General features: G+C 41.7%; 7 protein-coding genes across 9 annotated transcripts; 5 read left to right on the top strand and 2 right to left on the bottom strand.

Annotated features, from left to right (window-relative positions):
• Positions 1–2,625: 2,625 nt before the first annotated feature.
• On the bottom strand, positions 2,626–7,747 carry LOC139203054 (mitochondrial coenzyme A transporter SLC25A42-like). Its single transcript, XM_070832685.1, has 8 exons — positions 7,647–7,747; positions 7,095–7,240; positions 5,812–5,923; positions 5,526–5,551; positions 4,919–5,085; positions 4,685–4,801; positions 4,343–4,494; positions 2,626–4,075 (listed from the first exon to the last, which is right to left on the bottom strand). Exons 2-8 carry the CDS (start codon positions 7,179–7,181, stop codon positions 3,750–3,752), a joined length of 987 nt encoding a protein of 328 aa, XP_070688786.1. The 5' UTR covers positions 7,182–7,240; positions 7,647–7,747; the 3' UTR covers positions 2,626–3,749.
• Positions 7,748–8,814: 1,067 nt separating this feature from the next.
• Positions 8,815–19,099, top strand: LOC139202765 (MAU2 chromatid cohesion factor homolog). The gene is made up of 18 exons (XM_070832335.1): positions 8,815–9,080; positions 9,376–9,459; positions 10,938–11,033; positions 11,199–11,293; positions 11,817–11,844; positions 12,063–12,218; positions 12,406–12,552; positions 13,339–13,429; positions 13,560–13,663; positions 13,841–13,918; positions 14,880–14,945; positions 15,075–15,158; positions 15,605–15,654; positions 15,781–15,858; positions 15,961–16,072; positions 17,217–17,307; positions 17,469–17,596; positions 17,757–19,099. Exons 1-18 carry the CDS (start codon positions 8,847–8,849, stop codon positions 17,829–17,831), a joined length of 1,797 nt encoding a protein of 598 aa, XP_070688436.1. The 5' UTR covers positions 8,815–8,846; the 3' UTR covers positions 17,832–19,099.
• A 3,071-nt stretch (positions 19,100–22,170) lies between these two features.
• On the top strand, positions 22,171–47,829 carry gatad2ab (GATA zinc finger domain containing 2Ab). 3 transcript variants are annotated; one of them, XM_070831960.1, is made up of 11 exons: positions 22,171–22,285; positions 38,325–38,633; positions 41,881–42,004; positions 42,180–42,311; positions 42,564–42,635; positions 42,880–42,996; positions 43,154–43,354; positions 43,544–43,793; positions 43,918–44,318; positions 44,433–44,670; positions 45,050–47,829. In XM_070831960.1, exons 2-11 carry the CDS (start codon positions 38,338–38,340, stop codon positions 45,181–45,183), a joined length of 1,965 nt encoding a protein of 654 aa, XP_070688061.1. In that variant the 5' UTR covers positions 22,171–22,285; positions 38,325–38,337; the 3' UTR covers positions 45,184–47,829. The 3 variants fall into 3 exon arrangements, with proteins under 3 accessions (XP_070688061.1, XP_070688062.1, XP_070688063.1); XM_070831961.1 differs by having other exon boundaries at positions 43,175–43,354; XM_070831962.1 differs by having other exon boundaries at positions 43,178–43,354.
• Positions 47,830–49,728: 1,899 nt separating this feature from the next.
• Positions 49,729–92,464, top strand: yjefn3 (YjeF N-terminal domain containing 3). The gene is made up of 6 exons (XM_070832336.1): positions 49,729–49,904; positions 77,465–77,573; positions 85,576–85,686; positions 90,422–90,535; positions 91,278–91,428; positions 91,704–92,464. Exons 1-6 carry the CDS (start codon positions 49,837–49,839, stop codon positions 91,898–91,900), a joined length of 750 nt encoding a protein of 249 aa, XP_070688437.1. The 5' UTR covers positions 49,729–49,836; the 3' UTR covers positions 91,901–92,464.
• A 4,485-nt stretch (positions 92,465–96,949) lies between these two features.
• On the top strand, positions 96,950–112,360 carry cilp2 (cartilage intermediate layer protein 2). Its single transcript, XM_070832735.1, has 10 exons — positions 96,950–97,013; positions 103,789–103,866; positions 104,786–105,055; positions 105,255–105,437; positions 105,983–106,138; positions 106,230–106,547; positions 107,075–107,183; positions 107,778–107,935; positions 109,809–112,237; positions 112,321–112,360. Exons 1-9 carry the CDS (start codon positions 96,950–96,952, stop codon positions 112,223–112,225), a joined length of 3,753 nt encoding a protein of 1,250 aa, XP_070688836.1. The 3' UTR covers positions 112,226–112,237; positions 112,321–112,360.
• A 5,907-nt stretch (positions 112,361–118,267) lies between these two features.
• LOC139202625 (Rieske domain-containing protein) lies at positions 118,268–119,855 on the bottom strand. Its single transcript, XM_070832166.1, has 3 exons — positions 119,666–119,855; positions 119,092–119,207; positions 118,268–118,366 (listed from the first exon to the last, which is right to left on the bottom strand). The coding sequence occupies exons 1-3, from the start codon at positions 119,853–119,855 to the stop codon at positions 118,268–118,270; spliced, it is 405 nt and encodes a 134-aa protein (XP_070688267.1).
• Positions 119,856–140,899: 21,044 nt separating this feature from the next.
• LOC139203021 (granzyme G) lies at positions 140,900–142,953 on the top strand. The gene is made up of 5 exons (XM_070832652.1): positions 140,900–140,981; positions 141,152–141,311; positions 141,500–141,635; positions 141,885–142,112; positions 142,218–142,953. The coding sequence occupies exons 1-5, from the start codon at positions 140,924–140,926 to the stop codon at positions 142,380–142,382; spliced, it is 747 nt and encodes a 248-aa protein (XP_070688753.1). The 5' UTR covers positions 140,900–140,923; the 3' UTR covers positions 142,383–142,953.
• Positions 142,954–144,179: the final 1,226 nt, after the last annotated feature.

Below are 144,179 nucleotides of genomic sequence, written 5' to 3' on the forward strand. Positions count from 1 at the left end.
GGATCTTATAAAATTAACAAGACTGAGCTACGGGGAGAGGGAGCTCCGAGGGTGGCGGTGGGAGAGGATGACGTTCATACAGCACTTGTAAATATCAGCATGCATATATGGAGGGATCATATCTGTTCCTCACTGAGTTTTATAGTCACAGCAGTGCGATTAGGTATTTTTGCGCCCTTTTCTTGGCTTCTTTAAGGCAAGTTTACTGAGGAACGTTTACAGGCCCGTTTATGTTAGATAAAAAGGTCTCTCGAGGTTTTTAATGCCGGAGAATTTATGAAAGGTACAGTGGAGCCAGGTGCTAACACTGAGCTGACCTTCAGAGTGACTCCAACTGGATCACGGCCACTGTGGCTTTTTCCAGGGCGCTACATGGGTGTGAACATGGATGCATATGCTCATGTTTACCACACATTCCCTCCTTCGCCTCCTGCGGTGTGACATCCACAGTGTAAGCTCAAAGTCAAACAGCACCTAAGCCTGGTTATGCATCCATTGTGTTCTGGGTAATAAAAAAAAAGAAAAAAGGCTTCGTCCAAACAGGACAGAAGGTTTTAAAGCGCCCTGAAATACATGCAAAATGATATTTCAGCCGTGGCCACTGTCTTGCCGCATCCGAATCTGATTTAGCTTTGAGAAAGGCTTTATTCCTGTGTGCCTCCCAGAATAACCTCCTCACCTTTCTCACACTGGATCAGGCTGGGTTCGTGTGCACGGGCAGACCGCATTTGTGTGCATTTTGCGCCCATCTACTGTGCATTTGTGTGTGTGAACAGCTATTGTCTGCCAGCGCTCTGGCAGGGGCTTCAAAGTGAATTATTCATGCGAGATTTGAATACATGCAAATGGTTCACTCCCCTCTCTTGGCACACATCCAGGTTACCTATGGCAACAGCGCCTTCAAGAAGCATCTTTCCTCCTCCTCCTCCCCCTCCTCCTCCTCCTGCCTCTCTCAGGCACCCACCCTCCGACCATGTTATCCACCCAGTGGTATTGTTTCGATTGTTGCAGTACCAGGCTGGGTGGCTGCACACTGTGGGGTGGCAGGATATCCCATAATTCACAGTCAAGGTCATACAGGCAGGAAAGGATAAGAGATGGAGGGATGGAGGGTGGACAGATGGAAGGAGGACAGGATCCCTCCATCCTGCTGCTTGGACGTGAACTTCTGGAGGCGACACTCAACAGCTGGGAGAGAAAAGGAAGCGGCTTCAGGTGTCGAATGATGCTATCGCCAATGCGACAGACCCGGCACACACTTCACCTACCTATTATTCACATTTAGCCACAGCTCACAATAACCAGAGCAGCAAAACAGGATGGGCACGGAGGAAATTACTACCTTTGAATGCCGAATACCATCACTCAAATATCTTCTATATTAATTTCAAAACATATGAAAGAGTAATCAGGATGTCTCTGATAAATTAAAACTATTTAAAACTTAAACTATAACTTGAATTGTAAAAATCGTATTTTATAAGATTAAAAGATTATGTTTCATCAGAAATACGTTCATTTTGATATTAGGTTCGGACGTGTGGCTGCCTCTGTCTTGTTCAACTTATTTGATGGAAGTGTATGAAAAATGTTATTTACATTCTGAAAGTATAGTTTGTGTGATTAATGTTTTCAATAAATGTGTTGCTGAGAATCTGTTTTTTTTTTTTTTTTCTACGTCTGCTTATAATTTCAAGGCATTTTTGTTGACCGTGTAAATATGTATGTTTCTCATTGAGTTGTTTTGTTGTAGAGTTCATATGATAAATACAAAAATAAAGACATTATTTAAAGAAGGGACGAGTTGCATTTTCTTTAATAAAAAGAATTATCGTAATGCCTTTCAATTGCTCTATCATCACAATTTTGACATCTCAACATCTGCACATAAAACATAAATAGAAAAAATACAAACATAAATTATTAATACGAGGTTTTACTAAGCATTCAGTCTTTGTAGTGTTCTGTGGCATGAATTCACTAATTTTGTTTTACAAAATTCTGCCGTGTAACCCATAAAAAGGGAGTATTTGCACTATCAGGAGAGTAACCGAAACCTGGCACATAGTGTTATAATTAAATAAAGCACAGAAGAGAAAATCTCAGTAGAAGTGTCTCGGTGAGCAGAGCGCAGGTCAAGTTCAGGCCATGAGGTGATCAGAGCCTTACTAACCTCCATAATGGTTCAGGATGCTCAGAGAGGAGGAGACACGCAATGCTGCCATCTACTGACGGGGATCTGGTCCAGGTATGATGAATAAAACTGGTACAGTATACAGAGTGTAATATTCATCATTATATATGAGATATTAGATGTCATCATTTATTCATTATTATAGATCCAACTAAAATTTTACACAGATTTTGAAGAAACAGAAGCAACACATGACTGATATGGCAGTAATCTAATTAAGACCTTTTTTTTTTTTTTTTTTTTCATAACAATGAGAAAAAAGTCTGTGACTGCACCATTTCAAACCGGAGATCTCTGTCCGCTCAGTCAAAGCCTGCTGTAACCACCATTCCAACTCAGATTCCCAGTTGAGGATCCATCTTAAAAGCCGCTGACTAGCTTTGCTTATCACATGGCCCCCTCAAGTGGACAAAAGCACTCACTGCTCAGGGTTGCGGACGGACACTTTATTATTTCATGGTCAGTTTCATTTGAAACAACTGCAGCTGTAAGTGCATGTAAGCTTACATCTTTGGAAATACTGAACCTTTGAAATGACTGATTTAAGTGCTTTGGCGTAATACATGTATCAGGTAAACAAGGCCTTACAATCAAGTAAAAGCAATGATCTGCACAACAATGTGAGCACAGTAAAAAACAAAAAACGAAAACTTAATGTGCATATAAACCAAAATCTGTGTTTTATATATGTATATATAGATTTATTTCACATATATTGGATTAGCCACCATTTAAAAGACATGTATTACTATATCAGTCCTAGATGGACAGTGAAACTGTGCAGCTCTGCTGACATGATCACCCTCCTATTGTACAATCATTCACTCCGTCAACTCAATCCACATTGGCACCATCATAAAATTGAAAATTGCATAATCACCCTTTCATGAGAAATCATATTTCTGCATGATCAGGCTACTTGAAAGGATCATATAGTTTCTATTTTTAGTTATATACCTTTATACTTTCTATTATTATCATCTGTGCTTATTTATGTCCCTGTGAAGGCTTATCTTTTCATCATAAAAACAAATATATTTATATATATATGTGTGTGATTAAAATGAAAATTCTTTCTAAATTAAAAGCAATAAAACTCATGAAAAACAAATTCTCTCTGTTGATACAGGATCACGTTGAATGAACATTTTAGGTGTAACAAAGTGCAAGCATTAATTCATTAACACAACAAAAAAACAAAGCCCTGTATGACCTTCTATCAAAAACAAAACAGTCTTCATCCACCGTTAATCACTTTGTGCACCCTGATTGCGCCACGGTTTCAAAATAAAGTTCTGATTGTGTGACCGGCAATTCAAAGACACCTCGTTTCAGTCTCCTCACTCTCCCCAACAGTGAATCGTGGCTGTGGGCTTAAAGAACTATGAGATAATGTGTTTCTCTGTGCACCACAGACGTCACCCGCTCCTCTGACATCCTGTCTGAAGGGAGCAGGAGACCATCCTGCACTGACTGACTCATTGACAGAGCTGACCGCCTCCCTCTCGCCAGCCTCTCCTGTGCTTTTCGTTGTCCCCCGTCGCTCCCAACTGGCTCAGTGGGTGAAGTAGGTCGTCTGATGCAGTTTGAGCAGAAGGCTGTGCGTGATGTCAAATGTGGTGAAACTAATCCCCACGGCGACGGGCCCTTTAAACCAGTTCATGCTCAGGCCTTTGTATAGTCCGCGCACGACTCCCTCCTGTGTTACGATCATGTGCATGGTCCCCAGAAGAGTGTTGCACGACGAGCCGGTCACGCCGGCCGTCTGCATGCGGCGACGCACCACGTCCAGAGGGTACGAGGCGGACTGTCCTATGAGGCCAGCGCAGGCACCAAAGGCCAAGCGTTCGTAGGGGTACGGTTGGGATCGCTTCGTTTTTTCTAGAGCAAAAGAAAGAGTTCAACGTCCGAATGACACATCTTTAAACAATTTATCTTATTTATTAGTTTATTATTTAAAAGTGAATGTTGATGCATTTAGGATTTCTAGCCGAGGCTACTTTGCGACCCCTGTGCCTGGTTAGACTCTCCTATTTAAAGATGGTTGCATAGTATCGTCTCAACCAAAAGTACATTCAGCTACATTGAAAAAAGTCACTTTATTGAGCTGAATGCAGACATTTAAAGAAAGTGTACGATGATCAGTACCTGTGTGTAGCTTCTTGAGGGTCTCATATGTGAAAAATGTGATCCCTGCATATGGGATGACACCCAGGATAGTCGGGGTGAAGCCTCTGTAAAGGGTCTTCACACCTTCCTCTTGGGAGATCCGGACGAAGACGTGCATGATGTTGCTGTACCTGTCCGACGGAAAAAGCACCAGGATAGACATTATTTACCCAACTGTACCAAACTGGTGACAGGGGATAGTATCTGCTACGCACTGCAACGGTAGTGGTACAGTAAACTGTAACGGCAAGGCAGCAGTGGAACCAACACACCCAAATGATGAATCACTGCAGAGGGAGGGACCCCTCGGTGGGTGCTTACATTTCTCTGGCTGTGACCGCCATCCTGGCACGCACCATGTCCAAAGGGTAGGTAAGTGTGGCAGCTGTGGTGCCGGCCAGAGAGCCAGCCAGGAGGCGTGGGATAGGAGGAAGAGCTCTGAAACAAAAAAAAAAGTCATCTGGAGTGAATAATAATAATTTGCTGATTAAAAACACAAGACAGATATTCTGCAGTCATGCTGGAGTCCAACTGTAAGACGCATCCTCCACTCACTTTCCCTGGTATCCGTAGTGGCTCCCCAGGCGCTTTTTGTACTGCTCATGTGAGCAGAACTGGATGGCAGCGTAGGGCATGACCCTCACCATGGTGGCAGAGTTCCCCCTCCACAGGCTGAGCAGCCCGTCCTTCATGTAGGTGTGGTAGATGAGCCTGAAGGCCTCCTGAGAGCATGTTGGGACAGGAGCAGAGACGGGCGTGCTTCACATTTTCCACATAATAATAATCTCACTTCGTTATCTTAATGTGTGCAGCAGAGTTCTAGCAGATGGAACTCTTACAAAGGTTGTTTTTGTTACTGATAAATGAGTCTTTTTAATTAGTTTAACATTTTGCTTGTTTTCTTCACATTTACGTTAAAAAAAAAGTCGCAAAAGTTTAAAGAAAGTACTCAATCTAAAATCATATAAAATGAAGAAATGGATATGAGAAGCTGTAACCAAATGTTTTTTTTTTTGTTTTTTTGCACTTGATAAATGACTCAATTCAAAAAATCAATTATCATTTTTGCCCTGCTTGCCAGTGTGGCCACATATTAAATCGGGTAAATATATCTTTATCTTTATATGACTGATTTGCTGCTGGAATAGAAACATGTACTCACCTTAGCGGAGAATCTGCTTGACGACACTGTGGAACAACAGAAGACACATTGAACCTCAGGGCTAAACAACACACTCTCCTGTGTAGGCTCAACATCTACTAAGAGGATTAGCAATAGTTAAGAACAGTTACAACAGTCACTGAAAACTCTGGTGCAAAACAGAAGAACAGCAGCAGCATTTCCTGTGGTGTGTAATACGTAACAGTAAGCCGCTTACATATATGGCAGCCTGTCTGTTTTTATTGAAATTTTGTGTGGAAATATCTCAGTGGAGTGCTGTTCTTGCCTTGGAAAATGATCTTGGTCCGATCCAGAGGTGCAATGACCGTTTTGGCCACGGCTCCAGCAAATGCCCCGCACAGCAGGGTGTCCAGTGCAGTCATTCTGGGCCTCAAGTCCTGTTTGGACACAGACACGTTCACATTTCAGCAGACGTTTAGTCACATTACACAAACAGCAAACTGACCCTTACGATAACTCGAGATATCTACAAGACCCCACACTGGTTGCTTTTTAAAGTGTGGACAAAGAAAGGAAGTTTAATAAATGAACGTGTAACACAAACACCGCATGCTTATCAGCACGAACGCCCCCGTCTATCTTTACCTCAGCAGAATGACTGCGAGAAAAACAGTCAAATCTGCACGTGGATTTGTGCCAGAGTGACTCGGTGGTTACAACAAACTCTCAAGAGATAAGACAGATTGGCACTTCACTGAAGCAGTGGTGTTTGTTTGTGTGTATTCACACGCGCACACACACACACACACACACACACACACACACACACACACACAGCTGGAAAGAACAGTTGAACCCAATAAACACTCCCAGCTGATAAGACAAGCATGACTAAAAAACATGTTTCACAACTTAAACCTGAGGAGGAGAAACGTGTTTTTTGGGCGTCACTCATTTTCATGTATAATTAGGTTTCTGGATCATTGTAACTGTTACAGCATTTACCATTTAATCAATAATGTCACCTACGTAGCTTCCTTCAGCTGCTGCCAACGTTTGCTATCATTTGGCACGCTGCTCAATTCTTCAAATAACCTTTATTGAAAAGGTTAGAACCCTATAGCTTCTACCTTGTACACTGTTGACCTGTAGTCCTGTGATTCTGCAGCAAACATCTGTCATCACGGTTCTCCTCCTTCAATACAACCTCTTGCATTGCTCTGTAAACTAAGGCCAGCTTTAGATTAGCTGGCACCTGCCTGCTATTTACAGCACTGTACCCGTACAGGCATGTCCTTCAGAAGTATGTGTGGTACCAGGACGGCTCCATGTCACAACAACACACCCAAACACAACACTGAGCAGAGCATGGCGCTGCACACACACACACACACACACAGCAAGGTTTGCTTTAGGGTTGATCATATAGGAAATGCTTTACGAGCGGTGCCTTTTGAAGGGGTTTATGTTCATTTAAATACACTGTTATAATATCATAACACACGCAGCCTGACAAGTAGTTGACAGGCAGGTTACCCTGTGCTCCAACAAAGCACATGGTAGAGTCATTTGTACTCATGAATGGGTCACTGAAGAAGCAGTGCTCACCTCTGCTGGGCTGGGGGGTGGCAGGGCCAGCACAGAGTCCTGGGCCACTGGCAGGCGGCTCTGATGATCCTCCACACGCTGGGCCATGTGTGCCCTTCACAGATTACCCGGGCTGTCACTGTCACACACTCATCCAGGAGACCCCACTGCGGAGGGAGACAACATGTAAAGGGGGTCATTAGATAAAACATGCTTTGTTTTTCGTGTCGCACTGCCTCCAGTGTGTCGATCACAAGGCGAGGACGTGATTACACGGCCGTCCATGTCCAACACAAACAGCCTGGCTTGTAAACAGGGTGTTACATTACAAAGGCTCTGCTGTTCAATCTGTGGTTACTTTTCAGCACACACACACACACACAAAACGCCGTTTCTATTAATCAATTATCAATCTGACCCACTTGTCGATTTCCTGAGTAACTAACGGGTGCAGATGATAACTTAACAGCCTCTCCTCAAGTAAATAAACTGCGACTTCTGCAAAAGAATGAATAAATAGGCGTGTGCGTCGTTATTGCGGTTAAATCCGGACAAAATGCATCATTTTGTTACCTTCGTCTGAGTTTAAAACGCCCCAGTGTTTACTGATCCTCGTCGTGTTGTGTCCGTCACCAGTCTGCCCTGCAGATCCTCGCACACATTGTCTTGTTTTGCTCGCTGGAGGCTGGCCAGTCTCTCTTTTAAGTTGCGACACGCTGCGGGGAGTCTGCACGTCTCCTCGCGCTGTTGACGTTTCTGAAGAAGATGATGTTGATGTTGGTGTTGATGATGAAGGACAGGTGTGGCGCCGCAGCACAGCGGGTTTGTCTATTTATAGGCGACGTCTGCGAGGAAATTCAGCCGCTGTCTGGTTCTGCGCACAAGATTATTTGGGCTTTTCAAGGTGTTAAAGAAACTGGGGCAGCGTTATGCCAGTATTTTGGACTACAACACCCATGAGCGAGTCCCGTTACTGGAGTGAAATCTCGCGGTTTTATCTACAACATTGGGTTGCCAGTTTTGCTCGTGTGTAACATAAACAGTATGCACTCAGTGCTGCTGCTATGGTTGAATCATGGATGTGGTTTAAATACTTGTTACTGTGGACAACATTTTGAAGTTCAGAGCAGATCAAATCAAAATTAATATCACTAATTTATCGTTGTATGTTTATCAAGAATGATCCACTAATCAGTTCATCCCAAGGTAGTAAAATGATTCATTTTAAGAATGATCCCTTTCACAATGTTACATAACCGACTGTACATTAATCTGCAAGAAATGCTTTTGATGTTGATACTGTGTGTGACCCATAATAGTCCACGTGTTTTTCTGAAACTTAGCATATATGGAGTTGTTGTTTGTTTGTTTGTTTTTTTGTATGTTTTCATTGTAAAACCTTATTCTGAGAGATTGTTGTAAAGTGAAAAAAATCAATATTTCTCAATGGAAAATATTAAAGCAATTGCATTATATCTTGTAAACAATGCTATTACTTTAAGAACCAGTGTCTTGCAATAAAATTGCTGCAGCACCCGAGGAAATCAATTAATTTGCATATTGTCTTTCTAATGTAAATGTGCTCTGTAAAACTACTGTAGCTGGTACAAAGACTTTTACCAGACCATGTTTAAGTGCTTACTAAGAAGAAGAAACGCAAACAAAAGGAACAGATTGTGGCTTTGAACGCATTTGTTGTGGGTTCTACATGAGCGAACCTGGCAACCCGGGACTCTGGCCATAGCGCTGAAAAATTTGTTGTTGTCGGGGAAAATGGCGTCAAACGTAGAGGCCCCGGAGCGCTGGTACCTCGCCCTGCTCGGCTTCGCGGAGCATTTCCGAACGTCCAGTCCGCCCAAAATCCGGCTCTGTGTGCACTGTCTTCAGGCAGTGTTTCAGTTTAAGCCTCCACAGAGGATCGAGGCCCGGACACATCTTCAGCTGGGCTCGGTTCTCTACCACCACACCAAGAACAGCGAGCTGGCCCGCAGCCACCTGGAGAAAGCGGTGAGGGACGTTTGATTCAGGAAAGAGCGGGGATGCGGCGGCGAAGCGGACGGGTGTAGGCCGCAGGCAGCGAAAACAGCGAACGGCCGAAACCTTTAAATAGCTCTTAGTCCAGGAAGTTTGAGTTTGTAATTAAGTCGAAATTGAAACAGCAATGCTTACGTTTTGTTAAATAATCGACAGCTGCTTCCGTGCTTTCTCCGGTGTTAGCTAAATAAGCCGCTGTATGGGATTATTAATGGTTCATAAACAGCGACACTGACACCACTAACGTTTTGTGCCTTTTGTTTTGCAGTGGTTTATATCTCAACAACTCTCTCAGTTTGAAGATGTCAAATTTGAAGCTGCCAGCATTTTGTCTGAACTCTTCTGCCAACAGGTAAGCCAGTATGTGGTTACAATTGAAGGAGCGCTAATTATTGTCATGTGGTGCAGGTAACATTAGCTTAGCTGCATATTTTGATCACTTCTTGCCATAAAGTGAAATTAACATTATATTAGAAATAGTGTAACTGTGCAGGTGTGTGCTTAAATGTGGGTGCCTCTAATTTAAATGACTTTTACAGTGGATATTTTGGTGAACAGAAGCTAACCAGCCCTCTAAATGATTCAAAGTTAAGCATGAAGCACTTTATTAAAATTGTAATTGTTTAATTTATTTATTCACAAGTTCAACATCATTAAATTAGTAAAGAAGCCCTGTGTGAGGGTTTAGGAACCTGTTTTGGGATTATTATTATTATTATTATTATTATTATTGTTGTTTCTTTTGAACAGCAGTGATCACTAAGGCCCAGACTCAGGTGATTTACTGTACAGAGAATAGGAATACAACTCCAGGGCTGAACTATTTATTCTGAGGCGGCTCCATGCCCTTTACGGTATCTGGCAGCTGTGGCTGGTCTGTCAATAACCATGAGTTACTCTAAACAGTTGTCAAAGGAAATCACAGTCAGGTTAGTTTACCTCCACCAACAAAGGAAAACTACAGAAACATTTCAAACTACTATCAGAAATGAAGGAAAGGAAGGAAGAACTGAAACGGGTGATGTGAAGGCAAGATCTGGGAGACGGAGACAAAAGTCACATGTAATTTTCCTGAGACCTGGTGAGAAATGTTCAGGAGAACCTGCATATCACTGCAGAAGAGCTGTAAAAAAAAAAAAAGACAAGTGTAGTTGTTCACAGGTGAGCAGTATAACTTCCTATAAACAACAATGACCTACATGGCAGAGTTGGAAAATCTGCAGAAGTCCCGAAACCTTTTGGAGCAATGTGCTGTGGACGGACAAACGAACAAAATGAAACGTTTTGATCACAACTAAAGTTAGTGTGTGTGGGGTGGGGAGAAGGGAGAAGCATTTATAGAGAAGAAGGCCTTGCCAGCGGTAAAAGTAGCAGGTGAATCCATTATGCTTTGGGGTTGTGCGGCAGCTGGGAAACGGGTAGTAATCTTGTGTGGGTGGAAAACTGGATTCAATTAAAAATCGAGAAATCCTAGAGGTTAATGTTCAAAGGTCAGTCCAGACAAAAGTTGAAGATGTCAGTAATCAACCATGAAATACCTGCGGAGGAATTACAAAGCACTGACCCAGTTTTCATTGTTATTATGTTTTGGCTGCAATAAATTAAGGTCATTTTGCTGTAAAGTTTGAAGAAACGTGTCATGTTTGTTCCATTTAAAGGTCAGGTTCACTTCCTCTGTTCACTTATCTACTCACTGTAAAAGCCATTTTGATTAGTGGTGCCCAGTGTTTGTTTGTTTTTTTGCAGACCATTGGTTGTTATGGCGGTACATTAAGGGTAGGCTGGGCATAGGTAATCATTGACCACTGATCTTGCTAAATCATTTTTCAGAATTTGGTGGACTCTGCAAAACCCCTTCTGCGCAAGGCCATCCAGATTTCACAACAAACACCGTACTGGCACTGCAGGTTGTTGTTCCAGTTGGCGGTACGTATCAGTGCAGTACTATTAGTGTGTGAACCTACAGGGGCGACATTGCTCCACTTACTCCAGTAATTTCACCAGCACTCTGCATGTTTCAGTTATATTTAACTTTAGTCCAGAATTTGTGTCCAATGCTAAAAGAGCCTCCGATGTTCTTGTCACTTTCAGCAACTTCATACTCTGGAGAAAGACTTGGTGTCGGCGTGTGACCTTCTGGGGGTTGGAGCCGAGTATGCCCGAGTGGTTGGGTCGGAATATACCAGGTAATGTCACCCAGCCCTCTGTTGACTGCATATTTAATGTGGTTGGCATCTGACACCTCCAACTTCACCAAACACTACTATTAACCTGGGGTGCACAAAAAGAAAATATTAAATACCAAGTTTCAACAGCACAGATCCACACCCTGTCAGTGTGTGTGGAGAGTTTGCCATCTTAAGGCTTATCCCAAACCAAGCAACAGGAAGTGGACTGTCAGACTCTTGACAGAAATTCTGCTTTGTTGCTGAGTTTTCATTTCCAATATCACTCTGCAGAAGTGCAACTGCCACAGAAAACAGGAAGCATAATTGACATTTTAGCTACTTGGCAAGCTTTATTTTTGCCCTTTAGATAAGACTGACAACATTTCCTTACATCGTCTTTTCAATGTGAGAGACAAATTGCGTATGTGGAGAATCAGTTGCTCAATATGTAGCTCTTGAAATGGTGGCACAGAAGTAGTGATTGACTGTGAGAAGTTAATGGTGAATAAGCTGACTTGGTGTTTTTTTTTTTTTTTTTTAGAGCATTGTTTCTCCTCAGTAAAGGAATGGTGAGTCATCTGTCCCTACACTAGGGTTTTTTTCCCCCCAAACACGGCACAAATGCATTTCTTCCATCTTGATATGTTTGTGTGTATATCATATAATGATACATTCTCAGAAGTAACAGTGGTTGTTTTTAACATTAGTTAAAGTTAAAAACTGCAAAAACAAGTAGCATCAAATGCGATCAAGGTTTTATTGGTGTGTGATGCTTTTTATTTTCTAGTTGCTGCTAATGGAGAGGAAGCTTGGAGAAGTGCATCCTCTGCTCACACTGTGCGGAACTATTGTAGAAAACTGGCAGGGAAACCCCATCCAGAAGGAGTCCCTGAGGGTCTTCTTCCTGGTCCTTCAGGTCACACACTACCTGGACGCTGGACAGGTAGGAAAACCAGTCTGGAAGGGTTAGATAAAATGGGAGTTTTTAAATGACGGGAAAATAGTTGCTCAGCATGCACGCACGTACTGGTCTCATAAACCGCCTGGGAATGAAACCTATTTTGACGTCTGATTGTCTCAAACGACCTGAGGCTGAGAGGGGATTTAATGTCATGTCCATGGCTCCCCAGGTGAAGAGTGTGAAGCCGTGTCTGAAGCAGCTGCAGCAGTGCATCCAGACCATCTCTACACTCCACGATGACGAGATTCTGCCCAGCAACCCAGCTGACCTCTTCCACTGGCTGCCCAAGGAGCACATGTGTGTCCTTGTCTATTTGGTAATGCCACTTCTATCTCTTTGCCGCCTAAAAAAAAAAAAAAAAAAAAAGTTTGAATGTCCCAAAACAACACCAAGGCTGTCATATTTCTGTCTCTATGGCTGATTATTCTGCAGTCGAAATGGCAAAAATCCTCAAGGTTTTGAGTAGCAAACTGCTGAATTCTCCAACTTAACACATCAAAGTCCTCTTTTTTTTCTCTTTCTGAATGTGTTTGTCGCACTACTCTGAAATAAGGGGAGCGTAAACTCCATCTTAATATCTAAATCTGATTTTGCTGTCGTCCATAAGTGGTTGTAGTTCATGTAACCTAGTACCCACCATACAACGGGAGTAGTGTCAGGCTAATTTTTCCCAAAACACATACTGACCTTTTAACCTTGTGTGGTAAGCATTTGGAACTTCTGAAATGGAAATGTTATCGCGTATGTTTGAGGGATTTATTAATTTATTGGTCTTCTTTTGTGATTTGATGGTCTAAAAGGGCTCACAGTGTTCTGGTGTCAAGACTGTGCCAGTCGAGAGATGATAATCATCAGGCCTTGTTGCTCAAGTGTTATTAGTCATTAACTATTTATTATGTTACATGTAAAATAGCCCTAGTCATTTTATTATCAAACCAATTTGGTGAGGCTCTTTGTGTTATCCTAATGGATAGTTTTACACAACTACACTGTTGCAGAGATTTGATAACTGTGGAGCATCTAAAAGTATTTAACATGCACATCATTAAGATTTGGTCCACAATGTTTAACGTGTACTATTTCTTCATACGCCCCTTTTCAGGTCACTGTCATGCACTCCATGCAAGCAGGCTATTTGGAGAAAGCCCAGAAGTACACTGACAAGGCCCTCATGCAACTAGAGAAATTAAAAAGTGAGTTAGCCGCCCTTTTCCTGTGCTGTTCATCATTAATAACTGTAAAATGTGGAACTGTGCTTTTTGATCTGTCACATTTTTCGCCACTTGTTTGTATAACACAAAAATTGTTATCCCCATGTTTCAGTGTTGGACTGCAGCCCCATACTTTCTACTTTTCAAGTCATTCTACTGGAGCACATCATCATGTGTAGACTTGTCACGGGCCACAAGGCCACTGCATTACAGGAGGTATTCTGCTCCCTTCTCCATGGTCATTTCTTCACTTCTGTTGTGTTTGATTTGTGGCCGTGCGCAAAAAGCCCAGCAGCCTTGAGAGCTCTATTTTGTAGCATGTCACAAAAATGAGTTTGCATGCTTGAATGAGCTTGTAAAAGTGAACGCGGACTCTCTGTGCTGTCCATTCAGATCTCACAGGTGTGTCAGCTGTGCCAACAGTCCCCCAGGCTATTCACCAACCACGCTGCTCAGCTTCACACGCTATTAGTGAGTATTTTCAACCTAAACTCTCTCTTTAATATTTGTGTGTCCAACTGTGTGTGCACGCCTGGAAGTGATTGAGGTTACCGATGTAAGATTAAGAAGACCGGAGGCCTCAGTTTCTCAAATTCAAGTAAATAGAGGTATGCTAAACTAAAATCATCGCAATGTCCACTGAAAACAAATCTATTGGAGACACTTTTTCAGTGGTCAACTCTTTTACATTTTTGTTTTTATAATGTCATCCCACATTTACATTTAAGGAGTTATTGTTACATAATAGTCCTCATTTACTGTTACCTTGAAAATAACTAGAAAGACTAAAAATAGACAGGCAGAGCAAAAGAAAGGAAAATGTTTTTTTTTTTTTTAAATCACATTTAAAAACCAGCATCTAATGTTGTATGTTTAAAAGCAATTGAGAATGTAATACAGCAGTCTTTATGTTGTATTTATGTTGTATTACATTCTGAATTCAAACAGAAACTATCTTTTCACATTTTATCATCAGGGTACGTACAAAGTCTTGAATGTTTGGAAACTGCTTATTTTTTAACTTTTATGTTTTTCAAGGTTAAGAATATCCTTGAGGAATGTTTGTTTGATTCTCAACATAATCTGGTGTTTCATCTACTCAATCGCTCGTGAAAAAAATGACATGATCCTGTCGTCTTATTTGTTCATTGTCTTTTGACACACTGAAAGTAGAAGGTTAACAATTGAAGCACCAAATTATCGTGATCAAAACATGCAGTCAAAGTTCATATGAAAAGCATGTATTAAAATAAGGAACACCAAATCATAAAGGTCTGTCATTAGAAATTAGTTATAGAGTTATAGTTAGTTATACATTTCAAAAGCTGTTATCCTGAAGAAACCAATTGTGAAACCAATACTCTGTCTGTTTTGGTGAGAATGTAACTTCTGTAACAGCCGGTCTACTCCTCCTGCTCTTTTCATATCCCAGGGTCTGTACTGTATCTCAGTGAACTGCATGGACAATGCCGAGGCACAGTTTACCACAGCCTTGCGGGTGAGTACAGTGATTTTTGCTACCAGCCTGTCACCAATTGTCTTCTTTACTTCTCTCTTTTACTCTACTCTGCTGCAGCTGCTCTCTCCTCTTGGCTCAAGCATGTCCGTGTTGTTGTTGTTGTTTCAGCTCACCACACACCAGGAACTGTGGACATACATTGTCACCAACTTGGCCAGTGTCTACATAAGGGAAGGAAACCGACATCAGGAGGTCAGTTCAGTAATAAAGTGTCACGTCTTCACAACAGTGTAATGCAATCAACCACTCCTAAATGAAATCATATTAAGTTTGTGGTGTACTCCTTTGTAGAGCCTAATCAATACGTCAACATTGCCAATTGCTTAAAGCATATGTATATATGGTGGTCACAGTGTAACAGAGTCTGCTAATTGTAATTTAGAAACTGTGGTGCCATTACATAGTTTGTCCACTAGAGAGCGCTGAGAAGTTACTTACTTAGTTTTACCTGTAAAGTGTCCTACTCAGTACAGTACTGTGATAACCAAATGTCAGTGATCCCTATCTTCTGTGGATAGATGTTATGATGAGGGTGCTCTCATTTTGAAATAAATAAAATATGTGTATATGTGACAGTTTTCCCATGATAATTCTTAGGTGCACTTTGAAACTTATTTCTTGTTCTGTTTCTTCTCCAGCTGTACAGCCTCCTAGAGAGAATAAACCCAGACCATAACTTTCCAGTAAGGTAAGAGGCAAACTTTTTTTTTTTTTTTAAATGTATACATAACAAAGGACAGTACATGAAAGCAATGCATTTTGTGTATAGTGGGTCACATTATTAAATATACAATCGTTATCTTTTTTGATTTAGCTCCCACTGCCTACGTGCTGCAGCCTTCTACATCAGGGGACTCCTATCCTTCTTTCAAGGACGCTACAACGAAGCCAAGTATGGCAAATCTTAACTTGTTTTAAAGCAAACACACCCACAGATCCACCCCGCACCTGTATTTATTTATTTTCTTTCTACACTCGTATTGCATTGTTGCAGACGTTTCCTGAGGGAAACCCTGAAGATGTCTAACGCTGAGGATCTGAACAGACTGACTGCCTGCTCCCTGGTTCTGCTGGGCCACATCTTCTATGTACTGGGCAACCACAGAGTAAGACTGGAGACGTGACAAATGTTCACGCATTTATTTTCAACTTGTGCAATTTGACGACCGAATTGAGTTGAAAGACAGGTGTGAGAACAACGAGGTCACCAGCACAGAACATTTAGTCAAATCTTTTTTTTTTTAATTGAATCAAGCGGAGAAGGAAATGTTCCAGTTTATCCAATCTTATCTTGTTCAGCCCCATGATGTTGTGCGAGGAGCTCAGGCATCATGTAGAAAATCATGAATACAATTTTTTATAACAAAATAAGAACAGCTGTACACTGGTAACACAGCCTGATTTTAAAATAAATGCCAATGAATTTCACAGGATTTTTCCTTATCCAGGCCTCTTACACTGCCTTATTAGCTCCTACAATGACCCTTATATGGTTATTGAGGCTGAGGCCAGATGAGCTATAGACTTAAGTAGTGGCATGACCAAAAAAGGAGGCAGCATGTCACAGCAGCTTTGCATAAAGCCAACTCTAGGAGAACTCTTCTAAGAATCAGATCAAAATGAAGTGTTCAAACATCACAGTTGAGGTGAGGCAACATGTTGTTGTGCATCAGCAAAGCATAGGCACCACTGGCTGCGGTCAGAGCACAACCGCTTCTATGACTAACTCGTTAATGGTGTTTCACTGAGGTAAATGGAGCCCTTCATCCTTGTGCTCTCTTCAGATGACAAAAAAAGGTTGAATGACTCCACAAGCTATAGATCCATCATTGACTGGCGTTTGAAATACTAGAGGAATATTTTACAATATGAATAATTCAGGTGACTCCTCCTCCAACTCCTCTATACTAACATAAAGCTCTTAGTCTGCTTCTAACAGTGCCAGTGAGCCTCCTAACTGACCAGAGCAGCCACGACAACTGTAAACGTCAACTCACTCACTCATTTGAAGCAACAATTTCAATAACTTATTGACATTATTCAGTAAGTTGGCTAACGTGTGGCAGTTATTTATTTATGTGGGGGCACAAATTGTTAAAACTTTTTGCCCAGCCCCAGCTCAGGAGGATGTCATGGCATGCACATATTAAACCAATTATAATGTTTACAGTGTTTGTAAATGAGGATTGTCGTCTGATGGTTTCCACCCATTTTTTTTTTTTTTTTAAACCATTGGCCTTTTCTTTTCAGGAAAGCAACAACATGGTTGTACCTGCCATGCAGCTGGCCAGCAAGATCCCCGACATGTCTGTTCAGCTCTGGTCATCAGCACTGTTGAAAGGTACACAGCGAGCTGTTATCTAATCTCGCTAACATATTGTTTATATTCTTTGCTACTGCTTGTAATGAGAGCGTAGGTTTTGCAGAACTTTTACTGTGACAATACTTGCCATCACATTTGAAGCACAGAATCTCTGTTTTGACCGTGCCGTGTGCTTGCAGACTTGAACAAGGCCCTTGGGAACACCATGGACGCCCATGAAGCAGCCCAGATGCACCAGAACTTCTCCCAGCAGCTGCTGCAGGATCACATCGCTGCCTGCAGCCTCCCGGAGCATAACCTCATCAGTGTATGTGAAACGGATTAGTGTGGTTCATAAAGTTTTCTACTTTATCCCCTCTCACTGTTGTGCCGCAACACTTGCTCACTCACACTGGTGTATCTGTTTTGTGTGTCTACAATTTGTAGTGCTGAGGTTACAGTATTTGTCTGTCTTTCTTTTTCTTCAGTGGACTGACGGCCCCCCTCCTGTCCAGATCCAAGCCCAGAATGGCCCAACCACCAGCCTTGCAAGCCTGCTATGAGAAACCACCAGCCTGGCATATGATGGTAGCTGGTATCACAAGCAACAGACTGACGCCTGACAACCTGCTATCAGAGCACTGTAGCTGAAAGTATTTTAACAGGTCACAGAGTTCAGGCCCTCACTTTTTTTTTTTTTTTTTTTTAGCCTCTCAACATTGCTTTCTGATTGTCCGCTACCACATTTAGAAACCGTTATTAAACAATTACAACTACTGTCCTCCGATGGCATGGATGCTTGCAGCACGTTAAGGGCAGGGCCAGACTCTTGATTAGAGTAGTGAAGGACACATAGCAGCGTATAAAAGGGCTTCTTTGCCTCAGATATAGAGAACCCTTCTCTGCGTTTGCCAGGTTTCTTTTCCATTTTATCGGACACACAAGTTGGGTGGGGGGCAGTACAGAAATGTAGAGGAAATTAATTTATTCATGTTGATATTTTTGTAACTGTTGGTAAATATTTTACATCTTGCCTTTTTTTTTGTATGAATCTTGCTTTTTTTTTTTTTTTTTTTTCATGCATGGAAGTTACTGATGTGGACTCCCTGTACACTAGTTTCTGACCTGAGTTTCTAACGTTTCTTGGTAGATCATTTTTTGCACAAAATCCAACTTAGAAAGAATAGAGACATCTTGTATTATATTTTCACACAATAATGAGTTAAAGTTCATGATTCAAATCTGCAGCGTGCGTCGCATGGGGACAGGCCACGATCCACTGTGTGCCGTGTCTCTGTGAATATGGCTCTGGTTGGTCCGGTAATGAGCAACGTTTAAACACTCGCAGATTTTCTATCATTTGGTGTCCCTGAGGGTTGCCAGATAACCTTTAAAACGACGCATTTAACTGATGTATTTTTTTGAACTTCCTTAATATATGACTTCTCAGTTGATGTATTAATTTTTACAAATCACATTTAGACTTTTGGGGCTTACAGTAATCTTCAGATATTCAAAAGGTGAATTTATTTTATTTTGTTATATTTTAATTGGTCTTGATAGGTCTACTAAATGGTTTCTTTACAGTATGTTTGTATAGATTTGCCACTCGTTGAACCTTTATTGTACAGTGACATTTTATAAAGTCAATTTAGTAAAGTGTGATATGCATTTTTAGCTATCCTATGTAGAAATCTCAATGCTTGGTATTTAAGGCACTCTGTAAGGACACAGTTTAAGCTTGAGTACTAGCCATATTCTATCCAATGCCTATGTTTTTAATGCTTACATTGTTTTCAATAATTTTCCAATAAAAATATGATTGAAATTTTGTAAATCACTAACTCACACAACAGTTTGTAGACATCATGCCACTGAATTTAGTTTCGATTGCTTGGTGATCATTTACAGTGGAGACAAAGAGGGTCCTTCATGCTACCGATGACCTGCTGAAGTGGGAGTCACTACGAAACAGCAGGAAGGAAACTGAGTAATACTGCTAGTTGTGTGATGCACAGTAATAAGGAACCAACTACTGAAGTAGTAAATAAGAGTTAGTGGTTTATTTTTAAGATATCCGATAGGTGGTGTCAGAGCTTTCAAATGTGTTTACATGCGTGTAGTCGTACTAGTTAAAGTGTTCAGGACAAAATGTGCACACATCTCAATTTTAGGTCTAAATACTACAATATTTTTCATTTAATGTGCTTTAACAAAAGCAAAAGCTAACGTTCCTAGAATAAAATATATTTTACATCCGCAAATACACTACTCACAAAAAGTTAGGGATATTCGACTTTCAGGTGAAATATATGGAAAATGTAAAAAGTGAATGCTACAGTGATATTATATCATGAAAGTAGGACATTTAAGTAGAAGCATGCAATGGTAATTTTATTCATCTTAAACAATTTATTGAAAGAAAATCTAACAGTGGTAGGTATACCACAACAAAAATTTTTCAGTGTCTCAATAAATTGGGATGTGGCCAAAGGACGTCCACTCCTCTCCTTTCTGTGACTCTTCCAGTCTCTGTATCACTGTTCCAACCTCCTGATGACACTCTGTGACCCTCTAAGCTCAGTGGACACTTCTGTCTGAGGACTTCCTGTTTGAAGCCTCCAGTGTTGAGGTGCTGTTGATCAATAGTTAGGTGTCGTCTTGGTCTCATGATGTCAGAATGTGAACAGCAGGATGAGGAGGACTGTTTAAATACCAATTCTAACTGAAGCAGGAAATGTATTGGTGGATTCATGGATCAAACCTGTTGTGAATGTTGCTGTTAAGCTTCTTGTTAGAGAACAGCAACTTGTGCAAAAAGTCCTGAAACACTGAACAGTTGGACATGTGCATTCAAAAGTTTAGAGAAGGTCACATTAAGTTCACCTGGAAAGGTTAGAATGCATTTTAGGTTCATCCTGAAATTTCACCTGAAAGCTGAATATCCCTAACTTTTTGTGAGTATGTATATGTAATATCCACTTGGCAGGTCAATCAAATTTATCAATTGATTCTTTTAAAAAAAAGAATATGTAATGTGGTTTATGTGTATTTTTTAAAAGAAAATTGAAAAAGTTAATTTCTCAGATCTCTCTGAATCCACCCAATTAGTTCCATAATCCATAGAAGCAGAAATGCAGCACAGTTGATGTTTGTGATGTTGTAGTTTGAAGTGTTAACAGGTCCCATTTTCTGCTGTTCATTCCTTTAACACACGGCGATGACTCCATTGGGATATTAGTTTAGAACAAAAGGCCTCCTCTCATATAGGACCAAAAGCATGAGTAGGGTTGCTCCATTCTCACTATGAAAGCTTTATTTGCACTAACTTAGAAGTGCATTTAACAGGTGATTTGTCTGTGTGGAGGGGTGAATTAAGTCTTCACCCAGCCCTTTATGTATCCTCTGTTCTTCACACTGCACAGATACAAGGCAAGACCCGGACTATGAGTGAGTGTTGAGCTATTTCAGTGGCTTTTGTGTCCACCTCCAGTCCTGCACCTGTTCGATGAGTTGGTGTGGAGAGGTGAGAAATAAGAAGAGGGCTGCAACTCCCATGCCTCCTTTACCACCAATATTTCCCTGGCTTGAACCTCCACATGGCTGTCACGGTACACCCCGAGGACGACAATGCACCTCAGAAACAGGCTGAAGCTCTCAGGAAGGTGGCAGGGGCTAGTTTGGCACTGAACTCTCAAAGCAAAAGTTTGGAAGTCCTGTCTCCGTTGATCCTGGAGCTCTTTGGGGACTCTGAGGTCACAGCAGGACCTTGAGGCGATGGCAGTGGGCGAGGCCGATCGTAGCGTCTACTTTGCAACGAATAGGCCTTTTATTTCTCCGGTGCCATTCCATGTAATGCTGGGTTATTGAACTGTTAAATATCCAGCATAAACAAATGCAGTAAGTCTCACAGTATAATCTTGTGTAATAGACTCAAATACGTTCAAATGATCTAATTTATGTATTAAGTATGATTCATTGAACAAAGGTATTCACTCATCTTCACCATCATCTTATGCTGAAACACTTGCATATTCATATTCAGCATAGCACCCAATGGTGTCCTCATTTGGCAGGAAATGTGCTGGAAAAACTAAAGGTGACTAGTTTGATGCTTTCAAATATTACAATCCAGGTACTATTTTGCATCAATTACAATCCAATAGTAGACAATGGCAATTAAAGTAGCCAAGTAAAGAAGGCACCTATGCAAAAGTGCATCACACACACAGAGACAGATGTGCACGAGCAAGACTTACACACACATGCCAGGACAGGACACTCACATGCCCAATGCCAAATGTCTATTATGTAATGAAAACAAATGTTCTAAAAACATGTATGTAGGAACTCACGTTGTACATTGAAACATCTACAACTAAAGGTTTACATGGATACACAATGTTTTGCCTGTTTCTATATGGTAATTTGCAGGGTCTGATTAGCGAAAGACTGCAGGAACTGCAAGTGGAATAAAACTAATCAAGCATACTGACTCTTCAGCAAAAATGTGTTCACTATGTTCTGTTCTTGGAGCATTTCTAGCTCACATAAACAGAGGAACTGGGGGGCTTCTGCCACAAACAAGCGCATAATTGTCACATGTAAGCGTGTAATAAAACCCACACTGATCAAATTCACAGGGCAACAATAGGTCATCATACAATAATGTTTTCTTTTCTAATTTATCTCTTAATTTATTCAAATGTGTTTCATGCAGGAGTTTGTGTTTCCAGTCAGCAGTTGTCCTTATCCTTGTTTTTACTCTTCCTAGATCTACAGCGGCTCCAAACGCAGCATTTTGTCCTGTCTGAGCAGTTGGAAACTTAACATTTCCGAGGTGTGTATGAACGCAGCATGACGCCGCCTGTGGTGGCTCATTACATTATCTGGCAACCGGAGTGGCAGCGGACAGAAGAGAGGGGATCCCCGGGATTTTTACACCGAAGCCAGCGAAATACTAACATCAAACATCTGAAAATCGCGGGGGAACTCGGTCAGGCTCCTCCTAGACTTCGTAAGTTCATGTATTTCAGCATCATATTAACTAATCTAATATTTTAATTTTCAATCAAATTATGACGACGACGGGAAGTTTCCCTATCGCTGTTAGCTCAGCTAAGTTAAGCTAGCTAGCATAGCTTGATCCCAGCTAACGTGCAAGGTAACAGTTTGTGTGTCTCTCAGCTCCGCACATACACCTACGAGCACAGACTGCCAGGAACAAACCGCCTCAAAAAGTCCAGGAATATTAAAACTAACTTCCCCGGCAAACTTGCATTAGGATGCATCAATAGTAAGATGTAATGTAAGTTGTTTTTCCTGTTTACCCGCAACGAAGCTACCAAACTCCGAGAGAAAACTGTCATTTTCTGGGCGTAATTAACGCCTGATAATTTGCGAATATATTTAGCGACTGTCTGTCTGAGTGTCCAGGGACTTAGCGTTAGCAGGCTAACTTAGCTCGCTAGCTAGCCTTTTAACACTAGCAGCACTAGCACTGCGATGGGGTCGGTTTCATTGTCTGTCGTGTATCGCTATTTGGACACGTTACGTTACGCACATCCGAGCTAAATATCATAATGTCTATCATCGTATGTAAAGGTGTAAGTTTTAGGGTCCAGTGAGCGGCGACTTTCCGATAATGTCTGATTCCTGCTGGCAATGTTAGCTCGCGTTAGTTAGCCTCTGGTTCTGTACCCGGACAGATGGACAGGTTGTTGTTGGCAAGCCAAGTTAACGTTAGCATGAGATAGCTTGTTGTTGTTGATGGGTTAGTTGGATATAGGTAGCTATTATTTTGGGCAAAGTTGGGTCACTGAAGTTCAAGAACATCATTGCCAGTATCGCTACCGGTTATTGTTCAGCCGACTGGTTTTCTTAGCCGCGGATGGGTATGATTATGGCTTTATGAGCCATTGATCTCAGAACTTTGTCAGATTAGCTCAACCGTGAAAAGCCTTTTTATGGAGGCGTAATGGTGGACGGTGGTGGCTCCGTCTGGGTGTGTGTCTCTCTGTCCACGACGGGTAGGTAGCAATCACCTGCGCCAGACTACATACAACTAAACGCACACTTTGTATTTGCACCTGAATAATAGTATTTCTGTAACTAAGATCCGATCCACCTCTTAATGTATGTAATGAGATGTCTTGCTCTTAAGTCTAAGAGCTCAACTAGCGTTCATTTCCCATTGAAGTCAAGCTGTTAAGGGCACTGTGATCATTTAATGTTGGTTGTGAGGTATGTTTGTGAGATATGTCTGAATCATTAATTACTCTGTTAGGACTCAGCATTAGATCATTTCTTCAGGCAGTCACTGCATCTGCAGCGAGCTTTGAACCATAGGTCATGTTTTTTTTTTTTTTTTTTTTTAAGTGGACACTTCAAGCTACTTTTGTATTCACCTGTCTTTTAGGTGTGTTTTAGCTGAACAGCAGGGTCTTGTGTCCCTACCTCTACTGAGCGAGTGCCGTCCTTTTAGAGCAAGCAGACAGTTGGCACCCTTGGCTAGTGATGGGGGACACATGTCGCTTTGCATTTTATGATGGGCCTTGGATTTGCCTGAGGAGGGGTGCCTCTTATGAAAAGTCCTCCTGAGAGTGATGTAACCAGACAGGCATGACTTGAGATCCACTCTTATTCTGCTGCATCAGGACTGAAACTTTTTAAAGATACATCTGTATTTTCTACTACCCTCTTGCAATTTTTTCATAGGCTTAAAGGTACTTTGCTCATTGTTGCAATTGTTAAATTTACTAGGGGTATATTAGTCTTGGTATTTTCAGGTTTCCTAAGGAATTTAATCTAACTCTAAGTGTATTTTCAGTTGTTCTGAGTTACAACTTGTGCCGTTCACTCATAACATTGAGCAGTGCGCATGAACGTGAAGGATCAGATGGAAGTTCTGTTTGGCACACTTAAAACATCTGATTTAAACTTGTATTACATGCACCACCGTTTTTTATTGTTATTTTTTTTAAATTTAATTGATTAAAGTGAGAGGTTTGAAAATGGATGTCACATACATTTCACACAACCGCAACATTTACATATGACATTCCTGTTATTAGTGTTTGTTTATCACCTGTTCAGGAATTTTCCTGGATTTTTTGAGACAAAGGTGGCAAAGGCTGGAAAATGTGTGTGTGTGTGTGTGTGGGGAGCACACGGGAAGCGCACGCACCTTTTTAGAGCATTGTCAAAGGCGTAGGTTTCCTTTCAACACCACAGATTTAAACATTAGATTAGATATGTATTGGGGAACGACACATTGTTCAAGCCTCTAAATAATTTTAGACAAAAGGGTACTCAAACTAACCTCCACACTCAGGTGCCACATGTACCGCACAAAGCAGTTGCAGATAAAGGACACAGCATTTTGGGTGTAAAAACACATTTTCTCTGACTTTTCAACAAAGGCGCGGCCAAAAATAGAAAAGTGGTGGGCCTTTGAGCTAGATCGACAGGAAAAACCCTGCCATATGTTGCCCTAACACTGGGTATACCTCTCTGCAGGGTTGTATGGCATAGTCCTTATTGTTTCTGTCCATCCACATCTGGCTGTGGTGTCGTAATTGTACGTGTAGCTCGCTGTAGAACACAGTGTAATACAGCAGATAGTCTGGAGTGTGAGCACAGTCATAGCGAAAAGGTTAACAGGAAATGCTGGTGAAACCACTAAATCCCTCCCAAATTGGCCAGATGGACAGTGTTGCTGTGGATGAGAGATGAGGGACCTGATTTGTACTTTGGTTTTTAAGATTGGTATTAAGCCACAGAGATGGACCAGGAAAAGATGAACTGCAAGACTCTTATGCTGTGTTCATGTTATGAGCGTCAAAGTCATGTCATAGAAATAATTTTCAATGGAAGTCAGCGACATGAAGCCAAAATACTGATGCCCGACATCTGTCGCTGCCTGACAGATGTGAGGTGCTACGAATTAATCTTTTTTTCATTGCTCCAATGACATGGAGAAGCATCAACCAATCATGTTTTTATTTCACCATTTCCACTCCCCTCATCTCTCCCCACAGTTGTTTTTGGAGTGAGTTACCGGACGTTAGGCTAGTTGAAGTTTCTGAAAATTCTGTGTATTGCATTGCACACAAGATTGTAACGAAGCGGCAAAATGTGATGGTGAAATGGGCCTTCGACATTGATCAAAAGCAATTGGCCATTTATATGGTACATAAGCCCATGATGACAGACGGGCAGTGTTAATCACCTGTTGTGAATAAAATGTGAAAGTGAAAGATGCAGCTGCAAGTGAAAACTGACCATGTTCTGTTGGGGTGGCTCACTTTATAGCTTTGTATTGTTTATTGTTGAGTTGTTGGATTACTGACTTTTCCTGTATGCTGGAAAGTAATTGGATGTTTTTAGGGCAGCACGGTGGTTAGCACTGTTGCTTCACAGCAAGAAGGTTCCAAGTTGAAATCCGTTTGTGGTTTGAGCCTTGAACTTGGAGTTTGCATGTTCTCCCTGTGTTTGCGTGGGTTTTCTCCGGGTACCCCGGCTTCCTCCCACAGTCCAAAGACATGCAGGTTAATTGGTGAATCTAAATTGCCTGTAGGTGTGAGCGTGAATGGTTGTCTGTCTCCATGTATAGGCCCTGTGATTGACTGGCAACCAGTCCAGTCCCACTGTCAGCTGGGATTGGCTCCAGCACCCCTGCGACCCTTAAGGACAAGCAGTATAGACGATGGATGGATGCTTTCACTGACTTTAACTTAGATCATGCAGTAGTCAAGACTACTTTTATTTATATAGCCCAATATCATCATTAAACGGAGGCTAAAAGAGAGATGCAAGGGTTCTAAGAAAGTCCACAAGTATTCTTGCTGGCAGGACGAACATGGACTAGACTGATACCAACCTGCCGGAAGGATAATAACAGATACAAGGTCTGAAGTAATTAAAGAATAACCGACTTTGTGAAAATTAAGATGAAAGGATGAGTTTTAAGTTTGTCCGTGTGCTGCCCTGTAAGCCCCATATACCAAGAAGTAAGAGCCCTGGAAGGAATAAAAGATCCGCTGTTTGAAAGTGATTGGACTTTGACTGACTTTTGTTCATATTATGCAGTAGTCAAGTTAGTTTTATTTATATAGCGCAACATCACACGTTTCCCACAAGGGGCTTCACGATCTGTATAACATACGACATCCTCAATGCTCAGAACCTCGATTCAGACAAGGACAAACTCCCCCCACAAATCCCCTTTTAAATGGGGGGAAGAAAACTTCAGCAAGAGTGTGCAATGTGTGGGTGGATGAAGTATGTGGCACATATTTTTAATTGATTAATAGCTAAATAAAATAAACACAAAGAATTATTAAGAGGTGTCATATTTACAGTTTTCAATATTTTATGTAGTTTCCCTGAGGTCAGCTCATAAGATTTGTCTTGTTTTACGTTTTATTCTTCTGGCGTCATAATGAGCAGCATGACCATCATAACTTCTGGCACAGCGAAAACTGAAATAAACACCAAGTTGCTGCTTAGAAGCCTTTCACCCAACACTAAGTTGTAAGCAAATGCTCTACATCTTACAGTGTAACGTTTGCAGTTACATACTTGTACACTGCACATTAAATACTCATGAAGCACACAGAGCTGAGTATTGTGTACCTAGCTCGGCCTACCGACGGTGCTGCACTTGGGGAAACTTTACAGATTCGGCTGCTGTGCTGCAAGCCTGATGGACTCCTTCTCTGAGCTAAAAATAGCACATAGATGCGCCAAATGTAAGACAAAGGAAGTGCACAAACTGTGCATATAAATGTTTATGCAAAACGACCCCGTATTAAAGTGTGAATTAAAATTCCACAACATCTTATACTAACTGACCTATATCACAGGTTTTATGAGGCAAGTGAGATGATTCCTTGGCCATTTCTTTTTTAACAAGGAAATAACACCACAACATTCAGAAAGGCAATACTGTGTTTATTTCTTAATATTTAATAATACTTAATATTTATAGGTTTATAGGTAGGGGAAACACTGCATGCAATAGATGTTGCACATACAGAATAGACCAAGATAGCAAAATGACGGTATGGATCAGGAAAAGGATCAGGATGACAAAATTATAGATTGTAAACATATATGACGGATATGGATCCCGGAGGATGTGAGGCAACTTGCAGGTGTTGCCAAACAGGATAGGACATGAGCCACACGACCTCTCCACCACGTAGACCTGGAGAGGTGCAGACAAAAGGCAAAGCTCAAGCACACCAATCACACAGACAGGAGAAAGAGTGGCTGAATCTCCTGGAGGATGAAGATGCAGGCTCAAAACATCTGGAATGTTCAGTCCCTGTCAGTCAGGGGAGACAGAGAGAGCCCCTAGGATGGCCAGCACGGAGAAACGATAGTGAAAAGGAGAGGACAAGGAGAAAATGGAAAGAAAGCGAGGGAGGCACACAGTTTGGACACTCGTGTTAGTGGAGGATAATGAGGAACAGCAGGTTCTAAGGAAGTTCGCAGTGTTCTTGTTGATAGGACAAACATGGACTTTGAATACTAGACTTAATAGAGTCATTGAGTCTTGGGTCTGAAGTGATCAAAGAATAACCATGTAACTGAAAGTTGAGGTGAAAAGATGAGTTTTAGTTTGTATTTAAAGGCCTCAACAGAGTCAACCTGCTGACTTCTTCTTCACTCTGGGGACGGACAGGAACCTTGTGTACTGACAGTAGAGAGCATAGGATGGATATATTAGATAAACATTTATTGATCCCCAGTGGGTAGATTTGGTTGTTGCAGCAGTACAGGAACAGAAAGAAATACATTAGTATAAAATTAAAAGAAATAAATACTAAGATATAAAACTAAAATAAGAATAGAATACAACACATATGTCAAACTCAAGGCCCGCGAGATAATTTCATGTGACTATTAAGAATGGCCCGTCGGTAAACAGCACTCCCACCTCTAATACTACAAATCCCACAATGCACTGAACAGCTGCCGCGCCAGTCAGAACCCGTGCAGCAGCCCCTCCTCCCGTAGGTATGACACACCGATCAGCGGATCAATGCCTCGCTCAGCGCTGTTATAGCGACACTTATGGCGCGTTTCCACTAGAACCTACTCAGCTCTACTCAGCGTAGGTACGGAGTAGGTACTAGTGGAAACGCGCCATTAAGCTAGCCCCCCCAAAATAAATGGCTAAACGAAATGTGGAGTTTGAAAACAGAGACTTTCAAAGCAGGTGGGGGATAGTACAAAGAAGAAAAAAATTATTTAAACTTCTATTTATTTTATTGAGGAAAAGTTGTTGAAGTTTGTCTGTTTAAATTCATATTTCTGGATAAAATATATTATTATGTTATATTATATACTATAATAACAGAGTCACTATTAGAGTCTTCACTAAATGTTGAGCCCGTTTGGCCCGCGACTTAGACCGTGTTTTAAATTTTGGCCCTTTCTTTGATTGAGTTTGACACCCCTGGAATACAAAATAGAAACTGTAAGTATGAAGGAGTGTGCCCCTCTACTTTTTAAGTAATTAGAAGCACCTTAACCTCTGATCTGTTATAGTAATGTTTTTAGATTAGCAGGTCTATAAAATGTTTTTGATATCTAAATGGTTTCTTGTCCTTTTGGAACCGTCTGTTCTGTCACTTTCTGTGTCTGTTGTATCAGATGCCAGAGGACAGGAGTAGTTGCGTTGGCCACAGGGTCCCACCCAAAGGCCTCAGGGAATTCTTTGAGCTGGAGGAGAGCAATCCTCCAATGTTTAACTGACTGTTTCTTGTTTACCCTGTTGGACTTCATATCAACTCAAGCATGTGTGTTTGCAGTGTGACCAACCTGCCTTAGACGTGATGAGTTGGGCATTGTGTTAAATGAAGCTAACGTCCCGAAATTTAAATTGTACTGCAAACAAGCCTAATTCATAGCCTCCACCATACTTCCCACACTTGATGCAGTAATATATAGGCACTATTTCCACGAGGATGTAGAGAAATTCAGAAATGAGCCATGTTATTTTTGTTTTTAATGTTCTTAAAGAGCATGTAGTGTATGAAAAGGATAGATGGATGGATAGACGGATAAAATACACTTAAATTCATGAAACTGATTGTGACATGAACTGTATTATAGGAGAGTGCATTTCTGCTTTGTGGTCTTTTCAATGTGTCGCTGTTAAGCACAGCAAACCCTGGCCCGCCTCCTCGTCTCTGTCTGACCAGCCACCTCTACAACTATACATCTTTAAATTTTGGCGTTTGGCGCACTGCTTATGTTGATTTCTGCAGCCAAGCAAAATAAGAAACCTTCTCTTGACTTGGATAACGTTAATGCCAATCAAACTCACATGACCATTATTGCCTGAAATAGCATTTGATTGATGTAAACAAGACTAATTGCACATTTACATGTTATGGAATGTGCATTTCTAAAGTTGTTTTTTCAGTCCGCCGGTAACAATTGCTTCCACTGTATGGCCAGTGCTGACATGGCAACTCTCGAACTCTCAGTGCAGCAAATAGGCAGATCGGCAACTTGGATACACGCAGCATCAAGGCATGTGTCCAAGAGGGGACAAACCCTGCCTGAATCCCCTCCACATGGCCAGTTTGCGCAGATTGCGTGTATTCATATTTCCTCAGCGCACTGTCATACCTGGCCATGAAGTCATCAAAACAAGGGTTAACTACTCCGACTCTGACTTGTGATTAGCAAAGTTGTCTAGCCTGACATTGCCAGACCAATTCGCAAATGCAAATGAATCCGGAACCTCTCGGGTTAGTTTTTGATTTCCAGGAGGTGAAGACAAAATGCCTCTCAATGCAAATGCAGTGACCTACGACCAAGCAGTGTACTGAGCGAAAAATTAGACTTTTACTTAACTTTTCCTGTTAGAAGTATGGAAAAAATACTTTCTCGTCAACAGAAGCTTTTAACTGCAGTTGTTTGTTCTTTTAGAAGCCACTATGGTTGTGGATTATCAAATCAAATTCACTCCATATTAGATAAACGGTTGTGATTGGCCCGACCTGGGCCAGGTTGGCTTGAAATCGGTCTGAACCGGAGGGGGACCATACTCATTTGCCAGAGCCATTAAAACATGAGCTCACAGATTTGTGTGGTTCCCAGGCCAACAGTCATCTGTTTCTCTAGTAGGAAGTACACAGTAGTAGACACAGAACTTACTCGTAAACTCCCAGCTGTGGGTGGGGGGTGAAAAAAGACAGGATGAACACTCAAGGGGAAATTTATAGTGCTGTGCTAGATGAACAATGTTAAAAATAGTTGGTCTTTGTGCGATAGTGCTGTGAGGTGTTCCACACACTGCAGTGATTGTCTTCTGCCACGTCACACTACACCAGAAAAAATGACCAGGTTGTCATTCTCACTGCCCCAGATCTGCTGGATGAGTCCATCATCAGGCTGATATCATGTGGCCCTTGGGGGGAGGGGGCTTTGGTTTTTCATCATGACTCCAGAATTTAATTTTGGTCTTCATATTTTAGGCATGCAGGACTCTGGGTTTGATGGTCAATTGTCATTGTTTCATGCTCATAGAAATACCCTGGGCACCCAGTCATTGATTTTCATGTATTCAAAATGGAGAAAATGACTGGCAGGTCGTAATACTTTAGCTTGAAAGGTCTCTGTCCCTGACAAAGAACTTTTGCTTGAATTATGCGCATTGCAATGGTTTCAATGGTGCCGTTAGACGAACAAATTAAAAAAAACTTGCAAATTAATCTCTCAAAGCACTTGTCCACTGTTCATCTGCACCACAGCTGTGAGCAGGACAACACTCATGCACAGTAGCAGTGTGTAAGTAGCCTTACACATACAGAGTGAGCTTCATGAGAGAGGTTTTTCTGTTTGACGCTTTAAATGGATTATTTAAAAATAAGACATTTTGTTTCTTAGCACGTGCATGTCAGCCAGAAGGAGAATGAAGAACGATGAGTTCGAGGTTCAGCTTAAAGCAACACCTACTCAAGTGGTATCCACAGTGCTATCCACTGCCATAGCAAGTCACAAGCAACATAACGAGTGTCTCTACATATCAGAGCACCTCAGCCTCCAATGGCATTTTGCACTTTGTTCAATTTTCTCCTCACCTGTAAAGATTGCCAAGACTTCTCAAAGCACAAGTAAACAAGACTGAGAATCTGACCAGATTTTGGGAACACAACTTCTTGATTGTTGGGGCTTAAGACACCATCCAGTTGGTCCTCGGTTCTCGTCAGGTTCAGTACCCAGTCATGACCTCACTGTCGGGTGTGGTAACTAGTGCAGCAGACGTCATTTACAACCGCACCTAATGTTAAAAACAGATTGCCACAGATTCAATTGTGAGCTTTACTGTATAGCGTTATCTATTTAATGGATGTCCTCCAATATGCTCGATACACTCAAATGTTCATGGTCGTTGTGATGCTGAGAAGGAAGGCATGCTAACTAGAAAATGCATGGTAATTAACAATGTCGCATGACAGGTTTTTCTGCATGTGTGATTGAACGAGGTGATTGCTGTGGTAAGGAGGAAGGTTTGCTCATGCCATTTTATTTGCAGTATAATTTAATTATCTCTATTTGCAAACATTTAATTAATTAAATTTTTTTTTTTTTTTACATCTGATTTCTTCTGGATGTCTCTTCTGTATGTTTATCCTCTTCGACCTAACCTTAACTAAACCATACTGATCAAGATCTACTGAAAGTTATGATTGCCTTCTCAACTAAAAATTATGAGTCAACTGACCTACTTTACCCAGTTGTGTTCTTCAGCTATCTGCACTGATAATGTGCTCAGCTCCTACTTGTCTTGTCTGGTATCATGTATTTCTTCGCACCCTTTAAGCTCTTTTTTCCCCCTCCTCCTCTAGTCACTTCCTGCTGCCATCCATTTCTGAGAAATGTAATCTGATAGCAGTCTGCGTGTGTCCTGGCCCTCCAGTCTGTATGTGGGTATGGGCTTCTGGTCTTACAGGATTATGGTGTAACCATTTGGAAGCAATTTGGCTGAAATTGGAGATTATCCCTGTCTAGGGTTTTTGAAAACATTTAGCTACCCTTTTTTATTATAGCTAGTAAACATTTGTGGTTGAAAATGTATCCAGTGATTTGAGGCTGAAGAAAACTACCAGAGAGGGTTGACTTGAGATGTTGAGGTGTTTTTTAGAGCTTCATAATCTAGACGTTCTTTATGTTTTTTAATGGTTGGTAAATTATGTTCTGTTAATGGTGTGAAACGGTAACCCAAAATACCACACACAAGGCTTTTATGCATTGCACATGTGTGTTTGTGCGTGCTCGCCAAAATCCAGAAGAGACGTGGGCTGTAGGAACGATGTGTGCTTTTTATTTGTATGTTATCTGTCTGTGTTAAAAGGCTACATTAACATGCACATCAGTGTGTCCCTGCTAGTCTGCCTTTCAACAGTTGGAGCCATGTATGTTTTAATGTGGCTGTGACATGATCACACATTCTTGTGTGCTCATGTTAAAAAAAAAAAATCTGCCTTGCGTTTCCTAGACTTACTGCTGTTGTCGTTGTCACGTTGTTGAGGGAGAATCCAGGTGGAGAAATGCGCACACATACATACACTCTGTGTGGCTGTGGCTCTCATTCGCTCACTCACACACACACACACACACACACACACACACACACACACACACACACACACACACACACACACACACAAACACACACACAGGCAGTCTGGCAGATTCAGGGTTAAAGGCTTCCATTTTGTTAGGTAACACCCTAATGGTCTGATCTGTCAGTGGCGTTAAAATGGCAGGGGCTTAACCCTTGGTGTTCGGGACACAACCAGTAGGGGCACACACACACACACACACACACACACACACACACATACACACTCACAAATACACACACTCTGGGCAGGCCGAGCCTGCAACAGAACAACTGAGGAGGAGGAGGGGGGAGGTTGGTTTGTGTTTGAGGCAGGGAGGGGTAGAGGGAAGGACGAAGAGTGAGCGAGAGAGAGAGAAAGAAGACAAGGAAGAGTATTTTTCACTTGGGTACAGTTAGATTATGGCTCAGCTAACCACATGCGCTCTGCACCCTTCCTCCCCCCACCATGGCACCACCTCAGCTGGGTCCCTGCCCCCACTCCTTGCCTGGTGAGCACAGATTAGCATAGGTAGTCTGATTGTTTTTTTTTTTCCTTTTTAGACAATGTCCCAAAGGAAAAGGACTTTACTCTTTGATTGCATGAAATGATTTTGTGATCATAAAAACCACCAATTTCATAAGTAAGATATGACATCAGGAAAGTCGTAGGAGTATCCCTTTATGGTGGTAGGTAGTAAATAATCACCTTGGATTTAAGATAATCATCCCCTGCCCGTATTTGCTGGATAATTGGCAGTTTTGAGCGATTAATTCAATATTACAAGGACCAGGACCCCGAAGCCACACAAGAAAGAGTTGTCGCTCTTCTGTCTTTTATTGGTCAATAATAATCCATACTTGTATTGCTTTTATTGGACAATATAATTGCTGTTTCCCCTCTCATTGAACCCTAAGGACACAGTTGAAAAGCCTCAGTTTTTTAAAATGGCTGATAATGTGTTGGCTGGCTGGGTCCTGTCCCAGTGGGGAGATCATTACAGCGCTGGAGATAAGAGGCTAGCATGCTACCTGAGGGGACGAGCCTTTGCCATTGATCTGCTGTCTATGAACTAGTGGACACAATAGGAGACCGACTGAAAATAAAACCCGTAATGTCAGTCTAGGTCATAAGATTTCCATTTGCTTTCAGGCAGCTGCATCTTATCCTGCCGCACTACACACAGGGAGGGGAGGTTTTCTTCATACACCTTATGTTATAGATAAAAAGACTAATGGTAGCCTATACAGCCCTCAAAGAGAAATGCAAATGTATTGATTTGAGCAAGCCTAATTTGTAAGGCAGAAAATCAAACAGCTCGGACAAACCGTTTTTATAGATTTGTCTTTGATGGTCAGTAGGGATATCTTCTCTCACTTGCACCCCCTAACTCCCTCTTTCCTCTGTTTTTTTCCTCTCTACGGTCTTCTCTGCCCCTATGCCGTATTATTCTGAGTAAAAAGGAGACGGACATGCATCTTCTCCTCCATAGTCTCCTGAGAGGAACAGACACAGTTGTTTGTCACTGGCTGTCCTCTACTCTTTCTCATCTTCCCATCATTTTCCTTGCCTTTGTAGGTAATGCATTTGTATGTCAAATGATTATGACACTGGCATACAGTAAACTCTAAAATGTAGAGAGTGCTTGTTCAATGTGTCACCAACATTATGCAGATATATAAGTTAATATGGTAGTGTTCACAGAATTCATGCTTTGTTACCGGCCACATTTATTTGTGGATGGCCAGATTCTTAAATTGAGGAAGACAAAGAAGTTCAAAGGATATAAAATGTATCTATGTATTTTTAAAGATGTCAACAGTATAGAGCCCCAAGTTAAGCTGTTAAAATGAAGACACTGAAACATTTGCATGTTTTCGACTAGAGCTGCACTCAAAGAGCGGTATGGTTCTTCCTTGGCCCGTGCTACACCCTTCATGAAAATAAGGCCGCTAGTTTTTTCCTTAATCCTTAAAAAAACATGCATATAGTATATATTATTGTTTATTAAATCGGATTACTTTTGTACAGTGTATGAATTCGTACATCTCACTTGTGGGTGCTAATATATCTTTGAGCAGCAATCACAATGAATTTGAGCCACCCACAAAATCAACAGAGAATAACCCTGCTAGTAAAATGATGTGTGTATGATCTTGTATTTTTGAGGGAGGTTTGGGGTACCAGTTCCACCAGCCATTTCCCGATGGACAAGTCAGACTTATTTGTGAGATTGTAGTGTCAGTTTCATTTGGTGTTGCACGCTGGATGGATGGAGCTACAGGAGCATCCAAACTGCTACAAATCAAATACCCAGGGTCTCAGTGCAACACTATCTCAGCTCCTGGCGGCTTTAAGCATTGATGCCATGTTTTTTTTTTTTCTACCTTGTGATCCTCTCACGTGTCACTGTGAATGGCAAGGCATAGATAGACTCTTGTGTTTGATGACGAGGGTCCGGTAGGCTCCCATATAGTTAAGATGCCTTGTATAGATGAGTCACCTCAGTTGTTCTTCACATGTTCAATAGCTCATAGTGCAAATCTTCTATAACATGGTCAGGGTTGAATGACTTTCTATCGCACAACAGGCCCTCAGGGCTCATATAGAAACCAAGATGCTGAATAGAAAATGGGCTCCACTGAGTGGCGGTGCTTCACTGAAGGTTTAGTGAGATGGAGTGTTGTCCTTTAACAAGAACTAGTGCACTCATCCCTTTTGGTCAGTCTTGAGTGTGGACACGACTCTCATAATCACAACATATGTATGGATTACATCTTTGCTTGGTCTCCTCCTTGTTGCTAAGCAGCAGTGCATCTAGCTCATGAAACATTGGATTCATGATGCCATCCGTCTCTTCTGGGACCAAAGTAGCCACGTGTCTCTAGACCTGAAGCTGGCAACCACAGCCGTCCTAGTAACGTGCAGATCTGACACTGCACCATCCCAGAGGGATACAGTCGTTTTGTACCTGACACGGTTCACTGCCACACCATTACAGCTAGAGAAACGTGCAGGCACCATTTCTACAGTCTTACAGGATAAAGTATGCTTTCTGAAGCAGTGTGTGTTGTATATGAGTATGCGCACATACACACCCACACACAAGCTGTCATCTCTGGCAGATAGATAGCCTTTGTGTCCAGGGATGGTACAGCAGGGCACATCTGTCCTTGTTGTGTACCAGAGCAGGGTGCGTTTTAGAATCCCCACACTTGTATGCAAAGCCAGACCTGAACGTTTTTTCCGCTGTGCTGTAGTTGCTTGATTTCAGACGTTTGTTGGTTATGTTACTTCAAGCATCTTTTCACTCAAAGTCCTTTGCAAAGTGTCTAGGATGCCTGTCTCACCTCCACAGTGATTTGATGGAATTGCTGAAAAGCAGTTTTCATTTTCCCACCTTACTTTGCTGTTCTTTCAATGCTTTGCTTTACAGACGACACACTTGTGGGCGTTTTTGTACACATTAGATTCCAATAGATTTCTAAAGTGGAAGATGAGCTTTGCTTTTAATCTTAAAATGTTTTTTTTTGGTATCTTTTTAGAGTATCAAATATCATGAGAGGTGTGTTATTTTGTCAGGGGCTGTTCATTCTTGACTGCCACAGAACTTAGTCATGTCAGTGACGTGTCCTCCCTCCTGCTGTCTGGTAGACACGTTTAGGAATGTCCGAAGACGGCATAATTTTCTCCTCCTCCCTCCTCCCTCCTCCTCCTCCTCTCCCTGCATGGGACGTGTCTGTGGCCTCCCAGTCTCTCTCTCCCTCCCTTCTGCCACCCTGTCTCTCCAGGGGTTAAACCTGCGCCTTCTCTCGATCTCAGTCGCAGACCAGTTTGAACCAGTTTTCGGGGGAAGCGCTGTTTGTCTCTCATGGAATTTTGGGATAGGGTCATGTGGAGCTGTGATGATGTCACATTGGCCGAGGAAGACCTTGAGTCAGCTTTCTGAATCAGTCACACAAGATGGTGTATATGTGCACTTGGTTTCACCCCCATCATATTGGAATTTGTTAAAGATGCAGTGATAGACAAGCGCTTGTCCTCATGACATTTTTATAACGATTACTGTAAAAATGTTTATCCAAGAGAGCCTGCGAGTGCCTATAATGACTGTATGGCCTACATTGGTGTGCCTCGTGTGAATGTTGCACAGCGTTGGTGCTATTTTTCTGCTGTGTAATAGGTTTTCCCAGAAATCTTAGTGAGTGAGATTTGGGTCAGCATCTGGGGCACTGGCTGTAGGACAGGAGACGCCTTTACACCCCAGGGTTGTTCCTTCTGTTCAGCTGGAAGTATCAATTAAATCAAACCTTGTACATTTACATGTGAACAACCCAGCAACTATAATCAATTCATTTTTATGGATGATTATTGTCCTCAAAAACCAGCTGCTGCTTTGTATTCCATGAAATTAACACCACTGCAGATTAGTCCCTTGTTTAATGTAAAGGAATTGCATGGAATAAAATGGGATTAAGAGTACTTGAAATGAGAAGACCTTGATATTCACCTACAATGGTGAGGTTGGGCCGGCTGAGAGCTTTTGTTTTAATAAGGTGCTACTTAAACCTAATAAATGCATCTGTGATACTGTAGATTTTTATTAATAGATTTGGTTTATCTCTAATGAGCCTCTCGGGTCAGTTATTGGTGTAGTGTTTACACGTGACAATGCTGTCATCCAGTTTCATTGTCTTACTTTTAAATTAAATTGAGGCAGCTACAATCTCCCGTATTCCCTGTACTGGATGCTCCACATTGTTTGTACATGTAGACACCAATCGTACCACAGCCAGTGGTATAAACAATTGATTTGACAAGATGTAAGGGACTTCTTCTTCCTCACTAGACCTGTAGATACTGTCTCTGTTTCCAAATCAGATTACTGGGTATTCTCTGCTGGTGTTCGCTGTACTGCCCATGGAAGACGGTGGTGTATTTTTCTTAAAATAAAACTCAACAGAACGCTTGATGTTTAAAAATGTATCTGATTTGCTGCCCTGCTGAATTTTGCAATAGCACAATGTTCACACATTACTATGTGGTTGTTATGGTAACGTATTCATTGGCAAAAGGCACTTCTATAAAGGGGATAAGACACTCAAAACTCTTCAGAACCTGCACAGTAGTCTAAAGCAGAAGATATTAAGGAGTGCAGTACAGTATGATTTAAATCATCAAAAACAATGTTGTGTTTGAGAGTGGCTCAGCTCTTTTTGCTCGTCTTCGTGAAACTTCTCCAATAAATAATGATGCTGTGTTGTCCAACAGTGATAGTATACCTTAATCTATATATCCATTTAGTCCACAAACCTGCTCCTGTCTCTTGTGAAGTCATGCATAGTCCTAGTTTAACATAACCATTTTGCCCTTGCGTCAGTCTGTTTGTTTTCTGTTTGTAACTGTTTCTGTCTTCTCTCTCTCCAGGGTGAGAGCAGCCATGTCAGAGGAGGCAGTGCGTCAAACGCGCAGCCAGAAGCGGGCTCTAGAGAGGGACCACGCGGCTCTTGCAGGATCCCCGGGAGACACAGACAGTAAACGGGTTAAGCTGGAGAAAGGTGATGCAGCTGGAGCTCCCCTGGCCTTGGTGGGATCTGGAGCTGAGGGTGTCAAGCTGAAAAGTGAGCAGGCTGCAAAAGTAGCGGCCAGCATCCTAAAAGCCGGGGAAGTGAAGGCAACTATCAAGGTGGAGGTGCAGACTGGAGATGAGCCTGTTGACATGAGCACATCCAAAAGGTAAGACATGGGACAAGATCACAGGGTTTGAGTCAGAGGCTGTTTTTGTGTCTTGAACTTTAGAAGCAGTGTGTTCATGTGCAGGGACGGAGACCTTGTTGGTCATAAAGAACATATTGTTCAGTGATACTGATAAAAGTCATTAGTGTGTGAATGACTATGAAAAGAATACTATAAACGCTTAACCTTAAATGCCCACTTGTGTACGCTGGGCCTCAGTATTGCAGGCTCAGCCAACTTTGTCCACAATAAACTCTTTGTAAGTATTTCCAGCTGGACAAAATGCATAATCTCCTTACAGACTAGTTTGTACAATATCAGCGGTCATGAAAATGCAAAGCAATCAATCAGTAGTTTGCTGCTGTTTTCTATTTGATTATGCTTAACTGATGTTGAATCATCATATGGGTTAAAGGGAGGGGGACAGGAATGGCGAGGAGGACTGCTCACAAGCTGACAGCTGAGGGACAATGTTTGTTTGCGTGTTTGTGCATGAATTTGTTCAAAAACTTGTTTGGGGTAATTTATGTACTGTCTGTAGGCCTCCGATTTCATGCTTGCACACGCTCTGTGTGGTTTTGCGTAGAGATGCGTCGACGGGAGATGTTGGTTTCCCTCTAACTTTGCACTTAACAAGTGGTCTGACAGGAGTCATACAGGAAGTCACTGTGCGGTTGTCGACAGCTTGCCCCCATTTTGAAAAGTTTGAGGCTCCTGAGGCCTGGGCTCCATTTTCTCCCACAGCAGCACCTGAACTCTGCCTCACACTTCACACAAAATGAAGGCTATGTGTCACAAACTGGTTCCAACTGGCCGTTGCCATGGTTTCCACATTGGAAGGAGTTGGAGGAAGGAGGGGCCAGGAGTGGTGGTGGGTGTGTCACATGACCACACAGAGAAATGCCTGATGTCATGTGACATGTTTGGTAGAGCAATAAATACACACACTGATGTAATGGCAGTTAAAGTGGAACAGAGAGGTGATTTAGCTGGAAGCACCGTGGCTCTGTTGTGCTGTATCGTAAGTGTCACCTTTGGCCTCTGTTAAACCTGAAGCATGTGCTTGTGTGCTTACTCACTGCTGCACTATTTTCTTATTGTTGTATGCAAAAGACAAAAGGTCTATGTAGGCCAACTTTGTAAAACTATCAATGAAACGTAATGCAAACCAAATTTACCATGCCAAAAAATAATGTGATAACTAGACTGAACATGTCTTGAATGGGCTCATGTATAAACTGAGAGGAGGCAATACTTCCTCCTCTTCTCATGTTGAAGACATGTCAATATTTGAGCACATCTATTCCAGGCCTGTTGCCTACGTAGCCATTTCATTTTCATAAACAGCCGTACGTAGCTGAAAATGGCACTTAGCAGTGTTGCACCACATTGTGAATGGAGAATCTCGCAGCACCTAATAACAACTGATTCATGATCAGAGAAGCCGAAGCAAGCAGAAACACTGGACCTTACATAACCAAGCTGCTGTGTGTTGGGATGCTTGTGTAAGCTGTTCTCAATAGCGAGGTAGCAACCATCACAAGCTAGACCATATCAGAGAGGCCAAGTCAGTCAAGGCAGTGGGTCGCCATGGGGTTTTGTTTGTGAGAGACGATGAAGCTCTTTATTCCTCTCTAATGCTTCTTGTGTCTGACATTGTTTATCATATCATATGTGCGGAATGTAAACAGAGTTGGAGAGGAAAACTGCTGCCTGTTCAGGCTTTAGCAGCGCTTTAGGAGAGTAATCCCTCTCAGAATAGCCGTATGCTCAAAGTGCCACAGTGTCGGGCATCTTTCTAGTTTTGAATGAAGCATATCTAGGAATTACTTTCCATCAGGTAGCGTTTATAGCGTATAAACAAGAGCAAAGTAACATGAGTGGAAATGTTTGTTGCACTTTGTGTTGTGATAGCTTAGCCTGCTGAAACTCTCATCTCATAATGTAAGTATAAGCAGAATGGTGATTGTCATGTAGTTGACCTTGTTGAACTGAGCATGCAGTGTCTGTTGACGGGAGCTGTTACACAGCTGTTGTGGGGAAGGAGAGGATGGCAGAGAAATGTGTCTGAGGACAGTAGTGTTCAAAAGGAAGAAAGTGTGAAGAACTGAGTCAGTGAATTGGAGTATAAAAGATGAACAACTAAGTAAGGGTGGGGGAAGGGTATGTGAAGTAGTGACTGAGTGATTGACTGAGTGAGAGAGAGTGTACACAATAGGTTGGCTCCTGGCCATGTATTCCCCTCCCCCTCACTGTCACCCTCTCTAGTGTCTCCAGCGGACCTCCGCTCTGCTCAGCTTGTGACTCTGGTGTCGGCAGCTGGGAGGGAGGGGAGAGCTGAGGCCCAGGCTGTGCCGATCCGGCTAGGCCACAGGCCTCGCCACGGAGGTAGGGGAGGGGTGAGGCCCTGTCTGGGTGGTAAACTGGGCCTAAGCTTGAAGCCCTGAAGCCGCTCTCTCGACAGCGCCTGAACAATTATATAACTTCACCGCATGTGTGCACGCATAGCTCCACATTATAACCCAAAACTCTACCTCTCATGTACTGTCAGATATCACAGGCCCGACCGTATCTCTTCCTCCACCAGTTCTCCTTACCACTCAGGCTTCCATTTTCTAACGCACCGACCCTCAGGACGTGGCAGGATCCCTGCTGTGATAGCAGCAGATTTATTGTTCCGCCATGGTCCATGCGCTGTAAAATTGCAACTACCCCCTACTTCTTATTTCTGGCCCTTTCCAGATTGATGCACGTGTAGCTTGCCACTAGTCGCCTTTGTTCTCCTCAGTCGTCAGGAAAAGCCACTTAACATTTTATCAAAGGCTCTAAGCCTTTTTCTTCCATTAAAAAAAGATGCAGTTGATTTGCCCTTTGTATACGTGTTGTTTATGACTGACTTTGCCATTTCTGTCAGAGAGGACAGAGCAGCCAGTCTGACCGTTGATGTTGCCTCTCGCTGGAGATAATGGGTCGTTGCGATCTTCCCCTGCCGCCATTACTCCATTATTGATCTCTTGGTTCTTGTCTTCTTGTGTGTCCCAGAGCACATTTGCACTACAACAGGGATGATGAAATCATAATTATATACTGCCATCTACTGGATATAAGACAAAACTACAAGTTAATTGGAGTTGATGGTAACTGCTGTAGTTTGGACTGAAGTGAAAGACCGTGTCGAATCTTGGTGGACTGATGAAACACATTCTCAGTATTTTTGCTCTTTGCCTTTTCTCGTTTCTCTCCTCAGTGACATTAAGAAAGAGCGGCAGCCACCGTCGCCAGATGATGTGATTGTGCTGTCAGACAATGAGCCATCCAGCCCTCTCATGAATGGCCACTGCTTCACAAAGACTGACACAGATAAACTCATGGTAAGAAAGTAACATTTAAACTTTGCATACAGCACAGTCTAATTTCACCCACTGGCTGTGATGTGATAGCTGTCGAGTAGACCAAACTGTGTTTGGTTTAGTCACCACTGACATAGCTTTAAATTGTACATATATGTCTGCTAAAGCTCTTTCTTCCCTGGCATGGTGTATATAGAAGAGTTCTCCGGAGGAGAGGGAGCGTATCATCAAACAACTGAAGGAGGAGCTGAGACTCCAAGAGGCCAAGCTGGTGCTGCTTAAGAAACTACGACAGAGCCAGATTCAGAAGGAGAGCACTGTGCAGAAGGTAAAAACCCCAGGAGATCAGAGAGCCAGTTGATTGGTAATCATGTTTGGTTCGAACTGATAGATGCATCACAAATGGGAGTTGTGTCTTAAGCTTGTTTTATCAGCTGAATTTATCAAGAGGCTTCTGGTTTTCCTAAGATTCTCTTGTTGTGGGCATCATTAATGAAGACTTTTAAACGTTTTTTGTGCATTCATGCCTTTTAAGGAAATAGAACTTTATGAACTAATAATACACCCTGTTCATTGCTAGGCATCTGGCTCTGTAGCCACTCCTCCTCCTCTGGTGAGAGGTAGCATCACATCCAGCAAAGGACCCCTCCAGGTAGTTACAGCATTTCACCAGAGCCTCCTGCCATAATTTGGATTGTAGAGTTGGATTGATGTATCAAGCAAATCGGCTTTATACCTCATACAAAGTGGATACTGAGCATCATTAGTGCAGGGCAGCTGAGTTGTTCTTTCAGAGGATTTCACGTTTACAAAATCAAATGCTTATGCTCTTTTAACATAATGTTAAAAAGTTTTACTGTGTCCTTTACTCTAAATGTGCCATGTTGTGTTTATAGGTGACTGGTCGAAGCTCAGGCACGGTGATTCCTCCTCCCTTGGTGCGGGGTGGGCAACAGGTCCCGTCCAAACACAACTCTCAGATTGTCATGCCACCTCTAGTCAGAGGGGCCCAGGTTAGTGTGAGGGGCTATGAAACCATTCAGATAATTGTCATCACACTAACCCACATTTGAAGTGGGTTCACTTGAAGATTTTTTTTTTTGCTAATTTCCTACTTTCAATCTCTTCTTGCATCTGTGATTGCTGCCTCTGCATCCGTGCTGCTATCAGCCTATTGCAATGACTCCCCAGCAGATAGCCAGTCTACGCCAGCAACAGCACCAGCACAGCGGTTCAGGCCCCCCTCCACTCTTGCTGGCTCCAAAGGCTTCTGTGCCCAATGTCCAGGTCCAGGGCCAGAGGATCATTCAGCAGGGACTCATCCGGGTGGCTAATGTGGCCAACAGCAATGTCATGGTCAACATCCCTCAGGTGAAGAAGCGACATACAAACAAACATAGTAGTCACTGTTACAAGAAGTCATTCATTGTCATTGACGGACAGTTTTTCATAGCTACTCTCTTCCATAGCTTGGCTGAATAGCTCTCATGCATATGGTCAGCCATGACACTGACATCGTTATGTGTAATTGCTGAAGTGGTTTCTGCTGTTTGTGTCCAGGCCTCTCCAACCAGCCTAAAAGGCTCTTCACCGTCACCCAACTCAAGCATCAATGATTCCCCAGCTAGCCGGCAGGCGGCTGCAAAGCTTGCACTGCGCAAGCAGTTGGAGAAGACTTTGCTGGAGATCCCTCCACCTAAACCCCCTGCCCCCGAGTTCAACTTCCTGCCTTCAGCAGCCAATAATGAGTTCATCTACTTGTTGGGTTTGGAGGAGGTGGTGCAAAAACTCCTCGAAATGCACGGCAGGGGTGCGTAGATCTTTGTACTCTGGTAGCTGGTTTGGGTTGTTGTAGTTCAGTGGTAGAATAAATAGCATACATGGGTATACATCTTTACATCTAGTCTAAAAACGCTCCCATGTTTTCTTTGCAGGTAATCTGGGACCAGCTGCTGCCATGGCCAGCTCCATTCCCAAAGAGCCATACACCTGCGCCCAGTGTAAGACGGACTTTACCTCCCGCTGGAGAAAGGAGAAGGCTGGGAATGTCCTCTGTGACCAATGCATGTCGTCCAACCAGAAGAAGGCCCTGAAGGCTGAGCACACCAATCGGCTGAAGGCAGCCTTTGTGAAGGCACTCCAACAGGAGCAGGAGATTGAGCAGCGCATCCTCCAGCAGGCAGCCTCCTCTTCATCATCCTCCCCTCTCTCTAAAACCACCTCGTCCTCCTCTCCCTCAATGTCCAAGAGTGAGATGCTGGTGTCCCAGCAGTACAAGCAGGTCAGGGCCGCCATGCAGCACAGATCTGTGGCTGCCCACCACTCCATTAAGCAGGTTAGCATAGCCTTTGATTTTTTTTTTTTGCCTTTTGTTTAAAAACATTTCCATGTTAATAAGCAACTATTCCGTGACACAGCATGTCTCCCATCACCTTGTCTCTCTGTACAGAATCAGCTGTCACACAGCCTCCAGTCTGCAGTGAGCTCTCGTGGCATGGCCCACTCATTCACCTCCGCCTCTCAGCTGCAGAGCGCGGTGACGGCAGCTGCGCTGGGCAACAGGGCAGGTAAGCATGCTGCAGCACGCCCGCTGCAGCACGGGTCAAAGGTCAGCGCCGGCAGCAGCAGCAGCGGCAGCAACCAGGGCAACATGGCTGCCTGGAGGAAGCAGAGCGGCGGCAACACAGGTAGATAAACGTGAGACGAGGTTAGATTGAGAGCGTGCCTCACCTGTTCTCGCTTTCTGCTTCTCTTTTGGGTCATCACTGTCTTCTATGAAGGCTCCCTCTCTGGCCCTTCATTTTAGAATTTCGTAATAGTCCTGCTTGTATCATTTTCTTTTTTCTCTTATCAAATTAAACTTAAGCAGGTGTAATTTTCTGTCATAGGGGGCAAAATATGTAGACTTGTTCACTCATCTTTTCCTTGCCAAATTCTTCCTCCGTCTTTGCCGTTTACAGACATGAATCAAGATACTGTGAGCGTGTTATATTTCATCGTATGAAGTGAATGTTAAACAGCTGTATCTGCAGTAAACCGACCACTGATGTGTTTGTGTCCTCACAGGTGTGACTATGGCCTACGTTAACCCGAGCCTGTCTGCCCATAAGACCACCTCTGCTGTCGAGCGTCAGCGAGAGTACCTGCTGGACATGATTCCCTCCCGTTCGATCTCCCAAGCAGCCAACACATGGAAATAATGCAACCCTACTCCGTACTGACATCACAACTATTCCCCCCTCTTAATATTAATAACAGCCATTCTCATTATCATTCTAACCTGTTCTATGGACTCTGCCCCTGGCCTAAATGGCTCTGGGGAAATCAGCCTAGTTTTTTGTTGGATACAGGCGTTCCTTCAACTCTTCCTCAGATATTTCTGCTACCATCTTCCTTACCTGAATCTTTCATCCCAAACTGGAGTTGTGCTGCAACAGCTTGGGCCTCTGGCATACAAGGAATATGTCCAGTAGAATTTGGGTACTTTTTTTTTTTTTTCATTTTTTGGATGGATGGGGTTTACATGGGCATGTACAATTTTACAAACTTCTCCAGTGGCGTCGCCACTCCCTTCCTGTATATTGGTCGAACCTCCCAGTTGCAATGAGGAAAGATCCCCGAGCTCCCCTGCCTCTGGATTAGGCGGGGAAAAAAAAAAAAAAAAAAAAAATCACCATTGTACACAATAAAACATTCGCCTTACGTCCTACCCCTCTCCAGTCTGAGACAGTCAGATTTGGGCCCAACATGGTGGCCGAACCGAACTTAACTGAAGACCTCATCACAGGGATTGTGGTTGAGCTTCGAGGACCATCCACGAAATAACTGCTTCAGCTTTGCAAAAATGAATAAATCAAAAAAAAAAAAGGACTGTAAAAATGATCTCTATCTGCACACAGACTGCCTCTTCTCTCTAACCCACAGCGCGTATAGCAGAGAAGTTGATGTGTGTCGGATTATTTTGTATGGCTGAATGTTAGGATTTTGTCTTTTCTTCTATAAGTCATATACTGTGTTTGGAATATTGTGCTCCCTGATACTTTGGAAGTGGCCTGTTGTCGAGGTCTGAATTTACAGGCAAATGTTACTGTTGAGGTGGTTTTACATCTGCTGGGTTCCATGTTGTGGCCTACTTTTAAATGCTTTGTTTTTTCTAAGATGAAGAGGAAGAATAAAGATTAAGGTTTCACTGACTCGTGTAAAGACACGGAGCAAATGTTTGGAGGAGTATTCTTATTGAATATTGTAAAAAAAATAAAAATAAAAAAGAAGAAAAAAAAACCTTCCAAAGAACTAGTGGAGCCCAAATGGAATCCCTTCTGCTAGAAGGTTTCTAGTTTATTTGAACCCTCTCTGAATATAAACATGAATTCATGCTAAACTGAGGGGGTGTAAGGATTGTCATTTTTGACATTGTTTTGCTTTTAGTCATAGGTTGTGGTGCATTATTTTTCTTCTATAGACAAACTGTCTCTGGGTTTATTTATAGGGTCATGTTAGTAAAGATATATGCTTATGCCCTAAGTTTGAATGGATCTCCACTTAAAACGATTTTGTTTTCTCTTGTGTGTCCAGTGGCTCCCACTCTCCTTACGATTGGTCTGCGAGAAGCTGGACAGCTTTCAGAATGTAGTTATGCAAAAACCCCTATAGCAACAAATGACATGAACTTCTTAGTCTTTAACAATAAGGTGTGTATGATTTATGTCAGGTCTTTGAATTGAGCTAACTATGCCTTTCACACAAGCTCTAGTGCATTTTTATCAGGTTGCAGCAGCACAGGATAAGCTAGTGAAGTACAATATGTCCTACGTTAAACAGGGGGATTCCCATTGCTCATCATGTTGAGTTGTTTTATTAATCATGTGCTGTCCTCTCTGATGTCAGTCACTGAGGTGGTCCAGCTGATCTAACCCTACCATAGGCCTGTTGCAAAGTGTCACAAAATTAAGTGTTGAATTTAAGCACTAGAAAGAGGCTGAAAAGTTTGTGCATATTTAAAAATCTGGATGTTTTGCAAGCAATATGTTAAAAAAAAAAACGCAAACCCAACTGACAAAAGAGGCTGACCACCCCAGCAGTGACTTCCTCAATTTCCTGTATTTTTTCCCATAAAAACAAAAAAAAGTTTTCACATTGAAACATTACTGATGGTTTTCTACGCTTTCTTTCGCTACTTAATCACAAACCTGGAGTCTTGCTGCCCTGTTGCCTCAATTGCGATGTCATATGTCATCCATGATGTGATAGTCTGATGCAACATTTTAATGATTTGTGTCCTGTACCCAGAGTGCACTCTTAAACTCGCTGATTATTGCCAGGCTCCATACTGAGAGACGGTGCACTGCGTTAGGTAACAGGGCATCAGTTGAAGTTTATCCCTCTGTACCAGGGTATCATCACTGTAACATTTGGGTTTCATTTAGGATGGTGCAACAATACAGTATGTGCATTGCTGATAGAAATACAAGTATTCAATGTTTAATTTAAATTGCTCAAGATTTTGTATTTCTGTCTCAAAGTAGCATCGGAAATCTTCCAGGTTGTCTGTACATTCCCGACAGGCAGAAGGTAGCAGCCCGCGTCTTGTGGATGCAAACTAAGCAATCTGGAATGAACCCATCATTTTGTGCCCTGCTAAGTGTTACCCCGTGCTGTCCTGACTACTGCCTGCTGCTGCTGCTGTTAAACAACAATATCACCATTCCGTTTGTTTGGGGTCGAAGCTCTGCTAAATGCAATGCAGCCCAAATGGAAAAGAAAACAATGTATGAGAAATATTTGTTTGTTTTTTCAATTTTTTTTTCTGCTCTATCAAATAATAATAAAACTAATTTTAACCCCTCTGCCGCGTCTGGTTAGTCTGTTTATTTATGCTGTTTAAGCACAGCAGAGCTGCAACAACAGTCAGTTAATCGATTGGTCCGTCACCAGAGAATTAATCTGCAACTATTTTGATGATTGATTGCAGTTGTCAGGTTTTTCAAGTGAAAAGCAGCCAAACGTTCTCTCATTGCAGCTTCTCCCATGTGAGCATTGTTTTATATCATGAAACATCTGACCATCTCCGGGCTACAGACTGACTGCATTAAACAAAACATTTGATATAGTGATAATAATTATTCCATGCCCTTTATGCTGGATTTCATCACATACAGCTGTTGCTTGTTTTGCTTTTGTTGTGTCCATCTGCTGCACACGAGCGTCATAGGTCTGTGTATATAGGAAGTGGGATCCTTTCTAGCAGTTACATCATCACCAGCCTGTGAGGCAAAAACAAAACAGAAAGAAAACTACAGAAAAATCACAGTTTTAACACTCCCACTGACTCACTGTCACTCTGACCGTTATCTGAAAATGTTTCATCGTCTCCCACCGGGGTTTGGATCAAGGGGCTTAAACCAGCAGGTTCTGGATTCAAACTAGAAGACCGATCTAACTTCTCTGCTTCTCTTCTGTACACATTTTTCAAGGCTATCGTAAAATAACTCATTCAGGTGAACTTCAGAGGGCACTGTGACTTAACCCATCCTTTGATTTAATCATCCTAAGTCAGCACTTGCTGTTGGTCTCAGTTGTCTCTGACAAAGTTACATTTCATAGATTTCGTGGGTGCAACATAGTTTAGTAGTGAATGAAGGCTGTAATATCACTGTATGACCTCCAGGTGTCAGATTACACCAACATTCACTGGCGCCTGAGTTTGTCTTCAACTGTCCTCACAGGAAGGGTACACCAGTGTAATGTGATGGAATAACAAAGATTTACTCCCTAATCTGTGATACAAAACCACAGACCTCGCTCTGTTAGTTAATCTCAAGGAACTGGCAATGAACTCTGGAGTCAGAGCAAAGTGGGGGGGCGGGAGAGAGAGAGAGAGAGAGAGAGAGAGAGAGAGACCTTTACAGAAGAAAGTGAGCCATTGTTTATCAGCACGGCCCACTTATGAGCTTCATTCCTTGGCAGCTGCAGGTTCTTCCCGTGATACCACTATGCATATCCTTCCTCTGTGTTTGTGCATTTGTGTTATTCATACTGCATACCCCACATTTTAATGATAGAGAGTGTTTTTGTTCTCTCATATTCACCCCAATTCCATATGATCAGCCTGCATGCATCAAAGCCTTTTAGTGGTTCTGCTCATATCACCCATCACTGGTGCTGGAGCTCCAAATTGCTGCTGTGTATCCACTCAGGTACCACGGTGTTATTATCTCAGTTATGGTACTGGGCTTCATTTACCTCCCACCACCATACGAGAGGAGTTACTGTTTGTGATTCAGTGAGAAATAAATCAACACTGGTGCTTGCTCTAGATTCTACATCAAGGGATCTATTTGCCACCAAGGACTCTGCTTGAATGTGTGTGTGTGTGTGTGTGTGTGTGTGTGTGTGAATTTGACGGGGGGGTTGGCTGCACCCTGGATGACTGAACAGCTATGATCGCGGCAGCCTGAGCCAATCAGCCGGCGAGCACCATGCCTCCTGATTCTTAATTGGCTGGCTTTCCCAGTGAGCGCAGCTGATAGAGCCAGCTGGTTTTATTAGAGAATGAGCCGGGGCCACAGTGGGAAAGAGACAGAGAGGAGAGGCAAAGATATAGAGGCAAGATTCAGGGTGCGTGTGTGTAGCTGCCAGTAATTACCTTCCAGCATCTGAACCAATCAAGAGCCATAGAGAGAGACACACAGAGGGAGGAAGCCCATTTAGATTCTCAGTCTCATCCCAGACTGAGAGAGAGAGACAGTGTGTTTATTGAATCAGAGTCAGAGAGAAGGAACGGAAGTGTTTTCTTTGGAGCGACACAGCTCATCCTCCCTCATATTTTGCCGAGTCGTGCTGGGTGAAAACAGATGGACAAGATGAACCACAGCTCAGCTGAGGCAGAGGCTGAAACCATAGAACCACTGCGTTTCCTCAGGTAGGCACCTGCTCTTTGCTGTTGCTCGTCTCTCTCGCCGTCTCACTCACGTTCAGCTCCTCTGCTTCTTCTCGTCTGATGATTTGAACTGTTCTTTCTCCGCGCTGCTCTTCCATTCTGTTCATTTTACGGTCACACCAATCCATGGGACTGCTCTAAAATCCATGCGAGAAAGAGATAGACAGTGGCGGGCAGAACTAGAGAGGAGAGACATCCCCATCTTCTTGTAGAACCAAAGAGAAGTCTTCACATGAGACTTAGATAGATAGAGTGCATTCATCCTGAAGTCTGTTTGGAGTAGAAACCTCTTGAAAGGAAAACAGAGGGAATAATAAGAGACATATCAATTATTTAATTTGAGTTGCTCGCCGATTGCCTAATGAATACCATTACTGATGATAGTAAGGGTGATGATGATGATGATGGCAATGACAATGGTGCCTGCAGAAACGTCTTGGTGCGCCCCAAGAAACTCCTACTCTGCTTTGGCAGTCTTTGATTTTCCTTGTTGCTCTTTTCCACTCCGCTGAAGCCTCAAATTGAATTAGAAATGCCAGCGCTATTGAACACGGGGACCCATGTTTCATTCGCCACTATCAGGCTACATATTACCAAACCAAGCCAAGCATCTTATGATTCAATATCTTTGTGTACGAGATGTGTAATCAGATTGTTATGCAATCGAGGGTTAGTGAAATGTGTTTGTCCCCCTGGCTGACTCTGAAGCGTCGCTTTCAGAGTGACAGAAAGAGAGTTAGAATCTCTCACACAGTAACACCAACACAGCACATGCACTGATTTAAAAAGATTTAAAACGACAGACTGTAGTCCTGATATAAACACAAAGTAAACGGCCTCTAGTTGTCATGGTTAAACTTGTGACACAAAAAATGCAGCTCAAATCAGAACACGGAGCTTATTCCCCCCGAAGCAAAAGCTAAAATAAAACGTCTCATAAGAAGCAAAGAAAGCTGAGCAGACAACAATAAAACCCATACTTATGAGAGAGAAAAACCCACAGCCCATTTAGCTTTTTGTTTAAGTGAGCAGGAACAATGTTTTTAATAGCTTTATACTGGTGGAAAGGTCATGTAAGGCAGTACAGGCTCCGTAAATGAGTCTGTCTGTTGGGGAGCACTACTACATATGTGGAAAAAGTTGTATAAAGCCCTCTGTGGTTCCAGAGGGAGCAGTGTGAAGTCTGATAAATTGCCTCAAGTGATGTCATGTGAGTCGACGTCAGCTGGATCTGAAGGGGGTGCTCAGTTAGAAAGAGGTGAGGCCACCAGACCTCCGTAGCCTGATCCTCTTCTCTGCTTGAGGCTTGTGGCTCGAGGCTACATTAGCACAAGGCATCCGAATCTTCAGCTGAGCTGTCAGTGGTTGTGTTGGATTAATGGAGACACTTGGTTTTACAAGAAAAAAAGACTGTATGGACTAAATCTCTGGCTGTGCAGCATGGACTTTGATGTTTTTTTTTACTGTCTGATATGAGTCTGACGATGTTATGGCAGTGTAATGCTAAATGAGTGGATTACTCCTTTAACATTTTGTGTATCTCCCATATTTGATTGACCAGATGCCTGTGCAATACTACGGTTATGAAGCCATGCACACACAGACAGCAGTATACTGTAACAAACCATGTCAAAGGATTGTTATACCCTAAAGTGTGATTACAGGATTAGAGTGTGAGTCCCTGACCGATTTGTGGCCTCCCTGTCTTTGTCTCTGGTTAATCTACCATAAATTGGGAATGTAGCCACTAAGGAAGAGACATTGCTGTTGCTTTTCTTCCTTCAGTCCAGTTCAAATAGGATGATGCGGCTAAACAGATGGTTTATTCTTTTTCTTTTGATCATTTGTCTGTATACATCACTCTGTGAGCCCAGGATTGATTTTACAATATGGGTCTTCATATGGTGACATCTTCATATAGTATCCTGTATCTCCTCTGTGACTCATGCACTACCACTCAGAGTCATCGTCAATGATTTAACTGCTGCAAACTCCTGACGCCCATACAGTCACCGTCTCTGTTATGCATGTCAATCAGTGCATGTGCCTATATGTTGAATCTATTCTGGGAGCTTTTTTCATTCTCCTCTATGACATGTGTAATTACCCTGGCTGCATTTACATCCTTCTCCGTGTGTGTCGACATCTGAGCAGCTCAGGCTGGCAGATTAACTAACACCCAAGTGGCTTCGCCTCAGTCCTCAGACTCTCAGATCTCTGCAGCTTGAGTGGGGCTGGCCGGCAGTCAATTAAGGCAGTCAATTAACGCCGCCATATACCACTGCAGGGGCAACTGATTACACAGCCACTATTATCATCAGGCTCCATGTATGTACATGTGCTCTTTTCAAATTAACATGTGATACGTAATTCCCTCTAAAATTATATATATATATATATATATATATATTTATCTGTTACTGACAAGCAGCTGCCACAGCAACCTGTTTAATTTTAGAATAGAAAAAAACAAAAAGAAACAACAGATGGATATAATTATTGTCTAGAACAGTAAGCTCTCTGATTTATGTAAAGAACATGCATCCACAGGAGATTGTATTAGCCCGGAGACCCCCTTGTGATAAATCTGTTCAGTGTTGTGACATAATTATATAGAAATTGTAAGTAATGTATCTGCCAGAAGCTGGCAGAAACCTATTAGGTTAATGCATGAATTTCTCAATACGTGGCAATCCTGCTGTTTTAGTGAGATAATGATTGCGACTGCAGGAAGATCAAAAACCCATTCCAACCACGACTTGTCTCGTACGCCTCTGTTTTTCCAGAACAACACACATACGTATAATGCAACAAAGGTGTGCGACCAATTCTTAAGATAAAATGTAGCTCAAACCACACCTACATTAAAGCGCAGGTACTGCTGATGCACTTCAGCTGATGAGATGCCTCAGGCGGTGGATAACCTGTGAACGTTGGCAGTGGTGAGCTGGTGATGACTTCGGGTCGCCACAGTCCCTGTTTTCTGCCTATTGCTTCTGAAGGTTCCAAAGGGTAAAATGCGGAGGGCAAATTTTGGGCTTGTGTGTGTGATTTATTTAGGCAAATAAAGTTATTCTGCCTTTATCCCTAAAAGGTCAGAGCTCCCTCTTGTCTGTATCACTAGGAATCAACAGCAGCTGATGTTCTCGAACCAGCAGGAGAGAACTGAAAATATCCAAAAGAGCCGCTTTGTATTTAGAAACTGTTCTCAGTGGCAATTTTCTTCAGGAGTGACTCAACAGATAGTGTAACATCTGCCAGCCCAGCACGTCACATTTTCTTAAATCAAAGCATTCAAACTTATTTCTATAATGCTCTGCTGAGTGTAGTTAGACACTTTCCTCCCTCTGGTCTTTCTTTTTCACCCTCCGTCTCTCTCTGCTCTAGCACTGAGGTCCACCTTTGGTCTTTGGTCCACCTTTCCCCTCTTGCCCACCACACCTGAGGCCAGGGGTCAGTTGCACAGAGAAATGTTAGACTGGTCTGAGATATTTTTGTGTATCCATTCGCTGGTGTGCCTACCTGTCTATCTGAGCTGCCAGCGTGTCAAGCAGTCTTTACCTGCTCTGCCTGCAAGTCTGTCCTACCTTGGCAATAATGCATATTGGGCTTGTTGTTATTCCTGTGGCTTGTCTCCCTTCCTTCAGCTCCCTGCCACCAATTCCCTTGTTGGCAACTCCATTTGCCTGTGTGACAGTTCAGGCATGTATTTATAGGCCAAATGTAATGATTAGGACAGAGAGGTGGAGATGCAGAGCGGGAGAGATGATTTGCTACCAGTGCAGTGTTTGGCTGTAATTTTCCTCCCTCATTAAAGTCAGATTAGCTGTAAGAGTTCTCCATTTACCATGTTTGAAAGAGGACCATGTTGGGGAGAATGAGTTCGAAGGGGAGACGCGGCAGGATGAGGAGCGATGGTTGGTTTCAAGTGAATCATAGACTCTACAGGAAGTCAGCTATTTCTGATCTTTGCTTCATAAGAAACGCTGCATGGCTGCGAAGTGTGAACAAAACAGAATTAAAGATGTAACTAGACAGCTCTAAGTGCATTCATTCAAGTTGATTTAGTTAGGTACCCATCATGAGGTAGGAGCCAGATTATGGTGTTATTATGGTTTACAGCAAAATGTACCCCATGCAGTATGTGTATGGAACCAACTATCATTTAAATGAGCAAATTTTGATTGCAGAGGAAGAGATTCACTTCTACTTAAATGAAGCGGCTTACGGTGCTTGAAGGAGACGTAATGTGCTAATTTTCAGGTTGATACTTGTATTTGGGGTTCTTACTGGAACACATTACCTGTTGTAATGTTAAAAAAACTCTTATTATTTTCCCTCATACTGTGCATACTGCACACTGCTCTGTTTTTCACCCTCTCTCTTTACGCTTCATTTTAGCTCCTGTCTCTTCACAAAACCCCCAGTCTAATCTGATTGGATTTATGCACAGCACAGAAAAAAACACACCATACACTTTTGAGCGTACAGCCAATCATAATGTCATAGTGTGTAATGTCATCTGTAAATGCAGATCTGGCAGGCCGACCACATCTGGTAGCTACACTGGTAATAAGACATGCAAACAGCTCTATGTAGCTAAATGCTAATGTCAGCATACTGACATGTTCAAAATGACATTACTAGCATGTTGATATTCAGCAGGTATAATATGTATCAAGGTCATCATCTTAGTACAACATTTCATGACAATGCATTGAGTAGACATATTCCTGTCTGGACCAATGTGGTGGGCTCACCAACCAACATTGTTATTTCTAGAGCCATGCTGTCAGTGTGGCTAAAAAAGTGAATGCACATAAATTGTTCGACAGCAGCTCACAGGCTAATGGGAAATATGAAAATGAAAGAAAAATGCAGCTAGTTTTTCATGAATTCACCAGTTATGTGGTGAGGCTGAGCTCTCTTTCTCCTGATGTTTCACAGCTCTCGTTTTCACTTGCCTGACCACCCCAAAGCAGAAAAAGCCCTTTTGATTCAGGTCTAAATTAGCCTCCAGGCAGCAGCCGTTGTTAATGAAGAACACAAGAGAGCAATTTGAGGAAGCCAAAGCCAAGACTCCTTCATTAGGGCCACATTGTGAATTATTTAAGAGATTTCAGTAGATATTAGGGGACATGAGAGAGAAAACACTGCCTTCGGTGCTCTGGTTTGTTTTACAGAACATTTACAATGACAGATTCAGGAAAAAAAACCTCTACCTCCACTAATGTTCCTTTAGCACAAGTTGGTTTGAGGAGAGATGAGAGCAGAGTGAAAAGGTCAAACACGTGCCGCAGATTGAAATGACGGGATGAGTTTGGTCTGTTTATCTTCACTGCTCAGTCTGACAAGCCGTATACAATAACTTGTCCTTCAAACAGCGGCAGTTGCACATGGAACGTGTGTGTGTGTGTGTGTGTGTGTGTACATTAGGGCGAATGAGATGGAGAGGGCAAGACGCGTATGATTCCTTTTTCTGCAGAGATGATTGAAGTCATTTGTGCTTTAAATTGGGAAGATGTAATGGCGTCAGGATGTGGCAATTATTTAGTAACTTTTATGTCACCTGTGTATGACTCTCACGTTGTGAAGATGTGTGTGTGTGTGTGTGTGTGTGTTTAAGTGTGTGCTTGTGTGTATGTTAGTGTAATGGGGAATGAGCATATAGGGACACATTGTGATGTGCAAGCTCTAATCAGTCTCTTCTCTCCTTCACAGCCCTGACAACTGTTGGCTCTACATTGGCCCAGATAACGATGACTGAGCTAGAGAAAGACTGTGTGTATGTGTGTGTGTGTAGGCACAGGAGCAAACTTTAATGGTTAGTCTCTGCCTCCATATCTCTCTCTCCACTAAATAAAAGGCAGCTAAGTACGTCATGTCCTTGAAAAATTGACCTTCAGAAAAAAAAAATCCCTGTCCTCCTTATCCTCCCACAATAGGTGTCTCTCCCCTCATCTCTTCCCTCTGTCTCTAACGCACACACACACACACACACACACACACACACACAAAAAATGGGGGTGGTCACAGTGGAGGTCTGCTCAGGGGAGTTCACAGTCCTTTGAGGCGTCTTCTAACGTAAAAAAGAGTGCTCGTCTTATTCCTGTCATTTAGACCGAAACAATTACAGGCTTGTGTCACATAAACTCCAACTATACGTCACGTTAAAGTGTGCATGTATAGAGTGGTTGTGAGGGTTTGCATGTGTTTATGCATTAATGTGTGTCAGACTGATTTGACAGGACTGGATTGAGCAGCGGTGCTTCTTTGGTGGCAGCTGAATGTGCTCAAGCGTAGCGTCTGATGAGAACCTTTCACTGAAATGTCTCCAGGCCCCTCACTGCTAAATTCTCATCAAATACGCACCTACACACAGAGGAGCGAAAGAATGAGGCTGCCTGGAATAGCCTGTTTGTCAAAGTAAAAATCTATACTGTGGTTTAGGGCTACAATACAAGTGAGCAGATGTTTGAATGTCCTTTCGCTGCAACACAGGAATTTTTTGAGTTTGTTGGCACATTAATTTAGAATTGTGAGTACGATGTGTGACAGGGCCTTTGTGCATCATGCGGAGGGTGATTTAGTTTCTACTTTCATATCACTTCGCCTTTTCTAAGGTATAAAGGTAGTCAAAACATCCACTAATGAGAAAGGCTTTCATTTGTCTCTGTGAAACAGAGCGCCAGGCTATTATTAGAGAAAGACCATTATTTCCTCTGACAGGTTCACAGTCTGCCTCAATTAACTACTGTTAATTAAACTTTTGCGCTGCTTAAAGATGATCTTTTTCTATGATATTTTGGTAGTTTTGATGTCGCTGGTGATCGTTAGCCTTCCTCTGCTTAATGAGCGGCATCTTTTCCACTCGACTTTTATTTTTGACCAGCCTGTTCACACCCACCGCTTTCACACACACATATTTCCTTCTGTTGTTCCCTCATGGTAAAGGCTACAGCACCTGCCTCTATTAAACGAAATACATTTTCACAACAGTTGAGTGAAAAATGTTGATACCTGGCTACAAACATCCTCCTTTTTTTCATCCTTATTTTTTTCAGAGCTGCTTCACGGTTCCATTTTGACCTGTTGCGAGTACACACAGTTTTAAATTACATTACACTGGAGGAGTGTGATGCACCCGTTGGATGCATTCATCTCTGTTTTTGCTTTGGTTTTGTTGGTTTGGCTGAGCTGCTGTCAGCCTGCCTCATCATCTAGCTGCTCGTGTTTCCTGCCATTGATTTTATTTGCTCACAAGATCTCAGCAATGAAATTAGTGAAGGAAATGAAGGACGAACGACAGACACGACGGCCCCATAAATAAAAATAGGATGCATGTTTTAAAAACAAAATATTTCCTTTACACAGCCTCCATCATCACAACTGCTGTGTGTGGCTGTACAGTACGTTACATATATTACCACAGCTGCAGATAGATACCCAAGACTGGATGTGAGTAACCAAGGCACAGCAAGTGTAAATGGATGGAGTTGTGTGTGTGTGTGTTTGTTTTTATGCCTGGATCATATTTATGCAGGCTTTAATGTGTGCAGACAGGATGCATTGTCATCGTGGGTGAGCGTTTGCTGGATATTTTGTTTACCGAGCTACATTTAGAAACCTGACAGGCATGAAAGAGCGAAGAAAAGACAGAGGGATTAAGGCAGCGTGTATCGCTGTGTGTCTGTGCGTAGGTGGTTTTGCTATTTGGGATTTTGAAAAATAGGTATTGTTGCCATCGTCCATAGCATCAATAAGGGTCATATTTAAACAAGAACACGAGCTGGCTCTACTGTTCCTCCAGACATTCAGATCTCATCACACTCTCTATTACAGACTCAAGCTTAGTCTGCTTTATGTGTGAATAATTCAAAAAACTGAATTTTATTTATTCCTTTCCTTTTGCTGTTGTTGTTTTCAGCGGACGATATTGTTATTATCAAAGGAGGTTTGCTGCAAATGAAGAGAGAGATCTCAAGCAACTGTCTTTGTTGTGTGGCTCAATAGAAAATAATCTTCGATGTCATGCCTCTGAAAAAGTCATTAGGGCCTTATATCCAGCTTGAGCCCCTGTCTTGTTTTGCATTATTGATTTCAAGGGTGGCATGACGTGAGGAATTGATTATTATAATTGCTCATTGGCTTTGTTCTCAAACTCCGGCTGAGCTGTGTACACATGTGCCCAAGCATTTGTTTTTGAGAGGCTTTGGGAGGGGGGAATAATACATATTAATCTTCTCAAGAGACCACTGACGGAACAGTCAGTCGGACAGATTTATGTAGCCTGAAGATTCATTTATTCTGAGATTCCCATTGTGGTTGTCTGTCAGGCATCTTAAATCATCTGATATTTACCCGGTGACAATTTCCCTCTTTGAGTCCTTCAAATAGGTCACGAGTAAACGTTATATCAAGAGTTCTGGAAAATTTTTGTCTCCATTTTCTGATCTTGGGCTAATATTTGCCACCAATCCATCGCCACAGTGTCGTCTATTCTGTCAGTCTGTCATTTTTCCTGCTTGCCGCTAATTTACCTGCCATTTCAGATTCTGTCAGTCCCAATCATGCTAGCAGCTGCCCTCAGTGTGCCCCTCCAGTTCCACTCACCTGATCCCCACATCCACCCACGCACCTGCTCCTATATCCCAATTACCCCTCTAGTATATGTCCCTGTGTGGGAGACTGTTGGTGGACCACTATGACCTACAAGGTGAGGGTTTCCCGTCTGACAGAAACAGCCAACATGACAGTACGCTACCTTTCAGAGGCCATCCTAGCTAGTCTACTTGTACTGGAGAAGAAGATAAATACTGAAGACATGTTGAGCGCAGGTGTCCTTCTGTTCACCTTCTTCTCGTCTGTTCCTTCTGAAATGTGCCCATTGTGACGTATAAAACAAAAATCAACAACATAGTCAAACCCATAGTCAGTGTGGTGTGTTAGTATGCATCTTGCTTTAAAGATTATTACAGAGACCAACACCAAATCAGATTGTCAGACTGTTGTCAGACGAATCATGACAGTAGAAGCTGGTCTGTGTGGTTTGTGAACTAAAAAGTCATATATACTGAAACTAGACATCTGGTCCTTTGGTCACATGACCCTTGCCATGCAGAGTGTAGCAGCCCATCGAGATCATCTATTGAGCCACCCAGGCCACTGTCTCAGCCTGTTTACCTGTTTCTGCCTACACCTTTAGGTTTTTTTTTACCCTTGACTGTCTTTCTTGATTTTCACCTGCCAGTTTATGTCCCTTTGGACTTGCTTTAGATGTGAATCAAATCTAAAGGTACTAAAGGTTGCTGGCCTTTGGTACTTTGTCTTTACTCAATTTGTGTGAGTCCTGCTTCCCTGCGCCATCCTACACAGAAACACTGACTAACAGACATCTCAGTTTCAGCTATGAGATTTCTGAATTTTGTTTTGCTTTATTTTTTCTCTCTATCTTTTACTTTAGATTCCATTAATTACTTGAATGCGGTGCAATCCGCTCTTTAACAACAGACATAATTGTTCTAAAAGATCTGTACCTCCTTTTACAACATACCTTTTAATTTCTACCCCTTCAGCATATTTCTTCTGAACCCTGTGGGCGACTTGCTGACAGGGGTCAGCTATTCTGAGTGTTCTCTTGGTGACAGAATGGGAGCGATGCCTACTAGCAGCTCTCCTTATGTGCTCTCTACTGGAAAATCTATGTGGAGAGATGAAGAAAGATGCTGATAGACCAAAACAGAGGGAGGAGAGAGAAGGGGAAAGAAGGAGAACTGATAATAAGATGGAGTAAGATGGGAGTAGTGTGTTAGCAGTCACTTTCTGTCAGCTATTACCACTTGTCATCAATTTTGTGGCAGTTGCCATAGAAACCAACCCCAGCTACACCCCGGTGGAGAGATGTTTGCTGGGTGACTGACACATGCACAGGTGATCTGTTTGTTAAAGAATGAGGCGATCAAGTTAAATCTGTCGGTTTACTGACGAGGTTTTTCGTCACAAGATGCTGCATTTTTTTCTGTGCTTGTTTGTGCTGAAATTGTATTCTCAAGATTTTCTCTGTTCAGCAGCTTAACGAGTACGTGATTGAAAATGAAAATGAAAATGAATTGGCAGAAAAAGAAGGAGAGACAGAAGAAACTGTCTGTGAAAAGAGACTGTGAAAGCACGAGGATGAATTGTTAAATACTGCAAATTCTCAATTGTTGGGTATAGTCTGCCAATGCATTTGTGCCCTTGTGAGTGTAGGTATTTTGTCAGGTATTTTGCTTCGAGCTGTGTCTTTTTCTGGCACTCGTAATGACACGATTGGTGGAGGTGTGGGGGAATTCTTGCCTCCTTTATGCTTTTGACAGACAGCCTCCCAGGTGGACGGTGGGCCAGCGGGTTAATGGTGATGCTGTGAGAGGCATGCAGTGAAAAAGGCAGCAACCTGGAGAGCTAGACAGAGAAATCAACAGCCAGTCAACTAAATGTTGACTGGCAGAGAGAGCCGATCAAACCCCTTGAGAGGAGAGGAAGGGAGGAGGAGAGAGTAAATGAAGGAAGCACAAGCACTGCCAGATGAACAGGACCTGTGAGTTTGCCTTTTATTATTTGATTTGCAGTTGCATATATTGGATTTTCTGAGCTCACATCTATCGATCTACATCTCATTTTTTGATTCTCACAGCCAAAAATTTAATTTCTGTGTTTGCATTATCTGATATTTGCTGTAATGATAACCAGGCAGACAGAGGGGCAGGCACATGGGCTTTTTTTGGATTTCTGTCAATTCACTTTAATTAGTAAATCTAAATCAATCGTGTGGGTAATTGGGAACGCTGGAGATAGTTTATAAAGAGGCTAATTATGTTCCTCAGCAAAGTTGCCAATACTGATAGATTTGGACGGAAGGAGGAAAAAGCAGGGTGAGAATGTACCAGAACAGTTACACTTTAGTCAAGTTTCCATCCAAATTTAGTGCACATTTTAAGTGCATTTTCAGAAAACGCATTTGAAAGAATGCATGTTCCTATCCATGACTGTTAAAGCAGCAGTTGGTAACTTAAAAATATCTTTTTGTTATATTCGTTGAAACTGTATCCTGACAGTACTACATGAGAAGTCAGTTAATCTGTGAAAAAAAATCTGCTTCCTCCCAGAGCTCCTCGTGTCATTTGCTAAAAATCCACCGGGCCTGAATGAAAACAACCAATCAGGGCAGGAGGTATCTTTAGCACATTGTAAATCACTGTACGTGCACATGCTGCATAGCCGCCCCCTCCTTTGGGCCTCCTTTGCTCTCACTTAGTCAAGCTCGATAGCTTCAGCGTCTGCTTCAGGAGAAGCTTTGCAAACACTGTGGCTGAGAAACAACCCCCAGCGACGAAAGAAACATGCTATATCGAGCTATGTGGAGCGTAGTTCGTGTTTTGTTCTCACCCCAGGGACACACAGGAGGAGGAAGCACTGTGATATGTCGATTCTCAGCAGCCTGGGTGTCCACAGCAGACGTGCATTTCTCCGCCAGTCAACAGTGATGCTGTTCCTCTGCTCCTTTATAATCACACGTAAAGCGGATCTTTATCAGAAAACTCATGAATTTATAACGGCAAACATCCCCCGCCTCTTTTTTTGTTTATGCCTGTCTGTTTGCTTGAGTGTGTGTGTAACTGTGTTTGTGTGTGTGTGTTGTCTCCTTCGCTCTCTGTTTAGAGAAAACTGGCAAATATGCGGAATTTGATTAAAAAAAAACCAATCACAGATAGCAGAGATACTAACCTATTTCAAAAGAATATAGTGGATGGGCTTTTGAAATTTCATCAAAACAAATCGGCGGAATTGAAACTCAAAGTTTTGGAAGTCAAACTTTTTTTCTTCATGCTCCACTGAGCATCTTTAATAGGAATCGATGGGCCTCCAACACTGCGTAACAGTTGCCTTGTTACATTCATGGTTGTAATATTAATGAGCTTTTAATAAAGTTTAAAAAAGAAATCGAGAGCATGCCACAACAGTGTATTTTGGCCCTAATACGAATACTAAGAGTGGGTGAAGTCAACGGTTGCATAGAGAAGGATAGTAGGGTTGTGGTGCATAAAGATGAATGCATGTTTGAGAGTTTAATGGTGCAAAAACCATAGACGCAGGTCATCCTTCAGTGATCCTTCACCATATTCTCGACAGGTACACGTGTGACATAGACACAGAGAGGAGTGCACGCCTGAATGCTGGACCCCTACAGTGAGGGGATCTGGTGGCTCTGTTATGCTGTGGATGGCATTTTACTGCCATGGTCTGAATAGTTGTCCCCTTTGAGGGAAAGGTCACAGCAAACCAGTACAAAGAAGCTCTGAGTGGTCACCTTTAACCCATGATGAAACATTCCTAACGGGATGGGAGTGGTCTCCTCCAGGAAGACAATACCACCATTCATAGGGCATTTGAATGGTTTGTTGAGTATGAAAATGATGTGAATATGTTATATGCTACGGGCTACGGTCACCAGATCTCAACCCAATTGAACAGCTATGGGAGATGTTAGACGGTGCTCTCCACCACCATCATCAAAACAGAAAATGAGGAAAGTATCTTTTGGAAGACAGGTGTTAATCCCTTCAGTAGACTTGTAGAATCAATGCCAAGGCACATCAAAGCTGTTCTGGCAGCTCGCGGTGGCCCAACACCTCACTAAGACACCCTATACTGGTTTTTCCATTAATTCTGCAAACTTTATCACCATAATCATGGCCGAGCACTAATGCATTGATGCATAGATTTCGACCCACGCCTATACTGATTTGCAAGCCTGCACATGTAATCTTAGCCATATTGAATTCAAGCTATGTCTGCACCCGAATCAATGGCTTTTGTATGCATAAATATGGTCTGTTTTGCTCGCTTTTTCTTCTAGTCTGTTTTTGTTTTGACCATTTAAATGTCTAAGCTAAAGCTCTAAGCTCTTTTCTGGTGTTTGCTTTGTTCAGGGGATTGGCGAAAATTTGGCAGAAACTGTAACAATCCAGTTGGGTTTATCAGCTGTTCCAAATGTAGGCTGCTTTGATGTTGACACATTTCTCTCTTTTATTTCAACTGGCATGTTTTGGTGAATAAACACCACAAACCTTAAACAACTTGGTCTTTATTGCCACTCAGCTGGTGGATAAAGGCAGAATTATCGTCGTGCTTTGATGATGAGTTTTCAACAAACAGTTCTTTTTAGCTGTGTGTGTTTTTTTAGCTTGTGGTCTGGTAGCTTTAATATGCAACTGCTGTCTTCTTTCTTCTTTCCTAAACTTCCTTACTTTCCTGACTAAGTTTCACAAGGACGTGGAAAAAAAAAAAGTTTTTGAAGCAGCCGTAGTTAAATAAAGTTCCTCTTTCCATTTAATTTCCTTCCACAGCACGATCAAGGTGGAGGTTAATGAGATTAGGCTGATTTAATAATCATCTTCCATTCAGTTATGCATAAGAAACCTAAAAGTACTGCTGTTTTTGCTATCACTAAAAGGGTCACTAACTTCAGACGGTGCATAATTGCCTTGACCAATAGTGACTGTTGGTTGGCGATAAAGATTTTGTTGGTGGGGCTGTGCTGTATCTAGCCTATTGCAACGCAACCTGCAATTAAGATCTAAAAAGATTATTACATTATAAATGGGATATAATAGCTTAATTCTGACAGCAGTGGGCGCGGTCATGATTTTCACTGTGGTTTTCAATAATGTTTCCATCATGCTGGAGTGACGTGAATGAAAATATATGAATAAAAACTAATGGCCCGTTGCCATAATCATAGCCACTTGGTTATACTGGTACAAGCTGGTGGAGCCAAAAAGAGCTGATGAAGGTGTTTGTGTGGGCAGCAGTGACAGAAGCGGGCTTTGTGTGACGACTCCTCCTCCACATCACACCTCTGCAGCGTGCAGCTCACACATCAATACCCCCTTCCCCTCCTCCTGCTGTTGCTCTTTCACCCCCTAATCATTGCAGAGGGAGGTGAGGAAGATTGACTGTGCGCGCACATGTGCACGCTCACATAAAGCCCCTTGTGTATGTCCCAAGAGTGACACAGAAATCCAACAACTCACATACACCGCACCCTGCCAGGCTCCCCAGGCTGCACAGCTTGTGTGACATTCTGCTCCTAATGTATGGGAAATGCCACATGTGCATACATTACAGCTAAGCCTGTCAGTGCAAAAGCCGTTGATAGAATAAGAATAAGACCGACTTTAGCCTGAGGTTACATCTGCACACTTGGACCTTTAACAGGCAAACTAAGGATGATGACAAGGGCAAATGGTATTTCATGTACATTTGTGAGGTCGTGGGGGTGTTACATGTGTACGGAGATTGTGCGTCAGTACACAACACCATGCCACAGGGTCCGGCTAATTGCTTGAGTGAAACAAAACTGGACAACTAGAGGAGTTTCATGTTAGCACGACTGACTCACATCTGCCTCATCTTCTCAAAGTGGATGTCAGGCTCTCCTGTTTTGTCCAGGTTCATCTGAACGCCTGGCTGCTCTGCTCCCATTAGAGCCAACCCGCTGGAGTATTCCTCTCTCGCTCCTCAGCCATATCATCAACTCCCTCGTCATCATTATTATTTTTATTAAAAGAGTCTCTGAAGAATATTCTTCCTTCATCATCTCTGCCATCAGCCTTGGTCTCTTTGCACCTCTCACACATTTCTCCCTGCCACCTGCCACCCAAGTGTTGTAAACACACCCACACGTGCGCCCACGCACATGCACATATGCAGGCATACACACACACACACACACACATACACACACACACACACACATGCCAGCGTAGCTGTGAAAGGTCGGCCGAATGCCACTTTCAATGCGATGGCTCTCTGGTCCCTCTCATGGTTTCCCCTACTGCTGTGCTCATCAATTATACACATCCGGCACATTGTGTGTGTGTGTGTGTGTGTGTGTGTGTGTGTGTGTGTGGGCAGGTGCTCTTGTGTGGGGATGCAGTTGTGTCAGAAACAAAACCTCTCTTGGTGTGAAGGCTTCTGGCCAAATATGAGGGTAGGAGACGCTGAGAGACAGTGGCAGTGTGGGTTTGAGGTTCACTTTCTCATTAATATGCTCTGAGCTGTTTATGTGCTGCACGTGTCCTGTATCTAATTGTCCTTCAGCTGACCCACCTGCCTTTTGCTCATGAAACAGTCTGTATACTTTACCCAGTGAAAGAGAAATGATTCAGGAGAGATGGGACTGTATCCCACATTTACATATGGCAAAGAAGCACACACACACACACACACACACACACACATCATTTTCCTTTCTGTCCTCCCCTGGCTTTGACAGGGCATTCACTCCGCTTCCCTTTTATTGACAGTGCTACAGAAAAGAACCATAAAAAGTGCGAGCACGAGGGGACACTTGTTGAAAAAAAGAAATACCAAGGTTTTTTCTACAGAATCACCCAAGCTACACCCTGAACATCAGACAGGCCATCATCCTCACTTGCCACATTTTAGAGATGTTTTTGTGTCCTTCTGGAGAACAGTCTAACTACAGATGACCCTTTTAAAGCCAGAACATGCACATTATGGAGGCCCATATTTTGACGTATTTGGCTTTTAGAAGAGAACAGAATAGAAGAGAAGCACCAGTCCATAACCACTCGCAGAGTTGACAGAATGACAGAGGACACTCAGACCTCCTGGTGAGAGACTCTCTGTGTGTCTTTTATTTCATAGCTGAAACTGCGCTGCTGCCCTCTGAAGGGAGAAAACTGGCAGGGGAGACGCTGCACAGAGGGACGAGCCCTGCAGGTTCATAACACCTCAGCCTCACCCTCGGCTCTCTCTGTGTTTGGCTCAGGACAAAACAACATTGCATGTACAGTAGATGTAAACACCTTATTTGCAATCAGTAGTTCTTAACATCAAATGTCCTGCTCTGTCGAAGAAAAGTCAGCAAATATCAATATGTCTCTCAAGGTGCTTATTTTAGATCTGACTGACAGCCTTTTCAAGTCCAAATCTCTAAGAATGAAAGACGGTGGTCGGATCTGATTTGCCACCTTGGAGAAATATTCCGAACTTCTGCTTGTGTAGAGAAAATTAGTTTCTGCTGTAGCTGGTATTTGTAGTTGTCTTTGCCTGGTCTTAAACCTGCAGTAACATATCATCCTTTTAAAGTTGCTTATCTACGTATGGAGCGACATTAGCATTCATTTGGAGTCACATTTCTGGCCACCGGGACTGAATGTTGTCTGGTATTCACTCTTCTCTTCAGTGGCGGACTGAGAAGCAGGGAAAAAACATAAAGAGGGCACCAGCTGCATGTAGTGGGGCACCTATATGTCATGTGTCGTGGTTTCTCCATTGTTATATATATAATTTCTATTTCTTAATTTGTTTTCTATTTCTTTCTTTCTTTATTTCATTCATTTTCTATCAATATTAAACTTTTTAATCATAGGGGCCACCCAAGAATCAGCATCAGTATTATCCTGCTCTTATCTAACTATGTTCAACATATTCAATAACAGGAAAATCAACCCCCCAAACTGATGACTGATTCTTGTGGTATTTTACCCATAGCTCCCTTTTATGCAGTGACTGATATGGATGAAGAGAATTGAAAACCCTTACATGCAATACTAATAAATTGCCAGGGTATAATTAATTAGTGTACATGTTGTTGGATGTTATTACTGTTATTATTATTATCATTATCATTATTATATGATTCAGCTCCTCACTCTGTGTGTACATGTTGTTGTATATATTGTATTATTATTATAATTATAATTATATAATACATCTCCTCATTCTGAGTGTACATGTTGTTATATATTATTGTTGGTAGTAGTAGTAGTAGTAGTATTAGTATTATATAGCACATCTCCTCACTCTGAAGGTACACGTTGTTATATATTATTATTATTAGTAGTGGTATTATTTGTATCATTATTATTATTATAATATGGTACAGCTCCTCACCCTGAGTGTACATGTTGTTATATGTTATTGTTGGTAGTAGTAGTAGTGGTAGTAGTATTATTGGTATTATATAGTACAGCGCCTTACTATGGTTGTGCATGTTGTTATATATTTTTATTAGTAGTAGTATTATTAGTAGTGGTATTATTGTTATTATTATTATTATTATTATTATTATTATTATTATTATTATTATTATTATTATTATTATTATAAGACTCTGGACTCACCTGATGCAGTAATTTACCTCTGTGTAATAATTTGTAATAATAATTTTTAATACATCTTTTTTTATTCATACTTTTATATATTTATATTTTACTTTACTTTTTACTTATTATTCTTATTCTTATTCTTTTGGAGCTGTGTGTAACAAAAAGCAATTTCCCCCTGGGAATTATTGAAGTAATTCTGATTCTGATTCTGATTCTGATTAAGTATGATAATAAAATCCTTTTAAAGAAGCCAGGTTTCAGGCCTGATCAGCAGGATATTGAAAGTTAGAATTAATTAGCTTTATTTTAGCAACATGGCATATCTTGAAATTGCGGCACCAAGAGTTTCCAGTGTTGGTTATTTGCATGTGTACTCTGTGTCCTTCTCTTATTTTTTTTTTATATCCAGTCTCCCACCACATTTGTCCTCCTGATATATTTCCCCCTTCTCTCTTACACTGTGTCCTGTAACTAACCAGCCGTGACATTTGGAGCCAAATGGATGTAAAAGCTGTCGACAGAGGCCTCCTGGGATTGTAGACTGACCTAAAATACAGCTAACATCATGTTATTCACTTCTACCTGGTTTCACTGGCCCTGTCAGTTCCCAGTCAACACCAGCCACATAATGATAGATCACTGACACTGATTACACACTGTCTCACGCTGCCACACTAAAGCAGCGTAGTCTTACTTTGCAACCTGCGAGAAAAGTATTTATTTAGCCACATGCGGCAAAGAAGGAAGATTGTCCTCTTCGTGGCAGCCTTTTATTAGTCTGACTTGTTGCTTTGTGTCTCAGTATTGTCGGTGGCGGCGGTTGTAATTACGTCGTGTCACTTTCTCCTCCTCTGCTCCCCTCGTGTGCTGCCTCTCCACCTTCCCTGTCTATCCTTCATTTATTTTCGTTATGTTGCCATAATAGTTTAGACCCTTTACTCTTACAGCTGCTTTTCTCAGTATTCACGCATTTATTACAGTCCTTCAGAAAGAGCAGGATGCTCTGAGCACAGTTCAAGACCCCCTGCTCCACCATTATTGTGAATGCAATTGACTTGGCACATCAGACAGTAGTCATGATGATTGCTGCAAGTTGAGGTCAGATTCCTCCACGCCGTGATGACACCTAGATACGCAACTCCAGCTAGACGACTAATCACAGTGCTGTGTGTTTACAGTGTCAACTGTATTTATTATTTATTTATTATGCTTTTTCATACTTTTTCATACTGTTTATAATGTATATTACACTTTGTATTTATTTTTTTACCTGCAACATTTTGTACATTTTTATTTTGCTTATTTATTTGTTTGTATTCATGGTGGTGGTCACTTTTACTTCTTTACTATTGTAACACCAGAATTTCTCCCCGGGGATCAATAAAGTATTTCTATCTATCTATCTATCTATCTATCTATCTATCTATCTATCTATCTATCTATCTATCTATCTATCTATCTATCTATCTATCTATCTATCTATCTATCTATCTATCTATCTATACCATGTAACACATGTATCTGGGTGGTTTGGGCAGGTTAGCTCAGGTTAGCTTAGCTATTTTCTTGGATACAAAGGGACATACTGAACTCGTCTAGCATGCTCTTTATGGGTAATCACATTACTCTGGAAACTTTGTTGCCATGGCACCAGAGCTGCCTGCAAGGCATGCGCTATGGGGTCACTTTTTTCTTTTATGAGTTGATCCGTCACCTGCTGGCTGCGAAGAAACACTATGGACTTTATGTATTGAATAGAAAAGACCCTCATCTTGGCATTTCTTGAGGCTGTGTGTGAATGCAGCCAGTCTCAAACTTAATATGGAGGTATGTGGGTATACTATAGGTAGCCAGGCCAAAGACAAGCTACATACAACTGATACATTGTTGTTATTAAACCACAGGTCACTTAGTAACACCGATCGCTCCTCAGTCTGTTGTGTCTTGGCCAGCGGCATTATAAATTGCATTAGCCATTCTGCCATTCTGCTCTGCCTCCAGTACCTGGAGGACAAGACCCTGCCTCAGTGGAAATGAATCACATGTGACAACACCCGCCTCGTAATTTGTAATGCTGATGGTCCCTGGCCTCAGACTGAGGGAGATGGGTTTAAAACAGAGGCAGAGGTCATAAATGGATATTCTGGATAACTAGGTGAAAGGATTAAATACCACTGGGGGGACATAGGGTGATGTAACCTGTCTTGTGTGTGTGTGCGGGGAGAGGGATTGGTGCCCCTCAGTGTGGATTAACGACCTTCTAAAAATGAAGAATAAGTAGACCTGACTCATGGATAGACAGTTTTAGCTCACAAGAGCACACGCTCACAGGAAATATAACACAGGACTGGGCTCACCAACACCTGTGGCCTCTGGTAAACATGATCCATGCTCATCGTTTATATGTGTACAGGTACACGGCTGCTGGGGGATAACATGAGTTATAAGGGCGAAATGCAGGAGCGACTGATTGGGATTATCTGAAGAATGTCTGTCTCATCCTACCGGATATGAGGAACATGAGCGGACGGCTAAAGTGATTAAGCCTGATTTGAAAGAATGATGCTGCTGGAGACAGTATGGATGTAACTGTCTCTCTCTCTCTCTCGCCCTCTCTCTCTCTCTCTCTCTCTCTCTCTCTCTCTCTCACCCACACACACACACACTCACACACACACTACAGACAGCCGGGCCAAAATGATTGCCCAAGGAGACTTGAAACAAAGTGAATCATGCCATCCTGATTTGATAAGAATTGAGCAGCATGAGAGGGCTCACGCTGGGCAGTTAGAATGGGACCATATGGAGGCACAAGGCCAGCTCCTATCTGCCAGCTGAGGCTGTTTATGAGACACTCCCACTGCTGCGGCACCTGATCCTCCTGCCCATCATCGAATTAAGCAGGAGGAAACATGATATACATTTTATTGCCCCTAGCAATCTACAAATGTGAGCTTGAATGTAGTCTGACACCTCGTAATGAGTCATGCTTGCTCGTGCTTTTGTCTAGCTATGATTTCATTTTGTAAATGATTCCAGGAACGTTGTAACTTCAGATAGAAAACGTTGATGCTGCTCGTCTAAGCAAAGTGCTTCAAACTCAGAGTCTGAGCATGAACACTTCTATGCCTTCCTACTCACTCATACATTTAGACATAATCTCACTTCCTATTTGACATATGCTTATGTAACGGCCCTATTCTTTAGCCGCGTTTCCACTAGCACTACTCGGCTCTACTCGGCCCAACTCGACTCGAGTCGGCGCGGTTTGGTTGCGTTTCCACCAGCGCTAGTACCTGGTACCAGGTACTATTTTAGTCCCTCCTCGGCCGGGGTTCCGCGCGAGCTGACAATGCGACGTCACCAGACTGCAGGCCACTGATTGGCCAGGGAGCGGCGTCACTTGATGAGTCATGAGAGCGAGAAGCAAGAATCAAACCCGCCGTTTCTAAAACCTGGAAACAGACCGAGTGTTTTTATTATTTCTGTGAACGAGGTAAACGGATCCACACAAACCAAACACTCCACGTCCTTAGTTCTGTTTGTTTGTGCCGTATACAAATTACGCTACCGGAGTGTCGGCCCGCCTTGCTGTGACGACCCCACCCATTTTGAAGTGGTACGCTTCTGTAATGGAAACACAGCCAAACCGTGCCGAGCCGAGTAGTGCTACTGGAAACGCGGCAATAGTTTGTTATTGCATTGTTTTTGAAGACAAAAATAGAGCACACTCATGTCACTGTATGCATCCTCCTCCGGTGTGTCACTAACTGTAGGAATTCCCTTTGATGCTTTTTAAAGTCATTTCCCATTTCATTCTCATTTTCAAGGATAGATCTCTGTTTTCTAAACTTTAAGCACTTTGGATAGAAACCATTCTGTGTTCCTCTGTTGCCACCCACCTCGTCTCCTCTTCTTCCCCTTTACATTGCCTCCCAGCTGGATGCTGCAGGACGTCCTGGAGGCACACTCCAGGAGGCCTCACTGATGATGAAAGGTGTCCTGAGATAACACATGTTAAATTAGCTGCACACACACACACACACACACACACACACACACACACACACACACATACACACACTTGGGAAAGCCCTCAGATAATCTTGTTGTAATGGCAGAGGAGCCATCCTCCATTGTACAAGCTATAATGCTTTGTAGGACATAAGCATGGTTGTCCATCATCATTATGCCAAAAATATGACCAAAACCTTTTAGCTGGAACAAGGCTGAGTGTCCATAATGAGATTATATGCAGGGTAATGATGAAAGTGAGGCTTAAAATGAATAATTACGGACCCACAGCCTCACCTCTCTGCTTATATAGTGGTGTGAAGTTACATTAACCGTCTGTAGTTTTTCTCTAAAGGCCTTCATCAGGTCAAAAACCTGTGTGTTAAAGAAAAGGAAAACACACACAACAGATGAAATCAGCCAGGGTGAGTCATCTCCCATGTGCTCTCTTAGTCTCTCTCTCTCGTTGTCACCCCTCCATCTGCCATCACTCTGGTTTGGTGAAGTGTGAACCTTCATCAGAGCAGCTGTGATAGGGAGAGACACAGGGTGGCGGAACATGAGATCGAGAGCAGCAGAGGAAGATAGAGGAAGAAAATGGAAAAGGGTAAAATGGGGTGAGTGATAAGGCGAGATCAGAAAGTTGGAGATCAAAGGGCAGAGCAGTGGAGCTGCACATTTTGCACTGCAAGATATGACGCACAGCCTTTTGATATTTCCCAAGGTTACATGAGCGATCATGTTTTTGTGGCTATTTGTGACCATTTTTTAAAAATTATTATTTTATTATTTGGTTAGTTTTACTCTGTTCACACAGAATGACACAAAGGATATTAATACAACTGACTTACAGACCATTACAGGAAAACAAATGACGGAGAGAGAAAAAAACCTTTCAATTAATCCACTGGCAACAGTCCAGCTCACCCTTCTTCTTCCTCTTGCAATTCAAAAAAACTTGACAGTCATCCATATTTTATATGCCTGATAGTATTATACAAGCGGGTTCATGTATATGCTCTGTATATGTACAATGGCTTGTATATATTGTGACAAATTTTGTGAGAAACAATACATGCAGCAATAGTTTTCCAGTGAGAGTAGTTGGAAATGATGAAGATCATATTTACAGCACCATATTGTGGCGGCTGTTCATGTTCATTCAGATGTAATTTCAAAAATGCACGACTGAATTATTTCCTGGGTGTATACATGTGTGCATATATGTGCATAAATAATCGTATATAATGTACATTTTGTTCATTTCGTTGCAAAATCCCCGCATTGTACAATCAAATATCCTTGTACCCTTGTATCCTCTGTCTCCTCATCAAAGAGGAGAACACATCAATTACTGTATGCTGGAGGTTTTTTTCCTGAGAGAGGCCTACAGTACACAACAGTGGCTGAGTGCTAGAACAACAATTGCAGCAAACACAAAAGCCCTCACTGCCCTTTGTTTAGGATGAGTCATCAATGTATTTTATACAATGAAATAAAATAGGCGTTAATATGTATATGGAGCGAGGCCAATACTATAAAGAGGACTGGAACAGACGTAAAAAGAATAGTGTCCTTCTTATTCGTATGTTAGCTGATGTGGCACTTCATTGGTGTTTAAAAGGCCTGAAGGATCATCAACAACGGTGGAGTGCTGGATAGAGCGGGAGGTGGACAGGTAATGGGAGAGGCGACAGGCACAGAGGAGGACAGAGAAGAGGGCTGTGGACTTGATGAACATGGTGTTTTTTATTCTCTCTGTCCTCTCCAAGGCAGGTATAATCCCATGCTCTTTAATAGACCAGAACAGTTAGTTAACTAGTAAATGTGGAGCAGGATGCCGGGCTGTACCATCGGGTTTTAAGAGGAGGCACCGATGCTGGAAAGGATTTGTAACGATCAACAACACAGAGGTGAAAATAAGTCAGTTGCACTGTTGTTGATAGATGTTCATGAGAATTATTGCACTGAAATTTGGATTACAATAAATATGGAGAATATTTGACCTCTGTCAGAAATTGTACAAATCAAAATAAATCACACCAGTTAGTAATAACTAGAAAGAAAGTGTCTTCTAGGAAAATTGTTATAGAAAAAATAAAATAGCTTTTCTCCTTCATGTCTTCATGGCAGCATATCCTCAGTTGTATTTGTTAACAGGACAGATTCTACAGCTCTGTGAGGCTGTGCTAAGGAACCGTGCAGTGGCGCTATGAACTTATGTTAATGTTACAATGGGAGGTTGGAAAGATTTTGACTACGATCTTTCACTGTCAAGTGTTTTAATAACTCTCCTTATCTCACCAGCAGATCATGCTGGAAAGGTGGAAATTAAGCAAACTGAGAGGGAGTGGGTGTGAAATGTGACTATTTCAGTCCTCCAATTCTAGAAAAATAGAAGCTCTTCTGATATTCAGTGGATTATCCATCTCTCATACGATACAAGGATGCTTCACAGCAGCAGCCTATATACAGTAACACGCTGCTTCACTGGCTGGCATTACAGGATAAATTTAGCATCATTGTGAGCTACTTTACTTTCACTGTAGCTGTTGCGGGGCTGTTGCATTGGATGGCATTATGTTTGTGTGTTCACCCTTTGTATTCTTATGGTATGTTCCTATATTTTCATACAGCATGCACCTCTAAACTCTGTATTGAGTTATATCTCTCAACAAATATAGTGGTGCATGAGCAGTGAGCACTGATGATGAAGTATTGCTCATATTTTGTGCACACATCATCATTTCAGATTCAGATACGGATTTTATTTAGTCTAGACCACACATTGTCATATGGAGTACAAACAAAACAGCAGCACAATGATGAACAACCGGAACAGAACAAGTCATGTAAAGAGAGGCACTACATTACTCACCTAGAGCAAGGGGGTTTGTTTGATCCCAATGCTGAGATATTGTATAGAGAACCTTTAAAGTCACAATATAATTCACATCATAACAAACTCTGGAATCAACACTTCTGCAAAAACACACTACACAGTCATATACTGCCCTGCTGAACTTTGTCTCCTCTCCCTCAGCACACCCCCACCTTACAGAGTTCATCAACAGCAACTTGAGTTTTTTTTTCTAGCTATCTATCATGGTGTCACATGGTGTAAAGCCCCCCCCCAGTCAAGCTCAGATTTCACTTCTTTAGCAAAAACAAAGGATTTAATGTGATTATATGTGCTCAGAATGACAAACAGTCTACCATTGATACTTGCTTTCTGCAATTTAAACCAGAATGCATCTCTCCAGGCCGTATCAAAAGGTTTACTATAGGTAATGGAAAAACAGAACAGGCTCCTTTTCTTAAAGCAGAAAAGTTCCACAACAAACATATGACCAACTGTGGAGTATCCTTTTTAAAAACCTGCCTGGTTCTTCCACACATTATAATTTATTCATGTTTGAATTTACATTTTAATGTTATGAGCCCCAACTTCTCCATTATTATTAAAACACTTTTTTTTATGTTTACTGTATACTCTCTCCCACCACCCCTTTTCCCCACAGGGACCATTAAAGTTTCATTTTACCTTATCTCATATGGAAGGTAAACAGACTCATTAAGCTGGTTGTGATCACAGTTGAGCAGCGCTGCAGTGAAGGTGACACACTGCAGGAGCACATCACACTCAGCGTGGGGAATTGAACTCTTCCTCTGGGGAGAGGCTGCTGGCTGCTGCATGGCTGTGGCTACAGGTGCAACAGAAGCTCCTGCTATTTCTGCAGCTGCAATACACATGCTCTCGCTCTCTCTCTCTCTCTCTCTCTCTCTCTCTTTCTCACACACACACACACACACACCTGTACATGTTTTTTTAAACCAAAGGCAAGGTTGTATCTACTACCTGCTTTCCTTTAGAAGCGATTTGGTGTTTAAGGTTTTACATTTTTACTTTTGCAGCGGTTAAGTGGTTGGTTTTTTTGGATGTACTCCAGTAGTTCCGGTAAATAAATGCTTCATTAATAATTATAATAAGTATGATAAGAGCTTGTAATTGAAAAACCCATAGAGCAGCCATCTTCCTATAGTCTGTCCTGAATGCAGTGTGCTGCTCCCTCATTATAGGGCCTCTTAGCTAACACTAACAGCTGCTGAGAGCTGTACTCTCTCAACACTTTGCTCTGTCAGTAATGCTAAGGATCATGGGTAATTGCCTGTTCATCATGATTGTATCAGTTCTGGACTCAGAGTTCAACAACAGCAACACTAATTTGGGATAAATATATATATATATATATAAATATTCTCAGTCTTAAAGACAACAAATAAAATCATCCTCATGTCAGTAAAATCAGTTTGACTCAATAAAAACTGTAAGAGGCTCTGGTGCTGCTGCTGAGTGCAGCAAACGCAGAGCAAACCCTGTGGACCGAGGTGAACTTTCCAAAGATCAACTTGTCACAGTGACTCAGGAAACATCCCTGAGGTGAGCTGTGGGTGACAGCTGCTGCCGCTCCACTGGCACAGGTAAATGCCAGAAGCCCCACTTGGATACACTGGCTTGCTGACACACAAACACATACACACACACACACACACACACGCACACACACACACACACACACACTGCTGTCTTAAAAGACCCTACAAGGAACACAAGCAGCCTTAGTCAAACTCTCACCACAGTGAAAAGAAACTGAATGCATGTGGACGCTCATTTTTCAAGTACGTTCACATAATCACCCACAGATTCAGACACAGTCCTCCACTTTAATTGTTCAGCATAAATAGGATAATAATAGATGTGGTGTTTCCTCGAAAATGGAAAGAGCTGAACAACAATTGCTAGACTAAAATTCCTCCATTACAGTCACAATCATGATTCAGTATTTTAATATTCTGAAATGCTCCATTATGTGGGCACTCTTTTCTTCTACATGCACCTTCTAAATGCTGACTGTTATGAATCCACTGTGTGGTGGTTGGATATACTGTCGATGTCTGTGTTTGCTGTGTTACATTTGCTGTGACAGAAAATATAACCTAAAGAAAAACACACACACACACACACACACTTGCACTCACTCATTTAGCTCTTGATCTCTTTTGAGAGGTAAGAGTAGCGAAACCCTGTTGAGCCGACGCTGATTAGAGGCACAATATTGATTGTGTACATCGGCTCCTCTCTCATCTGCTCTTATTGGTCTGCAACAGTCTGTTAAATAACCTTTAAAAGGGTAGAGCCTTCTTTTTAACTCTTTCATTCTGTCTGCGAGGTTTTTACGTGAAGCAAATTGGACAAAATAAGACATCTAGTCTTGTTTTTACCTGAAAGTAATAGTGGCATCATCCTTCCATCATCCTTTCTTATGTAGCTGCAGTACTGAGGAGCACCACCAGGTGTCTGTATAGTAAAAGGGATGTATACGACAATATAGAATCAGACCCTAAGTGAAGAAGACACACTCTATTGCCTGTTCCTGCTCTTCATTAGAAGTAACAGCACTGAGGCCATGTCACCTGCCTACTGCTGTGCTGTCCTAACACTGCAACATTGTCTCTCTCTCTCTTTCTCTCTCTCTCTCTCACACACACACACACCTTGCTAAAAGCAGCACCAGCAGACTCCGATACAGCAGCATTAGCCTCAATGTCACTATCCAGAGAGCAGCCCGAGAAAGCGAAGAAGCAATCAGAACCAGAGCATAAGTGCAGAACGAGCGTGTGTGTGAACATTGAATTAAAAATATGATAACTAATGCAGAAAATGTTGTGCACACACATACACAGGCACAACCTGTTGTGTGTGAGCTACTGTGAAGGCCACAGGTCAGTTCATAACTCACATGTTCTGGTTTAAGTTTCATGACCACACTTCCCAGAAGCTGTTACGGTTTGTTATGAGTAGACGTTGACATATACAAAGTCTTAAAAACCTGCTGGAGGCCACACTTGCAGTTTATGACAGACATGTGACAACCGCTGAAGTGTACATGCATATAAGCGGACTAATTTAGCTGTGTTGTTAATACCTTTGAGTGTGTTATTAGTCACTGAGTTGTTCATACAGCTACTCAATAATGTGTCATTTCTGTCATGGAAAAACCAAATGTTACCTTGTAAATGCCTGGTGTTGTCAGTACATTCAGGCAGAAATGACATTTGGATTCACGCTACAGATACTTTAAATTCAGCACAAGTATGAATTATGTGTGAAGCCTGTTAATGAGCATTTCTCTGAGCTCACCAGCGGGGCATTGTTTTCTCCCTGAACAGCTCTACTTACAGTTACGCTGATGGTGTTTTTTATTGATGATGATGATGATGATGATGATGATGATAATGAACAAACGTGATAGCATTTAAACTAACCATCTGTTGCCCTGTGTCTGACAGTAAAGAGGAAGCGGCAGCTATCGAGACAGAGCTACTGAAGGACTACAGGTTTGGACAACAGCAGCTGATAGAAATTTGGGGACAAGCGTGCGCCCTCGCCATCACCAAGGTCTGCGCACCTTCTGTTTTCCGTATCTCCTTTGTTGCTAGTCTGTGTGTCTTCTATCTTTCTGTCTTGCTTGCTTGCCACCCCTGCTTTACTCTAAGTATGAAGCAGAACACTGTGATCAATTCAGTCATAATCCCCATCCACCATATCCATTAAAATGTGTGTAGCCATATGATGCCATTGCTATAAATGAAAGCTTTAAAACAAATAACATCATTCCAGCATGTTTTTATTTTAGTTCTTTGTTTTTAATGTGAAATTGTCCTTGAATTGAATGTGCTGTTATGCTCTCTAAGCTCTTATCTTTGGACCTTGAAACCAACAGTGGTTGCCATTAATGGTGATGCGATGTGTGTGTGTGTGTTTCTGTGTGTGTGTGTTGGCTCTGCATTTTAGTGTTAGTGTACTCTAATTAGCTGTACTGTAAAGTCAATTCCATTTTTATCTTGCATATTTATCCTCTCTTCTGCTCTGCTTTGTCTTTGTGTTGCAATGAAAGAGAAATTCAATCAAGCTCTTTCTTTGAGAGAGCTCGCAATTTATTTCTAAATCTACAAAATGATTTAGGAAAAATGGTCAAATCTAACAAAGTCATCCAAGTTTTTACGATTACTGTCATTTTCTGCATAAAAGCAGAAAACCCAGAGCCACTGCTACAAGCTCATGTCAAATAAAATCAGACTGTGCCCTCAACCAACCCACTCCTGTGCAAATCCGTTTAATAGCGTACACTGAGTTTCACTCAGCTAACAATTTCTAAAGGTCACAAATTTCATCCCATTATTTTAGAAAAACTGCTGCACTCTGTCACCCTGAGCCACAGTAATCACCACAAAACTCAGAGAGATCCCTGTGTGACTGTCTGATTGTACAGGAGGCCAAAAAGTCACAGCTGCTGCTACTTACACTTTCCTTATTTGCATGTAACTTCCATAGAAAATGTGTGATTGTTACGTGGAGGAAATGTGCTAACTTTCTATGACATTTACTTCCAAACATTGGAGCGGCTCACCTCGGGGCACAACACCTGAGCTCACTCTGTGGCAGCGCTCTTCAACCAAACCACAACCGCTCTTCTTCTCTGTGATCTGGACTGTGTCAAGTCATGTGTGTGTGTGTGTGTGTGTGTACGTGTGAGGGCTGTTAGGATCACATGTGGCTCCCTTTCACCAAACCACTGGCTTGGTTTAATGCCACACTGGTTTTCTCAGTGGGCTCTTCAACAGGCTGTGATGAATAAGAGTCTGAGCTACAAGACACATGAAACCTTGCGTTGCTGTCAGTAGGAGGGATGAAGAGAAAAAGAAGGAAAGAGACAAAGGCACACAGAGAGAGGGGGGGGGGGGGCAGAAGCAGAACCACAAATGAGTCCTTTAGAGGGAAATGTTACAAAAAATATATATCAGTAAGAGCAATAACAGCAGTTTAATAAGACACCTTTAATATCTCTCCTCAGACAAAGAGAAGTAACAGACATCAGAGAAAGCGAGAGGTAGCCAGGGGAGACAGGCAGCTGATACTGAAAATAGATATACAGAGAGACATGATACCAAGAAAAACACGAACATTGTTTCTGACAACGCAAACAATGTTTTCCATGTTCTCTGTAGATCTTTATTTTCTTTAACAACAGTTTTTTGGTCACATGGAGGCAGCAGAAACAAGTTGTGAACACAAAACAGTTGCTTATTTACAGCAGCACCACTTAAGGAGCACCATTAGAATTAATTTGGAGTCATGTCTCTGGCCCCATTGAATATCAGTTCAACATTCATTCCCTTTTACCTCTGTTTTTGGTCTCCACCAACCTTGAAAGGAAATATCTTTTAATTTAGCTGCTAAATAGTCCTCCATGTTCACCAGCTAGTCACTGACTTTGTCTCTCTGCTCTTTGGTGCTGAGCAGGTAGTGTATAGTGGGATTTCAGAGCTTTTTCAGCCTGTTATGATCTAAAATGACGCTGTGAGGATGACCTTAACAATAAAGCTGTGGACATAAACTCACTATAAAGCTCTGTAAAGTCAAGTGTAGCAGCAGACACTGTCATAATTCTCTGTAGGTCATCACTACGAGCAAACCCACACACAATACACATTCCAAAAAAAAGCAGAAAGAACAACAAAAATAAAAAAAATTATTGTAGCTACTTTACAGATGGACAAATCAATATTTTTAGAATAACAATGGATCAAAAGACTTTGTGTATTGTGAAAGGAGTCACTCATAATGAAGAGCCAAGGAGAGTTATTAAGCGTCTCAACAATTCCCATAGCTTTGTGGAGCATTTTATTGTCTTTCAGTTCATTGTTTTGGTTTCAGGGCCCGCAACTTTACTGCTTTGGTTCAGTCTCACCAGTCTCACAAAACTTCGTTACAGCTGCTACAGAAGAAATTTTTTGTGGAAAAAAAGCTCTAAAATCACACCATGCACTATATGTCCAAGACCAAACTGCACACAGACAAAGTTAGTGACTCAGTACTGCAGCCATTAGCAGCTAAAAAGCCAGATATTTCCCTCAGGAATGGATGGAGACCAAACCAGAGCTAAAAGGAGAGAGAATATTGGACTTTTGTCAGGTGGAATAAGTGGATCAAAATGAATGATGTAGCTCTGTGTCTGCTGGATGTGTAAAGAACTGTGTTTGCTAATATGTGCATCATATCAACTTTATAAAGTGATAATAAGTCTGTGTTATGTTTACAGCTTGTTACGCTGCCCCCAAGTGGGGGCAAGAAAAAAAGAATCATTTAATGCAGGTTTAACTAGTGTTCATTAAAGTATTAGTCATCATCATTATAGCATTAATGCCTAGAGCTGACTTTATGCCTTTAATTGGTTTGATTTTATAGGAGTTCTTTTTAATAACCATGAATGTTTTGGTAACACAACTATTGTTGAATGTAATCAAGCTGTTACATTCTTGGGGGGTGAGAAAATGTTAGACACAATAATTTAAAGAAAGTGAAAAGGAAAAGAGGGAACATGAGAAAGAAAAAAGGAAAGAAGTAAAAGCCGAGACAGGCACAGCGGCAGCATCAGTCTGAAGTACAGACTGTGTGTTCTCCCCTCAGAGTGTGTGATTAAACCCACCACATCCACTTTCCCTCTATTATCATCAGCCACCGCTGGCCGTCCACCAGGAGCCCCTACAGCATAGCCTTACTAGACAAACATGGCCAGGACGCTGTGGATCGCTGCTGCCCACAGCCGCCGGCAGCACGCTACTGCTTACATGACATCACTGCTATTTCAGGAAAATTACAGTACAAGGAGATGTAGACAGTCTGATTTCACCGATTTCACTGCTGGCCTACTGCTGAGTCCAAGTAATTCTCACAAACATGTATGTGCTCAGTCTCACACACACACACACACACACACACACACACACACACACACACACACACACACACACACACACACACACCTCCACCTCCAATGCCAGAGAGATTATAGGTTTTCTGTAAGTAATCCTTTTACAGCAGCAGCCGCAGCCACCAGGTCCAGACTGTTTGTGTGTGTTTCTGTATCAGTCTGAGGCATTTCAGCACCTGAGTGGAGACAGGAGACGTTTTTGTTACCACACAGCAATAAATTAGTCTATAGTTTTAAGGAGCCCCTGAATTTTAGCTTGGTCTTCTAATACAAATATTAAAGGCACTATTTTTCTGCATGTGCGAGTGTGTTTTTAGGACCCTGATCATGTTTTTTCAGGCACGGTGCGTTTCAGGTTGATTGGAGGTAAAAGAACGTGTGCCTTTAACATTTATTTCAAAGAGTTATTCCCTTTGAGACCTTATTACAATCAGGACAGCCATATTTTGAGGTGAGTGTGTGTGAGTGTGAAGGGGGTCCTTGCAGTGCTCTGCACAAGACCCTGCACTCTCCTAACCTCTCTAAAGTTTACTACAGCTCTCTTCCTCAATAAAAGTTATTGCAGAATGACACATTTTCTGAGCATGCCCTCTTCTATGTAAAGTGCATGTACTTTTGAACTATGGATATATGGGGAAGTTTGATGTAGGCCTTAAATATTCACATGTCCACAGCAAACTAAGGCTATGTCAAAAGAACAGATAAAAAGAAGCAACCAGATCACAAACCTGCTGAACAGATGCAACAAACCATCTGTCTGCACTTGTAGAAACCTCACACACATCAAAAATATCATAAATATGTTAAACATTGGAAAACATTCGAACAGATTTATTAGCCTAAAAGTGAGTCATAAAACCTTGTTTTTCTAAAACAATACTGTGATGACATATCGTTTGTTGCCATGGCAGTTTAAACTGTCTGGGAATTTTATTGAAAAAAATGACAAGAGATTAGAATAATGTTTATCATATACTTATATTTTAATATATAATATAAAATGTGTGTGTGTTAAATATGAAATATTTAACTCAATAAAAGACAGAAGTGAAGCTATCATCACTACTGGGTTAAAATCCATAAGACTTGTCTATGTCTTGCTGCTGCCATTTTTAGAGTGTAATACATCAAAAAGCACAGAGAATTAGGCCATAACTTGCAAGTTGCTTTTAGAAATGGCAATATTATTTGCATAGCACATAATATCACACATAAACTCAAAGTGCTTCACATTAAAGGGCAAACATTAGAAAATATTAGCATAAACATGAGCATAAATATGAGCACAAAGTAAAGTAGCTCCGAAATTCAGTGCCTTTGAAATCCCTAACAGACAAATTAATGAGCACTTTCAACATTTACTCTTAACAGAAACCCATTAAATGTTCTCTGTATCTGGTAATTGCTATCACTAATTCAGCGATCCATTTGAACAGAATTAAATGACTAGTTAGGATAGATGCATGTTACAGTGAGTCGAGCCTCTGGTTCAAGTGAGATTAGACAACTGATTGAAAACATATCAGAGTGCTGTCTGAACCGATCCGGCCTGCTTCTTTTATGGCTGCTTACCTTCAGCAGTGTGCGGCTCTGATGGTTTCTCCAGCAGCACGAAGCAACTCTAGCAGTGATATCACCGATCCACCAGCCGGTCCTCAACATCTAGAGAAAAGGTCAATAAACCCTCTGATGTTAGTTTTTGTATAAAAAAGCATTAAGGGTAGCAAGAGGCAGATAAAGGGAGAGTACAAGTGCAACAAGACCAAGCTAATGTAGCTTGATGAAGTATTTTCTCACACTAAAAACACATTTATCTTTAACCTGTAGCTGTTAAGGCAACATTCATTTAGAGTAAATTCTGGTTTAACTACTTTTTGAATTATAGGATACTATAAAATTATTACAGTAGTTACATGTAGTTTTTATTTTGCAAAATGAGGAATTCATTCATATGGCCACCCGACAAATGTAAATGTAACAAATGTAACCCATCAGTTGTTACCCTTTTAGCTCTGTTTTGGTTTCCACCAGCAAAAACAACTTTACCTTGAAAATGCTGCACAGTTTTCACCAGCTAGTCGCTAATTTAGTTTGTCTACCATTTGGCATTGAGCCAGTATTATACAATGGGGTTTTCATGGAAACATGGTTGCAGAGAACAGAGTTCTGGGCTCGAAAACCAAAACAATGATCCAAAATCATCTAATCTATAGATGTTTTATTTGAGTCTCGTAACAATTCTAGGTGTGAGTTCACAGTAGGGGACGGCACTACGGACAAGGTTAGTCTTTAATAGCTGGTTGCAATAATCACAGTTAACATTTTCCCTTAGGGAGCAAGTCAAGCTTGACACTATACCACACACACGTGCGCGCACGCACACACACACACACACACACACACACACACACACACACACACACACACACACACACACACACACACACACAGAGGGGGCCGCTGTAAATTAACCTAGTGAGAGGTGTCATTAACATCTCCACAGTGTGAAACTCACCAAGAGCTTGTGTCTCATTAGATGTGAAAATGAAAGACACTGTCCTGTTTTACTGCCTTAGTCTCTACTTTCTGTCTCTATTTTCCACTCAAACCGCCCCCCCACTCCTCTTTCCTCATATAACACTCTCTCCTCCATCTCATTGAGCTGGTGTGATGATTTCTCAGCTGAGCTGATATAATGGAAATAACGGCTGCTGTCTCTTTTTCCTAGATTCATCGCTTCGGTTAGTGCACTCTGAGTCTTGTTATATCCAATTATACAATCCGGGGAATGGCCTTTTCTCAATATGAACTTTCTTCTGTTCTGAATACATTAGTAGAAGTGGAAATAAATGGATTTTATGTGCGGCAGCAGAATTTCAGTCCACAAGAGTCTTCAGTTGAATTACTTAACACGTTTTTCTAGTTTTAGATATGTACAATGTACATGTAATTATCTTGTTATTACAATGCAATTATGTGATCATTTTAAATGATTACGTACAATAAAACATTTACAAGGATCAAAAGTCTGGTAATAATGGGGTAACAACATACATCATGGTGTATGTACTTTTTGAATTGCACAACACTTATAAAATAATTGTATTAGTTGCATGTTGTTATGAGAAAACAGAAAAAAGAAACTCAAGAATATTTTTTATTCATGTTGGGCTCATAAATCCATGATTAGATACAGTAACGTATCTGAGAAGACAAAACAAATGGCGTTGTTAGCCTCTTACAGTAGATGGGGTAAATTATTTAAATTAATTTTAGAAAATTTCCCCCTATGGGGGATCAAATAAAGAAGTCTAAAGAAGTCTAAGTCTTATATTAAGATTTAATGGCCTGCCACCTTTAATTCACTGGACTGGCATCACTGTACCCTGTAATCATTATGTAAATATAGTAATTAAATATAAAAAATACTGATATATCATTACATACATTGAATTCCAAATAACACCAAAATTGTTACCCCTTCATTTTTAGACTCCTTGCTTTGTACTATTACTACGTTGTCCTGTAATTCTTTTATATGTGCCCCATAATTACAAAGTACTTGCACTCTATTTTGTGGGCTGTGATCTAAATCATTGATGTGAACTGCAGTCATAGACTATTTATGGTGGTGATAAAAGTGAGCTGACTGATCCGACAGTTTGTGTTCTGACACACATACTGTATATTGGGCTCTAAACGGAAAGGATTCCCAGAAGTCTGCGTGAACTATTTCAGTCAATTCAAGTTCTTCTTCTAGTTTACGAAATGATGCTGTGACTTTCACACTGATGACACATTGTATAATGTATTAGCGCTGAACCTGAAAAAGCTCAAATTAATGAAACCCCCCCCAAAACTTCAGCTAACAATAGATAAGGTGGCAATGACTTATTTGCTTTGAATCTGTGGAAAATGAAGGTAGACACCTTTAGGGCTTTCGGTAATGATCATGACTGAGTGTAGACACACACACACACACACACACACACACACACACACACAAACATACACACACACACACATCACACACAACTTCTGCTAAGTTGTCAGAGAAAGAAGATTAGCCTCTCAGGTAGACAGTTCCGCAGGCGAATACCTGTCTCGTTTAAGAAGGTGCGGGGTGATTTACAAGGGAATGTGCGGCCAGCAAACGAGGCAGATGCCAACAGCCTGCTAGAGCCAGGCCTGAGACGGAAAGTGTGTGTGTTACACATACGGAAGCATCCCACGGCGAGGACACTGGTATTTTTTCCACTGCTGCCAGGGTTATTTTAATGAGATTGGACCTTTTCTGGTAGACGGAAGAGACAATGGAGCTGGTGCCATTTCCACCCTCGTCTGGCATGTCTGGCATGCGGCAGTCAGACTCTCTGAGTATGATGGAGAGGCAGAGGCACGGATCGGATGACTTGCACAGAATAAGTTGCCTGAGTCTGAGGGATAGATACTGAATACTGACAACAGTATATCTCTCTCTTGCATTTGTCTCACTATTGTTCTCTATCAATAACCCTTCTATTTTCTCTTCTGAACATCTCCTCTATCCGCATGTCTTAAGCTTTTCCCTTCCCTCATCAGGTCCTATTTCTAACTGTGCATCTCTTGTTGTGCCCCCCCCCCCAGGCCTACCCTCTGAGCTCTCTAGCAAAGAAGCAGCCAACAGTGCTCGTCATCTGTGGTCCAGACCAAAATGGCTCCATTGGCTTGGTGTGTGCCCGACACCTGCGCATATTTGTAAGTAAACTACTGTGCATAGGAACTGAGTAAATCCCTATTTATGTTCAACTACATGACAAATAATCCATTGTAAACCACGGTCTGGTGCTTACTCAGCAGTTTTAAAAGATTTCACAACAGAAAAAGCAATCTTGCACACTTTAACTCACGTCAGGATTAACATGGGATGCCCTATACAGGCCCTCTGTGATTTACAGAATTTCATTTCAGCTCCTGTAAAGGGCTCGGAGCAGTTATCCCATTACCCTCCCTGCAAGGGCACTCAGACAGTCATGATATCATGCTATTGTTACTCTCGTTAAAGCCGTCTGCGTCTTATGCTCGGCAGCCACTATATGATGTCATGACCACGATGTCTGCCCCTCAGGCCGCACACTGACTGACATTTCAAGGCTAATTGTTTTTGGAGGCAGGATCCTTCCTCTCCAAACACATCACAGATCATGACTTGAGCTGAACAGTTGATGTCAATACTCGGTGCTGTAGTCCTGCACCAGTCTATGACTTTATTGGAAGGGAAATATTGGATATGTGCTTTTGGGATGTCTGGTTTAGCATCTATACACTTTCCCATATGTGTCTGGCATACTAGATTTACAGTGCATTGATGGTTCTGATCAAAACCATGTTAGGTGGACTGTTTAAGTGGTCTGATGGCTCTCTCCGGAGTCTCTATCTTCCCTCTCCACCCACTCTCTGTCTCCCTTAAGGCCATGGATGAGGTCAGAGGTCTGCTCAGAGGGAGATATACATCACCCTGTCTTTTCAGAAATGAATTAGGAGTGTCGTCATTACTTTTAGGCATCGAGTCTCTGTTTAATGTACATTTTAATGTACCTAATGAATCTTTTTGTGCTAACTTATCTCTTTTTTGATCACCTTTTCTAATGTTTTTACCTTCTGCTTTTGTCTTTTCCTGTGTATTTGTCACCTATTGTGAAACATAACACTGCATCTTGAAATGTGCTATATAGATAAAGTTTTATCATCATTATTTTCAAAGCGACTGCACTCTGCAGTAGGCCGACTGGGACCACACTTGTCTTGACTTTTCTCTAACTTGAGAAACTTGAGTACTTACTTTGGACTGTGAATCGCTCTGCTGGTGTAAGAGTGTATGTTTTTTCAAGGTGTGATGTGATCCCTGTCAGCAGGAGGACTTGCATACACATGACACACACACACGCACAGCATTGAGCCCCTGATGCAGAGCTGTGAATGTGATTAGACAGAGCATAGAAACGAATGATCAGTTGCAGGCAATCAGTCAAACTTGCTTCTCACGTCACTCCAAGATGACCATGTTCACAAAAACAGGTTGTGTTTGAGTCTGTTGTGCATTTTTGATTATTTCCACTGTGAGGTATGGGGAAAAACACAATGCCAAATGGAACAGATATTCCTTGATCAAAGGTAATGCTGGATGAGAGTACAAAAACAAGCCCTATGCACATTAGTTCCGGTGTATTGTTCATATTAAAACAATTGGACATGATGTTATGTTTGGCTCACTACACTGTGCTCCATAGACAATCACTACATGGAAAGTTTCTGATGGTAGTCACATGACGTCACGTGACATGATCAAAATGCAGATATTCTTTATCATATAACCTCACAACAAATATTAAATAAGATAATAATTTAGAGAAAGTCTTTCAAACAGGCTGGAGTACAAAGTTAAGGTGAATAGGTGTCACAAACTGTCTCCTCACATACTGAAAAGCTGTTTCACTGGTTAAAGACTTCAGTGTGCTGCAGACTCCATCCCTTCACTTCTAATGGGCTGTGTATAAAAGCAAAATAGTACACGATACCATCATCCCTCAGGGAGAGGAAGTGCAACCCTGTTAGATGTACGTGTTAACCGGAGAAAGAACTCGTTTGTACCCTTTGCTTGTTTCTGTCTCACGGCTCATTCCTGTTCATGCTCAGTGACACTGACAGCCATTTCGAGCTCTTCCTTAGTTTCACACAGTTTGACGGTTTAACTGCGGATGAGGTCAAGGGCATGCCAGGGTCACTGGCTAACCTTGAGGGGAGACACAAACACATGGCGGATTGTATTCGGCTCTGTGGAGGTCCTGATAGAAATGACGTCAGGTGAAGGGTGGCTGTGGCAGTTTGATTGGTTTAGGATCCCCAAGGAGGCAGCAGTCTGTCTGACCTGACAGATCACTTCCTTTGTAGGGCATCCTCAGCTCAGCCACACTTGAAAGAATTATTTGTATTAATTTATTTACTCCTTCATATGTTGTCTGTGAAATGGGTCTTTGTCTTCATGAGCTACAGATTAAGTGGATGTATGAGTCACTGACCACATGTTGAGACACAATATGCCATCCAATTTAAATCTGTGATGAATGATAGTAATGATGACAACGAGAGGAGCATCTGTGTTACATGTACCACATGAAATAAAAATAGAATACGCTAATTCTTTTTAAAGGGGTGTCGTGTCTCCCCAGAAAATAAAATAAAAGACCCAGTTACGCTGCGCAGTCCTCAGTTTTCATTAGAACTACGTTCTACCAAAAAATGGTCCCAACAAAACTCAAAACTGTGTTCTGTGAATTATCCAGATAGATTTTACTACTGATGCTGTGAGCACTGCAATCAAAATACCTTTCTCCTCAACTGCTTTGGGATTGATGGGTGGAAACCTTAAAATCCTGGACAAATAAAATGAAACATGGTTAAATACCATTTGGCGTGAGTGAGAATTAAAAATGAGTGAACTGGCCTTCTAAAAGGTAATTATAAATAATGTTTTTGCAAAATAGATACAGATACGTCCTGCGTGAACTTTTTACACAATCTAACATGCAAAAAAAAACCACACTGACACTACTGGCAGTGGTTCCTGTGTTTTATGATTTATCATCTGGACTGTGAAAAGGTCACGGATCACTGATGCTTCCTGTGGAGCATCACAGACCTTTTTGACTGGAGCTGTCTGGATTTCTACTCCTCTCAGCTTCCAGTTTATAAGGGAAGTATTCATTCAGGAAGTAGACTGTAGAAAACCAAAGAAGGGTACAAAATTCAATCCTGGCAAGTTTCGTCTGGACTGGCCCCATTTTCCCCCCAACACACGCACCATGATTTCGGGCTATAGACGAAGCAGTAGATATCAAGTCAGCAGTAAGCAACTATCAAATTGGGCCTTAAGGCTTATTTGAGACACACATGACTGCTGCTTACCTGTTTTTTCAGAACCATGGACAGTGCTGTTTGTTGAGTGTAGGGAAGGCGAGCACTGGACGCGACATGCTGCTACAGCTGTTTCTAACGCTTCCCCTCCGCTAACGTTGACAGAGAATCATTCAAAAAATCCAAAAATATTTAGCTGTCTGGTAGTGCTATGTTCTTATGTGAATGCCTCCTCACAAGTCAGCTACAGATTCAGGGTAAAAACCTGTGATTTTGATGTGTTTAAAACAACCATGGGCAGTGTTGGGTGGAGTAGACAAAACGACACTCAAGGGTAAAACAGTAACATGTAAAAAACTACTTAAGTAGTGAGTAAACCAACAAGTCCTCAGCAGGTAGGCTAATAGAAAATGTGAAGTGCATGTTTTTTGTCATTAAAGTGCCATTTTTCAAAAACAGACAATTGACAAAATACTATTGTTTAATCTCATAAAACAAAACAAGAAAAATATTCAGGTTAATAAGCATACTGAATCCTCAAAAGAGAGGTTTGGAGTCTGTATTTGTGAATGTGCGTGTGTGTGCATGTGTGTGTACATGCGTTCAGTGACCGTAGTCAGGAAGCACAGGGAAGATGCTTCCTCCAGGGCCAAATTTGAAGTTTCTACTTTGGAGCTAACCTCTTGACTTGCCAGCAAAATCTCACACTGCTGCAGAGTTTATTCTTAACAACCTATATGTTTAACGCTTTCTCTCACTTGATTGCTTCACTACACATTCACCACGCACACCTTGCACCTAAAAAGTGTGTAGCCCAATGTAATGGAGTAGAAGTACATCCAAAATAATTTTATCGCAACTCTATGTGAGTGAGAATATTCTGCAAAACAGCTACTCTTAGAAGTACAATTTATCAAAACTTAGCCTTGCTAGCTCCATTAGCTCTGTTAGCGCCATTAGCTGTGCTAGCTCCGTTTTAAACTGTCATCACATGTAGTCCCACCTGCTGGGAGCTTGTCGGGCTGCTTGTCCTCAGCAGTAGCCTAACATTAATGGTGTCACTGCAGCTAGTGTTAGGCACTCTAACAGCACAATTTTGCAGCATTTACCTCGAGACACAACTTTTTCGCTCACTCTCGGACATTACATGGATGGTCGTATTGCTTGAAGGTGTGTGGGGAGGTGACGACAGCAGTAGCACTTTCTGCACCTGCCTTGGGATCTGACTTGGGTTTAACCAGTCAGATGGGCTGTTCCAACATCAAGCATCAACATCAAGTGTTTTCCCTGCAATTTTCTTTTCCTACATTACTGATGGCCTTGCCCATCTAGCATTTGCCAAAGCAGCAAGATTGCCAGTCTGAACCTTGTTCAGATCACTAGTCAGCAACTCAAATGTACATATTCAGTGTTCAAATGACGCAACATACATTCTTAGTCATGCCAGTGTTGCTGCAATCACAGGCTATAGTGCTGATATTATAAAACCTTTTCTCTATTTGTTTTTGTGCGTTTCTCCTCTTTTGTGCTCCTCACCTGCTCTCTTTTGTTTCTGTCTCTGTTGCTTCATCTCACACAGGAATATGAACCAACCATCTACCACCCTAAACGCTCCTCTCATAGTCTACACCAGGACTTTACAGTTCAGTGCGAGAAGATGGACATCCCTTTCCTCTCCTATCTCCCCACAGAGGTTGGCAGCATTTTACATAATAACACATTTGACATGAGCTCCATACTTTAAAGTTTGATTGACACATTTAATTCAAATAGACCACATTCGGTTCATTTGTATCTGTAACAACTGCTTTGGAGTGGTTCAACATTTTAGGAAACCCTTGGCACTTAGAGTTAGATGAGAAGACTGATCAGCAGCCAGTTAACTTATCTTAGCACGAAGACTGGAGACAGGGGAAAAAACTTCTTTCTGTCTAATGTTAGCAAAATCTGCCTACCAGCAAGCTTACTATTCAAAATTTGTTTTATCAGTACAAAATCAAAGAGTAAAAATTACAATTGCCATTTTATGTGAGTTATGTGCCAGACTATTTCTTGACCAGAACCAGTAGCTTCTCCACTGGTTGCCTGACAAATGAATACAATATGTTAGTTTGTGAGCTTTAGAGGTGGTGGCATTTTCTTTAGTTTTTTTTGGTAGGCTAGCTGTTTCAAGTCTGTATGCTAAGTGAAGCAAATCGGCTGCTGGCTGTAGTTTGAACAGACTCTGGCATTTCCTCAAATGTCAAAACACTAAATTGTGACATTGAATTAACTCTTCAGATTATTTGCCTTACTCTGTTATTCATTTTGCACCCCCTAAAATTGGACATATGAACCATTAGAGGGGGTCCCCACTCCCCGGTTAAGAACACTGATTTAGGTGAATCAGGAAGTTAACTCTATAATTTCTTCATGCTGAGGTCTGTTCTGTTTAGGTGCAGCTCATAAACGATGCCTACAACCTTGTGATTGATGCCATGCTGGGCCCAGAGGCAGACTGTGCCAACATTAAGGAGCCTTACTCTGGTATTCTGGTCACCTTGAAGCAAATAAAAACCCCCATCGCCAGTGTGGATGTGCCCTCGGGTAAGTGTTCATACAAACTATAGATATCAGGCGGGAGGCTCACAAACACGTGATACATGATAAATGGGTCTCCAGGCAGCTCCCCAGGAGCCTTGGCTCCCAGGCAGGAGTTTTCCAAGTCTAGAGGCACACGTGGGGGATAAATCTCATGCTACAGTCAGCTCAGTGTGAGCTCATCATACGCTGAATAAACTACCTGCACAACAGGCAGAAAACGATCACAGTCCTTCTCCTAAATGCGTCTTTTTTCTCCCCCTTTTTTCTGTCTTCCACAGGTTGGGACGTAGAAGAACCAAGTCAGGATGGGATTACCCCAGAAGTTCTCATCTCACTTACAGCTCCAAAGAAGTGCGCCATGAGTTTCTCAGGGAGGCATTTCCTGGCCGGACGCTTCCTGCCCTATGACATCCAGAAAAAATACGAGCTTAACCTCCCAGACTACCCTGGAACAGACAGTCTCATAGAATTGTAACACATGGGAAATGTAAGAGCCAGCGTGGCCGCTCCTCATTTTCAAAAACGTATGGTTAATCTATTCTCTTGTTTTGTATTTTATAGATCGTTAATGTGAATTAATGTCAGCATCTCAGTTGTGTAGATCAGGCTACACCTTAGCCAAATGTTGAGCTACAGTAGAAGGATAATATTTAGAACCTGTGGTTTGAGTCATGTCTTTTTAGGGAATGGCATGAGGAGTTTCTGTGTCAGTCTACTTGTAAAAGCTGTAGCATTACACTGTTTTCTGATTACTTTCTGATTAGAATTATTTTTTCCACAGACAGCAAAGAAGACAAATTTTCTATGACACCAACCACTAGAAAGTTTTCTTTCTTCTTCAAAACTTTTTTAATGTTCTGATGCTCTTTTGTTCTTATCTTTAACTTTCTACTGAAATGTCCTGCTGAGATGCATAAGTGTAACTTAAACTTTGAATTTTCTGTTCATGTGTTTTTAATTGGTTTGGTCAGCCTGCCCTCCTGCATTACTTTTGTTTCAGTTATTTTGTTAGCTGTTACAAAAGGCCAAGACAGTTCGCAATGTCCAATAAAAAAAAAATTCTGTGTCAGGTGTTTTTTTTTGAGCCCACAATTCTCACCTTGTCAGCCATGCAGCAGGCAACTGTTTTCACAAGACTGACAAACCGACTATACGCTACCTGCTCAGCACCAAACATCTGAAAGACAAAGTTAGCAACTAGCTGGTAAAGATAGTGGAGCTTTCAGCCGCTAAAATACCACATAGTCTTCTCCGTAGTTGGTGGAGACCAAAACAGAGCTAAAAGAAGAATAATGAACAATGGACTAACATTCATTTAAAATGTTTTACTAGGTGACAATGCTTGTGTTTTCAGCTTCCTCCCTCATGGCCAGCAAACTCATTTAACATAGATTACTCTCAGTGGCTATAATTGATATTCTTATATTAATGTATCAAATGACAATGTGACAGTGCGAAAGGGTTTTTTCCCCACTGATGAACCTACAGACAGTTTAGTGAGTTTCAGTTCATTGTTAAGCTGTCCAGCCAACAACCTTACTGTTATGGTTCACTCTCATGGTGTCATTTTCAGCCCCAGTAGGCAGCTGTTTTCAGGTCAATTAATTAATTAAAAGCTCTAAAACCTCTGCACACTACCTGCTCAGCACCAAACAGCAGACAGACACAGTTAGAGACTAGGTCCTGAGCATAGTGGGGCTTTAAGGAGCTAAACAGCCAGTTATTTTACTCAAGAGTAAAAAAGAGCTAAACGGTAGTGAAAATTGGCCAAACGTTCATCTTGTGACATATAGTTCCAAATGAATGCTAATGCTCGGTGCCTTCTGTATGTGTAGATAGCCAATTGCAGACGCTAGACAAAACACCTTTATATGGTGACAGTTATGTTTTCAGCTTGTTCCACTGCCCTCATGTGGCCAGAAATCTTTAAAGCTGTAAAGAAACACAGATAAACACTTCTCTAATATTCTTTTCACTGATATCATCCATGCTACCATACATGGCAAGTTTCTGATGCATAGTATGATTTGATGGTTTAATGTTTTGATCTTCAAAGCTGGAGTAAACCCCCCCCCCCTTGTGTCTTGCCTGAGGATATTTCATCGGGGCAGCTGCTTGCCAACACATCCCCTGAACACAGCTTGTTCTGTTAAATGACGGTCGCTAATCAGTGGGCCACCTAGCTGCGTTACATGCACATCACATGCAATTAGCATAGTGCGCCTTAGAAGAGTGCACGCTGTTACTTCTGTTTATTGGTTCCCAACTGGATTTGATTGGGTAATGAAAGCCATAAACAGGTGTGATCGGGCTATAATCAGCTGTAGAGGAAGGTCTGTGGGCTTCAGTGAGAATGACTAAGCAAGAGTGCTGTTCTGTTTATGGATGAGGTAATGTGTATTTATACGAAGCACAGGAGCTTCTTCTGAATACCAATGCACTAATGCCTGTTGTGTGTGCACACACGTGTGAGTGGGTGGGGAAAGTCAGTGAAAAGGAATGTCGATCCCTTTTTTCGCTTGGTGGTATTAAATCTGTCAGAGGCCGGACTGACGAGGGATGTAGAAATACGTGTGAGCCTTCAGCAGCCCTGTCTTTCATGCCTGTCCAATCCCTGTCAGGAAACAACGACTTGTCACCACTCTGTCGTTGGTGCGTTTCATGAGAGCGGCTGAGTAATGAGCTTTGGAGTTGTCAGTGGCCCGCAGAGCTGAACAATCATAACTGACAACGGCACTTGTTGTAGTATCTATTGAGAGATAGTCCTCTGTGGAGAATAAATGCGGACAAAAGATTGAGTACGTCAGAACTAGACTGCAGCAGTGAGGCAACACACAAAAGTTCAACATAAAGGGTTCCATACCTTTTTATTGTAGTGATTTAAAAACAATCTGTGCATGTTTCATATTGGACAATGCAGACTTTATCTAGGTTTAGGATTTGACTTTTGTAACTATGTTAGCATATTATTTGATGGGTGTTTATCCAGGTTCACACAGCTCTACAGGAATACACATACAAGACAACACAAAACACAACACACAATAAAGCATAAAACATGATGAGTGACATGTATAATCCATCTCTAAAACTGTTTCAACGTGAGTTTAAAATGATCCTATTTAGAATCAGTTTTGAGGTTTGTGGGCAGGTTTGTATTGATCCTATGAAGAGAGAAAGACATCCGTCCACAGAAGGTTTTACAAAAGTGACTAAAATTGTATTGGTCTCGTGGATGAGGTTAGATTTGGATACAAAGTGGGTACATATAGAGCAAAGCTCAGTAAATATTTCACTTTGAGCCCTCCCCTTTCTTAAGACAAATGCGTGGCGCAAACTTAGGATACAAAATGAATGGGTTAATTATACATTACAGGTTTAGGAGAAGATGAGACGGGTATTAAATTTACCATTATCTGTATCAAGGGCAACAAGGATAACTGCTGTTTGTGATTTCTTACCTGCTACATTAGACGGTGGTTTTAGTAGATGGACGGGGAAGGGTCTGACCACAATAAATCAATTATTCGAGGGAACGACTCTCAGAGCTTTCGCACAACTTAGAGCAAGATATGGTATTGAAGCCAATGATCTATTTCGGTATTTTCAAATTCGGCACTATCTGACGACACATAAGGAATTAAGGAAACACCAGGCAGTTTTGAACAGTACTGGATTGGGATTGCTGAGAATCAAACCCCTACAAAAAACATAATATCCTGTTTGTATGGTAAAATTCAAGGGGGTTAGGAAAAAACAAATTGTATATGCTCAGAGTTTTGATGTTGATTGCCCACAAAGTAATCACAGTAAACTGGCTTAAACCCCACCCACCTACCCTGGACCAATGGGTGCAAAGACAAAGTGTGCAAAGTGTGTCACTGAGTCTGTAAGAAAAAAAAATTGATGATCAAACTATCAACATTTGAACTGTCACAAAGACCCTGAACTAGACACTGCCTTTCTATATCAGGTCACACACCAGTAACCAATAAATACAGATAAATGAAGTGAAATAAAAGTTACAGTATTTCCCTGTGGTGAAATACAGTGGAGTTAAAGTATACAAAATGGAAAGTACAAGTACCTCACACTTGTTCTTAAGTACACTACTTTAGTAGTTTGTTACTTTCCACCACTCAATTGAGAAAACTTTGCCAGGGGTTGCAAGTTAAAATCCATTTCCATCATTGTTCCACCAATCTGTTACCAAGATGGTAACAAGCATTCAGCGTGCGACTTACATAAATGTATGTAAATATGTGATCCCTTTCAAGAGGTGGATTTATTCAAAGAAAAAAGTCCTTCAAAAGTTGTTGTGAAACACCTTTTTATGTTCAAGCAAGAGTGCTTTGAAAAAGAGTTGACTATACGTGACATTTTTAATTTCCATGCATTCACTTTTACAAGCGTCGTTGCTAAATTCCAACAATTCACATGCTGTAAATGAGCCAGAGTACATTGCACCTCATAAGCACGCCTCGTGTCTGCGTTCTGAGGAGTTTTTCCTGAATGGCATGCCATATGACGCCACTTCCACTCTCTGGCAGTGCATCGCCCCGCAATCAGCGACTGTTAAAAAGTTACAAAACTGAACCAGAAGTCGAACCAGAGGCAGAGCAGCATCTGGCACTGTCCTGTGTCTGGTGGAGAGACAGATTAAAAAAAAAAAAAAAAAAAAGCGAGACAGAGAAAGACAGATGGGGGTCCAGTGAATGAAGACATGACATTTTACAGAAGATAATTGGAACTGCCCCGCCTAATTTAACACAGAACAAACAGTTAACAAAGCCTTAAGTTGTTATCATGAATGACTAGAATCTCCTAAATGATGTTTCAAACCAGTTTCCTGTATTCTGGACGTGAAAAAAGCCACAGCAAATTAAAATATAGTAATGAACAAACCTAGGTTTCTCAATCATCCAAAAGTAGTGTATGCTATTGTGTACTTGTGTGCACACACCTGCTCTGTGTGGATACACACAACTACACTGGAGCAAAACACAGAAACAAATCAATGAAATATGAAAATGCTGTTGCAAATTTGTCAGAACTTCTGAGGTCTTGCTTGGACGAACAGAGGAACACCTCTTTATTTTCAGCAACACCACCCATACACACACACACAGTCTCCCTCCCTCTCTCTTTCTCTGCGAGTCTCTCTTGCTCTACCCCCACCATGCCCTCACCTTTTTTTGGAAGATGATATGGGGGACCCAGATGTTACATTTCACTGGCCAATGGTGAGCAGCGAGGGGCTGGATTGGTGTGCAGTCCCAATGCCCCTTCTTTTAAAAACGCCTGAGCTCCTGTATCCAACTCAGCAACTCAACTCACATGAGAAAGAGCAGCGGCTCTGCTCTGCTCCACCAGCAGCATCCTTCACACCTGAGAAACTGCAGCGGCTACTCTTAGCTGTACCAGCAAGCTGAAGAATCAACTCCTATTTTTTCCTCAAATTTATGTCAGTTCTGTAGATGATCAGAGAAAAACAAAAATCATCTTCAGCTGAAGGCGTAGCACCATGTTGGAATTAAATAAGGTGGCACTCGTGCTGTCTTTCCTGGCTTCAGTGGCTCTGGTCCAAGGTAAGTGAAGACTGACTGTTATTATTGTTATTTTCAAAAACGGACACCAGAACAACACATTCACAGGAAATTACTGTAAATATAGTGTTTCCAGCAAAATGGCATATTTTTCACCTCCCTTGTCATTGTTAGTAATCACACACTGTGAGAGCAGAGGGCCAGTGTATGGCTGCTCTCAAATGTGCGCTACAACTGACATAACTGTGGAGTTTTCTAAGTTGACGACATTTCCCTGAGGATGTCAGAGCAGGAGGACTCTGTAGAAATGTCTGGTGGTGAGCTCATATGATAAGGGTGTGTGTGTATGGCTGGGCGCATGTGTTTTATTCTAAAGACCACCTCAGTAGTAATCTCTGATGTTAAGTCACAAGCACGTTTCGCCACCAGGCTAATCAACAACATGTGGTGATAGAAGAGGAGGTTAAGAGGAGGAGGAGGAGGTATATAAATATACAGTGAAAATGTCCACAAAGTTAATTATGTCTCCCTAAGGTCCTGTTTAAATCTCTGTCGATGACAGTAGAAGTGTTGCATGTGACAAAAGGTTGTGGTGGCACACACTCTGCATTCATAAAGATGAACTGCTGTACAGTAGCTGCTGCTGTCGGAGAGCAGATGGCCTGCTTTTGAGAGAAACAACGCAGCCGAAGTGCTGTGATTTTTATGATCTCACAAAGGGCCAATTCAGACTTTTTCAACACTGGCTTCTCAACGCAGTTCACAGTTTTCACCGGTCCGATGATCTGCCTGTTCCAGATTACACATTCTGCCCCCAAGAATTTCGCTCTTATCAGCCTTTGAAAGCTCGCCACACTTCCTGAATGACACCAGTAGCAGCACTTTTTCCAAAGCTGTCACTTTCTGTCCGCCTTACAGCTGCTCCCCGTTAACAGGAGCTGGCAGTCCATAAAAGCAAACGACTGTAAATACATCGTAATAGTCTCCATATCTTGTTGGACGTGAAGGCCTCATAGTCGTAAATGTCTTGCAGAGGCTTCGTGCCACTTACTGATGACTATATCGAGGATGGTTTGGTGAGGAAAGAGGGTAAATGCATAAATGGCGATTCAGACTGAACTGAACACTCTGTTACAGCTGCGAGTGAAAGCCGACCTAAAACGGACTGTAAAATTTGACATTCTGCTCCACGCTGCTTTAGCATAACATCCACATCTTGCAGTGAGGTGGTGCATTTTGTCCTCATTTCAACCACAAACGCTGTGCCAGCAGTCCCTAAAGATATAAACCCTGTCACCTTGGAAACAAGAAGCAACAATCACAAACCAAGTGACCCACTTAACCACCTGCTGGGTTTATGCTCGGCTAAATGAGAGAATGGAATAAAAGGAGGGATAAAGAGCTCAGGTAAAATGACTTTCCCGTCCTCTTTTCCTGTCAACTTGGCCAGCATGTCACTCTTTCCTTTTTCCTTTTTGATGGGCGTCTCAGCTCCTACCCCCGACCCCTCCCCCGCTGTGCTGAGTCCACTTCTAAGGTTCGAACTGGATGTCTCCATCTGTCCATTTTTCTTCATCTGTTCGCCTTTCATTTTTAACGTGTCTCCCTCAGGTATTTCTTTGCAGATACTTTCCCCACCTTTCTCCGTCTCTGTCTGTCCATCACACTCCCTCCTTTGCCTGTCTCCACCTATTTCTCTGCTCTGCGCTACTCCATCCAACGCTCTCTCCTCGCCTTGTTCTCTGTCACTCTCTCCATACAGCTTAGAGCTTACAGATTTATGAGCAGTTCTCCCATTTGAAGGCGGCACCTCTTTCTGACTGCCCACTGTACTTCAGAGTTTGAACACTGTGGCATTACCACCTCTTAGCATAAAGTCTTGCTTTCAGCTCCAAGGCTTTATTAAAGTGACTGTAATCATGCCTGTTTAACCAGAGCACGTCCAGGCTTCTCTTCTGCTGTTGCACAAATGTCAGGCAAAGCTACATGGTGTGTGTGTGTGTGTGAGAAGCTGGAGGGCCGTTGTGAGTAAGACACAGGGGCTAGTTCTCCAGATGCTGACCGCTATCTGCTCGAAACACAGAGCTGTATGGCCAGCTGACTTTAAAGGCTGAGGCAGGGATTACAAAGGATCAAAGGAGGAGGTGAAAATTCCCATTAATGACAAACTGCAGCCATATCGCATTGCTCTTTTCTTTTCTTTGGTGTATTTATGTGTACATGAATATGCGAGTGTGCCAAAATATTATTAATTGCAGGACTAATCAGCTGCTTTCAATTGAGCTATTTCCAGTTCCTGGCGCTGTACCTGTGCACAGGTGCAGAGGTTCATGCGAGGACTTCCAAACATTTTTAATGCAAAAATTCAGCACTGTTTTTAATAGCATTAGGGAGAAAATACTTGACAACACAAAGCCTTTGTAAATCCTTAAATCATGTGGTTGATTTGCATCATTAGTTAATGTCAGAGACGAAATTGCCGGTTTTAATGAGCGACAGATGTTTTAGGAATCAGACTTGGATTATTGAAAATAAGGAACATCGGGGCAACGAGACAGATAGAGCAGAGAGAAAAAGCAGACTCCTCTGCAGCCACACACACACCTCAGTCAAAAAGCTGGCCAAACACATAAACAGCTTCCATATGACATGGCAAACAGATCATCACATACACAGGCCCACACACACATACACATCACCGAATTCACATGTGAAATACCTCTACTTCAGCTATTTCAAAGGATTAGACTTCATCGCGAACACTGTACAACCTCGTTCTTAGCGAGTTTCACTTTGTCCAATAGGTTACATAACATGGGCAGGGTGGGTGGTGTTTTCATGTCTTCTCCTTCTCGTTCAGATCTGGATCCAGACCTTCTATTTAAGCCTGTCTCCCTGCCAACATACATCTGGCATAACCATACCTATGTAATGCGACTGAAACCATTCTGGGTGCAACTTCATAAAGTCCTGCATAAAGTCCTCCCTCCTCGCCCCTCAGCAGCTTTTTTTTATTACATTCTGGCAAACACAGAAAACTCCCACTCAGAAAGTGAAGCAGAGAGATGCTGCCCTTTGCATAGGCACCGGTGATTATTAATAGAGGATTTGCCTTTGCGTAGCCTGGCTGTAAGCAGACCCACTGTATTTCAGAATGAACCACTCTGACGTAAATCGTTAAATCCCAAGATAGTCCTCTAAAATAAGAGGTGCATTTGTCACAGCGGACTCAGAGAGGGTAAAGCTGACAATGACTGCAGAGTGGGATAAAAAGTAATCCAGTAGCTATGTTTCAGACATGTTACTGAGACAACCTGGCATTGAGGTGCTCGAAATGTGGCTATATGTGGAACCGGCTAACCAGCCCACAGGTGCAGGTCTCCTCTAATATATTGTTGCCACTATAATGTATCCTGTTACCTCGTTCATGGTTTATGAGGGTCACGGTGAGTCCGCCCGAGGTTTATAATAACTGTCACATGGCAGGGCTCATGTCAAAGGTGAAAGTTCAAGAGAAAACTGATATATCCTTATATGCATTCCACTATATTAGCAGCAAAAAGTCAAAATATATAAATAAAGATGGTTATGTGCACAAAGAACATAACGAAACACATAAAAGCAGGACTGTCCGACGAAGAACGATAGAGTTAGAGTGAAGGACTCAGCGTAGGGAGGAGGTCAGGGAGGATGTTTGGGATACCGCTAACTGACAGTCAGTGTTGTTTTGAATAAGACTCTTCCATAACCCTAACCACATGTTTATTTATTAGACTACAAAAGTCTGTTAACCTTGACAAAGTAGTCATTTAACAACACGTCCTGTAAATCAAATAGCAAAATATGCTGTTTGTCCTCACCTTGGGGAGCGACCCATAGAACTGTTATCACATCTGACCCTCCCAAAAAAAACACCAAGGAAAAATAAATATGTTTTCTGTCATGACAACACTGTGGTTGACTATTTAACCTAAACCATGATCTTTCCCTAAACTTAACCAAGTTGTTTCTGTGCGAAACCTCACCAAACTGTTACCGTAGCGTCGCCACATAATAAACCAGACAAATGATGTTGAATATGCTTCTATGAGTCGCTCTAGAGAGCATGGGCAAAAAAACCTATTTTGCCGTTTAGTTTGGAGGACTTCTTGGTTCTATTACATTAGTGGTGAAAAGTCACAACTGTAAAGAGATTTGTGTTAATAAAGCACAAAACCAAACCCTCACAAAGCACACGAACGAGGACAGACAACTTATATTGTACCAGCGGACCACTTTAGGGTGGATTTTTTTAGCCCTAAAGCGGAAATCATAAGTTCTAACCTTACTCCCTCTGGCTTGAAGAACTTGTGTTACTTGCCTCTTAATGAGGCAAATTCCCTCACATACCAGCCCTATGAAGCAGTGCCCCAATAAAATATCCCGGCTTTTATAATTCATAAAGTGTTAACATGCCACTCAAAAGCACAATAAGCTCTGTGAGTCTGCCACGGGAATCGGGCCAGTTCATACCCACCATTACTGAGGTCACTACCCCAACGTTTGCCTTGTGCTGTAGCTAATCTGGGTTTCCTCTTTTAACTTTCTAAAACCATTAGTCACCTCATAAAACTCTAAGAATCGTTTGCTATGTCATTTTCATTATCAAACATCTTGAAATGATAATCAGGAGCCAAATGGTTCTGCTGTGAATTCCCTTTGTTTTGGCGCGAGCGAGGAGAAAATGTTATGTAACGGAGCAAGAAAACTGCTTTATAATTTCTCGGAATTAAATGGATGCACTTCAGAGTGCAGAGGGTAATTAATAAGCCACAAGTTTGGAAGTCAATGTTAATAAAGTGAAACAAAAGGGTTGTTTGTGTCCCCTCACCATATGCTTTCCCTGACAAAAGTTTTTGGAAGTGCTCAGAGTGAACAAAAGAGCATGCAGACTGTAAACACTTAACAGTAAAAAATGTAAAAGTTTTTAAAATGTAATCAGGATGGATACAGAATTGGGGAGACAAAATGAGAGGGGTGGAACGTCTATTGATTTGATTTACTAAACTAGAACCACATCTGCCCGGCAGATCAGTGTGAAAGCATTTGCTTCTGTTTATCCAGCGATTCCAGTGTATCAGAGAGACAAAGCCGATATGGAGATCTATCAATAATTTTTGAAGCCATGGGCATAAATAAACCAGCAACCATGAACGTCAGCTGACTGTCTGTTACCATAAAACTTATGTAATACATTTCTGGACAGACGATCTTTGTTCTGTTGAGCTACCATCCTTCTTTGCTAAATCTATCAAAGGTTTGAAAAGAAATGTGCTGGCATGACAATAAAGCCTTGGAGTGAGCCGTAAAACCAGTGGGAACTGGGATCGATACTGGACTCCGTGCTGGGAGTCTCGTAAACTCAGCAGTGTCTCTCCGAAAGTGCTAAGTGCTTGCGCATAATACACACGCACACACGCACACACTGAGGTTTCATAAGCTACTTTTTGTTTCTGTCACAGACCATGACATTTCATTTTGTCCACGCTGCCCATGTGAAACTCGGAGATTAAATGTCAAGCAAACAACTGACGTTTTTGGAAAACATAAAAAAAATTGTTCGGTAGGAAAATGAATCATTATACTTCAAAGCACGAGGGAAAACCAGTTATGGTGCATGTTCAATAAATCAAAGGGCCAGGTTGAATGTCTTTCTCTTTCTAATAGGTGTGTGCAAGAACGTGCCTGAAAAATGATACAGGCATGCCGTATGTGTGTACATTATAATCATAAGTCATTAAGATCAAAAAGAAACCATCAAAAAAAAAAATGCTGCTTAGAAGTATGTGTGTGTGTGTGTATGAGTGTGTGTGTGTGTGTGTGTGTGTGTGTGTGTGTGTGTGGTGTGAGAGGTGATGGAGCAAGTTACAGTGTTTTTTTAGCTCGACCGCTGGTTAACAGACGACTCCGCATGCACTGATTTGTCACAGCTGGAGCTTGATTAGCATCCTCAGCAGCGGCTGCTTGTTGATGGATCAAGAGGAAAAGGGAGGACTGGGGGAGGACAAGCTGGGCGTGAGGGTGGTGGTGGGGGAAGGTGCAATAAACTGAAGGATGAAAAGACATATGACAAAGAGCACGGGGAAAGATGATGGATGGAGAGGATGTTCCACAGTTTGGATGCAGGGGGGAGCAGCTGGGAGAAACATCTACAGAGAGCGATAGAAAAAGGAGCAGATAAAGGAGGAGAGGGGAAGGAGATGGAAGCTGAGAAATTAGATGAAACCTTGCAAAAGAACAAGGAGAGGCCAAAAATGGATGAAGAAACTAACAATTTCTTTAGTTTTTCTCCCTTTTGAGTAGCCCAGAGGCTTAGTCATTGTTTCAGCACAGAAAAAAAGGACAGGGGGCTTTTGGCTAAGTGAACAATAGAGAAAACAAAAAGGCAGAGAGAAGGCGCGTAATGAGAAGAGACTTTCTGCTGCGGGGAAACAGCAAAACGTGGTCAGACTGTGTGTGTGTGAACATGGTTGTGTGTGTGCGCACAAATAATAGAATAAGTTGTAAAAAATGATGCACAGAATAGGAGATCTAAATCAGATTTTGTGCTGAAGCATGTCACTTGATTTGATTAACATTTGAACATTGAAAGTACACTCGTAGATTCATACAAACATAGAACCCTGACAAATCTTACGCTACGTTATATCAGCTGAACTCTAAATTTGAGCTTCTGGGGGAATGAGGAGAGAAATGCAGACATTTCAGGATATAAGCTGAAGTATAAGCTCTTTGCACTTGTTGCTTTATATCCAAATGTTTTTCTGCCTGCTTACAGGATCTGTGAGGACCAGGAGTCCGTCAGACAGGAGCAGGAGAGGTGACCTCAACATGTTTACTGACCCACAGACAACAGGTACTGACTTCATCAGCCGTGATATTCAGAGCCGATTGTAGCTGATGGTAGCAGCTTTCAGACTGAGAGAGTTGAAGGACAGGCAAAGATACACTGTGAGATGAAAGCGCCAGGTGTAAACCTGTGCTGTAAAAACAACGGGAAGACAGTTATACTGCAGTTTGACCTGCTCATCTGTCCCACTTATTAACACTGTCAGCAGTTGGAGCTACAGCAGCAGCTGTGACTCACCGCTCATGGACACAGTTAAGTTACTTCAAAAACCTTTGAGTCTGACTGCAACGAAACAAACCTACTCCCTCTCATAGCCCAAACATACATCCATCTGTGCATTAAAAGTGAAAACTGGATGACTTCACATGAGTTTTTTAATTGAACAAAAGAGCACGAGTAATCTGTATCCAGATGGTTGTCTGCAGCGCATCACTTCAGCGCACCCTGTAGTCCACCAAAGAACTTTATGTATAGTACAGCAGTGCACTACTTTGTGTACGAAGGACATCATCAGTTGCTAATGCATTCATTTGCTTTGAATCCGTCATATTTCTTCTAAAGGAAATGCCCAGGTTTCAGAGCATGCAGCAGACTAAAACACTAGACAGTATGCCTCATCAGTCAAGCCAGGGAGCTTGGAAAGAACGTGAACAATACAAAGCTCCCTGGGGTGTATGAAGTCAGTTTTAAATGGCGGTAGCAGGCCTCCTCTTAAAGCTTGCAACCAATCCCTGTTGATTTCCTCCCTCTTGGTTTTTCTTGGTTCTGACCCATGTCTCCCATCCATGTAAGCAGCTGCCTGCACCCCCACCACCCCCTCTCTGGATCCTAGCCTGAATTGTTTTCTTTTTTTCTGACTTTTTTCTCCACTCTAACCCCCTGTTATTTTGGTTTTCATCCATGTCCCCCCTCCACGTGCTTCCAGGCGTGACGGAGTGGACGTCTTGGTTCAACATCGACCATCCTGGTGGAAATGGAGACTATGAGCGCCTGGAGGCCATCCGTTTCTATTACAGGGAGAGAGTTTGTGCGCGGCCCATGGCCATGGAAGCTCGCACTACAGACTGGGTGGCAGCGGCAGACACTGGGGAGGTGGTCCACTCCAGTCTGGAGAAGGGCTTCTGGTGCATCAACAAGGAACAGCCTCTAGGCCGCATCTGCTCCAACTACCATGTCCGCTTTCAGTGTCCCCCAGGTAGCTCTGATGACAGCAGCTCAGGGCTGTACAAGCTGTCACTTCACAAATACGAACATTCAGCCTAACACAGGCATGAATACACATTTTCACATCTGTGCATGTAAGCACTGGCCACAGGGAGCAATAACTGCTCTGAGCTGTTAACTGCATACTAAATACTGTGTTTGTTAATTCCTTCTTCAATGTGCGTGTTCAGTGCAGAGCTACTGGACTGACTGGAGCCAGTGGGGTCCTTGTTCAACCACGGTTTGTAACGACGTGGGCATCCAGGTCCGCCAGAGGAAATGTGTGAACACCCAGCCCATGCCTCTCCTCTTGGTGCCTGCATGTCAGGGGCACCATTCAGAAAGGAGGGAGTGCTCCACCCCTCCATGTACAGGTGAGAATTATAAGACTGACCCGCACCTAACCTGTGCCTCGTATGTGCCCCTATACGATGTTATGAGATTGCTTGTGAAATAACCACCAGTTGGGTGTAATGGTGGGTAAAGGTGACTGTCCTTCAACAGAGGACAAAAACACAAAGGCAACAGACTAATGCCACAAAACAAATTCTGTCTCGAACAGATATCTGAAACTATGATGGAATTAAACTGGAATCAGTTTTTTCTTCCAGCTCAGAACTTTGTAACCATTTAGTTTAAGAGTTCTTGATTGAACTACTTCTAATCAGCAATTCAATCAGCCTTCTTATAATTTTTAGAACCACAATACAGTATAATTGCACTACTTAGTAACTCATTTATTGTCCCATGTATATACAGGGCACACAAGAGAATAACAACGCCCATTAAACAACCCTGAATAATGCTGAACAGAAGAACTAATGAAGAGATTGAGCACTAAAAAAAACCAACAGAAAATACTATTGTGCATCACTTGTTAAATTCCACACTCACATCATTCCTGTCTCTGTGTGATCAGCCATGTGGGGTCCGTGGGGTCGGTGGGGGACATGTTCAGTGACCTGTGGTGGAGGTCGCAGGATTAGAAGGAGGACCTGTGTGAGGACCTCAGTGACGGTTCAGTGTACTGGACGGCCTGTTGAAATACAGAAGTGTGGGAAGAGTCCATGCCCAGGTATGCTAAGTCTGTAAAAGTCCTAATATCCTTCTTGGCAAAGGTGTCTTATTTTGCTTGTACTCACGTCTCTGTGTCCTTTTCCCAACAGCTAAATGTCAGCGAGTGTGCCCCGAGGGCCGTCCCAGTGAGGACTGCAGCCGGTGTGTGTGTGACGGCCACATGCTCCACGGAGAAGTCCACAGTGTGACTGGAGTTCCTGTGGCAGGAGCCTGGGTGGCACTGGCCAGCCAGCCTAAGGTGGTCCGTGCCCGTACGGATGCCAAGGGTCACTTCAGGCTGAAAGGAATCTGCTCCTCCAGCTCGACCGTCATCTCCATCAGGAAGGAGAAGTTTTCCCCAATCACTGTCTCCACCTCCAGTAACACCACCGGCCTGTCCTGGGTACGGGCTGTCCTCAAATCAGCTGGTGAGTGCTAATAAAAAAAGACATGTCAAGTCATGTTGTATCTGTATCTGTTGCTTTCCATTGAACCAAACATGAAGCAAGTTCATTCTGAATTCATTTGGAATTCATTGGCGATATTGTACGTTATTTCTTAGAAGAGCTATTTTTTATTTATTTTATTTCATAAGTAAAAGTTTCCCCAATTCATTATCATCATCCCACAGAGACAGTAAATACTCCAATCACATTCTCAGATGGCACAAAACAGGAAATTGAGAGAACTACAACATAAACAGTCTGTCCTGTTGTAAGACTTCGCATTGTCTGGAGCACTTACTTACTTGGTTGCATGGAGACCAAATAAAAATAGGCCTGTGCTGATTTTGAAAGCGTTATTCCCTCAACAATCATTTTTCATGAGCGCAGAGACCAATGTGAGAATGAATTGTAATGTTTGACTGAGTTTTATGAGGTCTCAAAGCAATGAGGCACCATTCACAGCAGTCAAAGAGGCGTCTTGAGGGTTTGCTCCTTTCTGCTTTTTACAGAAAAGCCATACATTGTGAAGCACCCAGAGGACAAAGTGCGCTATGAGGGAGGACGGGTGCTGCTGTGCTGCAAGGCAACCGGATCACCAGCACCTGACAAATACTACTGGTGAGATTAATCATTCTGCTGGCACATCATCAGTCACGATACAGCACCTAGAAATAGCTACAGCAACAGAACGATTACTTTTACTTTACTTTATATGGTGAAAATTACATTTGGATTCATCAAATTTCCCTCATATCAAGATAATTATGGAAGCAGCTTTTTATTATCATCAAAGCAGCATTAATCACCTATTTTGATCTCCAACCACTTCTGACTTCTTTAGCTGCCAAATACTCCACTATGTTCAATAGTTAGTAGCTTACCGCCCTTGGCTATTGAGCTTTTTTGCTGCCTGCTGAGTGAGAGCGACGGGAGTGAACCAAAATAGTTGCGGCCTGAAAAACCAAAACATCTGACAGATGCATCATTTGAGCCACTGTTAACATACATTATTAATTAGTACACCCTTAAATATCAAAACTTACTTTTAGAATAAATACATTTCATACTTACTACATATACTACATTATACTACATAAAAGTAGCACTATCAAAATGTTTGGTACAGTTTAAATGTTTACATACATGTTCCATGAGCATTTTAAATGAGTGTTTAAGGGAAAAACTTCTTATCTCTGTAACTATTTTTTTGAGGTACCACAATGGGACTCTGTTGGACAGAAAGGTGTACAAGTATGAAGAGGACCTTGTACTGCGGGACCTGAAGCTGGAACAGTCAGGGCATTACTACTGCAAAACCAGCAGCCCTGCAGGCAGCATCAAGTCCTCTCCAGCCCTCCTCACTGTCATTGGTATGCAAAGCCTCGGTTCTCTTACTGAAAACAGTGGTATCTCAACATCAGCGTAGTTCTTAAGATGTTTCCACATTTGCATAAACCCTGTCACATCTGCTACACATGCTATCTGTAGAACAGTATTTACCACATTAATCTGATGGTGTAATGGCAACTTTGGTGGTGTGTTGGCAACACAAACTAATGCTAGTAAACCGTTACGTAAAAACATTTTTGGTCTACATTTGTTCTCACAGTCAAAAAACACAAAACTCCTTCTGGAGTGTCAGAGGCTCGCTGATGTAATATAAACTGTAATTCATCACCATCAGCCAGAAGAGAAAGTAATCTACTGTGATGATAGTGAGTGGCACACAGGGATTATAGCTCAGGATGGCTGCTATCCAAGTACATTTGACAATGACGTGTTTAGTCAAAGTTCTGCAGAGGTTCAAGTAAAACCACTGATGAAAAGCAAACAACCGCAATTCATTTTACTGTATAAAGAGCAGCTGACTCCAAGATTGAATGCACATTTTAAAAGCAATGTCAGCGCTAAACTCCAACCAAGTCATCCATGAGCCATATCAAGCATAAAGAGGGTTCAAGCAAAACCACAGTGTCCTACAACTGAGGGATTGAGAAAAGTCAGTTAACAGGCAGATCAGTCACCGGGCAAAAAAACATTACGTGCAAAGAAAATAGGAAAAAAAAATATATCGCACAAGCTGGCTTCATTGTGCGTGTTTACATTGGTTGAAGCTACGGCTTTCCAAGCCGATTCTTTATTGTGTGGGATGGTTCTGGACACTGTAAAACCTCAAACCAGTGTTGAAGTGAAATCCAAGACTGTCAATAAATCCTGTTTCTTCTCGCTCTCCGAGTCAGACAAGTATGCGTTTCCACATCAGCGTGGGAGAACCACACATTGCTTATATCCTTCAGGTGCTTGTTAGCAAAGACACAGATTAACGAACAGGGTTTTCATGGAAGACTGCTAAAGCAATCTATCCCAGGCCACTGATGAATCCCTGCACCCCAAAAGTAATTATGGCAGGAGACACTGTATGTGTGCAGGACAACACCTGCGCCTCAGAGCTGAATGAAAAAATTGCCTTATTCCTTCAATTCAGCGCTGTTTTTTTCTCACATTTCATATCATGCAGAAATTTAATTTGATTTCCAATTAAATGTGTTACATATAGGACAAATAATTTAGTATCACAGGAAACTCAAAGCCATGTGCAGGACAGTAATGATATACGATATTTCATATGCATCGCACAGCTCCATGCGTCTGCAATTATTGACTTGCTTGGGACATGGGGAGCTTAACAAGGATACTTGACTATAAGCTCAACCATATCATGCACATTAATTATTCTGCCAACGTCTCTGTGAACAATAATTCTTTCTTTCAAACTCCTGTCTGGATGATGGTAAATAAATGTTCTCTTCAGCTTCATGCCTTATTACCCTGTCAAGCACATTTCACCATCCAACTTGGCCACTCACTCATGTACTTTGAGACCATGCAGACATTGTGTGTGTACATAAATACATTATGTGTGTGTGTTTATGTGTGTGTATCTTTTAAATCATTCACATGCATGACTCAATTTATTCACTACATTACCGGACAGTAGTCGACAATTTCAAAATTAAAATCTGATAGATGCTTTCAAGAGCAGGTAGCATCTTAGAGAAAGGAGAACTTTATTCATTTTTAAAACCAAAGCAGTGTCAAAATAACACTTCACAGCAGTCATTTGTGCAATATTTTATGCACTGCAAGAAAGCCTTTAATGTTTTATGCTCTTCATATGTTTAATTTATCCTCATATGTGTCACGTCAACGCTAGTTTATTGTAATTTACTGTCCAATTCACAGCAAAAGGAACACCAGCATGCAACTCAACCCCTGAGACGCACCTTATCAGACTGCCGATGGACTGTGTTCAGCCCGGGACTGTCTCCAAGTACTACAACGCTGGCCGCTGCCCCCACAACAAATGTGCAGGCTCCCTTGACTTTGATATGCGCTGCAGAGATGGAGCTGCGTTCTGTTGTGGGGTCCAAAGTATGGAAAGTCGAATAATTGACTGTGGGAGCTACAGCCTCCCTGTCCGGGCTGTGACTCAGTGCAGCTGTCAGAAGTGTGTGGAGCCGACTGTGCTGGTTCGTGGCAGAGTGGTCACAGCGGACAACGATGAGCCTCTGCGTTTTGGGTACATTTACATTGGTAAAGAGAGGGTAGGCACCACAGGATACCAAGGAAGTTTTACATTGCAAATTACTCCTGATACACACAGATTAGTGGTAAATTTTGTTGACCCCACACAGAAGTTTCTTGACACTCCTAAAGTGTTCATCTTTGATAAGAAAGGTGGGTCCATCTACCATGATGTGAAGGTGATGAGAAAGCAGACACCAATTGATATTAATGCAGGAGAGACCAACTCTATTAACCTCGGGGAAATCAAAGGGGAAGATCCCATCGGTCAGTTGGTTATTCCTCCCAATTCCTTCCACAAGGACAATGGAGAAATCTACGAGGGAACTGTGAAAGCTAGCGTCACATTCATTGACCCAAGAAATATCACCACTGCAGCTGCGGCCCCTGGCGATCTCAACTTTGTGGACGATGAGGGTGACATGCTCCCTTTGAGGACCTATGGCATGTTCTCTGTGGACTTCAGAGATGAGACCAACAAGGAGGTACTTGGAGCTGGAGCTGTTCAAGTCCTTCTTGACACGCAGCACGTCAAAATGCAAGAGCACATTCCCAAAATGAAACTGTGGTCTTTAAACCCAGACACGGGAGTCTGGGAAGAGGAGAGTGACTTCTCCTACACCACAACAACTACTGGTGGTCATGGGCGGAGCAAAAGAGAGGAGCGCACATTCCTCATTGGCAACATGGAGATCAGAGAACGTAGGCTCTTCAATTTAGATGTGCCTGAAAACAGACGTTGCTATGTCAAAGTTCGTGCTTACATGAGTGACAAGTTCCTATCTACTGAACAGCTGGAAGGTGTTGTGATCAGCTTGATAAACTTGGAACCCAAACCTGGTTATTCCTCTAACCCAAGGGCATGGGGGCGCTTTGACAGTGTCATAACTGGATCCAATGGGGCTTGTTTACCGGCTTTCTGCGATGCCCAAAGGCCCGATGCTTACACAGCTTATGTCACAGCAATGATGGGTGGGGAAGAACTGGAAGCAGCTCCTTCCTCCCCCAAGATGAATCCAAACATCATTGGAGTGTCTCAGCCATATCTGGATAAAATAGACTACCAGCGGTCAGACCACGAGGATCCAGCTCTGAAGAAAACCGCCTTCAGAATCAACTTAGCAAAGCCTAATCAAAACAATCTTGATGAGACCAATGGGCCAATATATCCATACCAGAATTTAATAAGTTGTGAAAATGCACCCGATGATGCAAATCATTTCAGATTCTTCCGAGTGGAAAAGGACAAGTATGAATACAATGTTGTTCCCTTTGAGGAGAATGATTTGACAACCTGGACAGGAGACTACCTCTCCTGGTGGCCTAATCCCCAGGAGTTCAGAGCGTGTTTCATTAAGGTCAAGATCCATGGACAGAAGGAAGTGATGGTCAGGTCAAGGAATCTGGGAGGAACACACAGAGAAACAAAAGGCAAACTTTATGGCATACGAGATATTCGCAGCACCCGGGACATGCGAGAGGCCAACACCTCAGCTGCCTGCGTGGAGTTCAAATGCAGCGGCATGCTGTTTGATCAAGCTGAGGTGGACAGGTCCCTCATATCAGTCCTTCCACAGGGGAACTGTCGCAAGATTGGCACCAACAGTCTCCTACAAGAGTATCTCATCAAACATCCACCAGTCACTCAGAACAACGAGTCCCACGCATTCAGCATGCTAGCCCCCGTTGATCCTTTGGGACACAACTATGGCATCTACACAGTCACAGACCAGAATCCCAGGGTGGCCAAGGAGATTGCTATAGGCCGCTGCTTTGATGGCACCTCAGACGGTTTCTCCAGGGAGATGAAGTCAGACTCTGGAGTGGCGCTGACCTTCAGCTGTCCAGAGAGGAAAATCAACAGAGAAAGTCTTTTCCAACGTCTGCAGACCAACCCGGGTCAGACGCTGTCTCAGATGGCGAGGGACATGAGGGAGCTGGATGGTCTGCAGGTGCAGAGATTATCCACCCAAATGGTGACCTATCCTTCAGAGCAGCGGGGCAGGACCCAGAATCGCAGAGTCACCTCTACAAGCAGGAGGAGAGTGTCCATGCGCACACAGCAACGCCAATAGATGTGCCAAGAGGTAGGTTTAGATAAGATAATTTTAGGTGTCTTTGCATCAACAACATCAGAATTATTTAAATGTTCTTTGTTATCTATTTCTAGGTCTTCGGTCAAGATGAATAAAGATGGCATTAAGTCGAGGATGTGAAAGTTGCCTGTCTGTTGATGAGTATGAACTCCCTCCTGACTATGGAAACCACAAAACCAAAGCAGACAGCAATTCAGCAAAATCAATGAGCGTGATTGAAGATATTCATTAGACTTATACTTACTTGAAGGGATTGGTATACAAATTTCTTCCTTCCCTCCTAAAAGACATGCATCATTTGTCTGTATGTAATGCAGTGACTGGCATTTATTTAATTAGCTTTGGTCTCATTTTGTATGTATGAATAGACTAAATTGACACTTCAGAATGTAACTTTTATAGTTTTAATTTGTGGCGTTCGACTTTCCCCATGGTGGGTGTTTTTGCTGACGTCTCTCAACGCTTGAGTTGAAACGAAACCTTCAAAAACTATAAATATGCCAGCCCCCAAACACTTCATAATTGGCCATAACTTTCCGCTGAACCTCTTTACAAGATCAGACAGAAACCATCTTGAGGTCCTTGCTGTCTGCAGCAGACACTGAGCCCTTTTTCTACAAACTGGGAAACTCTCTCCACCAAGGGGAGGCACACTCACAAGAGACATGTTGGGTGCCGTGGGGTGAGGCATGCCACCCAGGGAACAGAGGATGTTGTAGTCATGCTTTTTAATGTTTCAACTGTGATTCAGCCAAACGTCCTTCCACACCTACTTAAAATGTGCAAGACCAAGGCCTTCGCCAAGACAAGCATGGATCTCAGTGGTAGCGGAGTCTAAAATGAGGATAGTTGATGGTACATCAGAAGTTGAGGTATGACACAATTTCCTTTCATTCTCTGCACATTCCAAATTAGCAATCAAAATGTTACTTAAAACTATATATTCCCAAATAATTCATGAAGAATTTAATACAAAGACTTATTTGGGTCTAAATTGACTTTGTTTTTATTGTTGGGTAATATCGTTGTGAGCTGCCTTTGTATATTGAAGTGCAATAACTATAAAACTTAACTTAAAGATCAGCATGTAACAGACTATTACAGTACTGGTGGTGAATGAAGCAGCAACTCCTTAAGTAGCAGTAGTAGGGGGGTAGCATGGTTAAGGCATTTGTATGAGATCTTGTACAGGACTCACTCTAAGTGGTTTTAAGTAAATAATTGAACTTCAATATTGTGTAATCATTCTTCGACTCTCTGAACTGTGTAAAATCTTTTAACCTTTCCATACTTGCTGCATGACTCAGTTGATTTTATGTTTTGTACGCCACACTAATCTTTTCAGCTTCAGAGCTCAGTCTTGTTAGTGGGAGTTGGAACTCTCAGCGGAGCATTCTCTTCATAAACAAAACCCAGCGCACGATTCTTACACAAGAGTGACAATTAAAAAGTGGTACACATGAATTTACTGGCCGCATTCTCATGTATCCTGCCATTGCGGCAGTATGTGTGACAGTACATTTTAAGTACATTTAAAGTATACATCTTGACTGATATTAAGACAGATAAATTGTAGACGTGGGCTATTTTAATCGAGGTTGGTAATGGGAAGAAGCTTCATTTGTTGATAAACAGCTCCAAACTTGTTTATCTGCAAAATGGGAACTTGCAGACCCATGGGAGAAGTTCTTCAAGCTGAACTAATCCAAATCCGAATAAGGGGGGGGGCATGGAGAAACCAGGAGACGCTGACAAGTAAATATAAGCCTTCTGTTAATTAGAAAATAAATTAAACGTTCTCTTGAGAATTAATAAAACAGTTCAACCCTGACTTTCACAAACAGCCAAACAAGTCAATTTCCAGGATACAAAGGATGAAGTAATCAACAGTATACTGGGCCCAAGAGGATTATGGTCTTATATTTACCATCAAAATGGCACCCAGCCAACCCTACAGTTAACTGTTGAAGCTGTTTTCAGCTCGATCCATTTAAGCCTGATGAAATTTTTTTCCTGATGTGGAACATATTCATTGTTTAATGAGTGCCAAAAGGTGCCAATATGAAGATGTATGTAGGCCTATAAATGAAAATCATAAATTATAACTGTCCTTGCATTTGGCCCCCCTTCAAACAACAATCTCTTTCCATTATGCACTATGAGCAGCACACTTCAGACAAAACACTCAAAAACAGAGTAATATAGGGTGACAACACGTGGTACCCTCGCCATTATCACTGACCTCTCTAATCACACTGAACAGTTCGGCTCTGCAGATGAAAACAAATATCTCCCTCTGCAGATGTAGCATCCACCCTATAAGAAAGATGATGATTGAATCCAGGTGCGGGAAGAGATAAGTCCTGTAAAAATGCAGTGGTGTGTGAGGTCAGCTAAGGAGGCCCAACAGCTGTAGAGCAACTGGAGGAAATGTTAGACCAAAGACATCAAGTGAAAGAGGAGCGAGATTATCTAGTGATGGATTTAATCATTTTGGGGTACTGTTTGGCCAATGGAAAAAAGGAAGGGAAAATATTAATGGTCTTTGGCCTCGTAGTCCATCACTTACAGAATACCAGGCTTCAAAAGTGGTTGCACATGGAAGAATGCTGGTTTTTGGAGGAGAATGCTTTGACAGGAGAATTGCTTTATTCATAAGGAGAAGTTATCAGGGGAGTTTGAAGGACAAGGTAACAATAATAGGCTGAGTAAACCATTATGTAAGCCTTTGCATGGGCTCTCCAAATAATTACTTTGTCTTCTGGGGAACTTCAAAAGAGATTCAAGAACCTCTGCAATGTTTGGTTTAATGACTTACGAAAAGGTTTCCAGAGTCTTTAGAAATGAAATAAAGTGAGTTTAAGCCCAAAAACCAAAGGATACAACAGCCACTTTTAATGGAAAGAAAATGTTGACCTTGTTGAAGATCAGTGCAGCTGGGCAGCAGTAGTAACAATTAAATTTTACTGGGATTCAGTGTTAATATCAAAAGTATGGGTGACTGTAGCTTTATGTATTTTTGTTTTACACCTTTAAAGGAAGGGTTAAACATTTTGGGAAATACACTTATTTGCTTTCTTGCTAAGGGGGGAGAAGATTAATAACGCTTCAGACTCCATCCTATTAGCTTAGCTTAGCACAAAGTCTGCAAACAGGGGAAACAGAGAGCCACAGTCTCCTGGAATCCCCGCTGGTATCATGAAGTCACGAAATAGTCTGACACATAATGCCTGTGAAACCACAACTATGGTGTTTGCACAGATAAAACAGACAAGAAATAACATGTTCATAGTGACCTTTAACTTTGTTACTGTGGACAGAGCCGAACTTGCTGGCTTTACACTAAGATAACTGGCTGCTGGCAGTAGCAGTGGTACAAACCTTCTCATCTAAATCTTGGTAAGAAAACTAATTAGTGCTTTTCCCAAAATGTCAAAATATTCCCTTGATGAATGCAGTATACTGTGGTTACAGTTGTAACTGTACTGAAGTCTTGAGTGCTTGACAATTGGTATTTTCATCTCCCTGCTGTTCTTCAAACATTTGAAATATTTAACCTGGTTTCGCCTCTTTTGTGACTCAATTTCAGAATATCATTATTTGACTTTAGAGCAGAAAAGCACAAGAGTGCACCACTCGGAATTTAACTGTAACTTTAGCATGAACACTTTCATCCATTTTCTCTTCTGTACAGTCCAGCTGCTCTCAAGGAGACCATAATTTATTCAGGACATCATCCTTGAACCTTTCCACCTCTTTCTAGAGTATACGGACACCGTTGAATGTTTGTCACTGGGCTCCAGCAAAAGAATTACATAAATGAAGTCCTGATAATTCTCTATAACTATTGCATGGTGATGCCAATCTCTTGTTTTGCTCTGAATTACGTTTTTATGTGTAAATTCTGTATTGTCTGAAATCTACTATAAATGTACGAACTAGAAACTGTAAATAAATGATTTTGTGTAAGTTGATTTTTTTCTGAATTGTGTAATCATAAAAGAAAAAAAACATCTATTGGTCATTGGTCAGCATTGGTCTATTTTCTGTTAAATATAACACACTGTTGCAAACACACAATAATTTAATCTGTGAATTATACAATTTTCCGCTTTGCATAAACCACAACAATAAATAAAGTTTACAACAAACAAACCAACGGCAGCTTACAACTGGTAGTAGTTAAAATGAAATGTACCTAAAGTTACAGTGTACGCGGTCTGCAGGTATTTTGAACATACAGACCAGATACATAATTCACATAACAATCAGGAAACAAAATGCATGACAATTGGCTGAGCATATGAAATAAAGTCAAGGAAATATGTAGCAAAAGGCTGGCATGAACGTTGGACGTACTTTCACTCCTGACCTGTGCAGAATCCTGAACAATGTTAACACAAAATAGCTGCATCTCCACTGTGCATGCCCAGTACCCTCCAGGTGATGAGTTATAACGCACGCAGGAAGACCTCTGGGCCACACAACAGACATTTTTAGCCAGTGGAATTATTATTGTAATAAAACTGCACAACAGGGAGCACAGCGGGGAGGAAAATGAGAGTGTTGAGCCACACTGTCACTGACACCTTCATGACTGGGCTCTGTGCCCCTGCCAGAAAATGGAGCTGACAGAAAATATAGTGAGTGACTGCTCTTTACCACTAAGGGATAAGGAAAACACACTCGCATCGGTACACACACACACACAGCTAGAAAAACACATTTTTCTTCAGTCAATGGTGCATTTTCAGGTCGTGAACCTTCCTCTGGCACCTTACTAACCGTTACTTTTGAGTCCCATTGCGTCAGTAACAGACAAACCTGTCTGTGCACAGGCCAGGAGTGGAGAAAAATGCTGATGGAGACGTCTTAAAGCCGGGAATACCACCAGTCGTAATTGCTGTGCCCTTCATGTGTGTTCTGCTTGCTGGAACTCTATTTGGCTTAAAAAACAGCCCAGAAACACAAATTCTGAAAGGGAGTTCCTGTTACTTGACATCACTGGAATAAGTGTCTAAATTTATCCAAAGGCCACAACTCAACAAGTGTGACTGTTTGTCTGTGACTTAAACTGAAGCCTCAGGCAATGCTTGCTAAATAGGTGGAGGAGTGTTATTGGTAATGAACACGAGACTGTTTTGTGTTGATTTTAGCTGTTACACCTCCACTTTTACATGAATACAAATTCTTCCACTGAAAATGAGTGGTAGCTTTAGCTTTATCACCATGAAAGGTGGCCTGTATTGTTTCTTCCACTACACTGGACCTCAAAATTACCACAGCTGATAGTTTGAATCTAGAATCCATATGATTCATTTCATGCCTGTTGTCCATGTGATCGTCATTTACAAGTCTCTCCATTAGCTCTGCATTTTGCATATACCGAAATGACTCTGACATGGCTTCATTTCTGGCTGAAACAAGACTGGCGACTGATAAGCTAGTAGAGAACTTGAACATTTCCGATCCACATTGGCCGTTTGTGGGTTTCAACAAAACGTGTAATGACTTGTGCAAATTTGACTCATCAAATGTAAAGAAACAAAACATATTTCACTCTGCAATATCTGAACTGTCTCCAGGAATACTTAAAACTCTACAAAATTATCATCGCTTTTGTACTATATACATTACTGTATGCTGGTTAGTTCTTTAACAACTGCTGAGAAAAGTAAATGTTTGTGTTTTTAGGTTGTATACTTGCGACTGTCTGGTATTTAATCAGCATCAGCAGTGAGCGAACAGACCTCCATGTTCAGGGCCTGTGATGAGTCTCTACCTGGAATGCCAGCAAGAAAAACTTAAAAGATGATGTCATGTCCTCCTCAGACAATCCTCTTGACATCTTCCTGAGTTCACTGCAATCAGAGTAGAAATAGTCTGTGAAAATGACAGATAAGGCTTAGGAATGTTTCAGATGGCTTGGGTTTGTGGAACAACTTTTAAAAATAGCCCGAGTGGGTTTGCTACAGCGGTCTCAGGAAGGGCTGAGGGAGCGAGCAGTCGCACTGAGGTTGTTCATCTCTTCTGATCCGCAGGAAAAGGCTCCAAGGAGAGACGGCTGGCATGTTTCACGTACACGTTGCCATCCTCCAGCTTGACTTTGTACACTTGTTGCTGTAAAAGTCAAAACAAAGGACACGAACACATGAGAGCTGGAAGAAACGCTGCGCCACAAGCTACTGTGGAGGTAGCAAGAGCTCACACGGCACTCTAATGTGCAAAACCTCCTGTGAGAACTCTTGACTTCGGTGACATCAGAGTATCTGTTGCGATGTTTCTTCTATTGCTTGATATTTGAGAAGCGCAGTGATGAAGTGCAAGATGGTGAAGTGCACAAATGATTAATGGAAAAGAGGATGAGATGTTTATGGAAAGTGATGCTCTTGTTTGGACTGCTCATTGCATCCAAACAACAGAACAGGAGAAGAAAAGATGTTTGACTGAACATAATCTTAACTCTGACTGATGAGCTTTGATTTCTCATGCCGCATCAATCAGTGGAACTTCCTACATCTAATAGAAGTGGATGGTTTGTCTACATATCAGTGGAAACGTTAACGTCAACTCCCAGGTGCAGTATAAAGCACATAAAGCTCCTGCATCCTGAGGAAACAATGAAGCTTTCATACTATGCATTTGGAGGTTTGATAAATATCTAATGGTGACATATCGTGCATTTTTGCAGGTCTTATTAATGTTTTGCAACACTACATACAGCACTTTATATTTTTTATTTGTCGGTCCATACTGAGCACAAGAAGGCAATATGCTGATTTGGTGAAAATACAGATAAAACAGCACACTATTACGGAACAAGGAGGACACATGTCATCTCTGACCTGTAAGGAGGTCCCCGACTTCCCAGTTCTGAGGTCAAAGTTGTAGTCATGCCAGGGGCAGAAGACCTGCAGGACCCCATCAGCCTCCTCGATGTCCCCCTCACACAGAGGACCGCCTGGTGGGGGTGGGGCGAGAAACAGGAAATTGTTAATCACATATTCTTCTTCTGAAAACAAATGACACTTTGCTGCCTTCCTTCTAGGAAAATGTGATAGTGAGGCTTGCATAATATGGTGTGAAACTGATCTGTGGTGCAGACTTAGTGAACCAGATGCTTATATTTTGTTAAGGGGAAAGCTACAGTTAAAGTGGGACGTGCTCACAGCATCCTATATTCTCCACAATGAGGCGAATACGCGCATCATTTCATCCTTGTGCTTTGATGATCTTTTACATGCATTTTCATGTTTCTGTGTCTTGTGTTTTGCCTTGTGTCAGAAATTTGCTATACAAATACATTTGCCTCGCCTTGCTTTGCCTTAAATAACCGGGATTTGTTGCGCATTATTCTGCCTTTGCTGATGATGGGTTAATCTGAGTCTGAATTAGGATACTGATGGGTTGAGGCTTTACCGGAATGCGAACAGCGAGCATCCATGGCAAAAAACTCCCCCTTCACGTAGAAGAGGCAGACATCAGAGTCGTAGCCGAGGGAGGAGTACATCAGACGGCAGCGCTTCTTGGAAAGCCCCGAGGCCGGGCCTATGAGTCTCCACGAAGCGCCGTCCGCGTTTCCCTCTTCATCTCCGGAGCCAGACGCCATAAAGATCGGCGAGATGAGCTGCTTTTCTAATTTGCGCAACTACCGGGCTCCTGTTTTCTGCCGGTGCAAATGGATTTGGCGATTCGCTCTGTGAAAATCGTCCATTTTAAGCGCGGGGCTGGGAGGACCGAGCTGCAGCCTGCCAGTCTGCCTGCCAGCCAGCCAGCCAGCCGGGACGCCGTCACGCCGATGCGCGCAGTGTGCACAACCTGCTCTTCATTTAAGCTGCACATAAATAATAATAAATGAGCGGCAGAGTTATTCAGCACAAACCCACATGTTCAATTCTGCTTTTGGTTTATTAGATTCAAATATGCAGCCGCTCTAAAAATAATCCCAAAGCTCTGCCAGGACTTGCAAACAAAATATGCTCTTCCATGTTGAACCATAGAGAAGAGCTCAATGTGGGGACTGCCGCCCATCATACATACATCTATGTTTTATTCTGAGGTGACCCAGACAATCTGCTCCTGTTCCCTGGTGAGGGTCAGTCTGACACAAACTCACTGTTTCATGTTCAAACAGAGCAACTTGGTGGCCCTGTTGAGTTTATTGAGAACACTTAAATATACAGAGTACTGGACTTGTTCCCACAGACTGTGGTAAATATGGAACATTACTTTTTATGCACTGTACAAATAGTCCAAAACGATCCCTCAATTATCAGTTAAACAGCCAGTTATTGTTCTTTCATGGCAGCCTGCATGCTGTTCTCTGCTCCACACACAGGTATTTGGCTCATGTCTTAAGGGTGAGTTTTCCACAGCACAGTTTCTTTATTACAAATCGTTTGTGAGCTCTGTGGCTCCACCACTCTTTTTGTAGCTCAGCTTACGTGTCACTTGTGTGATGTTGTCTCTCACTACAAAATAACCCCTTTTTAGTCTGCATTACTTTTATTACAGGTAAAGGTTGGTAGAGCAGATAAAACTAAACCTGGAAAAGAGCCTAAAACAGGATGTCCTACTTCTACTTTCTACTTGTCAGTCACTTTAACCTCCATGAGACCTTTTATATTAGTGAATAACTCAGCCATCTGTCTATGATGAAAGATTAAAGACTGATAATTAACATCAGTGCATAAAAAGGACCTTTCCAGGAGCTCTGAAGTTAGATTTGTCTAACTGGCCAATTAGAAAAAACAAAAATACATTAATGATTATCTGTATTCCTTCAGCTTTTATTCACTTTGTCTCCATTGCTGTATTGTGCCAATAATAATGCTGCTGGCAGTTTAATTTATAAGTCATGAGAGTTACTGTCTAGACTGGAGTGATGCATAACAGAGGCCACTTGTTCTGATTCCTGACTTTGAGAAAACTGACTCATGTAAGGCTGCAGCGTGAGCGCAGAGGAGCGCTGCAATGTGAAAACGTGTCACACACAGGAAAGAGGAATGCTACTGGGTCTTGTCAGAAGCTGGATCTCAGTGAAAGTAAATGTGAGGTTAAATCACTGAAGAATAAGGAAAGCCAGTGTAAAGAAACCTGAGCTAAGTGGCTGAATTCTCAAATATTTTGTGTGTTAAACTAACCGCCTTAGCAGATTGACAGAAAGGTTATCATCATTACAACTCGTCTACACGTCTCCACCTGTGGCACCTGTGTTCACACTTTGGTTCTGTCCTGACCACTGCACAGCATCACATTGTCATATGGTTACATATTGGTGACTTTATGTTAAATCAATGCTACCATAAAGAGTATTCTTTCGTTGGGAGCCCTATGGAAATAAAAAATACACAACAATGCATGTTGTTTCATTCAGTCCTTACCAACCATGTACTTTCCAACTAGTAATGTTCAAACTAGATAAAAGGCTAAATTAGCTTAGCATAGCTTATTTCCCACTGCCAAATGGCAGCTTTTGAACCTGGAAAATATAATTCAGTGTTGACAGTTAGTTTCAGTCAACAGCAAGTGTGCAGGAGTATTTTTGTAGCATTTGTGTGCCAATGCCCAGAATAAAACCCACAGAACCTGCAGTAAAGCCCAGCTGGGAGTATTTTGGCATGCTTATTAGCACAGGTAGGCTTGAATCATGCAGCCTCTGCTCATACAGAAGGGTTTGATTGGAAAATCACCAAAGGTGTTTATTTTCAACAATGCTGCCAAGTATTACTTATAAGCGAGTGGAGTCTTGAGGTTATGAAATGGGTCCTGGAGGACTGCAGCCAAAAAGCTGCACAGTGAAGCAGACAGCCTGCAGATTTGAGGTGGCACTGACAAACTGACAGTCGTCACCAACAGCTCTGCTTTGGCATGCTGAGAGGTGAGAAAACCACAAGGCACACCCTGTGAATCAAAATAAATGAGCTCCAAATGATTTGAGTTTTTAGAGAAAGAGAGAAAAAAAATAATTACAGAAATCAAAATGATGCATTGTGGAAAATGTGAATCAGCAGGCTGGATGGGATTAATAAACAAAGGTGCAGGCAGTGAGAAACCAGAGGCCAAAGTGATCACAGGAGGATAGTACTGTCCATAAATTTCTTTGAGTTCTCGTTGCAGTTCTCCGACCACTGGACAGTGTAACGATTTGCATGAGGCAAAATTTGGTGAGGAGAAGGTCTGGCTCAGATGAGATATTAGACTGTGAGTGGAGCCCAAACTCATCCATCATTAGCTTCGTCTTGACTACAACCCAGCAACCGCTCTCAAAAGTCTCCTAACTCATCCGCCAAGGATGGATGGAAGACCAACTCTCCAGCCAACGTGGTTTTCATTAGCGAAGCAAATGCTTCAGCCAACCTCAGAACACCACTACCTGCCTGCTGCGCTCCTTGTTCTAATAGATCTTGTTATTCAAGAGTGTCTTGTTTAATGCACCGATATCAGGACAGCATGACTTAAAGCTCCCCGAAGGTGTTCAGGTAAGGACACCATTGTTAGCTTGGTACGTGATGTGATCTGTAACTGTAGAACATGAATAGCCATAATGTCATTTTGTCACTTCAAATGCAAATCCAGACTCAACTTTGATGTTTAGTGGACAGGAAACTGAAGCCGCCACTGACTCCTCGGTTCAGTTCCAATGTCTGCCCTCACAGACCTGCATTCCCAATAAGCCCCAAGACGCTGTGATGTCCCACTGTGAAAACAATAAGTGGCTGAGGGCCTTTTCATAAACTTTCAGCTCTTTATGCACATTTTATATAAACCTGCAATTATGAGAAATAGAAATAGTCCGGCCTATAATCCCCCATAACATCATAACATGTTGTTTTTACTCCTGTCTTTTTGAACGTTTTGATTAAACAAACAAGATATATTGTAACAAGGTAATTTAGCGAACTTTAGACATGCTGGTTGGGTGATTTTGTTGCTGAGCTGTCTTTGTGCTAAACTAAGCTAAGTGTATTTCTCAAACCATTCCTCAAGTCAAAATTGTTCCCTTTAGTCAAAGTTGTCAACCCAAGCACTGAGCAGTTTCAGTGCTTTGTTCTTAGATTGACGTTAGACCAGGCGTCATGAGAGAAAATATGGATCAAGGTCAACTACAGTCCAAGTCTTAAGTCTAGGGGGTGAACAATACAATGACAAACACCAAATAATACAGAAATAGCCTAAACTGTCTTTTGAAGGAAGCCACACAAATCCTCCAATGAGTCAGTGGGATATTAGATCCTTTGTCAAGATGGAAATCCTCCAGTTCTGTGAGGGAAGAGACGGAGGCAACTCCACACTCCCCCGCTCCTGATCTCATAAATTTTCACTGATGTTTAAATCTGGTTACTGGGGAGGCCACGGAGGGATGTTGCTTTTAAAATGCTCATGAGACCACTCATTGATTTGTTTAGCAGTGTTTATTGGCGCATCAGGATCTTGGAAAACAGGATCATGGTCGGGGAACAGTGTTTGCACGACCTGGACCTATAAAATAATCTCATTCCTTGGCTGTTATATGACCATACAGAGCAATGATCAGATCTAATGACACGGCATGGCTGCTGACACCATCACAGATCCACAATATGAAACTGTTGGCAGCAGTCAGCTCAGACTGGAGGCATTCTTTGTTTTTTCCAAACATAAACCTGCATAAGTGAACGAAAAAAGGGTGAAGGGTGAGTAACTGACTCATCAGCCCAAAGTTTGGTTTGAGTTATGGAAACAGGACAATGAGCAGAGGTCTTGAGGCTAATTGGCAATCTACTGAATATGTGGCATCTGTGCAAGCCTGATTTATTGTTGTGATTTAGCTACTTCAAAGTCATTTTTAATGTGTTGTGGTTATTTTACCTTTCTCTGTTGTTTATGTGGATCAAAATTCAAATTGAAAGAAGAATGTTTGAAAGTTTGAAATGTTGATTAATGACCTTGTTTGCTACTCTTCAGATTAAACATTGCGAGTTCAATCATATCAGCGTGATCGATGGTGCTGAAATGTAAGTGAGCGCAGATACTTCCTATTCTTTTCTCCATCCATATTTTCACAGCCTACTTTCTCAACTTGTCAGCATACATCTCTCTGCAAACTTACTGTGACGCCCTTAACATTTCTTTATAATGTCTCGTGTGTAAAGGTTATTGCTGACAGTCACATGCAGCATGAGTTTTATGTAATCTGACAGGATAAATGTGATGTTGTAAAGCATAATTTCCTAAGGTGAACTACTTAGCAGCATTCTGACTGTGTAAGGAACAGAGAGCAACATACAGACCCATTTTCGAAAAGGCATCGCTCAGTAAAGTGCACCTTGTTTGACCTGCAAGCATCTTGAACCTCAGAATGTTCTTCTCCAGCCATTTTGCAGAAGAGACATCTTTTAATTGTACCCATGAGACAGCAAGGGCATGACATCGAGCTGCTGAGTCACTCTCTGTAAAGTCTGCCCCTCCTCCACCTCCACTGCATACATGTCTGCAGGACAGATCAGACTATGCTACATTCCTTTCTTCATGTCCTCAGTCCTGATTATAACCAGACACAATATGTCTTGTTCTTCAAGGCTCCCAGTGTAGCAGACGGGCCGTTGGAGGAGGTATTGTCTGAAGAGTGAGGAGGAGGCAGGAGTTCACCATCTGAAAATACAGACGTGTAGTTGTCATGACGTGCCTCTATGATGATGGTTTTACGGTGTGCCATGTGGTTTATATTGGAGCGTGTCGAATTTTTATATATATCGTGTTGATTGGAGGAAATGGGATCAGGTATATACTGTTGCTGATGCATTGCGTAGTTTTCAGAAAGTGTTGTTTAATCAGTTCATTATGTTTGGCCTTAATAGACAAAATACACAAGTTTAGAAGGGTTAGCTCTTACAAATTAGCCTCCTGGATACTGTGCTAGCTATTGTGGTTTAAAGGGGTACTTTTACTTCTTTACTGGTTCAGTCGGCTTCTCCCTGCCTCCACTTTCATCATTCGTATCCGCACTCTCTCTTTACACAGCTAAATGCTAATGTTAGAATACTAACATGCTCACAATGACAATGCTAACATGCTGATGCTTAAAGAGTGTAATGTTTACCATACTAACCATTTAGTGTATTAGCATGCTAACATTAGCCTAATAAACTGAAAGTGCTGCTGAGGGTGATGAGAATGTCATCAGTTTTGTAGGTATTTGGTCATAAACCAAAAAGATGGACAAAGTCAAACTCTGACTGTTTGGTCTGCTAAATAAACATTCAGGTGATGATCAAAGTTATTAGAATTAATTCTCTGGGCACTGTGGACATCTGTGCCAAATTTTTGGGATCACTGAAGTCATTAGGCAATATATTCAGTAGTTGCACAAAAAGCAATAAAAAAAACACATATTTCATTCATATTTCAGTCATTATAAACATGCACATAGTGGTAAGAGAAAAAAGAAGCTATTGTACAACACAGACCCCCCCCCCATATCTAAAAAACACGACCCACCATGATAAGCTGTCAGTTCACTAAATAGAACACAGTGTTCTTCTCACAAGCCTATAATCACTTGACCCTCCCTCAGTCTGCAGACGTCTACACACCAGACGTCCTGAAACACATCAAGCTCCTCCACATCAACATATTATTCAGCCCTGAGGCACAGAGAGACCAGCAACTTCAACATTAATTTGGCTCCACTGGGCCACCGGGCCAACAACGCGTGTCTTTGTCTGCACGGAACACATCTGACACAGGAAACACAAATCTAGTGCAATCTAACGAGAGATAACAGGTCGTAAAGGAGGTGACACGAAACAAACAATATGCTGGTGTGCTACAAAAATAACAAAAAAACATTTGAACCAGTATAGGCAAAAATATTGGTATCTAGGGCCCCATGAGAGAGAGAAAAACTCTTGTTGGAACATTGCATTTGAAAGTGGCCCATGGAGAAATGTTAAGCCTGTTCTCTTTTGTTGCCATGAGCAGGATGACTGCTGCTGCAGATTCAATCCCCGACTCAGACTAAATCTTAGTTTTCCTCTCATGGATACTTCAAGCCTCACTGATTTGCATGTGCCCCAGAACAGCACTCTTAAAGGGACGTACTGTACTTCCTGGCCCTTAAAAACAATGAGAGGACATTTTATGAGAGAATCTTACAGTTGGGAACAAGACGGATCAGAGGCTGGATAATGGAGGCCAATGGCTTTCTCACAAAGCAAACACAAATTTAATTCATGTGTGTGTTTCCTTTGGTTTATTAGATGGATTGTATAACAGTCCATTTAGTCTGAGATACCTCCCAGGCTGTACATTTGTGACACACATACCTCTCCATAGTTAGTTTGCTCGAGAGATCAACAGAAGCTATTCAGAATAAATTTGGCCTGAATTACATTCCAGCATCAATAGCTCTAACATGTTCCCCAGTTTCCTTCAAAAAGGATGGTGTAATGGCCAGAGGAGATGTAAAAGATCACTAAAACAACACCAAACTGGACACGTCGATCAATCTTATGTTTAAGCTGGTCACATTGAATGTAAGGATTTAAGAAAAGAACGCTAAGCTCTATAAATGGCCGTTTGGTAGACCATGAAAGGAAAGATGAAATCTGCGTTGGCTAACAGCTTCTAACCACATCACAGCTCTCAGTCAAATAGCCTCTCCAGCCGGGCCGCCTCAGTGGGGATGAGAGCAGACAGGGCCTGCGGAGGAGGGATCGATTTGTGAGGGGGGACCCGTCCATCTGGGAAAGTGAACATTCCGAAACAAAGGCCTCATGAAGTGAAACTCAGCATGTTAGATGTGTGTGTATTCTTTTTTTATCATCCTCATGAAGTCTCATGCAATGTTTGCTCAAATGAGGATACATTTCAAAACAATATTCCTTCCGCATTGGGATTTAATATTGTTTTGTAAAAGATTTGGAAGAAGATTTATTATTATGTAAAACTAAATTGTCCCCCATGTTCCTACCCACCTGCCACTCAACTGGCAAATAGCACAAATGTATTGATTGTAAGGCATGATTGTGCACTCACAGCATTTATGCTTTACAAGCAGAAGTGAATGATTTTTTGCCTTTTTTGACCCAGATTTCGCCTTTCAGACAACATTGGAGCTGCCCTATCTTCTTGGTGGAAGAGCTTGTGAGGAAGCCTGCAGACACTACTCAGGGCTAAAAAAAAAAAGCCCCCCCCCCCTCCGACTCCTCTTCTTTTTTGGGTCAGAAATATAATTCAGCTGTTTTTATTGGCAGATAATTCTCCTAAAAGGACACTAAAACCAATCATCAATCTAAGGTCAAAATAGACATTATTACATTATTTACATTACATTATTAATTATCAAAGGTTCATTGCTGACATTGGAAATAGTCAGTAATAGTCAATAATAATAGTGTGCTTTTTTTTTTACTGCCATGACTGACTGCAGCAATGTTACCTTTGATTAAATCACAATTTTATGCCTGCATTTCCCTCTGACATGATAATTAACATACTCAGTGTGAAGGACAGCATGTGCACTGCCGGGGGGGACTGAAAGCCAAAATAGAATGATAAAAGATGTTTTAAGCTTTTTCTGCATAAGTGTGGACATGGAAAAGAAGTAATATTTTGTCATGGTATTCTTATTCTTATAGTAGTAACGTAGTGTAGTAGTACAGCAGCTCAATCACAAAAAATGCATCTGCTACTCTTCAAACTGAAACCTTTCTGCAGCGGTGCGTTCTCTTTTCAAAATGCATAAATGGGTTGCCTCTTCCTATAGCAACCATAGCCCACTGGGTTTTTTGAGTTTTTCCTTCCCGAAGAAGGAGGGTCATAAAGGGCAGGTGATGCCTCGGACTGATCCATCGGACTGATCCATTGGCCTCATTGACTGCTGGACTCTTTATTAGATTGTTTGTTCGCTTACATTTGTTTATTTCAGTGAACTTTGTAAAGCACTGTGAGACAACTCTGTTGTGATATTGGGCTATACAGAATAAATTGAATTGAAAATTGAATTGAAATCTTCGTGTGGTGATGTTGAAATAAGATCAGTGTGCAACTGCAAAGATCACAGATATGTATCTCCAATAACCTGAGGGACTCTCTGAGAAATTAAGGTGCTCCAGATAACTCACTGTTGAAGACAAATCCTCCCTCTGTCCAATGGATCCATTCCCTAAGGGTGCACTATTTGAATAGATACTTTTAAACCCAATGACGAAAATACCACATGTACTTTGAACATAGCTGGATTTACACACTAGAGTGACTCAGAGTGTGACACATCAAATGAAAGGGTCACTTATGAATGCCTTCTTCAAATGGCCCATCATTCATTGTATAAAAAAGCTGGTGAAATTGTGAGGAGCCAAGATCCTGAGATCTGGGGAAAAATCTGCCCCAACCTCAAAAACCTCTTATCTTCCACATGTCCCTATATTTCACTTCAGACCTGGCAAACATAATAAGTTGCACTTACTAAAAAGTAGGTCAGGCAGGAGCTACCTGGTTGGAATAACCTGCATATTGCCCGGGAGCCCTCCGTGTCTCCCATGACTTTTCTTTGATTGTGAGCTAGGAGCATTAGTCGCAATGGAATGCTTAACGAGGTGCTGAGTGTCTTTCCAGTCTAAGATCTGGAGGGCCAAAGGTCCAGCGATTGTCCAATTTAATATTTCCATAAGAAACTGAAGGGAATGGAGTCCAGTCATTTTAACCCTTGAGCACATATAACTATCCCTCAGAGAATGAGAGATAACAAGAGAGAGATATTCTGCTGCGTTGCAACTCCGGCAAAGGAAATGGTTGCTGATGGTAATCTACACTTCTTGTATACAACGTAGACGCAAATAGGCCACATCACAGTTTAGGAACTTGTTTCAGTTGTTGCAGCAGCTGCTCTGACACTTAAAGTGACCTTGTTATATGGCACAATTATTCCTTCACTTTTACTTGTCTGAGGGGTTAGAGAGGCTGAAGTGTGGAAGAGTGGAAAAGAAGAACAAATGAGCAAAACACTAAAATGGCTTCAGCAAATGGGGATAATATGAAATTTCCACCTCCTCCAAGTTAAAAATGAATTCTTGCATGGGTTTGCTGAGTTCTGTACTTATTGCACATAGCTGTTTGAAACTGCAGTTATGAATATTTTTTCGAGAGGTGAATTCAAGCTGTCTGTTTTGCTCCAAATACCATCCCTCTATCCTGACTGCTTATTCGTCTTTTCCACAGGTTATACTGCCTGCACAGCTAAAACACTTCTGCAGAAGTGGTAGGAAGTTGACTTCTTTAGTCAACATTTTGACCTCAATATTTTTTTCATAATATGCAAGAACTGTGCAGCAGCCTTCATGAGTCACAAACATCCAACAGTGATTAAACATTCTCAATGTATTGTGTAGTGTTGCAGCTGTGTCCATGAACTAGTAAGATACTAATCTCTCACAGTGAAAACTTATCAGTACTTCAAAATTTCTCTTGTAAAAGGAGTTGACAGTAATAAATTTATGATTGCTTATGATTCTTACATCACCACTATTGCATTTGACCCAAGCAATGTCCTGCTTTATTTCACGATTTCTTTTCCCAGATCACAAGCGGCCTGTAACTCAGAGACCTTGAACAGAGTATCATAGTGGGACTGCTGCTGGGGTCCAGGCGTTTAAGACATGAATCATTGGCAAAACAGCTTCGTGTTCATCCGTTAAGCATGTGACCCTGGAGACGTACAAGGCGAAACAGTGTTTTTGTTTCCAGAAGTCATAGAGCTCTTATCCTGTGGATTAGGTTTTTCTGAATCAAAATAACGTGCATGCTCTTCGGTGTGTGCATCAGAGTATGCACATTTGCATGAGTATGTCCTGTATTAGACAGACTGAATACCTACATCTCACCTCACAAACAGTATGTCATTATATGCATAATTTCTTCATATTTTGTGAGTATAACTTAATGGGGGTCAGGAACAAGTTGCCATGGTAGCCGAATGATTACGGCATAATGGATATGTGTTTAAACACATGCTATGCACAAAGTGGAACACACATCCCCCATCACCTCAAGTATGGCTCCATCATACCTGAGGTCTCCATCAGCAGCTCAAGCTACTACTTCATAATCCCCTCATGCTCCCTTCTGTTTATTCCTTTGTGTCTTTTCTGATTCCTTTTTGAACAGTTATTCTTAGTGTCCCTGATTTACCCTGCCAAACACAGTCAGAGCGAGGTCAGTAAACAGCAGGTGTGACAGTGACAAATAGCAGCTATTAAGCGAGTGACTGAACTGTTGATGTCATGCTACTCAACCACTAAATCATGAAGAAAAAAGGGTAGGCTGTGGCTTTGTTGTATAACAGCACAACAAAGCCGGGCAGAACATTCAAAATATTCTGGCATGTGGTCAGAAAATTAATCAGAACTCAGCAGTTGAATGACTCCTGTTAATTTTCAGCGATTGTGAGTGCTATTGTTGTAACCTTTACCTTCAGTCAAACATGGAAGAAATCATAGATGACATTTGTGGTAGCACGGGTGGTCTTTTGGAGAAAATGAGCCATGTCCAATTCAGACTAGGAAAACAATCCATAAAAAAAAAAGCATGTACCTACACAGACTCACATAGTGTGGGCACAAATATGCACACCCGAACACACTGATCCCCCTCCTCTCCGATCACAGCTGTCAGGAATCATCAGATAAAAAGTGCTCATCTGTTTTCGTCATTGAAAAATCTTCTTTAATGACAAACACAGACTGTCTGACTTTTCTTCCACCCTGAGGCAGGCTGCTCTAAAGATACACACTCTATTGTTCTCACTCTCATCCTCTTTATCCACCTCTGTCTGTCCACTATGTATCCAAATACCTGCAAATACCTGCATTTTCTTCCCCCACTGATTGCCAAATACCCAGAATACCAGTGTCTTTTTCCATCTGGTGGGACCAATCCATTCAAGGTTTCCTGTGTAAAAGTGAACTCAGGGGAACTCAGCTCTAATAAAAGGCATCCACACTGCACTGTAGATATTGCTGCATTGCACAAACAGATAATGATAGATATTTCGTACATATTGTATTCATCTTTAGTAAAATCCCCACACTTCAAAAGCAAAGCTTAAACAGAGGAGGAGTTCAAGTGTGTGTGCTGATTCATATCACTACTTAAGGAAGGAAGATATGGTGTGAATTTTTCTAATCTCAAGTTTAACACACCCAACTCAATTTGTGTGTGTGTTTCATTTACTAAACACAAACACCAAATTTGAAGCAGCTGTGTCAAACCAGATGCATAATGATGTCCTCTGAAATATACTTTAGGCCCCATCAGAGCAGAGAAAACAGGGAGAGTTATGGCTTAGAGGATGAAGCTAGAGCTCAAAGAGGTTACCTGTCATCCTTTCCTCTGTGAACCTGTCCTTTTTACAGAAATGATGATTTTTCCAATTCTACCTGTCTCACTGCACTGCTAGATACTGAAAAGAAAACAACAGAAAAGGAGCTGAAGATGCTGTATGGTGGATACAATGACCCAATATGACATTGTTGGCCCAAATTAGTTCTAACTTGCACATCTGGCACTTCGATCATTTCCCTCGGCTATACTGGGGCGAACGGCAATGTCCAAATATCAGCTTACCATTCCTATCTGACCCCTAGTTTGTCCTCCCTGAAAAAGGGCTGATGTATTAGTCTTAGGTTGCTTACTTACAGACTCTGTTGCACCACAATGAAAACCTATACAGCACCCTTTCAGAGGTCTGTTTTTGTTTCCACACTGTTTGACCAACACGTTTTTCTTCCAGAGGCGCTCTCTGTGGTCAGAACACTGGATCTGTGTGCTCAGACAGACAGACTGATGAGGAGGCGCTGCACACTCCAGAGGTATTCTGTGTATGCACGTTTATACACATTTCTGTGTGTGTCTGAGAGCCGGGGGCGAGTGTCACCCTCTGTTATATCTCCTGAGTCGCAGAGGCTCTGTATGTGTCAGTCAGGCTTCACATACTGCAGAAAGGTTTGAACCAACAGTTTGAATTTAATAATTAACTGTTTGCTGAACTCCAAAGTATAGCTTAACACCACAGCTTGGCACGGCAGGCCTGTCAGGCTTTGGATTTATCTGCATGCATAAGTGGTGTCACGGTGTCAAGAGCAAAAGTGTAAGGAATGAATTTAATAGTGCGTTTGTCTGCTCTAATGTAAGCTGCAAACGTTAACATTTGCGGTTTGCCTACTACTTACAGTAGTTAGCCTATAACCCACCAGTACTTCAAAGACATAGGAGCATTTCATAACACATTACTTTGTGGGATTAGATGTTGTGTTAAAAAAGAGAGCAGTGTTCGCAGCTAGTAAAGTCCTGGATGGTCCTGAGTGCTACTTCATTGGAGTGTAAGCTAATTTTAGCAGCTTGGTTGGATTTGGGGAAGTTTACACTTCAACAACACCTGCCAAACGTATTATCTGACCTTCACCAAACACATTGGTTAGTCCTCACCGTGAAGGCCTTTTCTCCTGTGATGATTCATTACAGGAGAAAAGGCCTTTACAGTATCATTACTAATGATACAAGTGAAACAAACTGAAAAACATTAAAGTGAAGCTCTGTCTTGCTTGTCCAAGTACATAAACTAAGAAGAAATAAGAAATGAGAGTCTGTTGATCATAAATGGATGGATCATAAACTAGTGAGTATGCTGACATTTTCCTGCAGGGACACGTAGAAGGTTCAACCACCAGCTAGAGTGACATGTTTGTTTCGGTGGTGGGTGGAGGGGCATGGGGGAGGGATTGCAGAGATTACAGAATACAGTGGAAATACAAACACACCTCACTGTGGACAGTTTCAGCCAGACTGTTTCTTCAGTAGATAACATTCCCATGAAAATTATCAACAGATACTGTGATAGATAGATAGATAGATAGATAGATAGATAGATAGATAGATAGATAGATAGATAGATAGATAGAGAAAACCTGGACATAAATATCCTAACTATCTGGAAAGATAGATGTCAGTAGAGGTCATTAAGAAAATAGTAAATTTTGGCCCATTAAAAAGCTGGCCAGGAGAGAGGCTGAAATAAACAAAGATGAAGCTGTTTGCTTCATAAAAAGCAGCTGCCTTACTCGACAATGACAACAAATCTGAGGACTCACCTGCTAGCTTGTCACTTGAAGTGTACAATCTTGTCTGACTGGCTATTCAGACTATACTGAAGGCTAAGACACTCTCTGTGACCGCTGATGTATGAGCGTCACTGGCCACTATGTGACGGCCACAGCTCACTGTAACTCAGACTCACACATTATGCTAAATGGATTATGTCTGAATTAATTTGAACATATTACATATTGTTTGGAATTTGTTCACACACAATAATGACAATACTGCAAATACTGTGAAACTTGAATTTAAACAGCATAACTGAAAAATCCTAGTATCAATAACCGTGACATGACAGAATTCTTTTCACTTTCCTGAGTAAGAAGGTCAGACATTTACCTCAAAACATCCCAATGAGCTCAGGACTTAACCTCAGGATGTTGCTAATGAAGGGCTTAGTGAAACGTCAATTATCTTGTGGGGAAGAGAAAATAGATCTTCACCTCTTTAACTCTGCATTGTGACTTAAGAGCCTGCGACCAGACTAACGTAGGCCAACATGCTGGTCTTATGAGAACACGTTTGCTTTATTAATCACAAGTGGGTTCATACCATTTCCTCATTTTTGACAGGTCCTCTTCAAAGACCTGACGAATGGCACAACTTAAGACATAAAAGCTTTTAGGCTGTGGTATCACTTTTCTTGCAAAAAACAAGACCTAAGTGTTTTGTTGGGAAAGCTTCATTCTTCAACAAAATGAAAAGGGGCTAAAAGAAGAAAATTCCCATCCTCTTATTATACTGGTTTAAATATGATACATCTAAATATGAATCCCATGACTAAAGCGGATAGACACCATATGTTTTTTGGATTGAAATGGTTCAAGCAGAACAGAAAAACACCCATAGAGTTGACATAATTTATGTCATTCAGGGCTCAGTCAAATGATTAGTCTCACTTCTCTCTCCTTTTTGCTGGCCAACGAACTTGAGTAGAGGCTCAGTCTTGGCACAAAGTCACCTGTGGCTTTCTTAGCTAATTACATACAGTCATTAACTGTCTGCCCGTTCATATTTTCATTGTTTTAGGTCAATATTGTGATTGGGTGCTCACACAACCACATTGGCCAGATGTGCTATTTGCCTCAATGTATGAGACAAAACCAAGAGAGCATGGCCTTATAGTGGCTGAGCGAAGGACCAGCTCACATGCTGGGGGTCTGCTGCTTGACAATAACGGCACATTCTTAAAGCTGCGGGAGGCAGTTCTCTAGAAAAGGCAAAAAAGGGAGAATTTGATAAATACAGCTCTTCTCCTGTAGTCCTCTCCTCCAGTGTGCAGCCAATGCGGAAGTGCCTTAAATCTACATTCTTTCAAATGGCCAGCAGGGTGGGACCACGCTGTGACTAACCAATCAGATGCGACCGTCGTGGAATGAACGTCACTTCTTGTTCCAGAAAACCAAGATGGCCACTCCTGTAAAGCCAAACTTGAGGCTTCCAAACTGTGGTACACAAAACAGTGGGTGATGTCACAGTGGCTACGTCCACTTCTTTTATACAGTCTATGGCATTTGCATGGGCTTCATATGTGCATAAAAAAGAAATCAGAGCAGCTTCAACCAATCATATTTGTGATCCCAATGCTGTTATACTGTATAGTGGCAATTCTATGAGAATAACCCCCACATGTTTTTAGCAAAAGTGTGGATCTGTAAAGCCTTTAAGATGATTTAGCTACATAAACTTGAACTGGAATTATCCGCAGCCTTGGCTAATCTTATTGTTAACATTAGCAGGAGGCTAAACTATTAGCAACATTCAACATAGCTACTCATCGCCTGCTGTCCTGGTAATCTTGTAGACAACCCATGGGTGTATTTTAAGGTGAGGTTTTTAAGAGACGTTACATCCATGACGCAACCCAGCGAACTACTGAAACACATATCGGAAAATTAAGTTAGCAGCCTTGTCATGAAGTTCTCTCCTACTCTGAAATGCTTTGCTGATATTGAGTCATGTTTTATTGCATTTGCTTTATATCCCCTCTTTCAGACTCTGTTTGATAAGTCCTTCTTTGTGTGTTTCGCTTGCTTTGCCGTGTAGACAGATGCTGGAATAGCAAGTTTTTCAGCAGGAATCTCAATTGAATCAGGCTTTCTTTCATCTGCGGGGATGTGTACGCCCATTTGTTTGTAGAGCAGCCAATAGGAACACACTCTCTCTGACAGGACCTGTGGTTGGCCAGTGTCTACTATCGCCATGGGCTAGATTTTCTAAAGCCTGCGAGAACCACGAGTAGGTGCAGAAGTCAATTTGTCTCTCAGACCATTTGAATCACAACATGCTGAAAGGTTATTAGGGCTTTTTTTGGCCCAACAACACCAAAAATAAAAAGCCTACCCCGGCGTCAACTCAAAGCTGTCAAACAAGTAGAAGCAACATAAATAATGATAAGGTCATATAGGCTGGAATCATAAGGTCTAATCTCCTGAAGCTTTGGTCACTGCGGTCACTCTGTCAGATAGAGAAGCCAAAGTTTGCATCAGAGGTCTTTTCAGAGAAATGCGAGTCTGTGGTGGGAAAGTGAACTGTCTTAAATTCCTTCTAATGTGACCTGCACACGTACACACGATTTTCCTCTTTCCTCTTTCACAACACTACTCTAATACGTACACATTATATATATTATATTATTCCAAATTGTGTAACTATCTAATACTTTTTTCTTACAATGTCATCTTGGGTCATTATTGAATAAATCATTTTCAGAGCTTTCTGTGACTTTCTTTCAAAAATGGGTATCTTGAATGAAACTTTCATGCATTACAAATCACAGCATTCTTACCTTAAGATAAAATGATGCTTTGAATTTCAGTTATGTCAGGTAAAAGTTGCACTACACACTTCAGTGACAGTACATAACGTTGGGTCAATTCAGCTCCAAGAAAAATCAAAATAACTCCTCACTTCTACATCCTTTTCCAGTCCATTGGATTTTTTCATTATACGACGTCTGTCAAAGTTAATTTGATCAGCACATATCTAACTTTAATAGAGTACAAACAGTCAAAGCCTGACTTGGAAGAAAAATCTTTTATTGAAATCACAGGTGCACTCAAGAATGCTCTCTATTCTCTCCTCTTATAGGTGCTCTCCAGGCTCTGTCTGTCGGTGTAGCGTTACCTTTCCAGCTGTGAAAATACTGCTCAGAAAACGTAAAAATTAATGCATGAATCATTATTGATGCAGGATTAAAAGGGGCGGCTGAAGGTCTGATAGCAAACCCTTACTGATTCATACTCATGTGTTTGTCAGCTCTATTACTGTAATACTAAAACTAGAGGTAGGTAGAGGTAGGTATTATCGAGTCAGTAAGTCATTGTAAAGAGTATTTTAATGGGATAAAGCATAATTTGTTTCTAAACTTATTAAGCAGAAGATTAATGATCTGTTTCAAATAAAGAATATATGAATTCTTGTTTAGGAACCAACAAAACGAATTGCAATTGTGTGGTCTCTTCATCTTCAGAACGGAAATTTTTATTACTGATTGTATCACAGTGCATTGCAACCACATGCGTGCATGCCTTATTTGTTTTGTGCTTTCCTGTTCAGTAGAGAGTGCATGACTGTCAACATCAAGATAGCAATCTAGGTAGCAGTTTAATGAGGTCTCTGTCACAGCCCTGATGTGATGCTGTGGAAAACAACTGACAAATTTTAGTATGAATTTAGGAAATGAATGTTCAAGAACGGTATGAAAGCTGTCTGTCTGCTTGTAGCATCAAATATTCAAAACTATCTTGTGGTTGGAAATTACTTGAACCAATAGACAGATGTTAATGCTGTTTTATTGCTGGGGGAGGCAGTTTATTTCGGGTGCCATTAGACAAAAATCAATAATAACCTTTTAGAATATTGGAATTCATGTGGTCTGAGAGAAAACTAGACTCCTGCACCACCTCTTGGCTCTCTTTTTGGGCTGTAGGAAATCTAGCCTGTGATGGTAGACTTTGGCCAATCACAGGTCCTCTTAGAGAGATGCTGGTCTTAATGGCTGTTCTACAAACACAGATGTGCATGTTCATCCCTTCAGATGCAGCTGAAAGCCTGATTCAGTCGAGTAAAATCCTGCAGAAACAGTAGCTATTCCAAATCAAGCAGTCAATATTGGCAAAGCGTTTCAGAGATTTCCAACAAAGCTGCAAAGTTAATTATCCTGTAATATCTAAATGAGTTGCAGTGGTTAGTTAGGTTGTATGTTGTATGTATTTTAAGACCACCTCTTATAATACATCATATGTTGTGTACATAGATTGACAGTGACAGTGAGCAATGAGAGGCTATGTTGAATGTTGCTAATAGCATAGCCTCCTGCTAACAATAACTTTAGCCAAGGCTGAAGCTAATTCAAGTTTACGTTTAAATATCATTTTATAACCACATAGGAATCACAATTGGGATGACTGATGCTGCTAACTTTAATTTTCTGTATTATCTCAATGTATCGCAGTGGTTTGTAAGATTGTGCCCTTAGATTTATAGACCATAGATTTACCATGAAAGCAGGTGATGAATGGCTATCCTGAATATTGCTAATACTTTAGGCTTTAGACTGCAGCTAATTCCAGTTCATGTTTATAAAGCTAACATTAGCTAATGTTAGAGCATGGAATCAGCATATCATCTCAGTGGGCTTTAAAGGTCCAAACATTTGCAAATCACCCGGGAAAGAAAATTACTACCATAAACTAGAACAGCATTGGGATCACAAACACACTCGGTTAAGGCTGCTAACTTCTTGTACCTGCACATATGAAGCGTGTAGAAAATAATTCTCTGCAAAGTAAGTTGTTGAAACAATATATCATTTGGATTTGGATTTAGTAATATATAATATAACAAAACACAGACACGGAAAGAAACAGGTAATGAAACCATGTGCCAAAGTTTGTCTTTCACGTAAGTGCAGTAGTTCTTACAAAAACAGCAAAAGTATTCAAAAGTTAGAGATAAGATTGATAGATTCTGTAGCTAAAATGAGATTCTAAAATCCTGATCAACAACTTAGGTTGCAATAATGGAACTGATAAACGTACCAAATGACGTCAAACATCACCAACGTTCTGTTGATATCACATTAGGCACCTGAAGAGCAATAGCATCATTAAACAGATTAAAACTGGCTAGTTGTGGAAGTACATCATGACCATCTGGTGAGGCCGAGAGTACTTGAGCTTTGCTTTCTCAGGGGTTCAGCTAAACTAAGTCTGTGTGTGTGTGTGTGTGTGTGTGTGTGAGCCCATGTGGGAATACTGTCTTACTTCTGGGAACATGTCTCCCTTTCTGGTAACAGTTGTATTTCTCCTGAAGTGCAAGAAGGGCTTCTGTTTGGGGGGCTTCAACCTCCTGAACGCTGGGTCATGACATCCTCAGTAAGCCTTAATCCTGCTGTGAGAAAGCACAGCATATAAGAAATGCGTGCTTACTGGAAAAACCCACGCATTTGACTGAACATTGCAGACTGTTTCCTTGATACAGCCAGTGTTGTTTGAATTGGGATTTCATTTTGCTTCATTTTGTGATAGAGCTGAAATATAGTCAGCAGAGACTGGTGGTTCACAAACTCTATGGAACCACCCAAAATAAAACCTTAGAGGTACATTTTTTTAAATAAGGTGTCAAGTGAGCATGTCGTTGATTAACGATTGAGCGTAGGTGACTGTATTTATGCAAAAAACATAATTTGTAAGACCAGCACAGGCATGAGTCAGCTAATATCAGAATAACTGTTGAACACAGTCAGTGTCACATGAGCATGGCTCTCGGGCCACAGACCTCTGTTACCATATGTGATTTTGTTAAACTGACTGACTGATCTATCATGACTGTTCTAGGAATGTCTGTTTCTCTGTCTATTGGCTTTTATTGTTGCCCTTTTTCCTTTCTTCTTAATAAACATGTAATTTGCACTGTGATTGATGGCTTTTCATGGCTGTTATTACATTCTCTCTTTCCTTGTTGCTGTGTCCAATGGCTAAACCAGCCAGTCTTCTCAGCCCCGCGGTCCCCATAAAAGTGACGGGCTAATCGTAAAGGCCCTGTACTACCAAGCAAGTTCCTCTCTGCATGTCTTTCTGTAATTCCCATTACTGCCCTGAACTCCAGGAGCTCACTTCCCAAAAACCTGTTCACTCCTCTACCCCCACCTCTTCTTTTTCCCCCTTCTTCAACACATGAAAACTTTATTGTGCATCCTTCAAAACAATTACAGTAACGTTTGTGACTAAGATAGAGGACGGACATACTTGAGTCTAGACTGAGGAAGTGATGTAACAGACATATCTGTCTCTGTGGTCAGTAAGCTGCATTCTTTCAGACCTGACTACACCAAGGAAAAAGGGAAACAGGTTATAGCCACCACCGCTGTCAGAGCTGCCAATCTCTTCATATCTTTTCTTTACAGAATTTCATTCATGTTTGATCCGTGAATTTCGTTCTTAGCTAATATCCATCTGTACTTTCCATCCCTCATTTGTTGCTAAAATACAGCCATGGCCTGAGATACAGCAGTCAGTACCTCACAAGTCTATTTTCCTTTATTTTTGCCAAACTTAAACAAGTAAGGCGGCAGAGCCCACAAGCTTTGAGCAGACATTATAATTGTGCTTGATTTATGTTACATATACATTTCTCTAATAAAGAAATTATTATTATTATTATTACAGTGGCTCCTTACTTAAAAGGAAAAGACTGACTGAAATACTCTTTTATTATAATACTGGTTTATGAAAATGCAGTCTGCCGACTGATCTCCTTTTCTTTCCAACAGAATCCTAATGACTTCTTCATTCCTCTGGTAGCTCAGGGGTCACATTTCATTTTAAGTTCCACGACCCACACTTTCAAACAAATCCTATTTTTATACACTGTCTTATGACGTGATAACTTCAGAATAATGTTACCTTTGGGGCTGTTTGACAGACATAAAGACTCCTCTGAGAAAGCCACAGCTTTGAATATGAAATGCCAATAGAGACAAAGCCGTGTGAGTGTTACCACAGAGGCATCAGTGGAGAAATTATAACAAATCATATCACAGTTCTGCACTGGCCTAATTTATGCTCAAGCTTGCACCATTTGACTCAAGTACAAGTTGACCTGTGGTCACTAACATAAAAATTAAGAGGTGGCTTTTCATGTGATCTAAATTTATGGAAATGGGTGTTCTGGCCAAATATTTGCGAAACAAAGAGTCTTAAGTAAAAATCATAACTTTCCCAGCAACCTCAGTCTTTACTTTACTTACTGCATTATTACCACATTCATATTTTTCATTCCAGCTCAATATTACATTACACTGTAAATCTAACACACATATCTACCTCATTAAACACTGTCTTCAGAAAATCTAACTTTTGTCATGCTATGGATATGATACATTGAGGTATTCTCTTCATGCTTGTGGTTAAAAGCCACATCGTTTGCATATGCAAACTACACAAACACTTCCTTCTCTCCCTGAAGCATTTAAAGACTGAAATTGTCACTGATGTGTGCTACTGCTCTTCAGTAGCTCAGCTGTCCTGTGATCGCATCATGTTTAGCCACTGTGGACTGTTGATAATCATACTTGTACTGACTCTTGATGGCCAAGGTAAGTAGCTAAGTGGCATTTTAATGGGCTGTAGACTACAGCACACGAGGGAATATATTCCACACTGTGGGACATATAATGCAAGAGGACGCATGTGTTTTATGTATTTTATTAAATGTGTATTGCATTTATGTGTATGTATTTGTGTACGTGTGTATTTTTTCCCCCAGTTCAGACAGGGGAAATCTATGGAGGCCACGTGGCTGCACCACACAGCAGGCCATACATGGTGCTTTTGGAGGGGCAAATTCAGGATGGTGAAACAAAACACTGTGGAGGCTTCCTTCTGAATGAGGAGTTTGTGATGACTGCAGCCCACTGCCAGGCCAGGTCAGTTTAACATTATGTTTTACCTATGGACAGTTATGGCGCTAGGAATTCTGGGACATCTGGTAGAATTTCTCCCATGGACTGAAACTTTAATTTTATTTAGCAAATATGTGTCATGAGGGTTTAATGAATTGTACAAATCATTTTATTCTTTGATATTTCTTTTGCATTTAATTTTGTCAAACCAGGTCTTACACAGCCTTACTAGGAGTTCACAATGTCAATGACAATGAAGAAATACAACGTATATCTGTGGTGGAAGCATTTCCACATAAAGACTTCAACAGATCTGAGCCCAAAATAAATGACATAATGCTTCTTAAGGTAAGAAAATATTTGCAGTTAATACAAAAAATTTGCTTTAGTCTATTTTTATAAAAGAAATTATTCTATTCTCTGATTATGTTATTTGTAAATACTGTATTGATTGTTTAAAGGCAGGCCTGATATAATGTATGCAGTACAGTAAAATGTATGCAGTAATATAAAACACAACAGGCACCTGTGAACACTGGAGAAATTTGAATTGATATTTCTTCCTTTTTGTATTTTTTATTTCTCCTGTTCCTCAAGTTGACCTCAAAGGCAAATTTCAACAAAAATGTGAAGCCCATTGCTCTTGGAGGCCAAAGTGATGGCTCCCTGCCACAATCGTGTACAGTTTCTGGCTGGGGAAGAGCAGACAGGAACATAAAACACATGTCTTTTGTACTCATGGAAGTCGACATAACACTAATTGACAAGGAGCATTGTGCTAAGTGTATGTTGTATTGCTCTGAAGGAGAGATCGGACCGGGTGAGGTATGTACATATTTGTAACATAACATGAACAAACAAATTTTTTGTTGACTGTAGTAATCATTTCACTATCAAAGCAATCACTGCCTACTGTGTTTGTACTTCCAGGGAGATTCTGGTGGTCCACTGGTCTGTGAAGATGAAAAAGCATACGGGGTGGTGTCATTTACTTTCAAACCATACTCAGGTGACCCGAAGATCCATGGTTACACTAATATTCCTGATCACAGAGACTGGATCGATGAGATTATGAAGCATCATGGAAAGCTCTAGTCAATGCAGCACTTGAGTGATTAAATCTCAACATCTGAATTTACACTATTTCAGTTTATATGTATTAGAGCAAGTAATTGAGATGCTGATATCATGACAGATTCCATAATGATGAGACTGTTCAAGGTTGGAACTTGCTTGATTTACACAGATTTGATCAAAATTTCCTCCCAAATTACATTTTTGTTTGGCATGTTGAGTCAACGGACTGAATATTTCAAAAGCCGATTCTTTTCATCCAAAAAAAAAGAAAAAAACTGACGATTTTGCTTTTTATTCGCTCTTTATAGCTGCATTTTTCTGCTTCAAGGGGTTACAAGCTTGACAACTACTACTTTGTATCACTGAATGTTACACAAATTAAAGATTGCTTGAGATGACAATCTCAGTGTGTGGACCAAATGCTCTAAAATAGATGTAACACCTGTTGACATTCCATCATCTTGGTCTTAAATACATATATACATTAAATGCATTATTACTTTGTGCATCCTCATTTTGACTCAATGATAACACAGTGTTTAAGTTTATGTTTGTCTTGTACCATCTTTTTAAACAATAAAGTGTTGCTCTCCCACCATGTCCTCTCAGGTCCTCTGTTGACTGTCTGAGTGTGAATTAAATCAACAAAAACGCAACACTGCCTCCTTGTGAATAAAGTGTATTGATGCAAGAAGAGGTTCAGTATTCAGTATTTGAAGTCAGAACCAAAACTTTCCACTCATTTTAAAGTTCTAAATCTAATCTACTGTCTCAGACAGGCAGGGCATTGCTCCGGGTGGACACTGACAGCATGTGCTGTAACAGTTATACGAGCATATTTTGCATTTGTTATAGCATTAAATAAGGCAACCTTGCCTTATTATCACGGCTAAAGTACACTACATATTTATGCATGACCAAGCCGCTCATACATTGAATCAGATGTTACTTGAAACTTAATCCTCAAACTATCATATCTGGAAAAAAAACGAGTTGTACCTTAAGGAGAGACAAAAATGGTGTATGAACATAAACAGGAACAGACATTTGCAAGCTAAAGCATGCTAACATGATGCTATAGTGAAATGAATGTTGGACTGTCAGAATAAAAGGAAAAATGGAAGACAGAGTGAGACTGCTGTTGGTCATTAATGATTATGTAAAGAAAATTACACTCAAAAGACTTTTGCAAGTTCTGCAGTAAACACAGAGTGGTGCAGTTCTAATGGGACAGGTGGCTGTTGCCACATAACAGAGGCCTACCAAGCTACGCTAATATTGTCTCATATGGAGGGGAAATATAATAGATTACTCAGCCTACAAAGGAAAGGTTTCACAGAGTCCCTTCTATTGTTGATCGCTACCTGCTTTTGGAAGTGAGTCACCTTGTCGTCATATTATACTTCTGTTATATCTTTTTAAGCCTGTTGCCAGGTATAATAAATAATTCTAGTTATAGGTGTTTTATTGCCTTATTTACAGTGGGGCAAAAAAGTATTTAGTCAGCCACCAATTGTGCAAGTTCTCCCACTTAAAAAGATGAGAGAGGCCTTTTCATCATAGGTATACCTCAACTATGAGAGACAAAATGAGAAAAAAAACAAATCTAGAAAATCACTGTCTGATTTTGAAAGAATTTATTTGCAAATTATGGTGGAAAATAAGTATTTGGTCAATAACAAAAGTTCATCTCAATACTTTGTTATATACCCTTTGTTGGCAATGACAGAGGTCAAACGTTTTCTGTAAGTCTTCACAAGGTTTTCACACACTGTTGCTGGTATTTTGGCCCATTCCTCCATGCAGATCTCCTCT

Source organism: Pempheris klunzingeri, chromosome 6 (genome assembly GCF_042242105.1).
Source record: "Pempheris klunzingeri isolate RE-2024b chromosome 6, fPemKlu1.hap1, whole genome shotgun sequence".
In the NCBI taxonomy this organism is placed as follows: domain Eukaryota; kingdom Metazoa; phylum Chordata; class Actinopteri; order Acropomatiformes; family Pempheridae; genus Pempheris; species Pempheris klunzingeri.

Excerpts from the sequence above, each read along its gene's own strand:
- LOC139203054 (XM_070832685.1), bottom strand. The coding sequence starts at position 7,181 with ATGGCCCAGCGTGTGGAGGATCATCAGAGCCGCCTGCCAGTGGCCCAG. Across the intron at positions 4,495-4,684 it reads GCGGTCACAGCCAGAGAAAT|GTACAGCAACATCATGCACG; the intron begins GTAAGCACCCAC and ends TCCGTCGGACAG. Across the intron at positions 4,076-4,342 it reads CCTCAAGAAGCTACACACAG|AAAAAACGAAGCGATCCCAA; the intron begins GTACTGATCATC and ends CTTTTGCTCTAG.
- yjefn3 (XM_070832336.1), top strand. The coding sequence starts at position 49,837 with ATGGACAAGATGAACCACAGCTCAGCTGAGGCAGAGGCTGAAACCATA. Across the intron at positions 90,536-91,277 it reads TCTCCTATCTCCCCACAGAG|GTGCAGCTCATAAACGATGC; the intron begins GTTGGCAGCATT and ends TGTTCTGTTTAG. Across the intron at positions 91,429-91,703 it reads CAGTGTGGATGTGCCCTCGG|GTTGGGACGTAGAAGAACCA; the intron begins GTAAGTGTTCAT and ends TGTCTTCCACAG.
- gatad2ab (XM_070831960.1), top strand. The coding sequence starts at position 38,338 with ATGTCAGAGGAGGCAGTGCGTCAAACGCGCAGCCAGAAGCGGGCTCTA. Across the intron at positions 42,005-42,179 it reads CTGACACAGATAAACTCATG|AAGAGTTCTCCGGAGGAGAG; the intron begins GTAAGAAAGTAA and ends TGGTGTATATAG. Across the intron at positions 44,319-44,432 it reads CCCACCACTCCATTAAGCAG|AATCAGCTGTCACACAGCCT; the intron begins GTTAGCATAGCC and ends CTCTCTGTACAG.
- cilp2 (XM_070832735.1), top strand. The coding sequence starts at position 96,950 with ATGTTGGAATTAAATAAGGTGGCACTCGTGCTGTCTTTCCTGGCTTCA. Across the intron at positions 103,867-104,785 it reads TACTGACCCACAGACAACAG|GCGTGACGGAGTGGACGTCT; the intron begins GTACTGACTTCA and ends ACGTGCTTCCAG. Across the intron at positions 107,936-109,808 it reads AGCCCTCCTCACTGTCATTG|CAAAAGGAACACCAGCATGC; the intron begins GTATGCAAAGCC and ends TCCAATTCACAG.
- LOC139202625 (XM_070832166.1), bottom strand. The coding sequence starts at position 119,855 with ATGGCGTCTGGCTCCGGAGATGAAGAGGGAAACGCGGACGGCGCTTCG. Across the intron at positions 119,208-119,665 it reads TGCTCGCTGTTCGCATTCCG|GCGGTCCTCTGTGTGAGGGG; the intron begins GTAAAGCCTCAA and ends CACCCCCACCAG. Across the intron at positions 118,367-119,091 it reads AGTCGGGGACCTCCTTACAG|CAACAAGTGTACAAAGTCAA; the intron begins GTCAGAGATGAC and ends TGACTTTTACAG.
- LOC139203021 (XM_070832652.1), top strand. The coding sequence starts at position 140,924 with ATGTTTAGCCACTGTGGACTGTTGATAATCATACTTGTACTGACTCTT. Across the intron at positions 140,982-141,151 it reads ACTGACTCTTGATGGCCAAG|TTCAGACAGGGGAAATCTAT; the intron begins GTAAGTAGCTAA and ends TTTTTCCCCCAG. Across the intron at positions 142,113-142,217 it reads GAGAGATCGGACCGGGTGAG|GGAGATTCTGGTGGTCCACT; the intron begins GTATGTACATAT and ends TTGTACTTCCAG.
- LOC139202765 (XM_070832335.1), top strand. The coding sequence starts at position 8,847 with ATGGCGTCAAACGTAGAGGCCCCGGAGCGCTGGTACCTCGCCCTGCTC. Across the intron at positions 12,219-12,405 it reads ACTACCTGGACGCTGGACAG|GTGAAGAGTGTGAAGCCGTG; the intron begins GTAGGAAAACCA and ends ATGGCTCCCCAG. Across the intron at positions 12,553-13,338 it reads TGTGTGTCCTTGTCTATTTG|GTCACTGTCATGCACTCCAT; the intron begins GTAATGCCACTT and ends GCCCCTTTTCAG.